A 121,896-nucleotide genomic window follows, 5' to 3' on the forward strand; every position below is an offset into this window, starting at 1 on the left:
GACGTCTGTCTACACTCTAGGCCACAATTGGCTAATATGATCACCTGTCTTAGTGCGTTCTTTCTTATAACAAGATAGCATAGACTGAATAGCTTATAAACAGCAGACCCTTATTTCTCATAGTTCTGGGGACTGGAGGTCTAAGGTCAAGGCACTAGCATGGCTGGGTGAGGCCCCTCTCATGGGCCACAGACTGCTGATTTCTGGCTGTGCCCTCACCTGGTAGAAGGGGCAAGAGAACTCTCTGGGGTCTCTTTAATAAGGGCACTAACCTCAACCATGAGGGCTCGATCCTCATGACCTAAGCACCTCCCAAAGGCCAAATCTTCTAATAATACCATCACCTTTAGGGTGAACTTTTGGGGAGACACAAGCATTCAGACCACAGACCATCATAGACCTATCAAGGGTTGGTTTCAACTAATCACGATTTACTTCTTGGTCTGAAATAGGTGCTTGTGGCCAAGAGGCATTTGCTGTTGCTCTTACATCAGGGGAGGAAAGGAGGTTGGGTAGCACTGACAGCATCTGCCTGGCTGAGACACCAGCCCAGGGTTTATGATGTTCGTCTCACCTACTCAGGTGGTACAGTTGCCAAAACCTAAAAGCAATCAAGAGTCGTTCCCATTCAGATGAGACTCTTGGACCCACCAGAGGTCAGTCCTCCAAGCAGTTGACCTTGAGCCACATCCTTCCAACAGCTGGGAGATATGCAGCAAGAGACATTTCATCAGACTGGTTATGGAGAAGCCCCCTCCAGGTGTCCACAAAGAAATATTGTCTGTGTCCTTCCCTTGAACCTGTGTGGCAGAAGCAAAACTGTGTGACTTCTGAGGCTAGTTCACGAAAGACGGTGTGGCTGGCCCTCTCAGAAGTCTTGGTCTCAGGACCAGCCTCCATGTTGTGAGGAAGCCCAGGCCACACAGAGGGGCCAGTGTGAGAGGAGGGGCCAGCATGGGTGCTCAGGCAGTCCAGCCCAGATCCAGCCAACTACTGGCCACAACTACAGACATCTGAGCAAACGAACCTTCAGATGACCCCATTCCACTGCTTAATGCCAACAGGGGCCTCAGAGATGAGCCTATCCTGTGAGTCCTGCCTTGGTTGTAGACACACGTGCTGAGAGACTGAATGCTGTGGATTTAAGCTGATGTTTGGTGGTGGTTTGAATACCCTGATGGAATAACGATTCAACAGCCCAGGCCTCTGTGATGAAGGGACATCGTGAAGTTAGCATCATGGATCAGTAGGAAACAGGAGAGATTAGCCTTCAATATGGCAAAAGAAAGAATATATTTTAGGATACTTTACGGGCAGAAGAGGCAGCTGAGTGTAGAGTTTGAAAGTTGAAGCCAGATGGCCTGGGTTGAATCCCACCTCCATCTCTAATATCTGTGTGACTTTAGGCAGTTATGAAACCTCTCTGTGCCTCTATTTCCACATCTACAAAATGGGTATTATGGCACCTCCCTTTGTGGGTTGCATGAGAGTTAAGTGAGTGCCTTTTGTACAGTACTTGGACCAGCATCCGGCATGTGGTCAAACACTCTTTACGTGTTTGGTAAATAAATTAAGAGTCAGATACTGATAGTCTCCCAGATGATGTTTTTTTCTGTGTGATACCAGTGAGAAATAGACATTTGAACCTGCTGACAATTACTGTTGGGAAACAGATGATGCTATTCTGCTGGAGCAGTTGTGAAGCTGGGTCAGCTTCGGGACCCAAGAGACAGAGGAGATTCAGCTGTGAGGACACTCACAAATTCTATCACCCTTTTAGAATGCCTTGGGGAGAAAAGATAGCAGAAAAGAGTACCCAACATCTTTCATTCGGATTAACACTTCCTTGTTCCCCACCTCCCAGCAAAATCTTTCTCCACCTCCTTCCCCCTCTTTCTCTCCCTCTCCATCTCTCTCACACATCCCTCTGACCTCCCTCCCTTCCCCTTACATGCACCTTCCTGTCGTCCTGTGCTTCTTTCCTCTCTTGACCCAGTGAAACGTGGCCATTCTGCCCGGAGAAGGCAGGTGGTGGCCTGGCTTGCAGATCTCAAATCTCCCTGCCTCTCTTGCCCACTGGGAGCCTGTATCACCTGCCCGAGGACTGATGTGTCCATCTGTGTAGCTAATGGGCTGTGGGCCTACCAGCTGTCATGGGGAGGGCATCCAAGAGGGGATCTGTGCTAATGAATAGACTGCCAACATCTCTGTTGATTTTTTTTAAAGATTTTTTGATGCAGACCATTAAAAAAATAATTTTATTTATTTATAGCTGTGCTGGGTCTTTGCTGCTGCACAGGTGGCAGTGCACTGGCTTCTCACTGTGGTGGCTTCTCTTTTTGCAAAGCGTGGGCTCTGGGGCACACAGGCTTCAGTAGTTGCGGCACATGGGCTCAGTAGTGGCTCCCAGGCTCTAGAGCATGGGCTCAGCAGTTGTGGCATACGGACTTAGTTGCCCACGGCACATGGGATATTCTTGGATCAGGGATAGAGTCCGTGTCTCTTGCCTTAGCAGGTGGATTCTTTACCACTGAGCCACCTGGGAAGCCCTCTGCTGACTCTTTTAAGCTTCCTAGAGTCAAATCTAGTCAAGTCTCAGTCCGGAAGGCAGGACTGAAGTTGGAATCCCGGGGTATCATTAACTCCCCACTTCATCTCGGCATGAACTGGAGCTGTCGGGGTGTTTCTGCAGCTCAGTGTTTGGAGGTCAATCACTCAGGGAGAACTTGGCCCGCACAACCTCTGCCCTCACCTCAGGCCACTGCCAGCTGAGACTCTCCACTGGGAGGAACCACGATGATTCAGAAGCTCAAATTTCAATTCTCAGAGGATCTTGGCTCAGGAGCAGACGCCTGAGATCCAACCTCATCAATGAATCTGGTCTTAAGCAAAATTCACCACATATTTCTTTCCCACCTTCATCTTCTCTTCTATAAAATGGTTGCTTTAAATTTTAATTTAACAACAATCATGCATTGCTACCTTGGGGAGCTTGGTGATTGGGAGTGTGGCTGGAGGGGAGGTTGGAATAAAATCCGATTTTCTGGAAGGTTGCTGTGTGGATTGTGAGCGCCCTTTACCCAAATATCTCCAGATTGTCCTCTTCCAAGAGCACAGTAGAATTTCACTTCTATCCCAGCTGTTGGTGCTGGGTGGTCCACATGATGCTTTCTGGATGATACATTTTGAGTGGAAATAGCTGGCGTCACTTTTAGACTGGGTGTTTAATGACCTCGTGAGGCCCTCCTGAGCCATCTTCTCCCCTCTGTACAGCTGTGGGCAATGCTCAAGGTGGCTACTCTCTGAAGACTGGGTCCTGAAGTGAGTAGTTAGCAGAACACCCCTGTTGATCCCCATAGATGTAAAGCATGTTTGAGAAATAGCCCTCCATTGTTTGAGCTGTTGAGATTTGGGCATTTGTTTCTACATCACCCAGCCTCTCCTGACTGATAACTTTAAGATAATAAAACACAGCATGCCATATACTCAGGCTGAATCCTGAATAGGACCTGTCCTCTCCATGAGCCGGGAAAGAATCATCAATGAGTCCTGACTTTCAGTTTGTGGTCCACGAAAGGGCAAGACCCAACTCAGAGTGAATTCTGTTCAGACCCTAGTGTTATCTCAAGGTAGACCTCACAAGGGAGGCTGACTTCAAGGACATTAGAGGACCCAGCACACCCCTTCTGGGGGAGCCATTTCATGTTTCCATGTTTCCACCCTCTCGTGGTCTGCACCAGCATGATGTTCATGCTCCTCAAGGTTGCGACCACAAGACTCCCTTAGTCCCATGCATACCTTCCAATGTGGTATCTGAATACCAGTGAGGGTTTTCCCAGGCCAGCAAACCAGCACTCTGGTCTTGCAGCTTCTGAAGGGCTGGCATCTGAGGGAAACCTGGGAGGCCAGAGCTTTGTCAGAGGGAAAACAGTGGTGGTGGAAAGAAGGTGGAGTGCTTCTCCTTCCATGGTCCTGCCTCAGATCCACATTATTGGTAGCACAGCTCATAGTTAAAATATATTCAGTATATTTTACAAAATCAAGTGAATACCAGGTTGCTAGCCTACTAGATGCATTCTCCTTCCTGCATAGCAGCCCCCCCAACTTTCCCAAGTCAGTGTGGTTATATTTCAAATGAAATGTCACCCAATATTAATGCATATTGGATGCATCATATCCTACTAAACCTTAGAATGCAGAAGAACGTATTTACATGGACAAAATTATGTTTCCTCCAGCAAAACCACTTTAACATTGCATTCAATAGACATACAATGAAAAGTGCTTCATTTTTTTTTTCTTGAGTGACAGTGGCTAATAAATTTGACTCTGGAGTCAAAATGTCTGGCCTTGAAGCCCGGATCCATGATTTGCCCTTGATGTGACCTTGAGCAAGGCGTTTGCCCTCTCGATGCCTCAGTTTCCTCACAGTTTAATTAGATCATGCCAGCTTGTACTGTAATGCTATTGGTCTTAATCAGTTAATGGCCATAAAGGACCTAGAACAAGGCCTGGCAAAATCTTACCACTGCATAAATGTTTGTATTATTATTCCAAAAGCCATCCTTGTAAAATGGGGAGACATCCTAGAACTTGGCATTTTATAAACAGGAAAAATGCAATATTTCTTAAGGAGAGACAGGGGAATGGCTATTTATCAAAAACAGACCAGTGTTTATCTAACTTGCTGCATTGTGAGACTCTCCTGGAATGATGATGAAAACAGAATCCAGGTTCCTCGAAAAGGAAGTGATTTATTTGCTGAGCACCTTGTGGACAGCTGGCCTCAAGTCCCAGTGGCTGTGTCCTTCCTGGTGATGGTCCTCTGAATTTCTTGGACTAATGTCCTGAGAAAGAAAGGAGAGTTTTGATGAGGGAGAGGAGCAAGGAATCTTTCAGCTCTCAAGAGAATCTACCCAGGGGCACAAAACCTCCAAGCTGGATAGACTGGTATGGCTGAAGTCTAGAAATGCATGTTTGCAAAAAGAACATTGAACTAAGAGCTGGGAGACCCCCAAAGTCCCCCTATACACTCATACATGGATACACACACACACGGACACATACATAGACACATGACCATGGACATACACACAAATGCATACATGGACACACACATAAATGCACACACAGACAAATACACACATGTACACATGTGGATGCACACAAATGCACTAATGAACACATAAATGCACATACATGGACACACACAGGAGCACACACTCAAGTGCACACACAGAGACACACATGCATACATGTATACACACATGTGCATATGCACACACACACACCAAGAGCTCCCTCAAGCCCAAAGGTCCTTATTCATCTCTTTGTAGTGAGCAACCAACAGAAACCAGCTCTTAATGAATGTTCCTGCATATATTCACTGAACAAATATTTACTGAGCACCAAGCATCAAGCACTGGGGAGAAAGTGTGAAGTAGATAGAGCCTCCTGCCTTCTCGGTGCTCAGGGTCCAAAGCTGGGTCTTTACTCTCTTGAACCCCGGCTGTCTCACCTATAAAACGCGGGTTTGAGGCTGTATTAGAGATTGACGTGGAGGCGGGGTCAGCCAGGTTTGCTGTGCCCTGAGGTCTGAGGACCGCGTCCTGGAGCACCGGATGCCCAAGAGCCTACGCCTCCCCCGTCCCGCAGTGGGTTTTGCGGTTCTGCCTGTGTGTCTCTGGGTACCACGGACTCTCAAGCCCGGGGCACCAGTTCTTGGACTCAGCTCTTCCCAGCCCTCTGCCCTGCAGAGAGGGAAGGGGAGGGAGGCCGGGGGTTGATTCAGTTTGAATGAGGGAAAGGTGAGACAAACCACCAAGGAGGCTTTGACCCTACTGTCTCCCTTCTTTCTCACAAAGAGCCTCCCCTCCCACCTACCCCTGCTCATCCACGCAGACTATACTGCCTTGACCAGACACTCACTCCCCAAGATCCTGCTTCCGCAGGTCAAGTTTGGGGAGGGGGCGTGTGGAGAGATTGTTCGCGCGCTCCGCCCCGCCGCACCCGCCGGGTCGCCCTTGGACTGGGTCTCCTGAACGCGAGGCCCCGCCCCGCCCCACCCGGTTCTGGCGCCTAGGGCGCGAGCCAGACCTTGCGCCCCACCGGGTGGGGTGGGGTGGGGGTGGTCCCTGAGGGGGCGGTCCCGGAGGGACGAGCCTGCGGGGGCGGGCACGGGGCCCGCATGCTGATGAGCTGGGCGGCCGCGTCACTCCGCACCGGCGCCGTGGCTGCGGGGCGGGCAGGAGCTGCACACCAGCCGAGTGCTTGCCGGCCCGCGCCTCCCTCGCTTCCCCGGGTCCCGAGGCCCTCCCCGCCGCCCCTGAGAGGGGGCCGCGCCCCTCTGAGGAGGATGCCGAGTGCCCCCTGCGCCCACGGCCCCGGGCAGCCCCTGCTGGTGGGGAACCCGGGAGGCAGAGGGGCGCGCTGAGAGGGCGCGGGTGGTGCTGAAGGGACAGCTCCCGGGCGCGGGCGGCAGAGCGCGCAGCCCTCCCGCAGCATCCGCCTGCAGCCCCTGCCTGCAGCTCCCGGCCCGCAGCCCCCCTCCTTCAGCACCCCAAGCCCGCAGCCCGCGGTGAGCTGGGCTGGCTCATGGTCCCCGAAGCAGCGGGCCAGGCGGAGGCTCCTGTGTCCACCGGGCCCACGGGGATGCCCCGTGGGTGAGGCAGCCCCCAGCTTCCAACCGCGTTCATGGCGGTGGCCAGGAAGATCAAAACTTTGCTGACGGTCAACATCCTGGTGTTCGTGGGCATCATCCTCTTCTCCGTGTACTGCCGCCTGCAGGACCGCTCAGAGGGGCTGGTGCAGATCGTTCGCAGTGCCGACCGCCGGGTGCGCAGCCGGCATGCCAAGGTGGGCGCGCTGGCTGAGCGCGAAGCCATCCTGCAGCGCCTTGACCACCTGGAGGAGGTAGTCTACAACCAGCTGAATGGTGAGCTGAGCCAGCGCCCCGCTCGGGACAAAGAGGCTGGGAGAGTGGGTGGAGGAAGAATTGTTTCCGGGCTTGGGACGCTGAACTGTGTCCCTGGCGCTACAACCTGCGAGGACCCCAGGGACCTGGTGGCCAACCAGGGCTAGGATCGATTTCCTGTTACTTGTGGAGTGAATCAGGTAGAAGGCAGATGGGAATACAGCCTCTGTGTAGCTGAGGATGCTGGTCTGAATGACTACGCATACACTTATGTGCCCAGAGGACACTTGAGTACCCCAACCCACCAGTACACATGAAGGGACTCCACCTTGTTCCCTGAGGAACTGAGAGAACTTCTAGAGGTTGTAGGACCTGTGTTAAGAGCAGGCAGTGCCCAGATCTAAGAGCAAGGGAGTCTGCCATGCTGCTTCAGGAGCTGTGGGGCATCAGGGCTAAGCCTGGACTCACTCCCCTCTCTTGAGGAAGAAGTGGAGAGAGGCAGGATGGCTATGCTGCCCTTCAGAGGTGTTCTTTAGATGTTGGTGGAGAAAAGTGGGCTTCCCTGGTGGCTCAGACAGTAAAGAATCTGCCTGCAATATAGGAGACCTGGGTTCAATCCCTGGGTCAGGAAGATCCCCTGGAGAAGGGAATGGCAACCTACTCCAGTATTCTTGCCAGGAGAGTTCCATGGACAGAGGAGCCTGGTGGGCTACAATCCATGGGGTTGCAAAGAGTTATGCCCCAACCACTGGAGCTGTTCAGTTCCCTATCCTGGGGATGCTCAGGGCTCAATCAACCAAGTGCTGTGGGTCGAGTATGAGGCTGTGAACCTGTGACTCATGGACAAATAGAGTCTAGGTCCTGGCAGGGGCTTGGCAGATATTAATTACCTAAATGGACCCTGAGCCATGGTGCTTGGGAACCTGGAGTCCTTGGAAGCTTCTACAGGAACTGGCTCCTGGAGGTGGGCTCCTTGTTTCATCCCAAGTGGATGTGAGTCACCCTGAGGGTCAGTGTGGGAGTCAAGGAGGGTCAGGGCCAATGTGGAGCTAGGTGGTGGGGGAGGAGGAGTACTTTTCCACATTGGGTTGCAGCAGAGCAGAATAAAGCAACTGCTGCTCCCTGGGCTTACTCTGTGCCAGTTGCAAGGAGGAAAGAGGAAAGTTTATGTTTACCCCATTAGTAGGTATTCCCCTTCTGTCCTGTGCTATTCTGGTTTCTGCACCAGCAGCCCCTGGCAATGCTCTTTAGGAAGAGTCAGTAACAGGCTCCAGCAGGAGCTGTCTGGGAGCCAGCTTGCATAGACGGGGCCTGTTCCACACGTCACTCAGTCCAATGTGGAGATCCTCTTGGGATTTCCTTCTGGATGCCCAGCTGGCCTTGGAGCAGCAGCTCTGAACCCGAGGCTTGGTTCCTGATGCCCAGGATACGAGAGCTGTCTGCAGCCATGCCCACCCTCTCTGGGAGAGTAGCGCATCCTCTGACTTCCCAAGTGCCTTCTCACCACCCCTGAGCTCCTGGGTTTTTGTCTGGAGGTAGTTCTGGTGGGTTGCTTGGCTTTTCTGATCTTCCCTATTCAGCTGAAACCATGAGGGGAGAAAAGTTTAGTTCAGCTGTCACTTGACCATTCCAGTGGTGATTCATCTCCAGGAAGGCAGTGTGCCCCGGTAATAGCACACAGCTTTATTGAAGTGTGTTTGCCAGGGTGTTATGGTCTGTTTTATGGAGAGAAGTGGAGGATTATATAAAAACATTGGCAGCACGTCAGGTTGTGTAACATCCTGACGGCCAGCTCAGTGCTGAGAGCCGTTCTCTCTCCTCCCCCACGTCAAGGTGAGAAGGAGCTGGGATTCTTGGAGGCAGGAAAAGCCAGGACCTTCAACCAACTGATGGGGGATGATGAAGTGTTTTGGGAAAGTGGAGTGTCACTCCCAGGCCCACCCCAGCCTCTCCCCCTCCCTTCTCCTGGCTTCTTCCTCCTCCCTCCTCTCTTCTCTCTTCCTACTCCTCTTCCCACCCCTTTCTCCTTTTTAAAATCCTTTCTCCCTCACCCCTTCACCAAATCTCTTCCTCCTATCAATTTTCCTCTCTTCTTTCTTTGCCCATCCCTTAGCCCAACTGTTCTGTCTCTCTCCAATCTCTGTTCTGTCTCTCCCACCAATCCCACTCTTTATCTTGCATACCCATCTCAGACCATGTGCCTAGCATAGCGCCTTACCCAGGGGTCATTCAGTATTTGTTTCTGGACATGACAAGAGAGCCCCAATCTAGCACTCAGCCTGGGTGGGTCCCTAAGGAGAGGACAGTGCAGGAATGGTTGACCTTTGTTCACAAGAAGCCCTTTGAGAACAGTGCTCACCCTTCAAACTGGCACAGATTCTTCTGTTAAAGGACTCTGAAAAACATCAAGGAGCGTGCTTCCCAGAGGAGGCAAGCCACAGCCCTTTACACTAGTGTCTATTGTGTTTTAGATCCAAGGAATAGGATATGGATTCCTAGGAGCTTCTACTTGATACGAATTCAGCTGAGTTTAGAAAGGAGAGGGAGAAACCCCAACAAAATTGATTTATTGCTTATATTTGCTTTGCCTTGACTGCTTCCTAGAAACACTTCTCCTGGCTTGAAGGAGCTGGTGGGGAGGAAAGATTGTCCCTGGGGAGCAGGGCCCAGAAGCAGAGCATCCTCCCCAATACCCCCCACAGCTTTTCTTTAGCTGGTCCAGTGCCCTTTACTTGAAATGTCTTGTTGACTCAGCAAAGACTTATTAATGGTGTGTGTAGATTCAAATTCACAGGACCTGGAGAGGGGTGGGGGTGGATTTTCTTTAAGGAAATTCAGTGTAGTCACATGCTGTATGTACATGAGAGTTTGCTTCTAAGTTTAGTGCTCAAGGCAAGAAAAAATGTTTATAGGCAAAAATTATCCTTCCAAATATCTTAAACTGCACATAAAGTACAGCATCCCTGGTTTCATGCCTGCAACTGGCACAGTGAGTCTTATGAAGGTGGAATTGGAGAACCTCTAAGCTCAGTGGGCTTCCCTGGTGGCTCAGGCAGTAAAGAGTCTGCTTGCAATTCAGATGGCCTGGATTCAATCCCTGGGTTGAGAAGATCCCTGGAAAAGGGAATGGCTACCCGCTCCAGTATTCTTGCCTGGAGAATTCTATGGACAGTGGAGCCTGGTGGGCTACAGTCCATAGGGTTGCAAAGAGTCAGACAGGACTGAGCAACCAACTTTCAATTTCACTTTAAGCTCAATGAGAAGGGAGGGGAAATCCCATTCAGTTGGTCATATGTTCAAGCCCTTCTGCCTTCTATGACCCCTTAGGAGCAGAGGCTGAATTCGAGCTGGGGATGGGAGGGGGAGGTTTCCATTTGGGTTGGTTGGCTGCTTTTTAAAATTCAGACAACATGTGTGTTAATTCCCTCTAACTTGACCCTCTAACCAGCCCAAGTCCCTCACAATCAGAGGTCAAAACCATGTATCGTCTGTACAGATGGAAAAGCTGAGGGCCGGCGAGACAGCAGGGTTTGCTCAAGGTTGTTTAGGAAGTTAGCTGTGGCAGCTGCTAGAAGCATACTTGTTTTAGAATGATCTACATTTCTTAATTTATCAAAAGTTCAAGTTAAAATAACAGAAGGTCCAGTTGTGGTCTATCGGGTAATGGCCTTGTACATCTCAGGTGGGGCCCGCCTCCCACCAGCTGTGCCAACACCACTTCCCCTCCATTGGGAAGAGGTACTTGCTGGCCCTGCTCTCTCAAATTAAAGAAATTCACATAAGACTGGTACTGGGTTTTGCCATAATTGTGCATCACACCTGGTCTATTGTTCATCTGAGGGTGGGAATTTTTGTCTGTTTTATTCACAGTTCTAATGCCAAGGGTCTTGGGTGGTACCTTGCACACAGTTCATGCTCCAGAAATATTTGTTGGATGAGACAGTGAGTGGATCTTTCTCTAAACGATTGATTGTTTTTGTTTAGAATAAGTTTATGTAAAAAGACATTTGCAAATCACCACTGTACTCGTAAGCAGGAGGGGACTAGGCGAATGAATGTAATGAAAACAAAATCATGCTCTTTAATTCCAGCGTGACAGGGCTGTCAGCAGAGGCTCTGAGCCAGAAACCTGCCCTCTCTTTGTTAGAAGGGAGATTCTCAAGTGTGGAGGATATACTGACATGAAACCAAGACTTTCTCCTTGAAGAAATCAGGGGATTGAGCCAGACTTTAAGAGGGGATAAGTCTCACGGTGTGAGTCAATGTTATTTAACGCTGTGTTCGTTTTCAGCCAACAACCCTGTCCCACGTGCTGGTCCTCCCGGGATTCTGACTACACACTTTGGGAAGCCCGGGTCTGTAGCAGAGTATTGCTTAAGGGGATGTGATGGGGGGTGAAGTGGGTGGAAAGAGTGGGGAAGTGGCTGTTGGGTTGCCAAGGGGCACTTGTCTCTGAGGCTCCATCCACTGGAGGGGGCCCAGATCAGGAAGCTGAAATCCTAACAATAGTCTGAGCACCATGAGTGATGTTTTTGTTTTTTTAAGTCTTTATTGAATTTGTTACAATATTGCTTCTGTTTTTACCTTCTGCTTTTTTGGCCATGAGGTGTGGAGGGGGTTGTTTGACTTGAATCGCTTTTTCTGTTCTCCTCCATTGGATCTCAGCTCCCCCACCAGGGATTGAGCCCACAGCCCCTGCATTCAAAGTCTTCACTACTGAACTGACAGGGAAGTCCCCACCCTGAGTTTTAGTAATCGAAGAATTTTGGAGTTGAGACCAGGAGGTGCCTGGAGAGAGGCAAGAAGGAGGCAGATGGAGAGAACGCCAGGAGGTCACCCTGTGTTTGCCTTGGCCCCTCGGGCTGCAGGGGGAGCAAACCCCTCCGTGTGGAACTTTCCTGCACTGTGGTGCTTGCTTTGGTGGTAGGCAGGTGTCACAGCTGAGAAGCTGAATTTGGGGAGGTATCCAAACAGTCCCCACCTGGCGTGGGAATTCAAATATCATATGAGAGCACAAGCCATGTGAGGACAGCAAGTGCCTCAAACCTGGCATGGGGTGGATGCCCGATCAGTGCCCTTCCAGTGACCAAAGGATGAATGCCCCAGGTGGGTGGAGCCTGCAGAAGAGCCTGGTGGAGGGGGGCGGGGTGGGTGTCTGAGAGGGGCCTGGAAGGTTCCTGGGGACGGCGAGGGGCTGGCTGCCCCTCTGGACCACTCCTCACCTCTGTGGTATGCCTGTCCCAGTCTGCCCACTCCTGAGAGCCCGTGTGCATAGAAGGTGCTGACTTCTCAAGAAGGGTTTTCAAGCCCTTTGCTATGCATGAGCAGCTCCGTTTTGAAGATGCCAAAGATATTCCACTTGCAGGGCATGTGTGTTTCATCGGAAAGATTTCCCTAGTCATTGTGAATTTTAATTCTAGAAGTAGCTCCCCGCTGGTTCCTGGGCCCTTCCAGCTAGAGTTCATCAATCTCCTCCATCTTCCTTGAATCTGCTTTATGAGTTAAAACGTCCTGCATTGCTGATCCCAGCAGTCAAAGCCACCGTGGCCGGAGAAATAGTTGCCATTCGTTCAGGATTTAATCACAGGTCCTGGCAGGTCTTGCTTCAGAATGGCAGCAATTAATTGGTTGGCCACTTCCTCCCCCAACCCCCGCCCCCACCCCAAGTCATTAATTGGCTGGCCTCTCCCCCTGCATCTGTCTCACATCCCCCACAGTTGTTGATTTACTACAGAAAGTGAAAAAATAGTTGGTGCTCCCAACCAGAGCCCAGGCTTTTGCACAACCACAGCCAGCGAGGGGGCTTTTGACACGAATGGCTTTTTCCATTCTCCTACATGGGAGCCGCCTGCAATTACATTTCACTCACCCTGAGAAGATTAACAGCATGTTGGTTTTGTTTTTTTTCCCCTTCTTTGCCTGTGCTCCTCTGCCTGCTGGTCTGCCTGTGACCCCATCCAACCACCCATATCAGAACAGCCGAAGCCACTTATGGTCACAGAGGTTAGCGCTGTGCAGTCCTGGGCCTTGGCATCTGGGGCGATGAGAGGTAGGGGTGCTTCACCCTGAGATAAACACCCCTCACGCAATTCCCCTGGGAGGAGCAGACCTCACTCTGGAGGGGCTGGCTCTATCCAGAGACTCTGCAGATCCAGCCGGGGCCCCACTTCTAGGAATAACTCAGGCCAACCGTGACCCTCACCTTGGGAGCCTGCCAGGGCTGAGTGATTGCATTTACAATTCAGCTCAGCAATTTGCATATTTCAGAGGTTCGGCACTATTTTCTGAAAGGACAGTTTATCCTTCGTTGGCTGATAACTTGACAAAAATAAGTCTCTATTCACTTCCATATCCCATGTCCTACTGGGGACATTACTGCCTGGGATCCAGCTCTTGGAACAGCTTTCCTGCTCTTTGGTCAGCTTTTCTGTTCTGCTCTCAAAAAGCACAGGTACCCTTGAAGGGAGGATAGCCAAGTGTCAAAAGAGGGATGGGGAGAGGCTGATTCATGGTGAGATGGGTCCTTGGAAACTGCTCTGCAGGCTGAAGCTTCTCATTTTCTGGAATGAAGGCAGTATCTTCTTTATCCTTATCATTCACCCCTCCTATGTTCCTGATGCTGAGTCAGGGTGTAGGAGCGAGGGAGATGCAGGTCCCTGCCTCTCAGGGCTGACGTCCTAGGAGGGAGGCAGGTGAGCAACGAGTGCTGTGAACAGGGCAACTCCAGACAGAAAGGAAGCTACCAAGAGGAAGAGTGATGGAGAGTGGGTGGGTGGGACGGGGTCTCACTTTAGATGGGGTGTGGCTTGAATAGCATTTCCCCAGATTCGTGTCCTCAGAATGTAACCCTGTTTGCAGACGTACGCAGATGAGGTTGTACTGGAGTAGGGTGGGCCCTGATCCAGTGATTTATAAGGATAATATTGTCCTTATGAGACCAAGAGGGACGCAGACATAGAAGATAGAAGGCAGAGACAGAGACTGGGGTGATGCGTCTACAAGCCAAGGACTCCGAGGATGCCAGCAACTCCAGAGGCTGGAATAGGCAGGAAGGACCCTTTCCTGGAGCCTCCAAAGGGAGTGTAACCATGATGCCCTGAGTTCTGACCACCAGAGGACCACAGTGGCTGTGTGTGCTGGGAGACTGACACCAAGGGTGGGTGGGGAGCTCCTCTATGATGATCGAACTCAGATGTGAGTGAGCTGTGAGGGGATCGGGGAAGGGCATCTGGGCAGGGGCCAGCCCCACGTGAGTGGTGCTGTGCTTCATCACTCAGTCCAACTCTTTGCGACCTCATGGATTGTAGCCCGCCAGGCTCCTCTGTCCATGGGGATTCTCCAGGCAAGGACACTGGAGTGGGTTGCCATGCCCTCCTCCAGGGGATCTTCCCAACCTACGTGAGTGCTATGAAGGAGGAGAGTGGTGTGTGGCTATCAGGGAGGACATGGGACTGTGCTCTTAGGAAGGCATGCTCACACACCATAAATGTCCTGTGTGCCAGGAACGCTTGGACTTCATCTGCGACCATGGAAGTCTGTGCCTCTGTCTAGCTGGTTGGATTTATAAAGCACATTTGAGATCTCACTTAGATCTGAGGGACCGAAATGACAGCAGTGACAACACACAGTCTCTCCAGCCACCTGAGGGACAGGACAGTCTTGATTCTGGCCTGCTCAGCCTGTGGCCTGCCTTGGGGTCCCTAGTCAGGGCTTCTCAACATGTTGCTGTTGACATCTGGGCCAGGTAATCTTTGCACATGGTGGTACGGTGCTGGTAAGCTGTTGAGCAGCATCTCTGGCCTCCACCCACCAGGCACCAGCAGTCCTCTCTGCTCCCACCTCCAGCTGCGGCATGAGACATTGTCAAGTGTCCCCCGAGGGCCAGAAAACTCCCGTGGAGATCTCTGCCTTCTGTCTAGAACATAGGGGTTGACTGGCTGGGTTCATACCTGGCTCCACATCTCAGCAAGTCAGTCACCCCCCTCTAGTCTCAGTTTTCTCATCTGTAAAGTGGGGATGATGGAAACACCAACCTCAGCAAAACCTTGTAGAGGCAAAAAGAATTGGCTTGAGTGAAGGGGGTCATCCTTGTGTCCAGTGCGATGGCTAACCCACACTGCTCAAAGTTCGGGATCCTGCTGGGCACAGGAAGAGTGCCATCCTGAAGGCTGTCCCCCATGCATCCTCTTTGACCTTGCTGTCTCAATTCAATGGCAACGTGCCTCTTGCATGCTCTGAACTTGCCTATCTACCTTTAGAGCCACCCCCAGGCTCAGCATCCTTGGCTGGCTGTGTATCCAGCTAGACTTTAATAGCCAAATGCTGTTTCATTTTTTATTGATTAACATTTTGGGCAAAGGATAGAGGTCTCCTATCTTGCGTATCAATACCTCACTTATTTAAGAAGCAAATTCACTTAATTCAAAAGTGCATCAGTTTAAAGCAGGCTATTAAGTAACATGAATCGAGTGGTTTACAGAGACATGGATACTGCAGGAAGGCTGGAGGAAAGACCAGTGTGGGGTTGCTGTCATGGATGGCCCTCGAGGCTCCTTGCTGTAGCACCTGGTCTTAGAAAGTGGTCTCCCCTAGGGTTGTGGATTGATGGCCTCAGAATTGATGAAGGAAGATGCTGGACTCTGGATCTGTGCTCTTTCCAAGGCTTTCTGAAGCTCTGAGTCTGATAAAACATAAATAAAAATAAAATAACCCACTTGTGCAGATGTAGCCCTGACTCCTGGGTCTTGAGAAGGAGGCAGCAGCATTGAACACACCCCAGGCCACTCCCCAGCACCCCTCGCCCTGCTTCGCTTCGCAGGGGTGGTCCACCTTGGCAGGCAATCCTGCCATACACGTCTGGCCTGGCTCAGGCAGCGACCTTCGACCTTCCAGTCCTCCAGAGAGGGGCTTTGCTCAGAAGCCTCAGCTGTTGGGTTTTATTTTTAAGTAAATGAGCCCAAGTACAATGGCTCTTAATATGCTGCCCCAGGCCTAGCAGTGTGCCAGAGAAATAAGATCTACAGGTGCCTGGCCTATGATGGGTCCTGGCTCCAGTAGCTGCTCCAGTAGCCTCCTGGATGGCTCCTCCCTGGGTTTTCCACCCTGGTTAGAAGTGAGGCTTGGCTTCAAGGCTAGAGGGGCAGTGTGTGCCCAGAGCCAGACACAGGGCTGGTACAGGGGGACAGTGGCTGGGACGAGGGGAAGTCCTAATTGTCCCAATTGTGTGTGGACTGACTTGCCAGACAGGACCTCCTGGAGGTTGAGAGGCTCAGGTCACAGCTGGTTCATGAGCCTCTAAGTATATTTCTTTAAAAATGGAAGAAATCTCAACAGGAAGTTACCAAAATAGTCATATATTGTAGACATTTTTATGTAACGAGTTAATGCTTTTGACACTGGAGTGCAATGTAGTTGTGCTGTTCACAGAAAGATCATGGAATTTGTAGAAATACTGGTTCTTGCAGATGTCCTGGTCCGAGAACACAGCGTGTTTAGAGGTGTGTGATGAAAGCCTTCTTCTCAGGCTCCTGCAGGTCAAAGGCTGACATGGGTCTCCTGGGGAGGGTGCCCTGTGGAGGCTTTTCCTGCCTGTTTCCTTGCCTTTCCTGGGGTTCAGCACCCATATCCTGCATCCATATCTGGCCTCCATCTCCGAATCCAACAGTGTTTCGCTTTTTTGTGCCATTCCCCCAAAGTCACATCCCAACCCCCACTCTCCTCTTCGCCTCCCTCTTCTACCTTTAAGCGTCCTTATGATCACAGGGGCCCACCGGATAATCCAGCTCAAATTCAGCTGATGAACACCTTTAATTTTCTCTGCCATGTTAACCTAACATATTCCCAGGTTCTGGGGGCTGGGATGTGAACAGCTTTGGGGTCCATGATTCTGCTGATCGCAGTGAGCAAACTGAACAGACTACTGAACATGAATACATGGTAGGGGGCAAAATAAGGCAGAAGGATGAAGTGTCAGGGGAGAGGCACTGGCATCTCCATCCAGTGTCTGGAGAAGGCCCCAGGAAGGGAGTGACTTTTAAGTGAAGTCTGAAAGTAAGGATGGGGATGTGACCTGCAGAGATCTGAAGGAGGGAGCCCCAGGCCCAGCAAGTGCAAGAGTCCTGAGGCACAGTGCGTGCTGGAGGGTTGGCTAGAATATTGGTCGGGGAATCCGTGCTGGAGACTCACACTGGGAGCTGTATGAGTCTGCTCCAGCTGCTTTAACCAGATACCACACTTGGAGGGCTTAAACCACGGAAATTCATTGTCTCACAATTCTGAAGGCTTGAAAACCAAGATCAAGGTGCTGGCATGGCTGGTTTCTGATGAGGCCTCCCTCCTGGCTTGCGGATGGCTTCTTCTGTGTGCCTGAGCATTCCTGGTGTCTCTCCCTCTGTAAGGCCACAGTCCTATTAGTTTAGGGTCCCCCGGTGACCTCATTTAATCTTAATCACCCCACGAAGGCCCCTCTCCAGATACAGTCACATTGAAGTTAGGTCTTCAACATACAACCTTTTTTTAAAAAAAGTGTTTATTTATTTGACTGCATGGGGTCTTAGTTGTGACACGCAGGATCTTTTGTTGCAGTACACGGACTCTCCAGTTGGGGCACATGCGTTCCAGAGTGTGCAAGCTCAGTAGTTGTGCCATGCAGCCTTAGTTGCTTCTTGGTATGTGGGACCTTAGTTTCCTGATCAGGGATCAAACTTATGTCCCCTGCATTGCAAGGTGGATTCTTAACCACTGGACCACCAGGGGAGTCCCCTCAATGCACAGCTTTTAGAGGACATAGTTGAGCCCATAGCAGGAGTTACCCACATGCAGATGCTATCGAAACCCACATAGCTTTATGGTCTCACCCAGACCAGGGAGTGAGTGCAGGGGAAGAGACAGGTTGGCCGAGCTGGGACAGTCTACCAGGAGATGAGGAGTAGCCAGAAGAGAGGTGAGGCAGGCCAGTGTCTGATCCTGGGAATCAAGGGGACCAGCACCGCTGAGTACTTTGATGGGTCACACTCCATGAGCACTGAGGGCTGACTGCTGCTCCAAGGGTGGGGGTGACCTGGACAAAGTCAGCTTAGATGAGGGTTGGGGGTGAAGTTGGAAGCGGCAGACATGGGGCCTTTCCGCAAAGCACTGTGGATTTTGGGGCTGGATGACTACTGGTGGTTGGACCCCCATGCAACATGGGACATGGAGAAGTACTGTCAAATTTCCCCTGGGGGCATCTCCTCCCCCAATTGAGAACCAGTCCTGTGAAGGAGGATGAGATGAGGGTCTGTCCTGGAGAGGGAGATGGGGCAGACAGAGGGTGTTATTTCCAAGATAAGAATTAGCTGAGAGGGGAGGATTGGGTGCCAGAACCCATCCTGGAGCCCATGAGAGGGTGGCACCCCAGCTCAGGAGCTGGGGCCTGTCCAGCACCTCGGACAGCTCCTCCTGCTCCTGCTTCTGAGGTAGAGGGACAGTAAGTGAGCTAGCCAGGTGGGGTGGAAGCTGGGGTGTTCTCTTTTTTTCCATTTTCTCAGAGAGGCAGCAAATAAAGTTATCAGTTGAGGTTTCGATCCCTGAGCTGGAAAGATCCCTTGGAGAAGGGCATGGCAACCCACTCCAGTATTCTTGCCTGGAGAATCCCATGGACAAAAGAGCCTGGCGGACTCTGGTCCATAGGGTCGCAAAGAGTTGGACACGACTGAAGTGGCTTAGCATACATGTACTATTAAATGGGTTTTTAAAAAGAAAGCATATGTCTGGTTTTGTATTATCTACATCCTATTTCAGAATAGGGGCCACTACAGATGTGTGTTGTGAATAGGAACACTGAGTTGGTGGGGCTGAGAACCCCTGGTCTGTAAGGTGGGACCCCCTCACAGGTCAGGTAGGAACCTGGGAGAGGCCGCTAAAGGCCTAAGGGGCTGCAAGGGCCTGGGCAGAGAGGGGCCTTGTCACCTCCCAGCCACGAGGGGAGCTGATCTCCACCCCCCATTCCCCTCAAGAGTGGTGCATCCCCAGGCCTTTTCTGGAGAGCAGGGGGAAAGTTTAGGAAAGATCCATCTGGCTCCAAAGGCAAGTGGGCACTGGCGGGGGGCTGCCTGGCCAGCTGTACCTCCTCCGGGATTCTCATCTTGGACACCCCTTCCTCTCTGGCACTGCCACCCCCACCATCCTTCACCTCCACCCTGTAGATGTTGCCACCTCTTGGAGAGCATTCTCAGGTGAAGGGCTGCTCTCCTTCCCACACCCTGAGCCCTGCTTCCCAGCCTTCACGTTTCTGGGGGAGACCCCAGGACAAAGGTTGCTCACAGCTCCAGAGTTGAGTCCCAGCCATTGGTTGGCATCATTCTGAGATGCTTCGCACTCACCTGATGGTAACAATAACCAAGGTGGATGCACCATGCTATGCGCTCGAGGTCTGTGACCATGTTTGGTGCTCACAACAGCCTGTGCAGGAGATAATCTATCTTCAATTTGCTGATGAGACCATGGCCAAGCAAGGTCAGCCCCCACTGGCAGCAGTGGGACTGGGACCCAGGCACACTGGTGCCAGGGTCCCTGCCCTGCCCTGCCTCCCCGACGATGAGCTGGGAAGACATCAACTTAGTGAGCTCGGTGGTGAGGACTGATACCTCCTGCTCGAGCAAAAAGAACTGCTTTTACTTTTAACAGAATAGTTAAGTCAAATCGGTTCTATGTGCAGCCCCCATCTGAAACCCAGCAAGCTTCAATTTTATTCCAGAGAAAGACAATAACGGAAAGTGCCTGGGACTATTTTCACACTATTTGAGCATATTGTGGAAAATGTGTTAATATTCTGTGTGCTTGAGCACTTTGCAGTGGACACAGGGAAGCAAACAAGCTTATATCTTCCTTGATGGGGGCAGAGCCTTGCAGCTGCAATGTGACTGCGGAGCCAAAACACCCAGGTGAGCAGCCCTGCTCCCTGCAGCCTTGTGCAGGTTCCTTCACAGCCTTGCTCAGTTTCCTCACCTGTACAATGGGATGAAATAGTAATTATCTCTTGGTTTTATTCTGAGAAGTAAGTGGAGGAAGCATGTAAGCTCGTGGGGATAATGCCTGGCATGTGGTTCTGGCTCAGATGACCTGGTTCAGCACCAGCTCTGGTTTCTGCTTGTCCACAGTTTCTCTGACCTCCCCTCATCCAACTCCACCAGGCCTGTGATTCTGTTTCTTATGCAGCCCCACCCCTGCAGAAAAACATAATGCTCCAAGATGTCCACGGGAAGTTGAAGAAGGGGAATCAGGGAGATAGCTTAATCCAATTAATACTTTACTCACAGAACACTATCTGCTGTGCAGAGCACAGGAGAGTGTGCCCAAAGCTCGGAGGTTGGGTGCTTTCCTCTGAGAATTTACAGTGAGGTGGGAAAGAGGCAGCCAACTGGCATTCTCTGTCCTCTAAGGCACTGAGTATCAGCAACAAAAGGGAGCACTGTGTTGATGGGTTGTGTTGAAGGTTAGGAGGGTTTCATGGATGACGAGGAGTTTGGAGCTGCACACTGGAGTTGGATGGACCTGGGTCCAAACCCCAACTGGATGACCATGTCAGGCCAGTTCTCCTTGCTGAGCTGTGCTTTTCCCATCTGTGAAATGGGAAACATGATCACCCTTCCATGATAGGATTTTGAGGAGATTAGACAAGGTGATGCATGTGAAAGTGCCTGACACATAGTGACTCCTCAGAAATGTAAGCAAAGACAATGGAAGGAAAAGAATTGAAATGGGGCAGAGTTTGAACAGATAGGGTAGCATGATGCCTGATACATAACATTTTCTCAATAAATATTTGTTCCCTGGATGGGTGGGTGAATTGATGGATGGGTGGAGGGAGGGAGGAAGGAAGGATGCTTGAATGGATGAGTGGATGCGTGGGGAGGTGGATGGATGATGGATGACAGACAGGCGGATCTTCACAAACCCACTGGACAGTGGGCCTATGACTCTCGCATCTTGTTGGCTGTTGGGATGGAGTGAGTGTATTTTCCATGAGAGAAGGATGTGAATTTGGGGAGCTGGGGTGAAATGCAATGGACTGAATGTCTGTGTTCCCCGCATTCCTATGTTGGAGCCCTAACCCTGGTGGGGCCTCTGGGATGTGATTAGGGTTAGGTGAGGTCATGAGGGCAGCCCCCGTGATGGGATCACTGGCCTCCTAAGAAGAGGAGGATGGGAATCTCATGGTCTGTGCACGCACACACCAAGGAAGGGCCCTGAGGACGCAGCAGGAAGGCTGCCCTCTGCAAGCTAAGGAGAGGGTTCTCATCAGTAACCAAACTGCTGCTTTGATCTGGACTTCTTGCCTCCAAAGCCATAAGAAATGTCTGCTGTTTGGCCCCCTGTTGGTGGTACTTGTTATGCAGCTTAAGCTGACTGAGCTGGGGGGCCACACTGGGATGGGGGCACCCTGCCTTTTCGAGGTCAACATAAACTCTCATGCTTATCCACCATTCTTTGTCTGGAAGGTCACTGTCTCCAGGACAGAGCTCAGGGGCAGTACTCCTGGTCCCCATTCTGTTTCCTTCCCTTGGGGGCCTGCGGTGGCCCATTCATTCATGCATTCATTCCTTCATTCATTCATGCGTTCATTCCTTCCTTCATTCATAAGCACCTACTATGCACAAAGTCCTGGGGCTCTGGCCTGAGCATGGCAGGCAGCAACTGCCCTGGAGGGCAGCAAGCAGGCCAGGGTGAGGCTGAGCCCTGTCCCCAGTGGGGCTGGGGGCACTGAGTCAGCCTCACTCTCTGTGGCACCCAAGCTGTCGGCTCCCTAAGGACCTGAGTGTAGCCTCCGAGGTCTCCTTCTGCCTGTGACCCCCCAGAGCTGGGCTGGTCCAGGGGACAAGCATTTCCTGGGAGACTCTGCCATCAGGACTGGAGTCTGATGCCATGGGCATGGGGGTGTCAGGCCCTGGCCACCCTGACAGTCTCGGGAGGCTTTAATCAGAACCAGGTGACCTTGAAGTGACAGGACACCCAAACATTCCCCCATTACTGCTCCCCAGTAGCAACCAGACCCAAATCCGGGGACATATTCCTGCACAGAGCTGACAGAGGGACGTTCCACGGCCCCACGTACTTAACAAAGTGAAGGAGCCAGGAAATCCATTTTGCCAGATATTTCCAGTCATTCCTTATCTCCCTTGCTTTGGACCCATAAATATTCATATTAGTTGAACACAAGTACTATGTGTGAAGATTTATCAAATATTATATTAGTCTCAGTGAGAATATATTTTACAGGTACTGCCGTGTCCTGCGAAATCTTCATGACTTCATAGTTGCAGAAGGGCAGTCAGTCTTCCCGCTATTGACAATATGTTATTGGTTTGGGTCCCCAGGGAATCTTAAAAGACCTGTCTGTAATGAAATTACCCGTTGTGTTTGGAGAGAGTGGATAAAACGGAAGCTGGGAGGGACGTTATCTTCAAAGGCAAACCAGGGGCTCTTGCTTTTATCTCTGCTTTGTAATCATTAAAATTAATAGCCAAGCACGTAAAATCAGCCTAAATCCTCACTGGGGAAGAGAGAGGGAAGCCGGGGTGGTGGGATGTTTGGCTTGCCATCATTGCCACCCCTCAACCCCCAAACCCATGCTCCGTGAAGTCTCTGGTCAAGGTCACGGGCACATGGAGGACTGTCAGGAGTCTGGTGGGTGATGAGTGGGTCATGGCGGGTAGGATGTGTTTCTCCACTGCAAACTGTGGAGTCCCACTTTCTGGGTAATGCTAGGAGAGGAGACTGATGGTGTCTTTTTTTTTGTTCTGGCTGCACTGGGTCTTTGCAACGCCTGGGCTTCTCTAGCTGTTGTGTGTGGGTTTAATCACCCCACGGCATGGGGAAATCTTAGTTCCCCAGCTAGGGATTTAATCTGTGTCCCCTGCAGAGGAAGGTTGATTCTTAACCACTGGACCACCAGCGAAATCCCCTGATACCTCTTTGATCCCAGGGGAGTGTAAGGACCCACCACCTGGCACCACCCATCTGGAGTCTGTCTGTTCTTCTCGAGCATCCCAGTGTGTTTGCTGTGTGCTGATCATCTTCAGAAAGCATGGATTCATGGTCTCATTGGAGGCCTGGAAGGGTAAATTTTGCATCTCCTCCTCCAGGTTCATGGGGGTGAGGGGCTGGGAGGAGGAAGGTCTTTAGTAGAGCCCCTCCTTACCACACCTGTTCAAGGCCTGTGGGTCCTTGGCCACCCAGAGGCTATGTGCCCCTCACAGGGGCCCATCTGGCCCTCTGACTTCCTCCCCTCTGCGTCCCTAAGTTCCCCATGTTCAGAGCATCCTCAGGGAAAAAAGCAAGTCCTGGACTCAGTCATCTTTCAGATCCCTTCTGTTCTTCCCTTTTGTCCTAGTAATTTCTTCCCATCTTGTCAGATATTTACTGCTTTTTCGCAATTGATCTTGCTACTTGGTTTTAAATCTAACATTCTTAGGTGGTTTTAGGGCGCAAGTTGGCCTGACTGGCCTGGCCTGGCCCTGTGGGTCCCCTACTGATGGAGCCCCTTATCTGGGCTGCCAGCTGCTGTGTGTCTCCAGAGGTGTCCTGCCCGACTTTCTGGTGAGGACAGCCTCTGACTTCCTGAAGGTGTCTCCATCCGACCTCTTCCTCTCAGATTATCTTGTGACCGGCAGCCTCTTCATTTGGGCGGCTTCCTCTCCTGGAATATTGGCTTAAGTCGCCGTGACAGATGGAAATCAGTGACTCAAAGACAAGCTGGAAGCTTGAAAGCCACGCTTCCTTCCAAGTTGAAAAATCACAGCCGCCCACATAGCCCAGGTTTCTGTGCTGGAAGGAGTGGGTTGGCCAAGTGTGAAATGACTTTGCTGGGGGAGAGGAAGGTTGGAGGAGCTCCTCTGGAGCTGGTGGCTTCGTCTGCGTACCTGTAAGGCTCTTGGCCCGGGATGGGCAGCCAAGTCCTTCTTGGGTGGGAGTCCACTGGGGAAGGTGGCCTGGTCTTTCTTGTTGTGGTGTCCTCTTATTCCTAACATGGACCCCCTTACTTCTCTGGGTGGAGAATTCAGAGTTCTGACAAAACCCTGATTGATATGACGTAACTGCACTATGCTTTGTTTTTCTTATGGAACACGAAATCCAGAGGATGATAGACATCCTCAAGAGCCCAATCCCATTTAAGTTCCAGCCCCCACCTTTCTCTTGTGTGACAGTCTACTTCATGGTCATACAATGGCTGCTTGGACCCCAGGCATTGAGTCCTCATTCCAGGTAGGAGAAAGGGGGGAAAGAATGTAGATAAAAGGCAAAAAACAAAAACAGATCCCACATATACTAGCTGAGTCTGTGCCTTTTAGACACATTTCCCAGAAATTCCACCCAGAAAATTCCATTTAAATCTTAATGACCAGATCTTGGGCATGTGCCACTTCTAGCTGCAAGGTCAGCCCAAGGAGGTGAGTGCTTTAGCATTTTTTTTTTACTATCCAAAACAAATTGTGGTTCTACTAATAAAAAGGATGGAGAGAGTAGATGCTAGCCGAGCAACCATGGGGTCTGCCCCTGGCCTTTTTCTTACAATTCCCCCCCTCCTCCCCCTCCCCCTTCACCATTGTATGAGTTTCCTGGGGCTGCTACATAACAAATGACCACAAACAGGGTAGCTGTAAACATCCAGAATTTATCCTTTCCCTGTCCTAGAGGCCAGAAGTCTGAAATCAAAGTGTTGGCAGGTTGAATCCTCCTGGAGGCGCTGAGGCAGAATCTGTTCCAGGCCTCTCTCCAGCTTCTCTTGGCTCCTGGCAGTCCTGGCTCCCTGGCGATCCTTGGCTTGTAGGCACTTCACTCAGATCTCTGTCTCCCTCCTCATGTGGCTTCTCCTTCTGTGTCTCTCTGAACTGTAAGGATGCTCATCGTTGGATTTAGGACCCACCTCATCCAGATGACTTCACCTAGAGTCCTTAGCTTAGTTAACATCTGCAAAGACCCTGTTTCTGAATAAGGCCATGGTCACAGGTCACATGTGCAGGGCTTTGGGGCCACCATTCAACCCACCACCCTTGTCCATTCACCTAAACCAAGGGCACAAGCTCTTGACTCCTCAAGGCGCTGTGCAGAACCCGCAGTGAGGCGGGGGCTGCAGCCCTGCTATGTAGGGGTGGGGCCCTAGGCTGCAGCCTGTGAAGAAGCAGACCTAGGAAGCCATCCTGCTGGATCCTTCCAGAGGAAGGCTTCTCACAAGACCTGCTTGCACTGATTTCTACGAACACCACGTGGGGACTTGGCGTGCCTCTGGGACTTGATCCCCATGCTGGGCCCTTCTTCCTGTTGGCTGCTCGCTCCCCTGCAGGGTCTGGGCCGTCTGCTGAAGGTCAGTGCCCAAGTTTCCTGAGGTGTACCCAGCCTCTGGGCACCCCAGAACCCAGGCTCCTGCATTCTAGCTGGCTACCCTGGGGTTCTGAGGTACCCAGTGGCTGGAGCATCCCTCTGGACTCCAGGGTCAGGGTACCAGGACAGCTGGCCTCCAGGCCTGGCCCTGCCTCCACCTGGCTCCTGTGGCTTCTCAGCAGATGCCTTTACCCCTCTCTCCCCGAACTTCTACATCTGATGGTCTGTGCCCCCACCATCCCTAGGGCACTGTGGTTCACATGCGCCCACTGTAGACAAAAGTTATTGGACTGTCCAGCCCAGGGCTCCTGGGAAGGACTGGTGAGAGCAGACCATTCCAAGATCCCAGTTCTGGGGGCCTCCCCACCCCCATGAGACTGCACTTCAGCAGGCAGGTCTCCACCCAGCTCTCTGCTGGGTCCCTTGCCCCATCCTGAGGATGTCAGGATGTGAGGCCTGGGGCAGAGGAGCGAGGAAGGGACCACCCAGGATATGAACATCTGAAGCTGTTACAGCGGCTTCTTCTGTCCTGTGCATCTCTCCACTGCTGCTGTGACAACTCATGGGCTGGGAGTTGCTTAAAACCACACAGATATTTTTCTCTCACAGTTACAGAGGTCAGGAGCCTAAGATGGGTTTCCCTGGGCTAAGATCGGGGTGTGGGCAGGGCCACACTCTCTGAAGGCTCCAGGGGGCTCCTTCCCAGACTCTCCCAGAGGCCCAGGTGTCCCTTCCTTTGTGCCTTCACTGCCGGCCCAGGCTCCATGCCACAGGCCTCCTCTCTGTGTCAGATTTCCCTGCCCTCTCCTTTCAAGGACACTTGTGATGGCATTTGGGGCCCTCCTGGGTAACCCATCTATCTCTCATCTCAAGGGTAATACCTTAATCCCACCTGCAGGGTCCCATATAAGGCAATGCGTTCACACATCTGGGGATTAAAACCTGATACGTTTGGGAGACATTACTCAGCCCATCACACCCGTCCCAGCTAACTAACAGACATAAACTCTATTTGTTAATGTGATTTTTTTTTTCCAAAATATGAATGAGATGCTAATATTTAGAGATACGAATATGTACTGCTGCCTTCTCTCGGAAGTCTAGAAGATCTAGTGTTTTTGGACCCATTAGATCTGGAGCAGTGGCCACTGTGCGTGGGGCGTGTGCACCCATTCACCCCATCCCCACCACTCCCTCTGGCCCCCTGACACATGCCAAGTGACAGTCCTATTTATCATTGACAGCCATTGTCACTTTTCTCAGGGCACAAGAGAAAGCATCTGGGAAAAGGGATCCAAACTCCTCCTAGCCGCTCCCCCCTCCCCAACCCCCCACCCCCACTATCCTGCCTCCAGCCCCAAGTCAGTCCCCCCTCCCCCGACATGGCATGAATAGCATCTCACACCCATGCTCTGATAGAGCCGTCTCCTCCTCCCCATGGTGTCTTCCAAATTATCTCTTCTAATTAGAAAACTGCGTTCCCTCAGGTCACAGGAAAGGAACTTCCAATGATTATTCCATAAAAGTAGAATTGCTGTGGGCCTTCAGCAGCCTTTCACATCCGTGTGCGATCTCTGCCAATTACAGCCATGATGATGAATTTGAGAGGGGAGGGCCCTCTGGTCACCCCAATCCTCAAACGGAAGCCACTTTTCCTCTCGAAAGTCCAATCTCTACCTCAGAAACCAAATGCGTTTCACTGAAAGTGTCACCTCGGGCTCTGGACAAGAGCACCGGAGCAGAGAGAGTTCTGGACACACACTCCATCTGCAGGGGTGTGGTGGGACTTTGGATTTGAAAAGGGCCCATGAGTTGTGCCTGCCCTCTTGGAGCCCAACCTTGACCACTTGCTTCCTTTAGCCCGGGACCCAACTCCGTTCCCTGCACCTGAGCTCCCAGTGATCTGGGCTCCTAGGAGAGCCACCCACCCACCAGGCTTCTGTGTTGGGGCCTCAGGCACCTGTTCTGCCTTGGTGAGTCCAGCTCCTGTCTACCTGGACTGAGCTGGAGCATACCTGAGCAGGTTACCCACCTGGGCTAGAGCACAACTGAGTGGGCCACCTCCCTTTGTGTAGACAAAGATGGCCAGCACCCTGCACGGCTCTTGACATTTGAGATACATCATATATTTTTGATGGACAGATGAAGAAATAAATGGTACAATCACAAGATGAGATTTTATGTTTGCAGCCATATAAAGTTACACTTATGTAGAATTTTTAGTGACATAAGAAAATGCTTAAGATGTAGCGATAAGAACAGAACATGGACTTATATATACATCACATGTATTTATTAAACATGTTTGAAACTATTATATGTAAACTTATAAAAATAATATAGGGCACTAAAATATTGATATTGGTTTTCCTGGTGGAGTGACATCCTGGGTGATTCTGTGTGTATATATTTTCAGAATTTTCCACAATAAGTATTTATGACTTTTTCAATCAGAAGAAATGCACTTTCTAATTAGAAACATAAAAACAGATACTGCTGACCACAGTATAAAGCACATCTAACCCTTTTGGAAAGTAATTTGGCACCAAGATCCACAAAAATATTTTACCCTTGACCCAGTGGTTCAATTTCTGAAATAAGAACATGATCCTAAATATGTAAAATAAGTAAATGTATAAGCATAGAGGAACTGTTAAGTAAATGTTTAAATATCATGGTGGTTTAAAAGATGGCTGTTAATTATAATTATTATCGACTCACATAAAACAGTGTGGGAGACACTGACAGTAACTTTATTCTTTTTCATCTTTATTTATTCATGGGGTCTTAGTTGCATTAACACGAGACCTTTCATGGTGGTACACAGACTCTTCAGTTGTAACACAAGTGCTCCAGAGCTCTCAGGCTTCAGTAATTGCAGCATGTGGGCTTTGTTGCTCCAAGGCAACTAAGTTGCCTTGCGGAATCTTAGTTCCTGGGCCAGGGATCGAACCTACATCCCCTGCATCAGCAGACCGATTCTTAACCAGTGGACCAACAGGCAAGTCCTGACAGTAACTTGAAGTGGCAGCAAAAGCAGGATGCAGCTTTGCCGCTTGTGCTCCCCTGACTTTTGTGCTCCCCGGGCCCCTCTGCAAGGGCGGTGCAGAAGCCGGGAGCCAGCGGGTGTCTGGGAAGCCTTGTTCATCCTGGCCTTCCCGCTGAGCTGGAGAAGCTTCCTGAACTCCACCTGGCAGCTCATTTTCTGAGTAAGATGTGATGCCCCACTGGGCATGCAGAGAGCTTCTGCGGATCCCCTGACCAGGCTTGTGTTCAATCTAGATGCTGTGACACGGCCGCACTGGTTATCCACCGTCACTTAGTTGGTCCTCAAGCTGTGCTAACTGTGAGTGTTCCCACCACCATCCTTACCTCTAACCCCAGCTGAGAGGGGAAAGAGCTGGTATCCGCCCCATGGAGGGAGCCCTTTACCTTCCTGGAGGGGAATTATGCAGCCAGGAGCACTATGGAGCAGCAGGTGCCCTTGAAGCCTTCTGTCACTCATCTGCAGTGAGGGCCTGGTGTTCACCTACACACTGGTCACCAGCCTGGGCCAAGGCACAGCCAGAGGCCTTCCACTAGTACACTGTCATGAGGGTGAATCCTTCCTGCCCAAGATGTAGTGTAGCCCCTTCTTTCTTGAGACTGTAGTAATAGTTGTTCAGCCACTCAGTTGGGTCCGACTCTTTGAGACCCCATGGCCTGCAGCACACCAGGCTTCCCTGTCCTTCACCATCTCCCTGAGTGTGCTCAATTTCATGTCTATTGAGTCGGTGATGCTACCCACCCATCTTGTCCTCTGTTGCTCCCTTCTCCTCCTGCTTTCAATCTTCCCCAGGATCAGAGTCTTTTCTAATGAGTCGGCTCTTTGCATCAGATGGCCAAAGTATTGGAGCTTCAGCTTCAACATCAGTCCTTCCGATGAACATTCAGGGTTGATTTCCTTTAGGATTGACCGGTTTGATCTCCTTGCAGTCCAAGGGACTCTCAAGAGTTTTCTCTAACAGTACAGTTCAAAAGCATCAATTCTTTGACACTCAGCCTTCTTTATGGTCCAACTCTCACATCTATACATGACTACTGGAAAAACCATAGCTTTGACTATATGGACCTTTGTCGGCAAAGTAATGTCTCTACTTTTTAATACGCTGTCTAGGTTTGTCATAGCTTTTCGTCCAAGGAGCAAGTGTCTTTTATTCTCATGGCTTCAGTCACCATCCGCAGTGATTTTGGAATAGTAATAATTGTAATTAAAATGTCCCTGGTGTCAAAATGAAAAACGGATGATCTTTATGAGTCCTCTCTAAGATGCTTCTTTGAGATTCTCAGAAGTTTAGAGCATGTGGCTAAGAGGCTGGGTGGCCAGGGAGAGCCTTGGGGCTCTCTGTGAAGTGGGCAGAATGAAAGCACTCGGCACAGAAAGGCCCTTGGGGGTAAAGGAGACAGATGTAGGCTGCACCTGTCATGGCTTGGCCACTGCAGTGACCTCCAGTCCCAAAAATGCAGAGAGGATGCTGGCTTTTGTTTGTCTCCTTTGTCGGATTGTCTGAAAAGTTGTCCAACAGAAGTTTCAAAGGCTGAGCTAATGAATGCAAATTTCCCATTGTTCTCAAAATCACATCTATTCAAGGATGAAATGAGAAGCTTGGGTCACCCTTCCCTGGAGGAGGAAATGGAGGATTTCAAAACAGGAAAAACCACCCTTCCGCTCCTGTTGAGGAAGCCCAGCACCTCTGAATCTGCACCTGCATGGGCACGCGTCAGCCGGACGACAGGCTGAGCGCCTGTGGGATGTGACTGTTGCTCCACCCTGGCACGCCCAGTTCTCAGGATCCGTGTCCCCGCGGGTGGGGTGAGGTTGCATCTGTGTGTAGGTTTTCTGGTGCCACTCTGACAAGATGCCACAGACCTGATGGCCAAAGCAGCAGACGTTGCCCTCTCACGGTCCAGGAGGTCAGATACCTGAAACCAAGGTGTCAGCAGGGCTGAGATCCTTCTGAGCCTCCAGGGACAGATCTGTTGCAGAAAGGGGGATCCCTCCCATGGCCTGAGAGTGGGCTCCTGACTAACACTCGGATATGAATTGTCCAAGGAGACACATGTGCTGGCAAAGCAAGAGACTTTATTGGGAAGGGGTGCCTGGGCAGAGAGCAGGAGGGTCAGGGAACCCAAGAGGACTGTTCTGCCCCGTGGCTCCCAATCTCAGGTTTTGTGGTGATGGGATTAGTTTCCAGGTTGTCTTTGGCCAATTATTCTGACTTAGGGTCTTTCCTGGTGATGCACGCGTCACTCAGCCAAGATAGATGCCAGTGAGAAGGATCCTGGGAGGTGGTAGGACATGCGCTGTCACCTTTTGACCCTTCCTGAACTCTTCTGGTTCAGTACAGTTCAGTTCAGTTCAGTTCATTCGCTCAGTCGTATCCGACTATTTGCAACCCCATGGACTGCAGCATGCCAGGCTTCCCTGTCCTTCACCATCTCCCAGAGCTTGCTCGAACTCATGTCCGTCGAGTTGGTGATGCTATCCAACCATCTCATCCTCTGTCATCCCCTTCTCCTCCTGCCTTCAATCTTTCCCTGCATCAGGGTCTTTTCCAATGAGTCATTCCTGGTTGGTGGTGGCTTATTAGTTCCATGTTCCTTACCAGGACCTCCTGTCGTAAAATAACTCACGCAAATGGTTACTGTGATGCCTGGCCAGCATGGGCGGTTTCGGTCAGTGTTTCCCCTAAAAGATCCTTCCTCCCTCTTTCAACTCCTGGCGGCGCCAGCTGTCCTGGGCTCATGGCCACATCACTGCTGTCACCACTTCTGCTCGCCATTGTCTGTGTGTGTGTCCCAAATTCCATCTTATATAAGGTCCTAGTCACTGGGGCCCCATTCAGGATGACCTCATCGTAACTACATCTGCAAAGACCCTCTATCCAAATAAGTTCGCACCTATGGGTCAGCAGGGTCAGGACCTTGGCATGTCTTTGGCGGGAGGGGGAGGGGGGCATGTTTCAACCCACAACCGTCTGCAGAATCTGGTCTTTTGCTTTTTCAGGGGCCCTCAAACCAAGGACAATTAATTGGAACAGGAGCCCCCCAGAAGCAGGGTGGGAAGGAGGGGACCTGGCTGTCCCCCAACACCCACCCTTACCCCCTGTGCCGGTGTTTTGGTGGACCTGGGAGTTGGCAGATCTGAGGAGGAAAACCCACTGCAGGTGTGACTCCAGAAGGCCTTGGCAGGCCCTCCCTGACCATAGGTTCAGGGAAATGTGGGCCTCAGATCCCACAGTAACGGCTGAGCCATCTTTAATCTTTACAATTTCCCTCTCTCTCCATTTGCCCTCATTTCCTGGGGGATCAATCAATCCTGCCTCTGTAGAAGGAATTCTTTGTGAGAAAAGATGTGAGTCAATGCTAGGATGTGAGAAAAGAGGGGAGATGAGAGCTCCGGGAACCCTGCAGGGAAGCACCGATGTGCGTGACTTTCCTTCAAAGTGAAATCAGATCCATGGGTTTTCAATCAGGGGAGCTGTGACAGATGTCTCCTGCTCCAGAGAACTGTGATGAGGACTATCAGAGATCCAAGGTTGGCAGGGCTTGCCTCCCTGAGCGGGTGCAGGGGTGCTCTGGAGGGCCAGCCTCTCAGAGCCCCTGCTGCCTCCCCTGGGTCAGCCATCAGCAGAGCAAGAGGGGCCAGGACGAGGCCCAGAAGTTACCCATCCAGGACGCTGGCCTGGCTCTCAGCACCTCTAGAGCCCAGAAGCAGTGTCTGTACATTATTCCTGTCTGCAGTGTATCATGTACCCTTGAAAAGGTGAAAGGCCATGAGCCCCTGTTCCACACACGGCAGAGGTCCTCCACGTGGGATCCCCAGCCAGTATCAGCATCCCTTGGGGCCTTCTCAGAGATGCCAGCTCTCTGGCCCACCTGGACCTGCAGAATCAGATACTTTGAGTGGGTCCCTGCAGCCTGTGTCCTCCAGGGGGCGCTGCTCTAGATTGATAACTGCTATTCTAAGGGCTGCTGTTCCTCCCTCCTCCAGGGCTCAGTCTCAGGGGTGTGCACCCATGGAGCTGGCTTGCTGGTTCGCTGCCCACCCTAGCTGCCAGGCTCAGTCACTCCTTCTCCTTTCACTCTACCAGCTCACATTCCCTCCAGGCTCCATGGCTGTTGGGGGATGAGCAAAGAAGAACGCAAGCAAGGCTCCTGGGGCTCTGGTTCCAACCTTGACCATGTCCAGCTGGTCCCATCAGCATGTCCACAGTAAAGGCTAAATTATTGTCAACTAGAAAAAAATGCACAACATGAGAGTTTCGAATTAAGTTTTATTTGGGGACAAAATGGGGACTGCAGCCTGGGAGACAGCGCCTCTGATAGCTGTGAGAAAATTGTTTCAAAGGTAGGGGAGAAGAAAAGGCGGAGGAACCAGAGATCAAATTGTCAACATCCTCTGATCATCAAAAAAGCAAAGCTCCTAAAATGTCTCCCTCCACAGGTGTGCCTTGTTCTTCTCGTGAAATCCTTCAGGATTTAGTGTCTTTAGTATTGTTCCTATTCTCTGTAAAAAAAAAAAAAAAAAAAGCAAAAGAGTTCCAGAAAAACATCTATTTCTGCTTTATTGACTATGCCAAAGCCTTTGACTGTGTGGATCACATAAACTGTGGAAAATTCTGAAAGAGATGGGAATACTAGACCACCTGACCTGCCTCTTGAGAAACCTATATGCAGATCAGGAAGCAACAGTTAGAACTGGACATGGAACAACAGACTGGTTCCAAATAGGAAAAGGAGTATGTCAAGGCTGTATATTGTTATCCTGCTTATTTAACTTATATGCAGAGTACATCATGAGAAACACTGGGCTGGATGAAGCACAAGCTGGAATCAAGATAGCCAGGAGAAATATCAATAACCTCTGATATGCAGATGACACCACCCTTATGGCAGAAAGTGAAGAACTAAAGAGCCTCTTGATGAAAGTGAAAGAGGAGAGTGAAAAAGTTGGCTTAAAGCTCAACATTCAGAAAACTAATATTATGGCATCTGGTCCCATCACTTCATGTCAAATAGATGGGGAAACAGTGGAAACACTGGCTGACTTTATTTTTTTTGGGCTCCAAAACCACTGCAGATGGTGATTGCAGCCATGAAATTAAAAGACGCTTACTCCTTGGAAGGAAAGTTATGACCAACCTAGACAGCATATTAAAAAGCAGAGACATTACTTTGTCAACAAAGGTTTGTCTAGTCAAGGCTATGGTTTTTCCAGTAGTCATGTATAGATGTGTAAGTTGGACTATAAAGAAAGCTGAGTGCCGAAGAACTGATGCTTCTGAACTGTGGTGTTGGAGAAGACTCTTGAGAGTCCCTTGGTCTGCAAGGAGATCCAACCAGTCCATCCTAAGGGAGATCAGTCCTGGGTATTCATTGGAGGGACTGATGTTGAAGCTGAAACTCCAATACTCTGGCCACCTGATGCAAAGAACTGACTCATTTGAAAAGACCCTGATGCTGGGAGGGATTGGGGGCAGGAGGAGAAGGGGATGGCAGAGGATGAGATGGTTGGATGGCATCACTGACTCAATGGACAAAAGTTTGGGTAAACTCTGGGGGTTGGTTATGGACAGGGAAGCCTGCATGTTGTGGTTCATGGGGTCGCAAAGAGTTGGACACAACTGAGCGACTGAACTGAAACTGAAACATATACATGATTTTGGTGAAGGGGGAATACATGCTACCAAACACATATTTTTCCAGAAAGTTTCTACTGGTCTCATGAAGCTTCTTTCTGGTCATGAGAAACAGTCATCACCATGAAGGATCTTAATGCTTTTCTAGATATGAGGAGATACAAGAATTTGGCTCATAAAATCAGCTCCTGAGAATGTCTAAGTATCTGAAGACCTGTCCTCCCAGTTCTCCCCTCACTCAAGCACAGAGTGCCTTATCTCTGCTCTGCACCCTGAACTCCTTTCAGGGGTGTTGAAGGTCAGCAGCTGCAGCAGCACATGACTCAGTCCTTGTAGAGGTAGCTGGCAAGTGCCCATGGCAAGTGCCAACTTGTAGCTGACAATATTGAAGGGCAGCCCTGCCCTGATATTCACAGATCCTGCATTTGTGAACCCACTTGCTCAGTAAACTTTATTTATAACCCTCAAATCAACACTCATGGTGCTTTTGTGGTTATTTGTGGATGTGGGCACCTGGCAGATGGCTGATTCAGGGAGTAAAGACATGGAGAGTTTTCTGAGAGAGGGGACCCTCACAGCAGGGATTTCCTTGAATCCTGCACCCCAAAACCTTGGTCTAGTCCCAGCCCTGCTGTGAGGAGAATCTGTGGGAGGAACCTGGACCCCATTCCGTAGGCAGGGGTTCGGAAGCTCTGGAGAGGCAGCAGCACATAGCAGCGAAGCACCTTCCTATGGTGCCATGTTGCCTGCCTGCAGATGCGGGTTCTGGTGCTTGCAAACTGTGTGACCTTGAGCAGGTCACGACCTCTCTGTGCCTCAGTTAACTCATCTGCAAAATGGGGTGAATTATAGCCCTACCTCACGGGGTGTTGTGGGAAGTGAATGTGCTCATATCTAAAAGACACATGCTACCTGACTGTTACTGTTATCGTCTTTATGTTTGTTGTTGTTTAGTCACTAAACCATGTCTGACTCTTTTGCAGCCCCGTGAACTGTAGCCCACCAGCCTCTTCTGTCTATGGGATTTACCAAACAAGAATATTGGACAAGTGTGTGTTAGTTGCTCAATCGTGTCCGACTCTTTGCAACCCCATGGACTGTAGCTCACTAGGCTCCTCTGTCCATGGGATTCTCCAGGCAAGTTACTGGAGTGGTTGCCATTCCCTCCTCCAGGGGATCCTCCCAACCCAGAGATCAAACTTGGGTGTTTTGCATTGCAGGCAGATACTTTACCAGGAAAGCCCAAGAATATTGGAACAGGTTGCCATTTCCTTCTACTTTCACCCTATAATGCTGTACAGAAAGCCAAGATGCAGGGACTTCCCTGGAGGTCCAGTGGTTAAGAATCCACCTTCCACTGCCGGGGACGTGGGTTCAATCTCTGATGGAGGAACTAACATCCCACGTGCCTTGTGGCAACTAAGCCCCCGCACCATGACTAGAGAGAAGCCCTCTAGATGAAATGAAAGATCCCATGTGCCACAACAAAGACCTGACACAGCCAAATAAACAAATATTTAAAAAAAAAATAAAGTCAAGATGCAAACCAAAAAAAAAAGATGCAAACCAAAATATGCATACTTGGGGGAAATTAACAGAATGTCAGAAAAAGCCATCAATACTGTCTTGACATTTGAAAAATCTTCACTAGGTGCATGGGTGCAGTTACTGATAGAATTCCACTTTGGTCCTCATGGACTCACATTGCCTGGCTCCACAGAGAATAGTATTTACATCATCACCATGTGGCAAATGTGGCCTCCTCTCTCATTTTAGAATCAATGCATGGACCAATCTGCGGAAATCTCGATTGTAATTACAGAGCAAAATGTAGATGTTACAAATGGTCTTTAAAAAAAAAAACGAACGTATTTATTTGGCTGCACTGGGCCTTGGTTGCTGCATGGGGGATCTAGTTCCCTGACCAGGGACCAAACCCAGGCCCCCTGCATTGGAAGTGCAGAGTCTTAGCCACTGGACCACCAGGGAAGCCCTCAAATGATCTTTGACACCATCAAAGTGATGGCAAAGCTAAATGGAAGATGCAGAGAGAAGTATGTTAAGGTCTTTTCTGTTTTTTGCAGTTCAACATTTTATGTTTTTATTTTTATTGGGTCAGAACACTGAACATGAGATCTGCCTTCTTAACACATTAAAAAAAATGTTTCTAACTGGAGTGTGGTTGAATACAAAGCTTTGTTGGTTTCAGGTGTACAGCCAAGTGAATCGTTAACACATTTTTAAGTGCGCAAGGCAGTATTGCTAACTAGGCACAGTGTTCCGCAGTAGACCTCCAAGTTGGTTCAGATATATATGTATCCCTGAAACAAATACATATACACCGAAACTTCATATCATTGAACAGCAACCCTGGGATTATGCTAATTTCTCATCTAACCTGGTAGGGAGTCCATAGACAGCAGCTAAAGTGGATATTTCCTGAAATAGATCCTTAAGTGTTCCTTTTAAGGTCACAAAAGTAACCATGAGAATAACTAAAAATAATAACATAGCTAGGAAAAATCAAGGGAGGGAGGAAGAGGGACAAGGATGTAGGCAGTAGGACTAAATCCTCATCTTTCATGCCAGGAAGGCAAGGGAAATTGTCTCAGGCTGACAGAGCAAGAACTAGCCCCATAAAATTATTATGTGTGCCGGCAGTGGACAAAAGGAGAAAGCCTAAAACCGCAAGAAAATTATTTCCCTTGAAGAGAGGGAGACAGCGCAGGAAACGTTAAGTCCGTGTTTTATAACTTTCTGGATGGTTTGAATTTTCCAGTGCGTGCTTTCTGCTTTTGCAAACGGAAACTGGTGTGAAGGAGTCTGGTTGCCGCTGTCAGGGCCTGACTACAGCGGGTCAGGGTCAGTGGGCCCAGGCCCCCCCCGGCCCCCCTACACACAGTCTCTGGCCCCCATGAGCCGTGAGACTTTCTCTTTAGGTCTGGAAGTACATGTGCCCATGGGAGACATCTATTTACAGACCTTTCAAAGAAAATTGCAAGTACAGTACAGACGTTTAAAAACAGCATGATTATATATATTTTGCAGTATTAAAATAACTGGAAGTGATTTGCGTCATGTGATTTTTCAATTTTACATCCAACAAGTATCCTTCAGTTCAGCATAGATACCAATGCTACATTTGTCATTTAAAATGGAATATTCTGGATCATGGGAGGTCCCTGGAGCCTGTGGCCATGGCTCTGGTGAGCACAGGAGCCCCTTGTGTGTATGGAGGAGGGAGGTCAGCCCCCCACATTCCTGCCCTCACTGGGAAGTGTTAAAAGATAAACTGAGGCAGATTACAAATCTTAAGATTAACCCATGGCAGATGCATGGTGATGTATGGCAAATCCAATACAATATTATAAAGTAAAAATAATAATAATAATATTTAAAAAATGCAAAGCAATAAAAAAAACAAATCTTAAGATTATATTTGGGCTGGGGAATTCCCTGTTGGTCCAGTGGTTAGGGCTCCATGCTTCCACTGCAAAGGGTGCCAGTTTGGTCCCTGGTTGGGGAACTAAGATCCTGAATGCCACTGGACCAAAAAAAGGAAAAAAAGATCATGTTTGGACAAAAATTGACTGGAATGGGACAACCTCCAACAGGAAGTGGTAGAGCACCCCACCCCCAGGAGCTGGAGAAAGTATAGAGAAAAAGTGTAGAAACAAAGGAGGTTGTTGATTGGTAGGGCTTAAAGCCCAGCTTTGTGTAGTTAGCTGTGATTGGCTGTGTGTGATTGGGATCTCCATTTCCTAACCTTGAGGTATTCACAGGCTTAGGTTTGGGTTTACTTGCATAGGTATCATGCATTAGACCCCCCCAGCCGAGTGGACTTCTTGCTTAATTAATTTAAAACCTTAAGGAGGGAGTGCGTATCACAAGGGAAGAGCCTGATATCCAGTGTGGAGCAGCATGTGACATCAGTGTTAGATATTTCTCAGGTTGGCACTTCTAGTGGCCTGAACTAAGACCAGAAACTTCTCTGTGAAAGCTAATAAATGCATTTCCAGGATGGGAGTTCACTTCAACCCTTTCTGTCTTAAGCTTCTGCTCCCTGGACCTCACTCTCAAAGCCAAGATGCCCCACAGTCGTCCATCCCAGAGAGAGCAAGGTGTGTGGTCCTTGCCTGGTGGGCACTGCTCTGGTCCCTGATTCCCCCTGGGATGATGTCTCCTCTCCTGGCACAAGTGACCAAATAGAACATTCCAGAAGACTGCTCCCCTGACTTGTCCTTCTCAGGCACTCACAGGTCCTTGGCTCCTGTAAGCAGAGGAGACCCTTGGGCATGTGGAAGACGGAGGTCAGCCCTCTCCCAATCCCTGCCCTGGTCACCCCGGGAGGGTTCCTTTTCAGCAAGTGCCACCCTCGTCCTGGAGGTCCCCTGGTGTCACCAGAGAGTAGCTTCATCTGTTCTTGAACTTTTGTAATTTCAACTTTTAAAAAATGCACAGCAAGAGAGTTGCAAGTTAGGTTTTTATTTGAGGCAGAATGAGGACTGTGACCCAGATAGAGCACCTCAGATACTTCTGAGAAACTGCTCCAAGGAAGTAGTGGGGAAAGACAGTATATATGTGATTTTGGTGAAGGGGGAGTACAGGCAGTCAAGCACTTATTTTTTTTTTGTAGGAAGTTTCTGCTTATCTCATGAAGTTTCTGCTAGTCCTAAGAAACAGTCGCCACCATGAAGGATTTTAGTGCTTTTCTAGATATGAGGAGATATAAGAGTTGGGCTCATAAGATCAGCTCCTGAGAATATCTATCTGAAGACCTGTCCTGCTGGTTTTCCCAGAGCCCAGAGTGTTGAGGTGGTCTAAACACAGATTGGAAAAGAAATTCCAGACACAGAGCATTTCAGAAGGGAGTGAGTTTATTAAGAATAAAGAGCAGTGGGCACTGTGAGTATAGTGGGCCAACCTCCTGACAGACCTGGGAAAGTCGACAGTTTTCATGAGTTAATAGCCAAATTTTATAGCCTCAAGACAAAGAAAATGCCTGCTGGAAGGTTGGCATCAAGTGATTGGCTAGGGTGCTGTAGGATGGGTAACAGGATGGGCACTTTTGCCTAACTTGGAGTCAGGAAGCCTGCTGGTGGTGATCAGAGGGGCTTTTGGCAAATTACAAAGGGGGTTCAGGCAGTTCCAGAGAGGACCTTGTTTCTGGGCTTTGCTTATATGGTCTTGGGACAGGACTCAACAGAATGCCTTGTTTCTGCTCTCCACCCTGAGCTCCTTCAGAGGGTGTGGAAGGTTGGCAGCCACAGCAGCACATGACTTAATCCTTGTAGAGGTAGATGGCAAGTGCCTGTGGCAAGTGCCAATCTGTTCAGTTCAGTTCAGTCGCTCAGTCGTGTCCAACTCTTTGCGACCCCATGAATTGCAGCACACCAGGCCTCCCTGTCCATCACCAACTCCCAGAGTTCACCCAAACCCACATCCATCAAGTCAGTGATGCCATCCAGCCATCTCATCCTCTGTCGTCCCCTTCTCCTCCTGCCCCCAATCCCTCCCAGCATCAGAGTCTTTTCCAATGAGTCAACTCTTTGCATGAGGTGGCCAAAGTACTGGAGTTTTGGCTTTAGCACCATTCCTTCCAAAGAACACCCAGGACTGATCTCCTTCAGAATGGACTGGTTGGATCTCCTTGCAGTCCAAGGGACTCTCAAGAGTCTTCTCCAACACCACAGTTCAAAAGCATCAATTCTTCGGTGCTCAGCTTTCTTCACAGTCCAACTCTCACATCCACACAAGACTACTGGAAAACCATAGCCAATCTGTAGTTGATGGTAAATAGAATTGTACTTATGTTTTCCTCTGTGCCTTGGGAAGCTTCTTGCTCAACAATACTTTTGAGACTCATCCAGGTTGTTGCATATTTGGTAGTTCCTTCCTTTCCATCCCAAAGTAGCGTTGCATTGTGTGGATGTGCAATTAGTTGGAATTACGACGATCAACAATATTAAGGATTGGGAGCAGCTGCTTTACATTTTTAAAGTTCACTTATTTTTATTTGACATTAAAAAAACCCAGTAGCGTTTGCTTCTTCGAACAGTTTTGGGTTTGCAGAAACACTGAGTAGAAAGTACAGAGAGTTGCCATGTAGCCCCTCCCCTGACTCAGTTTACCCTGTTATTCACACCTTGCATTAATGTGGTACATTTGTTAAGATTAATGAACCTACATTGACTCATCCTAATTACTCAAAGTCCATAATTTACATGAGGGTTCACTCTTGGTGTCCTACTTGCTCTGGGTTTGAACAAATGTATGTTAACATGTATCCATCATCATAGAAAGTTTCACTGCCCTAAAAATTCTCTGGGTTCTGTCTGTTCATTCCTACCCTGAAACCTTGGCACTGGTCCTTATACTGTTCCCATAGCTTTGCCTTCCTGCAATGTCCTATAGTTGGAATTCTGCAACATGTGAGAAATTGGCTGTGCTTGCATCCGAAAGAAAGGGGCTGTCAGGGCGAGGCGGGGAGGAGGGTGGGGGAGGGACACGGTAGGACCTGGAACCTGCCTGACCCCTTCTTTTCTCCCACCAGGTCTTGCCAAGCCCATTGGTCTGGTGGAGGGGCCAGGAGGCCTGGGCCAGGGCGGCATGGCGGCCACGCTGCGGGATGACAGCCAGGAGACGGAAGGCAAGTTCGAGGAATACGGGTACAATGCACAGCTCAGCGACCACATCTCCCTGGACCGTACCATCCCGGACTACAGGCCCAAAAAGTGAGTACGTGGCCTCTCCCACAGGCACCTCCAAGCAGCACCCCTGCAGGCCCGGGCTCCTGGCACCCAGACATTTACAGAGCAGAGCGGAGGAAAGGGCGCCCTGGCTGGTTGGGCCCTCCCCATCTGCCTTCTCCAGGTTCTCTGCCCTTGGCGTCCTGCCCCCTGTGCCCTGGGTGTCCCCTGCGGGTGCCTACCACAGGACTGAGTCTGGACCCGCCCAGGAGGCTGGGCCTCACCAGCTGATGCTCCAGCTGATGCTTTAGATGACACAAGTGACAAGTGACACAAGCTTGAAGCATCAGGCTCTGCCAAGTACATTTGTCCAGGAACTGCGACGGTGGGTGGAGAGTCTGCCTGAAACGAGCCTTGCCTATGTCTAAAAGATATTCCCATGTCTGTCAGTTGCCTCTAAATCCCAGGCCCACTGATCCCCAAAGCCACAGCAGTTGAGTCAGAAAAGTCAGACCCACGGATGGCTGTGGCCTTGCCTTCCGGTCCCTTGACTGATTCCTGGTCTCAGACCACTGCATCCTATACTAAAGCTCACCAGGTCCTTTGGCAGAGGTGAGATTGGAACAAAATGCCATACTGAGTGGACCTCATCGCTTTAATAAATCATCCAAGCAGGGTGCCTGGGCACTGGGCATGAATTAAGAGTTTGGCCAGACTCCTTGCTATGGCTCCAGCCACAGCTGGGAACCTAGAACAAGCAAAACACTTTCAGCCACACCTTTCCAGCAGAGATCGGAGTTTAGGCCTAGGCTGGGCTGAGCAGCCGTGTAGTCAGAGTTGATACCGTGGGTCCTGAGTTGGTGACAGGCCGTGCCTTGGCCTCTGAAGCAGTCTTTCAGGAAAGGCAGATGGGGGTGGGAGTGTGTCTACTCTTAGCTCCTGTCTTGGTTTACCCCTCTTCCTGCCGTGGCCTCTGAGACAGGACTCTGGTTTATAAAGTGGTCCCAGAAGCTCTTCCCAGATGGCTCAGTGGCAAAGAATCTGCCTGCCAATGCAGGAAATGCAGGAGACATGAGTTTTATCTCTGGGTCAGGAAGATCCCCTGGAGAAGGAAATAACAATCCACTCCAGTATTCTTGCCTGGGAAATCCCCTGGACAGAAGAGCCTAGCAGGCAACATTCCATCGGTTTGCAGAGTCTGATGACAGCAACTGAGCACAAACACACACCCAGAAGCCCTGGGAGGGAATGGGAAGGCTGACGGGAAGGGCTGGACCCTGAGAGGGTGCATCATTGTTGTGGGTTCAGGTGGACGGTGGCAGATCAGTTCCACTGGGGATGGGGGCAGCTATGGAGTTGACCGTGGGGTTACCCCAGCCTAGGGAGGACCGGGGAGCGGTTCTCCCAGACTCCTCATTCATCCAAACTTGAGGTCTTGCTGCAGGGGCAGTGAGGTGAGATGCCCAGAGACCAATTTCCAGGTGTGGGGCAGGGCTGGTGTGACCACGGGGCCGCAGCAGAAAGTGCTGGGGCCTGGGACCTGGTAACCAGCCTGTCTGCCCCATTCTGATTCCATGTCCTCACCCCACCCTGTCCCTCAGATGTGCTGGTGTGTTCCCTGGACAGCTTGGAGCCACACGGTGGGAGGTTAGGCTCCCTTGTGACTCCATCCCAAGAAATTACCCTTCTGTCCCCGTTACAGTCAGAGAGCCTAGAGCGGGCGGCTCCCACCTGCTCCACCATGCGCTGCAGGTGACCATGCTACTCTGAAATGTTACCACTGAAATAGCACAAGTAGTGCCTCTTTCCATTTGCAGGGATGACATAAAGGTCCCCTTTTGAATAAAAAGTGCATTTAGGTGTAAAAAGCCCAATTTGGAGAAATATCCTAGGTAAGTAAGAAGGCAGGGGGTGCCGAGATTGACAGCAGACAAGCATGGACCTGAACGAGTCAGGTTTGGGAAACGCCAGTCTGTGCTCTGAGGGTGCGTGAGCACGCGCATGTGCTCGCGTGAGAACTTATGTGAGTGCGCCTGTGCTCCAGTGTGCGTTGATTTCTGAAAGCCACCCCCACCCCCGCCACCCTTCAACTGTGTCCTGACTTTTGGAGAATGACCCCAGTTACCCAGTCAGCAGAGTCAGCACAGCTGCTGGAATTTAGCGCCATTCTTGGCTCTGAGCCCCTGGCAGCCATGGTGTCATTCAGAGGACCCCAAAGGGCAGCTTCAATAACTCACTAAAGGGCTCACAGGGCTCAGCAGAGCTGTTACACGTGGTGCAGCTTGTTGTCACTGAAGGACAACAGGAAGGAGTCCCGGATGCCCCTCGGAGCCGTGGGGCTCACGGGGACAGTGCCAGATTCTCTCTGCAGTGAGGTGTTAGCGCACGGGGACGTATTGCCATCAGGGGCACCCTTGAGCCTTGGTGTCTGGGTTTTTACTGGCTGACCTCAGTCTCCAAGCTCCTGCAGAGGTCCAGCGGAGGCCCCACATGAACTCGCTTGCAGCAAAGATTATCCTGCGAGGCTCCAGGCTTCTCATCAAGCAGGATGTTCCAAGGGCTCAGAGGTCACCTCCCAGGAGGTACAGAGCGTGGACAAGCCAGACTCCCTCCTGTGACCTCTCCCCATGCACATGGTCCTAGTGGGGACACCTCAGCTGACTTGGCTCAGAGGTGGTGCCATGCTCCACCTCCCTGTGTCACATGGCATATCGGGTCACAGGACCCCGTCCCTGTGACTCCCCAGGAGACTTGCAGCCACTGGACGTGGGTCAGAGACAGTAGGAGAGTGTTCCTTCCCCTGCTGCATCTCTTCCCTTTACCTCATAGCATTCGTTGTCATGACTGAAGAAAGCCCTTTCTTACCCTGTTTCCCAGTTACCACATCCTTTCTGTGGTTCTGTGGAACCTTCTAGAACCCTTCCACGCTGCCTCTGTATGGCTGTACCCCTTGCCCAGTAGGCATCGGGCTTGTGTCCAGTCACAAAGAAGTTACGGCGGTGCTGAAGCCTCTGTGATCCTCTGATTCCTCCAGGCCTGCTTTCCAAGTGGTCCCAGCCCTCCGGGCTCAGAGTAACTGGACCTCTGGCATTCCAGACGCTCCAGCCCTGGGCCAAGGGCAGAGGTCTCCCAATGGTCTTGCTACCTCTCCAAACATCAGAGCAGTAGCAGTTACAGAACAGATGAGAATCTGCCTGTAACACACTTGTCCTTTGCCTCCTCCAGATCCACTTCTCTTTCTTTGGGTAGTAGCTCCCGGTTCAATGTGGGGACCAATGGAAACCTCCCATTTCTGCTGGAGTTGGTCACATGACCCAGGGCTAAGCCAATCAGAGCTTATGGTCAACTAGCCACAGTGATTGGATCAGGAAGATCACATGGTCTACAGCAGTTGAGAATGTGTCTTGGAATTACTTGAGGCCATGAGGAAAAGCCAAGCTTTTACCCCCCAAAGTAAAACTGCAAGTTTAGGAGCCTGGGGAGCCACACCATCTTATCAACAGGAAGAGCTTGAGCTCCCAGGGCTCACCTGAGAAACCCAAGAAAAATATCCAGTGCAGGGTAAGGCAGAGCTGGGAGGTGGAGAGGAACTGGGTTCTAGTGTCATGCTATGAGCACCTAGATTTAGCTGTCCCTGAATCCACTTGCAATAAATTACCAATAAATGAAAAAATAAATCCTCTAGACTCTGCAGTAAATTAGAATATGCACACATTCATTGTTGTTTTAGTTACCAAGTCACGTCCAAGTCTTTGCAACCCCAGGCTCCTCTGTCCTTCTCTGGGGACAGGAGCTTCTGTCCCCAGGCTCCTCCTGGGATTTCCCAGGCAAGAATACTGGAGTGGGTTGCCATTTCCCTCTCTAGGGTGGTCTTCCTGGTGCAGAGATGGAATCCATGTCTCCTGCTTGGCAGGTGGATTCTTTACACCTACATGTGTATATTTAAATGTTTTGCTCAAGCAAATTTGCATTGGCCTTTCTGATTTCTAAGTGGAAAGTGCTCCACCTGATGTGTGTGGTGTGTCACTGCACACCCTCCTGTCCTTGGAAGCACCTCCCGGGTCTTGCTGGGCCTGGGATCTGCTCGAGCAGCTAGAGCAATTCTGACTTTCCCTTTGAGGATTCAGACCCGCCCTCCCCTCACAGAGCAGGCGGGCCACCTGTGAGGAACCTCAGTCTGCCAGAATAAAAACTGACAGAGCGATCAATCCCAGTTGTCATTCTCACATTACAAAAGAAGACATCAGGGCGAACTTTGAAAGAGCTGACATTTACAATCCACCTTAATTGATAGAAACCTGATTTACAGAAACTGTGATCTGCAGGGGCAGAGCTCTCTGCCTCCCTGAATTAGAGAATGTGGATTATATTTAGTTACTTGTTTGTATTCTTCCCCCCAAATTCTTCCCCCCAAAAAGAAATGAGAAGTCTTTGGCACCAGGTGCCCCTATCCCCATGGGCAATGTGGCTGGGGAACTAGAAATAAAAGGAGGCCTTCCCATTCTCCTCCCCATGCCTCTCCTTCATGTCCCTCCCCCATACCCTTCCACCTCTCCCCTCCTGCCCCATATGCTCTACCCTGGGCCTCTCTCGAGCTTATTGCCTCCAGTCACTCAGCCCAGAGCTTTCCTCTATGCTCAGCAGACTGCATCCAGGGGATTATTCAAGGCATTTTGAGAGCATTGCATAAAACATGGGCCCCAGTTTGCTGAGTTGGTAAGACTTAAAACCCAATTGAAAATGACTTAAGGAAAAAAAAAGGAATTTATTGGCTCAGGCACCGAATTGTAGGCTTTCAGGTGTGGCTTGATCTAGGGGATGCTGCTGTTAGCCATCAGCTCTGCTTGCCTTCAAGTCGGCCCCAGGATCAGTCGGGATCCTGGAAGGAAACTGATGGCATCCTCAGGTGGAATGTAGGCAGAATCTAGGAAACCCACGAGGGATGTTGAGGCATCAGAGAGTACAGCAATAAGTGCTCAATAAAATGCAGTATTCTTGTGCCTTATGTTCTGCAGTGGGGTGGGGGAGTGTCAGAAAATCTTTTCTGAAAAAGGCCATGTGTTAAAAATAAAACAAACCCCTCACTGTTTACTCTCACAATGATACCACACTCACAAGAATTATGGTATCAGATGTGTAAGTTTTCCCACACTGACCAATTCTCTGACATCAGCTACATGTCCTACAGTTCGATTCTGTTCTGACACCATCTGCTTGCAGTCAGTGTTAGACCCCACAGGTGAAACTCAGATGTGAATCTCAAATCTAGGCTGCCCCTGGCACTTCTGACCCCTCCTTGGCTTCAGACACTTGCTCACGGAACTCAGGCAAACACCTCTGTTTACTGGCCTCTTCTGTAATAAAGATATGATAAAGGTCACAGAGGGACAGCCAGATGGGGAGTGCCCAGGGACATCTGGGAGGGTCCCAAGCACAGGAGATTCCCCTGGAGGAGTACCCACCCTCCCGGCTTCCCAGGCACTCGTCGTAAAGAGCCTGCCTCCAGTACGGGCAGATGTAGGAGACGCAGGTTTGATCCTTGGGTCTGGAAGATTCTCTGGAGGAGGGCATGGCAACCCACTGCAGTATTCTTGCCTGGAGAATCCCATGGACAGAGAAGTCTGGCAGGCTACAGTCCATGGGGTCACAAAGAGTCAGACACGACTGAAGTGACTTAGCATGCAACCTCTTGGCACGGGTTATTTGGGAACCCAGAAACTCTGAATCATCTACTTTAGAGACTTTTATAAATGCTTCATCACATAGGCATGGTCCATTTTTAGCTTCACTTTCAGCCCCTTCCTCCCTGGAGGGTGGAGATGGGGGTGAGTGTCCTAACTTCTAATCATGGTTTGGTCCTTCTGGTGACCGGTCCCCAAGCAGGATCCACCCAGAATCACCTCATTAGAACAAAACTTCTTCCCTAAACCCAGGAGTTTCAAGGCACTCAGGAGCTCAGTGTAGGCACTCTGACTTCGCCCATCACCCTGGAGGTTCCAAGGGTGTCGCCCTGTGTCAGGAGATGGGGGCAGAGACCAGTATGTATTTCTCATAATTTCATGAGGCAGAGAGTAAATGTTTCAGGCTTTTGAGAAGGGTTGAGAGCAGCCACAGTTGATACGTAAGTGAATGGGCTTGGCTATGGCCCCACAAAACTATTTACACCATCAGGAAGCAGCCTGTGTCTGGCGAATTTTCCCGGTCTTACCTTCTCACATCACCCGGTTCACATATCACATTTTTCAAAGGTGGATTCAAAACCCTTCTCTGGAGCCCTGCCCCGCCTTCATCAAGAGGTGGAGACAGTGTCCCTCTGCTTGCAATCGGGTGGGCTTGATGGCTGGTCATCCCACTGAGGAGGACGGAGGGGAGGCAGTAGGGCTTCAGGGGTCCCCAGCCAGCCAGCCACGGCCCCTGGCACACGAGCTGTCATGTTGTGAGGAAACCTCAGCGTGTTCTGTCAGAGTGTCCACCTGGCCAGGCTCTGAGAGCCAGGATCAGAGACACGCCAGCCAGCGCGCCTGCCCCCGGCCCCACCCAACAACCCAGGCTGCAGTACCTGACCTGATATCGCCAGCTGAGGCTTCTAGGGGCCACGACAGGGACTCAGAGGACGATGTGATGGGCTAAGGATGCCTGGCACCCGAGGGAGGAGGTCCCAGCCTGGCCCTGCAGCGAGGCTGATACGGGGCTTGCGAGGCTGACAGTGGCAGGTGACGTGTCATGGCCATGCCTGCTGCTTTTGAGGCCCTCAGCAAACGTCCATGGAGGATTAAATGAGCAAATGCACAAATGCAAGCTCGGTCTATGCCCGTTGGAAACTTTCAGAGTTTGGTTTCCTGAGCAGCCTTTAGCTCCCGGAGCCCATCCATCCAATCGGAAACTTCCCTACTGACTGGTTCTGGCAGGTGTGGTCCTCAGAATCACACGTGAAGGTAGGAGCCTGTGCATGTCTGCACTGGGCCTGCACACATGTGTGGATGTGTGCTAATCCCAGCTGGCAACCCCTTCCAGTCTCAAACCAAAGTCTCTACCTTTCTCCGTTAGGTACACTATCGATTTCCCTTTGTCTGGAGGTAGATAGGTTTTCTAATTAAGCAGCAGCTTTAATTATGCCACAAAGCACATAGCATAGATCTTGATTATTAAGACTGGGTCTCGGATAATGGAAGGAAGACTGGCAAACCCAAATTAAACAGCATCATAAAAATGAATGGCCTCATCTGAGACCCCATCCTGCCCCCTGTTAGGTGTTGGCGAAGACTTAGTGCCTGTTAATCGTCTCCGCTGCGCACGGCTTGGCTGTCAAGTGTAATAAGTGCAGACTTAGTGGATGGCGACTGTGAGGCACTGCAGGCAGGCCCCGCATGCCGATCCGACTCCACGCAGTGGCTCTAACACCGCTGCTGGCGGGCTGAGGGTCTGCGAGTGGAGGCGTGTCCCAGACGGATGGGATGGGATGGACAGTGTGGGGTTGTCATGGAAACATGCCGGTTTCTTTCCTCCTCGGGTGGAACTGCTGTAGCCAGTTGACCCTCTTCCCCTCCCGCCAGCTCCCAGAGCCCCCGGAGCCGCGTCTGTGCTCAGGGAAAGAGGGGTCTACGGAGGGTGGGGACCCAGCAGGTGAGCCTGCTTCTCAGCGTGGGATGGTCACTGCTGGGAACAGACCCCCAACCTCTTGCTCTCCTGCTGACTGGGCTCTTCCTTGGAGCCAGCTGGTCCCCTGGTAGCAGGTCCAAGGCTTTATTAGTTTCAAGAGACAGGAGAAGCAGGGGCCGCCTGCCCCGTGGCTCCATCTCAGCTGCGGATGTGCTGGATGGCGGACAAGGGCCCAGTCAATGTGGGGCTGGATGAACAAACACCTGGGGTCCCATGTTTCCCTTCCCTTCCACCGTCCTCCCCATGGGCTCACCAAGCATCCTCAGAGGCCCTGCTGGGGCTTCTGGAGCAACAGAATGAAGACATCGGTGCTGGGCTGGCCTCCTGCATGTGAAAGGTCGTTGGCCTCTGGCCCAGCGACCTCAGGGGCTGTCTGAGGGAGGGCCTGGAGGGACCGGAGGTCATACGCCCTGAAGATCGCGCACTTGGGCCCTGATGGACCTTGCTGTCCAGGCAGAGGCACTCCAGGAGGCCCAGGGCTCCTCTGTAGCATTGCACCCAGGGATATGCGGCCTGGCCACTGGTGTAGTCCACTCGTTTTCCTGGGTGTGGGCAGGCCTCAGGGCACCTAGATAGCGACCATGCCCTTCAGCCCACAATTCCAAGTGTGACTATCCCACTGGGCTTCTTATGAGGGGGATGTGGGAGGGGTCTTTCTGTGCATGGCCCAACATTCTGTTTCTGACTAGCTTTTGCTCTGAGCTCTGAAGGTGTGCGTGCTCAGATCTCCTCAAATATGTGGTGTCTAGATCGTGCATCGCAGTCCACGCGTCTCTCTGAGGGTTCATGCAAGTCACCCTGCAGCTGCTTACTGCATGCAAGTGGGGGCCTGGGTGTCGGAGAGTGAGTGCTCCATCTGTGCTTGCCTTCAGCTCCACGCGCAGGTGCCTCCAACAAATGTGAGCCATTTGGCTTCCCTCAAATCTGTCTGCTAATGTGGGGGACACGGTTTTGATCCCTAGTCCGGGAAGACCCCACATGCCTCAGGGCAACTAAGTCCTTGTGCCACAGCTGCTGAGCTGGTGCTTTAAAGCCGGAGAGCCAAAACAAGAGAAGCCACCGCCATGAGAAACCTGGCACCGCAACCAGAGATTAACCCCCACTTGCCACAACTAGAGAAAGCCCTCCATCAACAACAAAGACCCAGTAGAGCCGCAAATCATTAAAAATAAATAAATGAATAAAATGTGAGCCGTTAACATCTCCACGGCGTGTGGTCGTGTGCAAGGTGCCCTATGTGTGCACGCATGAGAACGCACACATGGGCATGTGTAATACATGCGTGTACATCTATGTTGTATGTATGTGTATTTGCATAGTGTTTTACTTGTGTGAAAGTGAAAGTTGCTCAGTCGTGTCTGACTCTGTGTGTGGGCTTCCTTGATAGCTCAGCTCGTAAAGAATCCACCTGCCATGCAGGATACCCCGGTTCAATCCTAGGTCAGGAAGATCCGCTGGAGAAGGGATAGGCTACCCACTCGAGTATTCTTGGGCTTCCCTGGTGGCTCAGCTGATAAAGAATCTGCCTGTGATGTTGGAGACCTGGGTTCAGTCCCTGGGTTGGGAAGATTCCCTGGAGAATGGAACAGCTACCCATTCCAGTATTCTGGACTGGAGAATGCCATGGACATGGGGTCACAAAGAGGCGGACACGAATGAGCGACTTTCACTTCACTATTACTTGTGTGCATGTGTGCTTATACATCTGTGCAGTGTATGCACACAAGTGCATGTGTGTGCACATACAGATTGTTTCTGAGAGGTCTTGTAGCCAACTCCCTGGACAGAAGGATGGACTCAGTCTTGGGAAGACAGAACCCCTAAGCAGGAGGCTCTGGTGTTTCTCATCCTGCTGGTCTTCAGTTCCTACCTTCCCTAGCAGCCTCATCTGTGCTGGTTTTCTGTGGGGGCTGCTCTGCCTCTGTGCCCATCAGAATCCTGCCTTGGGCATTGTGGTGGCCCGAGCTAGCTGGGGATTCCAGGCTCACCTTGATGTCCCCGAGAGGGCAGGAGCATGTTGACCCCGCAGGCAGATGCCGCTGCCTTGGTGACAGGCTTCCTACAACCCTCCTGGCAGCTGTTCCCTGAAACATCAGTCTCAGCTTCCCTGGCCTGTGCTCAGCCCAGACCTGTATCCTCCGCCTGGAGATGGATGTGTGCCCTGTTGTCACCAGGCGAAGCTTACTGTCCCCCTGGGAGGCCACCGCCACTTCATCCCCTCTCCATCCCGCGTTTATCTCTCCTGCGGCACAAAGGGCGTCCCCATAAATTTCCATTAGTGTCGCTGCCATGGCCCCGCTTCCCGTGAGGCCAGCCGGGACACCGCCTGCTGCGCATTCCAGCCACGACCTCAGAAGTGGCTTCGAGAGCTCATAACCGCCTGCTGCTCTCCGGGTCTATAAATCCTCTCCAAATGGCTTGGTGGTTGAGGATGTCTGACTTCTCTGGCTCCAGGTGGGGCACACAAAGGCCGAGTCAGAGCCTCTTGGTGTGGGGGGAGCACACAGCCCAGCCCCTCCTGCAACTGTGATCTGGCGGGCGTGGGGGCGAGTGTGAAGCCCGCCAGCCTGCGGAAGCCTCCACTGTGTGCCCAGCACCATGCAGGACACCATGTGTCCATGAGAAGGATGGAGCTGCCAGGCTTTGGGGAACATACCTGTCGCAGTTATAGCTGCTGCTCAGTCAGCTGTGTTAAACCACATTTTAATGGACTCAGAGGCAAGGGGTCAGACCGGGTGCAGAGGAAATTGACTCTGAGCGATGCCTTCTGGGGCTGCTCTGAGAAGGAGTGATGTTGGTGGGGGCGCTCAGCGATGGGGGCTGGAGTCACCTGAGGGTGCCATCATATACGTGCCTGCCAGCAGATGTGCAGTCCACTGAGCACCCACACAGGGCCCCTTTGCATGGCCTGCACCTCCTCTCAGCCTGGCAGCCAGGGCAGAGTCCGGTTCCCTCTGTGGTACCACTTGGCCCCAGAACAGAGACCCAGCACACAGAACCTTGTTGCTCTTCATGGCGCAGCTCAGAAGCCAAGTGACATCCTTCCCTGTGTTCTGTTGGCGAGAGGCTGCTGAGCCCCTGAGGTTTGAGGGGAGGGAGGCAAAGTGCTAGGAGGGTTGGGAGCTGATGTTGCAGCATCTTTGGAAAGCATAATCTGCCAGAACACCCATCTCAGACTGTCGTGGGGTGACATTTGGGGGTACAGGGGCTGATGACTTTCAAGGTAGAAGTGGGATTCCCCCTAAAAAGAATGAATGTTCCATATCAGAAAGAATGCTTTCATATGAATAACCCAGCAACTCAGGAGTGGCTGCAACTACAATGGAATTCCTAATCTCAGATAACAAGAAGTCCACAGGTTTGAGAGGGGACAAAGCTGTGCATTGGTGGCTCAGTGACATCACCGGGGACCTGTACTCTTTCCAACTTTCTGCTCTGCCACACTCAGTGCGTTGGGCTTATGCTCCTCATGGTCACAATATGGCTGCTGCAGCTCTCAGCATCACATCTTCATAAGTCAAATTTCCAAAGGGCTAGAATAAATACGTTCCTACATCTTGTTGCTCTTTAAGAACAGAGGAAGCTTCCCAGGGTCCCCAGGAGGCTTTCCCTCACGTGTCCTGGGTTGTTGTGTGTCTCACCTGTGAACCATGAAAGGCAAGGGTGCTTTCCTGCTCCTTCTCAGAGCCCCTGCAGAGTTTGGTTTGTTCAGTCTCTGCCTCACAGGATGATGGGGACACCCGAGTCTTGGAGACAGGAGTTTGCTGAGAATTTAACTCAGGGGTTTGGCAGTTGGTTCTCCCCTCCTCTAGAGGCAATCAAGGTTCCAAGCTGGGACTGTGTGTGTCCCAGACAAGGACAGGGTTAGGATGAAGCAGCTCGTGTCATCTCCACCAACAATATGATAAAAGCCCCTAGCTCACCCGGACAGGGACATCTTGAGATGGAATGTGCTATGGCCAAGGCAGTGGCCAGGCTAACCCCTGTGAGCGCTGAACCCACCAGCTCCCCTGTCTTCCCCTCTCTGCATGCTCAGGGACTCCAGGATGCTACAGCCAGGCAGACCCCTCCTGAGGGGCATCCTTGATTTCAGACAAGTGCATCCCTGCATCACGCACATTTTAGGACCTGTGCTGGATCAGGACTCCTTCTATCACAAGTGACAGAAAATCCATCTCAAATTGTCTTAGTCTGGAAAAAGAGAGAAAGGGGGAGAGGCAGGGAGGGGATATATGATTCCTGCAACTACAAAGTCTGGAGGAAGCGCTGGCTTCATGTCGAGTTGGATTTGAGGATCAGCTGATGTCATCTGGACCTGGCATCTCACCATCTCTCTGGTCTGCTCTTGCCTCATGGCTTCATCCTGACCACTGGGAGCAAAATGAATGCAGCTGCTGCAGCCTCACATCTTATCTCCCCAAGGCCTCAGACAACATTTCTGTGGCTCTGTGTGTCTATTCCGGAGCTATTGGTGAACTGCCTGGCTCAGACCTAGTCACATCCCTCACTGCATCCAGGGGCTGGGACTTAGAATGTGATGATGGGAAGTGGACTTCATGTGTTACTGGGGAAGGGGAAGGGGAAGGGGCTGAGCTGGACCACAGCAAATGTCCTCAGCCTGAGACAGGATGGACAGGACTCTGGCTGGTGTTACATTTTCAGGGGGAGGAAGGGACCTTGAGAGGGTTGCACTGCAACAGGTGTCAGTCACCAGGTACACTGGGATGGGTGCCGAGAGCCTGATAATGCTAGAATGGTTGCCGAATTCAAGGCCTCCAGGGTCAGACCTCAGATCCTGGACCAGGGCTCCTTACTGGGTAATGTCACCTCAGGGCACATTTAGAGGTGTTTGGAGGCACTCTGGATTGTCTCGACCTAGGTGGGGGCCAGGGATGCTGCTAAATGCTATCGTTTACAAGACAACCCCCACAACAGAGAATTAACTGAATTATCCCGCCCCAAAATCCAGAGGGCTGAGACTGGGAAAACCTGGTCTGGTTGGATTACACGTGGCTCAGCAGGGACTGAAGAGTCCTCTGAATAAGGCAAATGCCCCCAAGGTGGGTACACAACTCCTCTGTCAAGGGCTTATGGGTGTGTGTGGCATGTGTGAGCGTGGACATGCGTGTGCCCATGTGGGGTATACATGCACACGTATCCTCAAATTCAGCTTGAACCTCACTCACGTTTAGACTTCTGGTGTTTCCCCCATACAGAATTATCCAGAGGTTTGTCCACATGTGTCATAGCTTTAAACGTGCATCTCACAGCCCGCCTTTGAGTTCACAAGGAGCTATGATGATATGTGTTGAAGCCTTTGGAGCGTCTGCAGTCCTGGGTGCTGGTGAGGCAGTGACCAGACAAATTGGAAGCCCTGCCTGGGGCTCCCAGCCCGGGAGGCAGAGCAGAGTAGCAGTCAGTGATGTGGCCATATAGGGGAGATGTGTGCCAGGCAGGGCGGGCACGCAAGGCCCTGAGGCAGGAGCAGACTCTCGTGCTCTTGGAAGCACTGGGGCCCTGAGGGGCCATCAGGTGAGCAAGAGGAAAAATACAGAGGTCAGGTCAGAGGGGACCCAGCTCACATCCTAGAGATCGTGCCTTTCTTAGTGGGTGGTGAGCACATGCAGGAAGAGGGTCAAGGGACAGGTAGGGGAGACCAAAGTCAAGGCCAAGGCTTTGCCAGAGCAGCTGGGACTGGAAAGGGATGAATTTGTTGTGAAGGGGAGCAGGGAGGGTAATAGTAGGAGGGAGGGGGTCAGGGAGACAGGGTCTCGTTCTCTCCTGACCTGTGACTGTCTAGGGAAGGGTGGGGACACCCCGCTACGGGTTTGAACATAAAAATGTTATGTTGATGTAACATTCAATGTCAAGTTGAAATAATTATAGTGTATCACCCGGTCTTCTCTCAGTTTTACAGTAAGCCAAGAGCGCGTGGGTGTGCCCTGGGTCTCCCTCCCCCTCTGGAGGCCCCGGGTGGGGATGATGGAGGTCCTTCTCCCTCTTTTCCCATGTCCCCCACTCTGTCCCCTGCATCTGCCCCACTCCCAGACCCATTCTGGATCACTGTGATTACAAGCTCTCAGAGCCGCCCTCTTGCTGAACTCTGATTCTTTCCAAACTCCGTCAACTTGGTTTATTTTCTGTCTGACAGAAATAGGGCTTTTAATTACAAAGAGCCCTCTGGTTCTACTTAGACGGACTTATTCCAGGACTGCTGCGTGATGGTCAGTTTTGTTTCTACCATCACATCCAGCCCCTCCCTGGCTCCAGTGCAGGGCAGGGAGGCCACTGAGCCTTGAAACTGAAAGCTGATTCAGGCACAGAAAGAGATGTGGAAACACAGTGCCACGGCTGGGAGGAGAAGCAGGCACATCGTGGGACGGGCTGGCCCGGCGGCCAGTGGAGCTTGTCCTGGTACAAAGGCAGGACCAGAGCAGCTCGGCCTAAGGTCAAGTTCACGTGCGCTACGGGCTGGGTACCTGGGATCAGAGACTGTAAAGAAAAGCAGAGAGGAGGAGGCTGCTCTTTGGACGGTAACATTCCTGATCTCCAGTGGGGTATTAGCACAGGTTTCTTACTGCCTCACTGACATCTTACCTACTTATGTGTGAAAAACAAACCCTTCTATCGGCTCAATATTTATTTTTTTAATTTTTATTTTTTGTGGCCCCTGCAAAGCTTGTGGAATCTTGGCTCCCCGATCAGGCATTGAATTTGGGCCCTCAGCAGTGAAAGCAAAGAGTCCTAACCACTGAACCACCAGAGAACACCCTCTGCTCAATATTTAACACAAACAATTTTATTTTCCAACTGAAAAGGGGATTATATGCTAAGGAAAACAGATTATTTTTATGCAAATTTGCGCTGGAGAAAAATGAGCCACCTCTGTTGCACGATTTCTAACTTAAATAACAATTTGTAAGCTGCAAATGTTTGCAACGGGTGTGATTTGTTAAGTGTAGACAAACAATAAAGTGAGACAGCTCATCGCCCAGTGGGAAACATGCCCTACACACCCCCAGCCCATGGGACGGCCCGGTCCTTGCCTGGCTGGGTCCTACTTATCTTTTGGATTTTTCTGTGGGCTGACTTGTGTGTCCCCCCAAATCCATATGTTAAAGTCCTAATGCCAGGACCTCAGGATGTAACTGTATGTGGAGGTGGGGCCTATAAACGGGTGACTGAGGTAAAGTGAGGCTGCAAAGTGGGGCTAATCCCACAGGACTGGTGTCCTTATGAGAGGAGATCCGGACACAGACACACAGGTACAACTGTGTGGGGATGCAGGGAGGAGACGGCTGTATGCATGTCAAGGAGCGAGGCCTCAGAGACCAGCCCTGGGACACCCCGGCCTTGGACTTCCAGCCTCTGGACCTGGGACTATAAATATCTGGGTGTATGTTTCCAGGGCCTAAACGGACTGACTGTTCTGGGACCCCCATACCTCCTCCGCTGCCTTGTCCAAAGACACCTCCCTGTGGCCACTCTTCACCCCGTCACCCTGCTCTATTCTCTGCAGTCAAAACCTTTGTTTCCGTGCTCGCCCCCCAACCCCCGTGCCCTCACAAGTGGAAGCCGTGGGGGCGGGCACCTTGTCCCTTCTGGCCAGTATGGCCTCCAGCCCCTGAAAGGAGTCTCATGTGAAATGTGTCCCCGGGAGACGGCTGCAGATGCTGGTGGCTTCTCCACAGGCAGCGCCAGGTGGCTATTGCCAGTTGAAACCTCTTTTAGAACAGAAGTTTGTGGCCCAGTGGCAAAGCCGGAGAGGTCCCTGGCCTCCTAACCTGGTCATGGAGGGAGAGGAAGGGGGACGAGAGCTCCCACGCCCTCCAGACTCCGCCAGCTTCCTCCACACCCTGAACACAGTGGAGGTTCCTGCTGCGCTGAGGTCGCTGTGCACCGAGACGGGGGCGGGGGAGCCCATGAGTGTCAGGACTCGGCCATGCATGACCTATTTACTTGTTCTTTCTTCCCCTTGTCAACAAGTGCTGTAAGCCCTACTGCGTGACCAACTCTGGGGTCTTGGGGTACAGCAGTGAAGGAGCCTGCTCTTGGGTGGCCTGCAGTGGGGGGCGAGAGACCCTAAAGAAGCCACGTGAGGACGCCTGAGGACAGTGGGCTGGGAAGAAGGTGCAGGAATGCCAGCACCCAGGCCTTTGGGATGGGGAGGCAGTGGGGGGCACTGCAGCCCCTCCCCTGCAGGCCCCCAAGAACCCCTCCTCCAAACCCATCCTTCCTGTCTGCAACTGCAGCTGCGGCCACTCTCAAGATAGATTTCCTTCCTCAAGGTGTGTTTTTTTTTTTTCCTGTTTTACACATTTTGCAGGTTCATGAAAATCATACATTCCAACTTTCTTCCTCTACAGAAACATGGAGTGAAGTCTTCTTGTCAGAAAGCATTTTCCTGAGTGATGAACTCTCCCTGCAGCACCGCAGCCCATACCAATGTGACAGTGACGCAGGGCTCTCCTTAGTCATAGAGCCAGGCTGGCACTCTAACCCCAGCTGGGAGCAGGCAGGGAGGGAGGGCCCCCCTCAAGGCTCGCTCCCCGCTGGCTGGGGGCAGCCAGCACCAGCTCTGAGGGCAGCACTCACTACAGGAGGGGGGAGTTAACCGCCAGGATCCTCACATTTCTGTTAGGGCTGCTGAGGGAGCTGGAGGGCTGAGATACAGAGAGCAGGTGCTGTGCGCTGGGGACCCTCAGCTGTTGCTATCATCCTGATTGGTTGTCATCATGATTAATTATCCATTAGTATTAGTTATTATCACAATTCATTATCATCAGTATCAGTTATCCTCGTTATTATTTATCATCATGATCAGTTATTCTCATAATTGATTATTATAGTTATTGCTTATCATCATGGTTGGTTATGCCCAGTATTGGTCATCTTTCTCAAACAGCTCTACCCCGTTCTCACCCTTGCTGCTGCTGCTGCTAAGTCGCTTCAGTTGTGTCCGACTCTGTGCAACCCCATAGACGGCAGCCCACCAGGCTCCCCCGTCCCTGGGATTCTCCAGGCAAGAACACTGGAGTGGGTTGCTATTTCCTTCTCCAATGCATGAAAGTGAAAAGTGAAAGTGAAGTCGCTCAGTTGTGTCCGACTCCTATCGACCCCATGGACTGAAGCCTACCAGGCTCCTCCGTCCACGGGATTTTCCAGGCAAGAGTACTGGAGTGGGGTGCTATTGCCTTCTCCGTTCTTACCCTTAGCCCCCAACAACTACAATGACTTCCCATTTTAATTTTTTTTTAATATTTATTTTTCTTTATTTGTTGACTGCACAGGGTCTTAGTTGCAGCAGGTAGGATCTGGTTCCTTGACCAGCGATCAAACCCAGGAGCCCTGTATTGGGAGTGTAGAGTCCTAGTCACTGGATCACCAGGGAAGTCCCCCCGCCACCACCATCTTTAAATAAAGCTCTTTCTCCCGTTGTGGGATAGGCAGGACTGATCTTGGTCTAAGTGTGTCCCCCCAAAGATGTACAAATCTATCTGCCAGGACCTCAGAATGTTTCTGATTAGGAAATGGGGTTGTTGAAGGTGTAATTAGTTAAGATGAGGCCATACTGGAGCAGTATGACCCCTAACCTAATGACTGGTTAGCTGATGAGAATAGGAAGCACATGGATGGATAGGAAGGAGGCTGTGATGAGAGTGGGTCACTCCCAGTGTGGGCCCTGTGGGACTGCCCAGGTCACAGGCCCACAGACCCAGCCCAGCCTGTGAAATTCCTGCTTCATAAAAATCTAAATTTCTCTGTTTTGCAAATACATGACCACTTTCTGTAAATGTCCTATGAGCCTAAGGAAAAAAAAAAATTCCCTGAAGGAATTAGGGGTTTCCTTATGTAAATTCCTTCATGGTCTCAATTTTTCAGTCTGCCCAGTCTGAAGGTGACGCACAGTTATGGTTTCATCAAACTCTCCTTACTTTTCTAGTCATTTTCCCTTTTATACCCAGCTGCAAGTTCACTTTGGGATAACAGTTTATAATTATTATGTCTCCTTCATAAAGAGCTTTCTCCATCCTGTGTGATATCTGTGCTGAATGTCTGGCTTAGGGAGGCAGTATTTGTCTGGCATCTCTTTCTCACTTGTTTATATTTCCAATCTTTTTTTTAAAAAATCACTCTATTTTAATTGTGTTTATTATAAACCATAAACAGCAGAGCTGTGTGTGTATGAATATGTGAGTGAATGTGTGCATGTGTGTATGTGCATTAGTGTGTAAGTATCTAACTTCATTGAACAGCCTCTGCTATTTTAAAGAGAATTAGTTTACTTACATTTATTGTAGCAGCCAACATACTTGAGTTCCTTCTGTCTTACTTTATTACCTACTTCAATTTTTGTTCCTTTTCCCCCCACTTCTCTATTTTTGATAATTTCCCCATGTTCCCTTGTGAATTTATTCCACTGTATTATTACATTAACAGGCACTCACCAGCCTTATTCCACGCTCAATTATGGAATATTTTGCTTTCCCTGCTCCCTTCATTTCCCTTCCCACATCCCTACTTCCAAGATAAGACCTTTGGAGAAGATACTTCATCATTCTATTTTATCTTGACACTGAGGTTAGGCGGAGGCCACGACTAGGCTGTCCCATACAGACATCTCTCCTAGTTCCACAGCCCTCATCCAACACTTGTGTACTTGTCATCACTGTTTACTCAGATCCCACTTCAGAGGACAGCGTCTGTTGAGCATAGGACCTTCCCAGTAGACGCCCTCTGTCTAGCAGCCACCAACACCATGACCTCCTGGGGCACAGATAGGGCTGGGCATGGGGAGTGGCTGATGTGGGCTCCAGGCTGGAGCTCTCCCGGACCCTCCACTGGACTGCACTAAGAGATGATCATCTCTCCTTCACTTCTCTTTCATGCCTCCCAAGGGTGTCAAAACAAATGTTCCAAGCGATCTCAGTGGGACGTTAATCCCTTACAGGTGCAATTTCCCTGTCTTTCCTCAAGGAGAGAGCAGGGTCCAGGGTCAGAGTATGGAAGTCAGGGTTTCTGAGATGAACACCATCCCTCTGTTTCTCTCCCTGTGCTCATTCCTTTTCTAACCGTGGTATCCCTATTGCTCTTCCATCGGTAGCAGGATTTAGAAGTGGTCCCGATGGGCCTCCTCTGGGGGCTCCAGGCTCCCACCTCCCCGTCCTGTCCCGACACTGACCTCTGCCCCCCATGCCATCTCTCCTGCAGGTGCAGACAGATGACCTACTCGGATGACCTGCCCCAGATCTCTGTGGTGTTCATCTTTGTCAATGAAGCCCTCTCAGTCATCCTGCGCTCCGTCCACAGCGTGGTCAACCACACGCCCTCCCAGCTCCTCAAGGAGGTGATCCTGGTGGACGACAACAGTGATAATGGTGAGTGGGGCCAGCTCAGCACCCCAGCGAGGGAAGCATGTTGCAGCCCTGGAGCCCAGAATTCTGAATTCAGGGTATGGCCAGGGCCACGTTTCCTCCAGAGGCTGCAGGAGAGGATCCCTCCTACCTCTCCCAGCTTCTGCCGGCTGTTGGCATCCTTGGTGTCCTGGGCTTGTGGCCACACCTCTCCCGTCTCTGCCTCCATCTTCACAAGGTGTCTTCTGGTGTGCTTGTGTCTCTCCTTTTCTCATAAAGACCTTCATCCTTGAATTTAAGGCCCATCCTAATCCAGAAGGTTTTCATCTCAAGACCCTTAACCTTTTATATCCACAAAACCCCTATTTCCAATTGAGGTTCTGGGTGGACCTGAGTTTGGGGGTGGTGGCTATTCAACCCCTACAGCCATCATCCAGAAAGGCCCCCCATGTGTTAAGTCTCTCTATGCTAATCACACCTTCACTTCTTGTTTGTGGACAAAACTCCAGTGGGAGGCTTGCTGATGGGGAAGGGGCCAGTGCTCACAGCTGGAGTGTGGGCCCCAGGGATCTCTTGTCATGGCCCCGCGTCAGCCTCCACCCAGCCCAGGCATTTATCCACACCCACCAGGCACATGGGGCTCCAAGCCCCCAACAAGGGTCTGGAGGTTCCTGGCCTGTCCTCATCTGTTCCTCTGCAGAAGCAGACAGGAGCATGGACCCCACTACCGGCAGCTCCCACACCAAGGTCCTGGTGCGCTGAGCTGTGACTGTTGGGTCTCTCCATCATTGCAGTCTCTCCTTCTCACGTCAGGAGTCAGGGGGAGCGTGGAGGAAAGCGGGGAGAGGCGTCCCAGAGCCCTCCTGGCCTGAAGGAGCTCCAGCCTCGCCTGTGCTCTGTGTCTGTGCCAGGAGAGCCCCGCCCAACACTGCCAAGGGAGCGAGAATGAGGCCTGGAGAGCGCAGGACAGAGCACAGGGACACTGCTCCGGGACCCACTGGCTATGCAGCTGGAGCCCTCTGTGGGGCCAGGCTGCCCTCCTGGGAGTATCCACTAGAGCCTGGTGGTGGGCATGTAGGGGAAGGCCTCTGGGTGGTGGAGGTCTTCTGCGAGAAGTCCCTATAGCCAAGGCGTGAGAGTATTGACAAAGGCCCTGGAGCAAGGATCCAGTTCAAACCCTCTCAGCTCCTCCTGCTCAGCCCCGAGCCCACACCCCAGCCCTCTGCTCCTCCCTGCACCTCCTGCCCACCCACTCCCCTACCCCTGAGAGCAGCCAAGGGTGTCTCCACACTGCTCATTTCCCATACCTGTAACGTCCTCCTCTCTTCCCCGCCGGCTCCCTGTCCTGTCACAGCCCACGTGACCTTCACAGGCCACCCCTGTCCCTGCCCCGCCGACCTGGAGAAGCCCCCGCCACACTCAGACGCCCACTCCCTTTCCCCTTTTTCTTTTTTCATTTTGGCTAATGTTTGCTATTATTGTGACCTATTTTGTTGCTTGTAGTTTTAGCCCTTGGGAGCTTCCTCACAAAGACTCCTGGGCCCTCATCCGTTTTTTCAATGACTTATTGAGTTGAAATTCTCATAATGTAAAATTAACCATTTACAAAATAATTATAGGGCTCAGGGGTATCAAGGACATTCATATCATTGTATAGCCATCACCACCATCACCAGCAGAACCTTTTCATCTTCCCCAAATGAAACTCTGTCCCCATTAACTCCCCACCCCCCTCCCATTCTGCTTTCTGTCCCTATGGATATGTCTGCTCCAGGGACCTCATGTAAGTGGAATCACACAGCACTTGTCCTTTGGGGACTGGATTATTTCACTGAGCATCATGTTCTCGAGTTTATCTACCTTGTAACATGTGTCAGAGTTTCCTTTCTAAGGCCGGACCGTATTCCATTGTGTGGATGCGCCACACTTTGTTTATCCATCCATCTGCCCGTGGACTGCATTCCTACAGTTGAGTAATTCAGCCCCGTTTTCTCTTATTCTCATAACACGTTCTCTGCCTGGATCAATCTGGCTTGATAGCTCGTGGTCTCTCCCGCTGGAACACAGCTCCACAAGGTGGGGGTCTTATCTCTCCGAAATGCCCCCAGCACCTTGAGCCATGTCCAGCTGTGGTGTGTCCTCTTACAGTTTATGAAGTATGGATCCGGAGCCCACAGTGACCGTGCATCTCAGTGGCCTCGGGCTCTCCCACAGTGCCATACCTGAAACTTCTCCGTGTCCCCACAGTGGAACTCAAGCTCAACCTGGACCAATACGTCAGCAAGAGATACCCGGGCCTGGTGAAGATCGTCCGCAACAGCAGGCGGGAAGGCCTGATCCGGGCGCGGTTACAGGGTTGGAAGGTCGCCACGGCCCCCGTCGTTGGCTTCTTTGATGCCCATGTGGAGTTCAGCACAGGCTGGTAAGGCTGGGGCCCGGGGCCAAGTGGAGCTGTGCCCTGGGTGGGGTCTGCTAGGGCCTGCAGGAGCCGGGCAAACAGGATGAGTCTGGTGGGCCACGAGGCCACTCCATGTGCAGTTCTTAGAACCCAGAACCCTGTTTGTGATGCCTGTGTATGAGGACTGATCTGTGTTCCCACCTTGTTCCCAAAGGAATTTGAATTGTCCAGTCATTCCAGCAGCGACAGTTCAAATGAGGATGTTCATGTGACCTTAGGTCAGGGAGGTAAACACAAGATTGGGTCTCGTGTATATGAAATGTGGTCTATCGGGTCTCGGTTAATAGAAACCCAAATCTAGTTGGAAGCAATTTCTCATCCTTGTGAGAAAGTCCTAGGACACAGCATCTGCCCATTTTCTCCCACCCATCTATTCAGGGGCGAGATGGGCTTCTAATGAGAAACGTGGAGGGGGATCTGGCCAGGGGAGTGATCAGGACACCAAGGAGTGGCTGGGATACAGGGTAGTGGCCGGGACACCACAGAGACACCCAAGCACGTGTGCAGGACGACCTAGAGGTGCCCCAGGGGGCAGGGACCCTGCAGGGCCTCGGTGCTCAGTGTGAACCCCAGACCAGCAGCATCTGATGCCCCTGAGAGCTACCAGGAAGTACAGGTCTGTGGGATACAGGGTCTCAGGGTGGGGCCCCAGATCTGTGCTCTCTCGCCTGGGGATGTTCATGACGCTCTGCCCAAAGGTGGCCAGTGATGCCTTAAGAACAGAGTCATTTGTCCAGCAAATTATCCACACAGGGCTTCAGAGCTGCGGGTGGCCCTGCTGCCTCTATCCAGACCCTGCTGTCCCTAGGCAGGCGGTGAGCTGATGCTCTCACAGCAGGTGCCTGAGGATGTGTTGCTAGAACAGAAGGATGTGCTTCAAAGTTTTCTGGAAAGCGCCCGCTGGGCTCTTGGTATATTTCCTAATTTCCTCTCTGGTGGCTGCATCTGGGAGTCGCCCCCTGAGCCCTCACTCCCACCAGGCCCTGCAGAGGACCTGAGAGGAATAAACAGCAGCTGGGTGGGGAGGGCAGAGCTTGGCGATCCCGCGGGAAGGATCGGGACAGGACAGTTGGGCCACCAACATGATGCGAGTGTTTGAGCCCTGGGCAAGCCTTGGTTTCTTCATGCACTGACTGGTGATGTTAGAGAGCTGGATTGTTGCCAAGGTTACATGTGGGATGCTTGTGAACAGTGCCGGCTTCGGCACACAGGTGTCAGACAAGTGCCCAGCTGGGACTGAAGACTGAGACCCCAGGGGACCACCTGTGTTGGAGGGGCTGGGACATGAGAAAGTGGAGGGAGGGTCACCCAGTGCATGTCCTGGGGCTGCCATAACAATGACCAAAGGCTAGTGGCTCAAAACGAGAGAAATTCATTCTCTCACAGCTCTGGGGCCAGAAGTCAAAATCAAGGTGCAGGCAGGGCTGGGCTCCCCAGGAAGCCCTTGGGGAGGAGCCTCCCACCTCTTCCAGCTCTGATGGCTCCGGGCGTCCAGGCCTGTGGCAGCATCCGTCCATCTCTGCCTCCGCCATCACATGGCTTCTCCTTTGTGTCCTCCCTCTCCTTTCTCTTAGAAGGACACACCTTGGATTCAAGGTTCACCCCAATCCAGGGTGATCTCATCTTGGGTTTTTTAACTGAATTACCTCTGCAAAGACTCTGTTTCCCAGTAAGGTCACATCCCAGGTTCCAAGTGGACCAGTCTTTGTGGGAGGACACCATTCACCCCTCTTCCAGCTCTGGGGCCCCAGGAGTCCCTGCGCTTGTGACCGCATCCCTCCAATCTTTGTGTCCGTCTTCACATGGCTTCTCCCCTCTGTGTGACTGTGCCTCTCCCCTTCTCTCTTCTAAAGACCCTTGTCTGTGGATTTAGGGCCTGCCTAGGCTTCCCTGGTGGCTCAGATGGTAAAGAATCTGCCTGCAATGCAAGAGACCTGGGTTCGATCCCTGGGTCAGGAAGGTCTCCTGGAGAAGGAAATGGCAACCCACTCCAGTATTCTTGCCCGGAGAATTCCATGGACAGAGGAGCCTGGTGGGCTAAAGTCCGTGGGGTTGCAAAGAGTCGGACACACCTGAGCCATAATGCACGCACACACACAGGTCACTCAGTGTGATCTCACCTGAAGATCATTATGTTAAACCCACAGTGGTAGGGTATGCAAGGGGTCCACAGTGGGCGGGGAGCATGAACCCCTCACCCAGGGGCAGCCTGCAGCCCCTACCAGCCGAGCAGCAGGGAAAAGTCAGCCCTGTGTACCCAGTTTGCCCCATTTCAAGAGAAACTAAAACTCACTCTTCTTTATATCAAATCTCCCAAGTCACATCTTTAAACTCTCTGAAGCCTAAACTAAGAGGTTCACTGAGATATTCCCTCAAGGGAGATGAGAGGGTCATAGGGAGGGGGTGGGCATGCTGATCAAGCCCCACAGTGCCTGGCCAGGTGTCCCCAGCTGGGGCCCCTGAGGGTCTGGCCTTCGGGACCTCTCAAAGTTCCCGGTTTTCCTAACTGCTGCTTTGGTTGGACCAGGGCTTTGGTGCCTGGTAGGCAGGTGAATGGAGCCCTTTCCTTCCACACTCCTGCACTCCCGCTGGTACATCTCAGCCAGCCCAGGACCACCAGTGTGTTCTCAGGGCTGGTTCTGACCCAGCGCATGCCTAACCGAGATGTGAGTTCTGAATTCCCCTGCTGGCCCCCATTTCCCTCTCCTGCCACCCTCATGAAGCGACTTCTTTTCCCATGACATCTGTCACCTTCGGTCATAATGACATGCTATGGTCCGCCCTCCACCAGGGTCATGCATACTGTTGTGTAGGTTGTGCCCTGCTCAGCTGTACTCGAAGGGCTTTCTGTCCCTCTCATGTATGTTAAACTCCCTGGAGCATTTGGAGGATGTTTGGGAGAGTCACAAGTCTATCACATCAAAATGCCATTTGAAACTACTGTAACTTTAATTTTACCACTGAAAACCCAGTTATCCATCTGCAAATAGCCCTCCCCTCCCAGAACTGCCTCTATAAAGATTCTGCCTTATTAGCGCATGTGGCATTTGCAGAGAGCTTTTCATCTCTGAAGCACTTTGCTAACAGTAATTAATTAATCCTCCTCATGAAGCTGAAAGGCAGGTAAATACCAGGCTCTTGCTTGGAAGGATGGGAAGAAAGGCTGGCTATAAGGTGAATCTGGCCAGGCAGGGTCAGAAACCTCTCACCCTGACCCCAGCCCCCGCTGTCCCTCCCTGAGCTCGGCCCCTGTCCCCCTGTTCCTCTCTCTGGTCCCCCAGTCAGCAGGCTGCTCATGACCCTGTTGAACTCCAGCCCCTTGGGCAGCATCTCATCCTTGCAGGAGACAAGGTCATCTCCAGAGTGAAATGCTACCTGTTTGCCCCTGGGGACTCCTGCATTGGAAATTCACAACCCACAGCCTTTGTCCTCTGGTCTCTCTCCTCTCTGCCTTCCTCGCCTGCACGGTCACCATCTCTCCACTCCCGCTGCCTGGCCTGCTTCCCAAGCACACCAGCACATCCCAGGGGCTCAGTGCTGGCTGCTCTTTCTGTGTGCAGCACCCCACTTGCCTCCCCTAACAACCAGCTGCTACATCCTACACCACCTCTGCTCATCACCCAGTGCAACCTACCCTGAACACCCTATTTAAAACAGCAATTCCAAATCACCCTTATTTTGCCCTCTTTTTCTGTCACAATGCATATCACCTCCTAATATATCATTTACTTATACATTTTTGTCTGTCCCCCCATACCCACTCAGTCAGGCCCACCACATACTGTTGTGTAGGTTGTGCACTGCACAATAGCGCTTGTTAGCCTTTCTGTCCCTTCAGTATATCCTAAGCTCCCGGAGGCATAGCTTTTTTTTTTTTTTTTTCTAGTTCACGGGTATGCGCCTATGTGTTACAAGAGGGTGTGGCACATTCAGGCCTCCATTCCTGCTTGTAAATGAATGTACCTTCCAGCCCTGGAGGGAAGGCCTGCCAGGAAGTAGGATTCACTTGCCAGAAAAGCCAGGCTGTGAGGCAGGCCGGCTGTCAGACTAAGCTGACTCACAGAGCTCTCTGGAGCCAGGACAGCTCATCAGATGTCAGAGATTGGGCCTGGATGGTGTTTAGATCCCTAGTGTCAATCGCTGGTTAGCCACGGGCTGCCTCAGGCAGAGCGAGACCTCGGGCAGCCGGGTGTGCGGCCCAGACGACTCCGGGGCTTCCAGAGGTGCAGCGCTTGGATCTACCCTCCGCAGGGTTGGTCTAGCCCAACATTAGATGCGGGTGTGGCCGCCTGGGTCCTGGCTCCCTACCTAGGGGGACGGGACGGGGGTCCCTGGCATCCGTGCCCTTCCTCAGGGACCTGCGTCTCCTTGCAGGGCCGAGCCCGCCCTTACGCGGATCCGGGAGGACCGCCGGCGGATCGTCCTGCCAGCCATCGACAACATCAAGTACGACACGTTCGAGGTGCAGCAATACGCCAGCGCAGCCCACGGCTACAACTGGGGCCTTTGGTGCATGTACATCGTCCCGCCCCAGGACTGGCTGGACCGCGGCGACGAGGCGGCGCCCATCAGGTGAGCTGGCCACCAGGGCCACTGGGGCGGGGCCTGCACTGGAGGAGTCAGGTGGGTGGGGTCACTGGGGCGCGGCCTGGCCTGGAAAGAGCCAGGACAGTGAGGTGGGGCAGGGCTGCAGCAGGGGCCTTGGGAACTGGAGGGACAGGTGGCATTCCTCTGCAGAAAGCCAAGGCCTGGCACCAGGTGGGAGAGTAGAAACAGCAGGATGCGGTCAGTCCAGGGTTTCCCTGGGTGTGAAGAGGGACATGGCGGTGTGATGGGGAAATGGGAAGTGGCTCCAGATTGTGACCTGAGTGATAACCAGGAGATCAAGATGGCAGAGTAGAAGGACATATGCTCATCTTCCCCTGCGAGAACTCCAAAATTACAACTTGCTGCTGAACAACCATCGACAGGAGAATGTTAGATCCCAACAAAAAAAAAGATATCCCACATCCAAGGGCAAAGGAGAAGTCCCAGCAGGATGGTAGGAGGGGTGAAATCACGCTCAGAATGAAACCCCATACCCACCAGAGATGCTCGAAGAGCTCAAACAAAACCTTGTGTGTACCAGGAGACCCCACAGAGACTGAGCAAGACCTGACTCTGAGTGTTTGAGTGTCTTCTGCAGAGGTACGGGTCAGCAGTGGTCTGCTGCAGGGGTAGGGCTCTGGGTGCAGCAGATCTGGGTGTGGCATAAGCCCTCTTGGAGGAGGTCTCCATTAACCCCACCATAGAGCTGTCAGAACTTACACAGGACTAGGGAAACAGATTCCTGGAGGAAGAAAGGAGAAAGGAGTAATGTCCCCCCACAAGAGACTGACCCAGACTTGCTTGTGAGCGTCCAAGAGTCTCCGGCAGAGGCGTGGGTCGGCGGTGGCCTGCTGCAGGGTCAGGGGCACTGAATGCGGCAGGGCATGCATGGGACCTTTAGAAGGAGGTCGCTATTACCTCCACCATAGTTTGGTCTCAGGTCAAACAACAGGAAGGAAACACAACCCCACCCATAAACAGAAAATTGGATTAAAGATTTACTGAGCATGGCCCCACCCATCAGAACAAGACCCAGTTTCCCCCACAGCCAGTCTCTCCCATCAGGAAGCTTCCATAAGTCTCTTATCCTTATCCCTCAGAGGACAGACAGAATGAAAACCATAATCACAGAAAACTAATCAAACTGATCACATGCACCACAGCCTTGTCTAACTCAATGAAACTGAGCCATGCCATGTAGGGCCACCCAAGACCGACAGATCATGGTGGAGAGTTCTGACAAAATGAGGTTCATTGGAGAAGGGAGTGGCAAACCACTTCAGCATCCTTGCCTTGAGAACCCCATGAACAGTATGAAAAGGCAAAAAGATAGGACACTGAAAGATGAACTCCCCAGATTGGTAGGTGCCCAGTATGCTACTGGAGAAGAGTGGAGAAATGACTCCAGAAAGAATGAAGAGACAGAGCCAAAGCAACAACAGTGCCCAGCTGTGGATGTGACTGGTGATGGCAGTAGAGTCTAATGCTGTAAAGAGCAGTGTTGCATAGGAACCCGGAATGTTAGGTCCATGAATTGGAAGTGGTAAATTGGAAGTGATCAAACAGGAGATGGAAAGAGTGAACATCGACATTTTAGGAATCAGTGAACTGGAATGGGTGAATTTAACTCAGATGACCATTATATCTACTACTGTGGGCAAGAATCCCTTAGAAGAAATGGAGTAGCCCTCATAGTCAACAAAAGAGTCCAAAATGCAGTACTTGGGTGCAGTCTCAAAAATGACAGAATGACCTCTGTTCATTTCCAAGGCAAACCATTCAATATCACAGTAATCCAAGTCTATGCCCCAACCAGTAATGCTGAAGAAGCTGAAGTTGAATGGCTCTATGAAGACCTACAGGACCTTCTAGAACTAACATCCAAAAAAGATGTCCTTTTCATTATAGGGGGCAGGAGTGCAAAAGTAGGAAGTCAAGAGACATCTGGAGTAACAGGCAAATTTGACCTTGGAGTACAAAATGAAGTAGGGCAAAGGCTAATAGAGTTTTGTCAAGAGAATGCACTGGTCATAAAAAACACCCTCTTCCAGCAACATAAGAGACGACCCTACACATGGACATCACCAGAGGGTCAATACTGAAATCAGATTGATTATATTCTTTGCAGCCAAAGATGGAGAAGCTCTATACAGTCAGCAAAAAACAAGACCGGGAGCTGACTGTGGCTTAGATCATGAACTCCTTATTGCCAAATTCAGACTTACATTGAAGAAAGTAGGGATAACCACTAGACCATTCAGGTATAACCTAAATCAAATCCCTTATGATTATACAGTGGAAGTGACAAATAGATTCAAGGGATTAGATCTGATAGAGTGCCTGAAGAACTATGGCCAAAGGTTCATGTCATTGTACAGGAGGCAGTGATCAAGACCATCCCCAAGAAAAAGAAATGCAAAAGGGCAAAATGGCTGTCTGATGAGGCCTTACAAATAGCTTAGAAACGAAGGGAAGCAAAAGGCAAAGGAGAAAAGGAAAGATATAGGCATCTGAATGCAGAGTTCCAAAGAATAGCAAGGAGAGATAAGAAAGCCTTCCTCAGTGATCAGTGCAAAGAATTAGAGGAAAACAATAGAATGGGAAAGACTAGAGATCTCTTCAAGAAGATTAGAGGTACCAAGGGAACATTTCATGCAAAGATTGGCCCAATAAAGGACAGAAATGGTATGGACCTAACAGAAGCAGAATATATTAAGAAGAGGTGGCAAGAATACACAGAAGAACTGTACAAAAAAAGATCTTCATGACCCAGATAACCACAATGGTGTGATCACTCAACTAGAGCCAGACATCCTGGAATGCAAAGTCAAGTGGGCCTTAGGAAGCATCACTATGAACAAAGCTAGTGGAGGTGATGGAATTCCAGTTGAGTTATTTCAAATCCTAAAAGATGATGCTGTGAAAGTGCTGCACTCAATATGCCAGCAAATTTGGAAAACTCAGCAGTGGCCACAGGACTGGAAAAGGTCAGTTTTCATTCCAATCCCAAAGAAAGGCAATGCCAAAGAATGTTCAAACTACCACACAATTGCACTCATCTCACATGCTAGCAAAGTAATGCTCAAAATTCTCCAAGCCAGGCTTCAACAGTACATGAATTGTGAACTTCCAGATGTTCCAGCTGAATTTAGAAAGGGCAGAGGAACCAGAGATCAAATTGCCAACATCCATTGGATCATCGAGAAAGCAAGAGAATTCCAGAAAAACTACTTCTGCTTTATTGCCTAGGCCAAACCCTTTGTGTGGATCACAACAAACTGTGGAAAATTCTTCAAGAGATGCGAATACCAGACCACCTGACCTGCCTCCTGAGAAATCTGTATGCAGGTCAAGAAGCAACAGTTAGAACTGGACACGGAACAACAGAACTGGTTCAAAATTGGGAAAGGAGTACATCAAGGCTGTATATTGTCACCCTACTTATTTCATTTATATGCAGAGTAAATCATGCAAAATTCTGGGTTGGAATCAAGATGAAATCAAGACTGCCAGGAGAAATATCAATAACCTCAGATATGAAGATGACACTACCCTTATGGCAGAAAGTGAAGAAGAACTAAAGAGCCTCTTGATGAAAGTGAAAGAGGAGAGTGAAAAAGTTGGCTTAAAGCTCAACATTCAGAAAACTAAGATTATGGCATTTGGTCCCATCACTTCATGGCAAATAGATGGGGAAACAATGGAAACAGTGAGAGACTTTATTTTGGGGGGGCTCCAAAATCACTGCAGATGGTGACTGCAACCATGAAATTAAAACATGCTTTCTTCTTGGAAGAAAAGCCATGACAAACCTAGACAGCATGTTGAATAGCAGAGACATTACTTTGCCAGCAAAGGTCCATCTAGTCAAAGCTATGATTTTTCCAGTAGTCATGTGTGAATGTGACAGTTGGACTATAAAGAAAGCTGAGTGCAGAAGAATTGATGCTTTTGAACTGTGGTGTTGGAGAAGACTCTTGAGAGTCCCTTGGACTGCAAGGAGATCAAAGCAGTCAATCCTAAAGGAAATCAGTTCTGAATATTCATTGGAAGGACTGATGCTGAAGCTGAAGCTCCAATACTTTGGTCACCTGATCCAAAGAACTGACTCATTGGAAAAGACCCTGATGGTGGGAAAGACTGAAGGCAGGAGGAGAAGGGGGTGACAGGATGAGATGGTTGGATGGCATCACTGACTTGATGGACACGAGTTTGAGTAAGCTCCAGGAGTTAGTAATGGACAGGGAAGTCTGGTGTGCTACAGTCCATGGAGTCACAAAGAGTCAGACACGACTGAGCGACTGAACTGACTGATAACCAGGTCAGGTGGAGGAGAGAGAAGGAGGGAGACAGACAGATAGAATGAAGAGAAAGAGAAAGAGCCAGTAAAAGAGACAGAGAAAAAGAACACAGACTTGGAGACAGCAGAAAAAGGGAGACACCAAGGAAAGAGAGAGGGGAACGAGACAGATGAATCTCAGGGAAGCAGCAGTGAGCAGTGGTGTGAAGCAAGATCTTCATTCCCTGCCCAGGAATTGAACCTGGGAAGCCTGGATGAGAACCAAGAATTCTAGCCACCAGAACAGCAAGGGCTAGAGGCTAGAAGCTATTTTTCTCTGGATCTTTGCACCCAGTGAAAAGTGCATTTATCACAGAGGCAGGAACTGTAAATGCAGGTACAAAGTTTATTATTACAGACATAGCACGACAAGTGGGAGAGCACATAGAGAAAATGTTTGCTTAGTTAAGACAGAAGCAAGGCAGAGACAAACACCCGGAGAGAAAGGGTGGGCCCCTCCTAGTGGTGAGCGGCACGGTAAAGAGGTGGTGAAGTCATTTATATAGGTCAGTTCTTCTGGGTCTTTGTCTTCCTTCAGGCTAATTATCTGGTTCCTTTTTCTACACCTGACCTACCCTGGGACCCTCCCTTGGGTGCGCACGCACCTCTCAGCCAAGATGGATCTCAAAGTAAAGGCTTCTGGGAAGAGCAAGACTCATTATGGCCTGATGTTATCCCTTGACTTTCACTCCCATAAAGGAGCCTTTTGGGGGCATAGGTAGTGTCTCCTTTGTCCCGAAAAGGGGGAAGCAGAGATCCCTTAATCCTTTACTCAAACAAGGTTTGCCCCTCTTTGTCCGTGCCATGACTATTACTTTAGGTGTTTACAAGAGACATGCAATGGCTATTTACCCTGTTTCTGCTGTTACTTCCATCTCAGAGGGCAAACAGGAGGCTGATTGTAAATGCCTGATCTGGAGCCCACCTATTTCTTGGTCTCAGGAATCCAGCCTGAAGCCCCTGTTCTTCCTGCTCCCTGAAATGCAAATAGGAAACCCATTGTAAATGTCTAACCTGGGGCCCATTTGTTGCCTACTTCAGGATGAGCAGAGGAAGACAGAGATTCGGGGGAGGGTGCACACTAAGAAACAAAACGAGGAAGGTGCCAGGGAGCAGAAAGGAATAGGGGTGCAGAGAGGGAGTGAGAAGGAGACAGAGACCCAGACAGAACGAGGGAGAGACAGACAGACAGAGGCAACACCACGAGAGTCATAAAGCAGCAGAGGACAAAGAAACCAGCAGACCCAGGATGGTGGGTGTGCTATAGAGAACGTGCTCCAAAGCACTTATTTTATTTTGAATTGGTTCCCATACCTGAAAACGTAGAGTTTTTCCCATGTTAAAAATGCATCTTTATTAAGATGAGAAGGTGCACGTTCTCACAGGGCAGCCAGTCACTGGAGCTGAGAAGTGACCCCCTGTCTAAACAGGGCTGAGGTCTCCAATTTGCTGCAGTCCCCACCACTCCCTAATGTCTCTGTGTTGCTCTGCCTTCAGATTTGCACGGTCACTCTTCTTGCACCTGGCTTGCTTCGTTCGTTTCCATCACTCACTGACCTTCTGCAGTTTTCAGCCCCTCCCTTCTTTTCCCTGGTCTGTTGAACCCCTGGGAAATCTATGCTTCAAAATCAACTGGGGCTGCCACTTTCTCCCGGGGGCCCAACAGGCTGGAGGTATTTTTCTTGGAGTGAATGTTCATCTCCAGGGTCTGTTGATCCCCTGGAGCCTTGGCCAGTTCTCCCCACAGAGGTTTGGGATTTCAAGGCCTCAGGCAGGGACCTCTCCTGCCTCATCTCTCCAATCTGGTGTGTCCCTGCTGAAACAGGCCATTCTGCCCATGAGTGACCAGAACTGTCCATCATGGCACATTTACAAGTTGTTTCTTCCCCTAGGAGGGTCTTAGAGGGGCTTTTGGGCACCTACCCTCCATTAGCAAAGAGCTGTCCAGCAAGAAATTAAGTCTCAGAGCAGCCTGGATGCTCAAGCTGAAGAAAGAATGCTCTGGCCAGACTGCAAGTTGTCTTAAACTTTGCTCCTTATTAATACCACCTGGAAAGAATTAGAAAGCCCTAATCCCAAAACCCGAAATAAAAAAACAGGCAAAGACCTTGAACAAATGCTATACGCAAGGAGGCAGACAAAACACTAACACACGTATGGGAAGCCGCCCACTGCAGTCACAAGGGAAATAAGACAGAATGTCGGTCAGATAAACCAATGGCAACACGGACCAGTCACAACTCTCAGCGTGGCCGGTGGGAGCAGACATTAGCAAGACCGCTTTGGAAACCTGGCAGTTTCTCCTAGAGGTAAAAACACTTCCTACATGACCAGCCGTTCCACCCCAGGTATTTGCCCAAAAGAAATGAAAACATATGTCTACACAAAGATGCGAATGTTCATAGCAGCAGCTTTTTTCACAACAGTCCTGAATTGAACCCAAATGTCTATCAACATGTGAACAGGTAAACGAAGTGTGATGCTTCTCAGAACTACAAAGGGTCGTATGGTGATGCCCATGACAATGAGGACGAAACTCAAAGTGTGGCAAAAACGTCAGACACAGAATAGCACACACTGTCAGCCCCCAGGACAGTCTCCAGAGTCACAAACCCCTGCCCCTATCTTTCCTGGAAGTGGATGGGAGAAGGGCCCTCCAAGGACCCGTTGACCTTCACTGAAGGGAAGTTCTGGAGACTCGCCATCCCACAGGGAGTACATTCAAGGAGAGAGATGGTCTCCCGAGAAGATACTACAGGGTTTATAAGAAGGCCGAGATGGAAGGCTGGGCACAGCAGACAGCCATGTCTATGTCCTGACCACCCAGAACCCATGAATTCAACCTCACTGGGAAAAGGGTCTTTGCAGATGTAATTAGAATGTTGTGACGGGGAGATTACTGTGGATGACCCAGCTGGGTCCTGAATGCTGCTGAAAGTGTCCTTGTAAGAAACACACAGAAGAGGAAAGACCATGCCACTCCGGAGTCAGAGATGGGAGGGATGCAGCCACAAGCCAAGGACATTGGAAGAGGCAGGGAGGGTCCTCCTCAGGAGCTTCAGAGGGAGTATGGCCCTGCCCACACCTTGACTTTAGACTTCTGGCCTTCAGAGCTAGCAGAGGACAAATATCTCTTGTCTGAAGCCCCAGTTCATGTGGTATTTGTTTCACAGCTGCAAGAAATGAACATGCCGGTGTCCAGAAGAGGGCCCTCTGCAGAGCCCTGCTCCAAGGTTGGGAGATCCCAAGCCTCACTGGGCATCTCCCAGCAGGGTGACCCCACGGGGACAGAGCCGACACACAGCCATGTTGAGATGAGACCCTGAGGGCCGTTCACGTCCAATAATGCGTGTGACAATCACAAACATTCCTCAGGTCCACATGGTGCCATTGTCACAGCTAGTCCCCAAGTTGTATCCTCCATGTGCATGAGTGCAGCCCACTGGGGAAGTAGAGCCCTGACAGGGGCCTCTCAAGGTCACCTTCAGGGCTGGTGGCCAGCTGGCCCATGCAGTCGCTTTAACCACACCCAGCCAAGGCTTCCTGAAAATTGGAGAGGAAGCCAACCAGCCTCTCCCCAGACCCTGCTGGCCCTCAGCAGGCTCCATGCTGGGACTCACTGCCCTCCTAGTGATGCTGCAGACAGCTCCCAGACGCCCAGCCATTCTTCTTGGGGGGAGAACAAGGCGTTCTGAATCTCCCACTCTTAGTATGCACAGTGCCCAGGGAGCCTAGAGTGGTGTGACCTTGTCCTTCAAGTTCTAGGGAAGCCACTTGAATCTCAGTATGTCACCTGATTTGTCATATATGTCTCAAACTTGGAACCAATGTTTATACTTAAGAGATTTCACACGAAATTGGTATCTACTCTTTGAAAAGTAGAAGATTCTGGAAAAACCCAGGTCCCCATTCCTAGCTGGTGATGATCCACTGGAGCTGAGTTGTTACTGAGCTCTCGGGGTGGGGGAGGGGGACAGTGTCACAGTCCCCACTGCTCCCAACAGCCTGCTTCACACGCCCTTTGGGCTGGAGAGTCTGGAGTGACAAGACTCCAAGGGCAGGCTTGAGGTCTTTGCTTCCAAGGTCATTATCCAGAGGATGGCCCTCCTCTCCAGCTTCTCAGGGAAGGGGTCTTCCCACAACCTCCCCTCAGCGGCAGACCCATGAGAAGAAGCCCTGGTACCCTAACTCCTGCAGCAAAGGCTCCTGGCAAACCTTGTGATATTGCCCCTTACCGCGTCATGAAACCTGACCCCAGGCTGGGAACCTGCATCCCTGGGGCCAGTCTGTGGGCCTGAAAGGGTCTTTCCTGAGAACTGCTCTGGGGTTTCTGGTCTCCCTCGGACCTGGGGCGGGGAACCGATGCCCTTCTCCTGAAGGACACAGCTCCCACACCTGCTCTGAGGAAGGTGGCCTGGGAGAGGCTGGTGTGTGAAAATTTACCTAAGGAAATTTCTCTGCCAGTCATTATCCTGGAAGCTCAAGGAAGAAAGGGGTCAAAAGAAGGCTTGGATTTCTGCAGAGAAGTATCTCAGCCTTGACAGATGGAGAAAGAGAGGGCAGTGAGGGGCTGGGAGGCCCTCGTGGCCCCAGGGGCCCTGTGTGCTGGAGGTGGCTGCCCGCATGAACTGTATCATTGAAATGGAGCTATTTCCTGAATTCTGAATGAGGTCAAAACGGGACCCATGACCAGTGGCGTGTTTGTCTCCGTGTGGCTCTGAGCTGCTAGCAGAGCACAGATGTGGGGCATTGGCTGCGTTGTGTGGGCCCCTCCCCGCCCGCCTCCAGGAGGGCAGCTGCAGCCCGTAGGCTCATCTGGCTTGCATCTTCCTGGGGCCACAGAGCCCACATATGGGTTTGCACCCCTGTCCCTGGGGCAGTCCAGATTCATGCCAGTGTGTCTTGTGGATGCAGAGAGACCATGGGTGTAAGCCGGCTTCCAGTGGGGCCAGATGAACCCAGAGGAAAAGAGGGGATGTTGTGGGGTCGGCGGAGGGGCCCACACCCAGCACCTGCTCCCCTCCACAAGCAGGGGAACATGGAATGAGGGTCCAAGTCACACCTGTACTCACACACAGATGCACACTCATGCATAGAGATGCACGAAGACACAAATGCAAGCACACAGACACGTGTACATGCTCACACACAAAAAACCACACATAGATTCGCACACACAGATACACACACACAAGACCACACATAGATTCGCACACACAGACACACACCTACACAAGACCACACATAGATCCACACACACAGACACACCCACACAAGACCACATATAGATTTGTGCATGCGTTATAGACGTGCATGCATGCATGCTCAGTTGCTTCAGGCATGTCTGACTCTTTGTGACCCCACGGACTGTAGCCCACCAGGCTCCTCTGTCCATGGGAGTCTCCAGGCAAGAATACTGGAGTGGGTTGCCATTTCCTCCTCCAGGGGATCGCCCCAACCCAGGGATCGAAACTTCATCTCCTGTGTCTCCTTCATGGCAGACGGATTCTTTACCAATGAGCCACAGGGGAAGCCTGTGCATACAGGCACACTCACACATAATTGCTTCTCTGGTCACAGTGGTAGGTTGGTGACATTTTCCTTGCTGACTTGTCGCTTACCTTCTCCCAAGCATCACTTCTTATGGCACTGGGTGGTCTTGATAAGCACCTCACCTGCTGGGTAGGTAACAATCCGTCAAAAGAACGGCTCGAAACTCATTCGACCATCTACACTGATGAACTCTAAGTTGATTTCCCTTTTGCCACTATAACTCACGCTGCAGTGCACAGCTTTGTGCAAATAGCTTTCGGATCAGTCTCCTAGGATAAATGCCAGCCACGGAATTAGGGGGTAAAATAGTAACAGTAAATGGTTCCCAGGCTCCAGACCCTCCTCCATATAGTTTTCATCTGCACAGCTGCCTTTGGAGGAGGCACCATTCTGCCTCTCGTGTTACTGGCAGGGAAGCTGAGCACAGAGAAGCTGACCAGCTTGCCCAAGGGCACACAGCTGGTGTGCAAGGAGCTGGGTCAGCACTGCATCACTGCACAAGCACTGCTGGCTCTCTGTTCATAGCTTCAGACTTTTCCAGGAGGGTTGAGCCAATGCACACCAGTTTCTCCACCACCTTGTCACCAGCGCATGTGGCCCCTACACCCGGTCGGCTGTCCTCCCCTGTGTTATGCTGATCACCTGACAGTGCCCTGCCTGTGAGCCGGTGTTCTTCTTCAAGACATCGAGAGCAGGTGCCTCTCTTGTCCCTTGTCACTCTCCCAAAAGCTGAAGAGCCCATTTGTGATCTTCATTTTATCAGCTCCTATTCATATAGAACTCCAAGGCTTCATGGACCTGGGGATGTGTGCCTGTGTGTGATGCCTAGATGTGTGTCTGTGTGTATCTCTGTGTATGCATGTGCTGCATGTATCTCTGTGTGTTTGCTGCAGGTGTGTATCTGTGTTTATGTGTGTGCACACGTGTGTTTCTCTGTATTGTCTGTGTGCATGTTATGTGTGTCTATATGTATCTGTGTGCATTTGGGTGTGTATGTTTGTGAGTACATTCATGGGACTATGTGTGTGTATTGTGTGTGTCTGTATATCTGTACATCTGTTTATTGTGTGTGTCTGTCCTTATGGGGTATGTGTGTTGCGTATGTGTCTCCATGTGTCCATGTATCCGTGTGTCTGTTGCATGTGTATGCTTGTCCACGCATGTGTGTGTTGCGTGTGTCTCCATGTGTCCATGTATCCATGTGTCTGTTGCGTGTGTCTGCTTGTCCATGCATGTGTGTGGCATGTGTGTCTGTGCACCTGTGTGTGTCTGCATGTCTGTGGCCTCTGCAAGGCAGGAGCCCAGGAGAGCATCCTCATGGAGAGGCTGTATCCAGGCGGGCAGCACATCAGCCCAGATGTAAGGATGCTCCCCAGAGTGACCAAGTTCCTCCTCCACCGAACCCGAGAACCCTCGGCCTTCACCGTTTTCTGTAATCACAGCAAGAATTTCTCATGCAAATAAATTCAGAGCCAGCTGACTCTGCTACCGTCGCCTTGTGAGGTGAAGTTTATTTTGGAACTCGGAGCAATAATAAAAAAATCATTACAGCTGTAATAGACTTGGCAGGGACTTGGCAGTTCAATTCATGAGAGATCACCCTGAGATTTTTGTGTTGTCGTTAAGAAAATGAAAGAAATAGCTGTCGTCGTCGGTGAACTATAACTTAACTAGTTAAACGCTTGCTATGCGTCACAGGTGACATTAAAATTTTGTTACTATTAGATTTGTGGCCCAAATGTCATGACAAAACAAATTGGATCTTTACACAAATAAAAGGATAATTGCCTTTTAATGCCTCTGTTATTCTTGGACAACTCATGGGCACTTGCTTCTGGTGTCCCAGTCACTGGGACCGGAAATGCTTCTTTTAAACTGTGATTAAGAACAACTTTTTGTGTTGTTTTCAGTGAAGAGAGATTTCATACCTGTGAGAGCAGTGGGTGGGCACAAGTGGAAGCAGAGGAGAGGGCAGCCACAACCCTGTCTTTCGGGGTCTTGGGGGGCCTTCGGGGACAATGGGGGAGCCTTTGCCAGTCCTCTAAGAGCTTGGAAGAAACTGAGCCCTTAGGCTACAAGGTGGTTGTCTTTGTTTCGAAGCAAATTCTTCCATCCAAAGCTTGGAAGGGGACTTCCCTGGTGACTCGGTGGTAACTAATCTGCCTGCAAATGCAGGAGACATGGGTTCAATCCCTGATTCGGGAAGATCCCACATTCCTCGGAGCAACTAAGCCTGCACAGCTACTGAGCCTGGGCCGGGAGCCACAACCACTGAAGTGTGCACACCCTACTGCCTGTGCTCTGCAACAAGAGAAGCCATCCCAGTGAGAAGCCCACGCACCGCAACTAGAGAGTGGCCCCTGCTCTCTGCCACTAGAGAAAAAGCCTGTGCAGCAACGAAGACCCAGTACAGGCATTAATAAAAGTAAATAAATTTTTTAAAAAAGCTTGGAAGGTCCTGCTTTCTCACAAAACAGAGATTGTGCCTATTGCTAGAAAGATATTTTTCCTTTATTTTTTTTTCTCCTCCAACTAATAGGTTCTCAGTATACACTGAGTTTATGATGTGAGTGTATCAGAAATGAATGAATGAGTCAGCGAGTGTGCAGGTCCATTCACAGTGATACCGCCCACTTTTCTCTGCCACTCCGTCCGTTCATGACCTGCTTTGATCACCACTGCTCCATGAGTCCAGTGGAGGTCTCAACACTGATAAATTGCTAATACATCTTAGAAGAAAATATAACTAGCACATTGACACGTGATTTTACAGATACAATTGCTTGGGGCAAGGCAAGATTTACTCACATTTTAAAAATGTGTAGATGTAAATAGAATTATTACAGGAATATAGTACAGCTGGTCGGAGAAGGCAATGGCACCCCACTCCAGTACTCTTGCCTGGAAAATCCCATGGACAGAGGAGCCTGGTAGGCTGCAGTCCGTGGGGTCGCTAAGAGTCGGACATGACTGAGCGACTTCACTTTCACTTTTCACTTTCATTCATTGGAGAAGGAAATGGCAACCCACTCCAGTGTTCTTGCCTGGAGAATCCCAGGGACGGGGGAGCCTGGTGGGCTGCCATCTATGGGACTGCACAGAGTTGGACACGACTGAAGTGACTTAGCAGCAGCAGCAGCAGCAGCAGCATAGAGTTGAGCAGTGCACAAGCTGTGTGACTGCCAGTTGTGGCCCTGATTCCTGATACACAGATAAAATAATGAAGGAGGTAGGTAAGTGACTGAAGCTTGGGAGATTATGATCAGGGCAACTAAATAACTCACTGGGTAATCAGATTTTTAAATTTTTAAAATCTACACTAAGTTGTCTGAATGGAATGTTGGTTTTTTGGTCATCTCTGATGGGTGCAAAGACAAGCCTGAGGCAAGCCCTGGGCACAGTGACCAGGTGAAGACAAGGAACTCAGGGATGACGTGTGAGGACTTGGAAAGAGGGTGGCGGTCCCCCCCAGGCTGCTGGGGTCTGCGCCGCACACTGATGGCCTGCTTGGTCCCTGTCTGCTTCTCCCCAGGACCCCGGCCATGATCGGCTGCTCCTTCGTTGTGGACCGGGAGTACTTCGGGGACATTGGTCTGCTGGACCCAGGCATGGAGGTGTACGGTGGGGAGAACATAGAGCTGGGCATGAGGGTAAGTGTCACTCAGCCGCTGGGGCCACTCACGGGGATGGTGTGCCCAGCAGACCTGTCAAAAGTTGTGCCTGGCTGGTCTGTGAGCTGCTTGTTACAGGTCAGGAGGAGGTAAAAGCCCCCAAACTTAGGTCAATGTAAGAAACCTCTGTGGCAAAGGGACTGGGAAGCGTTATGAATGTGGTAATGAGAGACTGTATTTCAGATCTTACTTTATTTCTCAAGCCACTCATTCTGTTGCTTTGCACTGAAGTCAGGGCTGGTGGGGAGCTTGGAAACTAAGAGCTGGTCCTGTGCACTGGGAGTTTGTCCATCAGTGGCGAAGAGACAAGGTCGTGGGCTTGTCTTGGTGGAGGTGAAAGGCAGAGTGCGTATGGGCACTGTGGGCATCGGAAGCCCCCATGGCTTCTGCAGGGGGCCAGTGTGTAGAGAAGACTCCAGGCAGGATGTTTTCTTCTAGTTATTTTCTTTCCGAGTTCACTTTATTTTTGTTTATTAACTGGAGGATAATTGCTTTAGAATGTTGTGTTGGTTTCTGCCATACAACAGTGCGAATCAGCCATATATCTCCACCCTCTTGGACCTCCCTCCCTGCCAATTCACCCCCAAGGTCGTCACAGAGCACTGAGCTGAACTCCCTGTACTACACAGTAACTTCTCACTGGCTCTCTATTTCACACACGGTAGTATGCATTGGAGAAGGAAATGGCAACCCACTCCAGTGTTCTTGCCTGGAGAATCCCAGGGATGGGGGAGCCTGGTGGGCTGCCGTCTCTGGAATCGCACAGAGTCGGACACGACTGAAGCAACTTAGCAGCAGCAGCAGTATGCATCAAGGCTACTCTCTCCATTCGTCCCACTCCCTCATTCCCCTGCTGTGTCCACAAGACGGGCCTCTACATCTGTGTCTTCTAGGAATGTTATGGTTCCAGGTCTTATGCTCAAATCTTTAGTTCATTTTGAGTTAACTTTTGTGCATGATAGTGTAAGATAGTGGTTCAGCTTACTGTTTTGTGTATAGCTGTTCAGTTTTCCCTGGACTGTCCAGCACAATTTATTGAGGCTATCTTTTCCCTGTTATATATTCTTGGCTCCTTGGTCATAAATTCACTGGCAATGTGTGCCTGGGTTTATTTCTGGGCTCTCTATTCTGTCCCATTGATCCCTGCATGTGCCTGTTTTTATGCCAATGCCATATGTTTTGATTATCGTAGCTTTGTAATATAGTTTGAAATCAAGGCATGTGATGCCTCCGGCTTTGTTCTTCTTTCTCAAGATTGCTTTGGAGTCTTTTGTGATTCCACAGAAATTAGAGGAATTATTTGTTCTATTTCTGAGGGAAAATATCATTGGCATTTTGATAGGGATGCACAGAATCTATGGATAGCTGTGGGTAATATGGTCATTTTAGCAACATTTTTCCAATCCATGAGCAAGGATACTTTTCCATTTATTAGTGTCTTCTTCAGTTTCTTTCATTGCTGTTTTGTAGTTTTCAGTGTGTTGGTCTTTCACCTCCTTGGTTCAGTGTACTCCTAGGTAAAATGGGATTGGGTTCTAAGCCAGTGTCCTGTTGAAGGCTGGTGCTCTGGGCTTCATTCTCAGCTCAGTGGGATGGTCACAGCATGATTGACATGATGTGACACAGCCCATCCAGAGAGGGATGGGCAGAGCTTTCAAGGTCTGTGGACCTGGGGTGCCACAGGACCCTGCTTCCAGGAGAGTGTGGGTTTGAACCCTCAGCCCCTGATCATGGGCCACCAAGTCCTTGCCTCACTCCTGCATTAGCAGGATACTAATACTCCTTCCTTTCCTGTTGCAACTGCAGTCCAGTGACCCTGCTCTACCAGGGTGCACAGAGGCCCAGGATGGGGAAGCAGCTTAGCCAGGTGTACCCAGGGCTGGAAAGCAGACTCACACTAGCTCAAGGCTAACTAACCAGTGGTTAGCTGTCTCTACCCAGGGGCAACACTGGAGCTCCCTAATCAAACATTTTTGACACAGGATCTATTAGCCTTGACAGAGCACCATCACTGGGAGACTTAAACCCACAGACCAGTCCGAAGACCCAGCATAGCTGGGGGTTGCTGGGGAGGATCCCTCCTGCCTCTCCCAGATTCTGGTATCTGTTGTCAACCCTAATCTGATGCAGTGACTGGTCAACGTGGACAGAACAGCAGGCAAGATGCCAACAACTTCTTTTTAAATGTATTTTCGGCTGTGCTGGGTCTTTGTTGCTGTGAGCAGGCTATCTCTAGCTGCAGTGAGTGGGGCCACTCTCTAGTTGCGGTACTCAGGCTTCTCATTGTAGTGGCTTCTCTTGGTGCGGAACGCTGGCTCTAGGGCTCATGGGTTTCAGTAGATGTAGCACGTGGGCTCAGTCGTTGGAGGCACACGGGCTCTCTAGTTGTGGTACACAGGCTTAGTTGCTCCAAGGTATGTGGGATCTTAGTTCCCTGATCAGGCATCAAACCCATGCCCCTTCGGTGGAAGCATGGAGTCTTAACCACTGGACCACCAGGGAGGTCCCCTCTGGTCACACTTGCCCAAGAATCCTCCAACTAGTCTTAATTATCAGGGTTGCCCCATCCAAGGGCAGAGTAACTTGGAGAGCTACAGATGACCCCGGTTGGTGATGTCCCCTCTTAGGGGAAGCTGAATGAGCTTGGTCATGGATCCAAACTGTGAAGCAGGGCAGCTCCCATGGTCTGTAAGTGACAGTCGGCCCACGGGCTCTGGCTGTGTGGGAGCAAGGCTGCCAGGGCCAGGATAGCCAGAGCCTGACAGGCATGTGAACTCACACTGCCACCTCTGACCTCACTCCCGTGCCCTCCTGCCCCTCTTCAAAGAGGCCAAGACTCAGGGTTTGGGGACAGCCAGTGAACTGACCGAGTCCTGCAGCAGTGGGTAGGCCGGCCATGAGTCGCTCACCCACCAGCAACCAAGCCTGAGGTTCAGAGCTGTTTCTGATTTAAATAAAAGGAAGCCAGCATGGGCACTGAGTTCCAATTTTTAGGACATTATTTGTGATAAGATTTATCATTAGCTGTGATGCTGCGTCCTGATGATCTGACCAGGGTTCTCTGCCTCCCTAATCAATAAAAATTAATCAGAGGCCAAACAAAAAATTTAGGCAAAACTTTACTGGGGCTTCAGTGGCTACAGAAGGCAGTGAAAACAAGCAACAGTTTCCCTAGCCTGCTCCCCGAGGTGGGGGCGAGCTGAGCTGGTTCCCTATATGCGGTGAGGGTAGGGGTGTGTCCAAGGGTTCAGGCTGGAGGAGTGGCTTAGGTGGTCTGTCCACCCCATAGATGGTGCTGTGTGCAGGGGAGCATGCACAGTACCCTGCTTTTGCTCCTGGCTCTTCGGAAGTGGCTGTTGGGTTTTAGTCTTTTTGTATCTTTTGTCCAGAATTTGCCCCAACTGCGCATGCTCACAGTTATTTTTAGTCCCTTAGAGTTTCTTTGTGTTTTGTTGCCCAAGGAGACCTTTGTCCAGGTACAAGCACTGCAGCAAAGGGTCCCAGGTTCCAGCTGGTCTCACCGAGGCCCCAGGATGCTGTGACAGCCGCTCCACCACTCAGAGTGCAGAGCAGAGCAGGTTCGCAGGCAGACTGGGAGGGACTGGGAGACCCATTACGAGGAAGCGGCAGGTCCCTCAGCCTGGATCTCAGACTCCAGCAGCATCAGAATCACCTAGAGGCGCCATACAAATAGATCACTGCACTCCATCCCAGAGATGTGGATTCAGTATGGCAGGGTGGAGCCCAGGAATCTCCATTTCCAACAAATTCCCAGGGTCCACTCACTCCACTGGAACCCACTTTGAGAACCAGCTGCCCACTCCGCACCCCCGGCTGCCACTCTGGGGGCCGTGAGCCAGCCAGGCTCGCATGCTGCTTGCTCTGAGCCCACTCCATAAACACGGACAGAGGGGAAGGGGCCAGGGGCCAGGCCTCGGGGTCTCCTGCGGCCAGGCTGTGCTGAGGTGGGGATGAGCTTTGATTGATTTGGGGTCCTTGGGTTTTTATGTTTTGTTTCTGGGGTTTCACTTGGGTTTTTATTTGTCTGCGGAGACTTTATTCACAGGAAAGATTATATAAGATTTATTTTTAAAATTTTATATACAGTTTATTGAAGTTACACTTTTCCAAACTTGTTTTAAGGTTTTAAAGTGAAACCTAGAGATCATATTTTTATGGTTATAAATATAATAAAAGAACACTCAACTTCCCCTTTTCTTTGATTAATGCTTGACTAACTCAGATTGAATATATTAAACACTATTAAACAATAATCAGTTCCATTTCTGCCTAGTTAAATTCCCTTGAACCTTTTAAAATGACACTTATAAATGTGGCATATTTTCTTTTCTCTTTAAGAACTTCGAAGACCTGATATCCCTGCAGAAGCTCCCCTAAGTGCTTACAAAATTCTCCTGTGTCTAGTATATCAAACTTATACCACATCTCAAATTCTCTGAAGCATTTCAGGATTGTGTGCAAATGTTTTAAATTCTCTGACAAGGTCCAATTTTAAACCACGAATTTAGAATCAACCCTCAATTATACATGTTAAAATGGAATCAGAGGATTAATCTGGTAGTCTTCAATATGCTGACTTTTCCCAACTGGTTTCATCATTAAAGACCAAACCTTTGCAAATGATTCTTGAACCTGGCAGGAAGTGCCAGTTCTCCGTATTTGGTCTATTCCTCCTTCTCTGCATTGGATTCCAATCCTTCCGGAGTTAGATGATGTCAGCTCAGGGAGCAGAGTCAGAGTCCCGAGGAAGCTGCAGTGGTCCTGCAGGATGGGGGAGCCCAGCCGCTGCCCCCTGACACTCGAACTGGGTGGGGGGAACACGATGCTCAGTGGACAGGCACCTGGGCAGAGGGACCCCACCCTGGGAAGGATGAGCCACCATTGGAGACGAAAGGCATGCATGCAGGGCTGGGCAGAGGAGAAGCACCCCCACGACCTTTCACTTCCTGTCTCCTTCCAAACCAAACTCAGCTGGCAGCTAAGGGCAGCCGGGGTCGACTTGCCAAGCAAGTCAGGTGGGCCCAACCAGGGGTTGTGGGCCATGAGAGGCAGGAGGAGGAATATGAGGGCAGGGACCCCAGGGGCGCTTTGCAGTGTCTCAAGTCAGGGGCAGTGCAGGGTCAGGCAGAACCAGCCTGGGGGAGCTGACAAGGGAGGGAGAAACAGGGGGGACCTGGTCCAGGCGAGCAGGCACCAGGTGTCTGGGAGCCGGATGAGGGCAACAACTGTGTCCTGCAACCCCAGAGGAGAGAGAAGCCAGGCTAGACGCCACCACCTGAATCTAGGAAGCAGGCCATGTAAGGTAGGGTTGGGGTCTATCTGAGGCCCCTGAACTGTCCAAATGAGAACTGGATATGGGGGGTGGGGGAGATACTGCCCTGGGTGTTGCCACGTGGGCACCTGGGAGAGGGCGATGGAGAGATGGGCACGTCTCCATGTTTGGTGGTGCCTGGAGCACCAGGAAGACTGGTGGGAATATCCTCCTAGAGAACGGGAAAGGAGGTGAGCCTCCACAGGGGGGTGGGGGGCATCTCCTGAGGAGAGGCAGGAGCTGGAGGCCAGGGTGCCTAACCATGGGCACCAGACACCCTGCTGGGAAGAGAGGGCACCCTGCACGGGGCTGGGGAGACAGAGGGCACAGGCAGGGAATGACCCGTACATAACACGAGCAGTGCCCAGGCATACCACATACAGTGTGCCTCCCACAGTAAGTAAGGGGGCTCCCAGAAGTGGGGTAGCTGCCCAGGACTCCTGGGGGACAGCTGAGCCTGTATGGGGGACCCGGGGTGCTGACAGGCTCAGGGGGAGGGCAGAGCTGGGGAGTCCCCTGGTCCTGGCTGGTGAGACAGGAGGGGGTCCAGATGTGGACCCTCCCCTGCACCCACCATACTTCTTGAACACACAGTGGCCACCACAGGTTTGGCCATTAGACGGCAGGGGGAGGGCCAGGACGATGCTCACATGGGCGGCTTCGAGCAGGTGGTTACAGTGGCAAGGGATGCGGAGGCCAGGGGTTATGTTTGCAGGAAGGTAGGAACCTTCGGAGATATTGAAGGGGCATCCAGCAAAAGGGGACCAGCACTAGGCTCTGTCTGTCCCTGGTGCTTTGACCACAGGTAGGCCCCCAACGCCCCTGACCTGGGTCTCCACTGTGTAAATGGGGCTCTGGGCTCTGCACTGGGCAGGTCCTCCTCGCTGTGGGGGAGGTGCTGGGGTTGGCGCTGCCGGTGGGACACCAGGAGCCAGTTCACTAGCTGAGGTGAGGCAAGTGTAGGTGTAGGCATGGATTCAGTGTGGAGGTGAGTGTGGACTCGCATGTAAATAAGGATGTAGCTATAGATACGGGTGTAGGTATTCCATCCCATTCAGATATAGATCTGAATATAGATATAGACAGACCGGCACGCAGATACAAACATAGATGACAGAGCTGGACATACATATACAATATTTATTTTTGTTGTTGTTTAGTTGCTAAGTTGTGACCAACTCTTTTGCGACCGCATGGACTGTAGCCCTCCAGGCTTCTCTGTCCATGGGATTTCCCAGGCAAGAATACTGGAGTGGATTGCCATTTCCTTTTTCAGGGGATCTTCCCCACCCAGGGATCGAACCTGCATCTCCTGCCTCAGCAGGCAGATTCTTTTACCACTGGCAGATGGATTCTTTTACCATTTATGTAAAGTAATATGGTATGCTGTGCTTAATCACTCAGTCATGTCCAACTCTTTGTGATCCCATGGACTGTAGCCCACCAAGCTCCTCTATCCATGGGGATTCTCCAGGCAAGAATACTGTAGTGGGTTGCCAAGCCCTCCTCCAGGGGATTTTCCCAACCCAGGGATCAAACCCAGGTCTCCTGCATTGCAGGCGGATTTCTTTACCATCTGAACCACCAGGAAAGCCCACAAGAAATTTAAGACCCTCTGATTAAAATCTGTCTGTACCCTCCATCTGGGCTTCCTTGGTGACTCGTGAGTGCGTGCTAAGTCACTTCAGTTGTCTGACTCTTCGCAACCCCATGGACTGCCAAACTCCTGTGTCCATGGGGTTCTCCAGGCAAGAATATTGGAGTGGGTTGCCATTCCCTTCTCCAGGGGATCTTCCCTGGGATAGAACCCAGGTCTCCCGCATTGCGGGCAGATTGTTTACCATCTGAGCCACTAGGGAAACCCATGAATACTGGAGTGGGTAGCCTATCCCTTCTTCAAGGGATCTTCCTGACCCAGGAATCAAACCAGGGTCTCCTGCATTGCAGGTGGATTCTTTTCCAGCTGAGCTACCATATAATATTACTTTTATAAATCATACATACTTTTGTATATTGAGTGTCCAGATGTGTGCATGTATGCATATATATATATATATTTAACATTTTTAGTTACAGATATATATATTCTTTTTTATATTTTTTCTATTATGCTTTATCCCAGGACGTTGAATATAGTTCTTTGTGCTCTACAGTAGGTCATTGTTATTTATCCAGTCTTTAGTTAATAGTTTGCCTCTGCTAATCCCAAACTCCCAACCCATCCTTCTCCCCTCCCCCCCTCCTGGCAACCCTAAGTCTTTTCTCTATGTCTATGGGTCTGTTTCTTTTTGTCGATATGTTTATTTGTATTGTATTTTAGATTCCACATATGTGTGTTTGTGCTCAGTCGTGTCTGACTCTTGCCACCCCATGGACTGTAGCCCACCATGCTTCTCTGTACACGGGATTCTCCAGGCAAGAATACAGGAGTGGGTTGCCATTTCCTTCTCCAGGGGATCTTCCCCACCCAGGGATCGAACCAGAGTCTCTTGACTCTCCTGCCTCAGCAGGCAAATTCTTTACCACTGAGCCACCTGGGAAGCCAGATTCCACATATAAGTGATATTATATGATATTTATCTTTTTCTGATTTACTTCACTTAGTATAATAATCTCCAGTTCCATCCATGTTGTTGCAAATGGCATTACTTCATTCTTTTTATGACTGAGTAATATTCCACTGTATATATATGCAACATCTTCTTTATCCATTCATCTGTTGATGGATATGTAGGTTCTTCCCATGTCTTGGCTATTATGAATAGTGCTGCTATGAACACAGGTGTGAATGTATCTTTTTAATTATAGTTTTGTTCAGATATATGCCCAGGAGTGGGATTGCTGGATCATATGGTAGTTCTATTTTTATAAAGTTTTATTATTGACCAGATTTAAGGTAGCTTGCCAGGAAACAGAAAAATCCCAGCAAGATAAAGTAAATTATAAATAGCAAGAAGAAGAAAGAAAAAATCAGGCAGAGAAATGAAAGGGAGGCTGGACCTCCAGGGGTGAGCCTGGCGGCCGGGATCAAGGGCCCCAGGACAGTGACTCCTCCCGGTCCAGGAGGAGCAGACTGTCCTCACAGCAGACGGGGCCTGGGGGTGGGGACGGCCAGCAAGCGGCCTGAGGGATGCCCGCCCTGCGGCTTGCAGGCTGCCCTGTGCTGTTAACAGCCAGAGGCGGGATACCCGTGGGCCCGAGGGCAGCAGCTCCACTGTCACCCACCCTGGGGGCTCCTGCCCAGTCCTGAGTTTTAGGGCAGGGTCTCCCTACAAGCCCAGCAGCCCACGGACCACAGCAGACTGCAGAGGAGCAAAGGGCAAGCCCAGGCCTTGGGGGGATCAGAATGAACAGGCGTGCCTCCCTGACCCCCTGTTTAGGGCAGAGATCAGACTCATTTCAAGTGACCTTCCCTAGGTGCCATTCTCAGTGGAGCCACTGTTGAACATCACACAGCAATGTGTCCCCATAGCCATCGCTGACCAGAAGCACTGGAGCAGTTCCACACACCGCCACTAGGGGGCAGGGTGGGCCCCTTGGTCCTCTTAGTCCCCAGTCTAGGGGCGGTGCCCACCAGGTCCCCTGCAGGCTGCTCGCCCAGCTCCTGGAGAGGCTCAGGCAGGGCCGGGCTGCGCATGCCTCCCCCTTCCTTGGGGCTCCAGTTCCTGCCCTCACAGACCCTCGGTGCTTCCAGCGGCTTCTGGGGAGAGGCCTGTGCTCTGTGCGCCCCAGCCTCCACACAGCTCGGTTCTTTTACTGGTGGCTGGCTGCCTCCTGAACATTGTCTTCCTCGCAGCCCAGCCCACTGGTGATCCCTCCGATGTCGCACCCCTGTTTGAAATGACTAGAGCAGTTTCTGTCCTGGTGGGAGCACCCCTCAGCCCTGGGCATCAACCTCCCAGAAAAGCTGTGTCCCTGGAAGACGGGGGCCTGGGTAGAAGACTCCCACCTCACAAGACACAAAGAAGGGCAGGAAGTGAACAGAACACTGCCCAAAGCTCACGAAGGAGGCTGGACTGAGAATCCACCCTGAGGGACGCCAGCATGGGAGTCAGGTCAGGGAAAGCGGCTGGTTCCTGTGTTTCAAGTAAGCCCTGGTGCACCCTCTCCCACATTGATACATAAATTATCTGCCACCCCAAAGTGCCCCCTCTCTCTCTTAACTTGATTATTTCAAGTGGAAAATCTCAGATTGAATTCTAGGCTCCATCTCCCTTTTGAGTAGATCCAGGCCCCCTCCCTGGAGAAGGAAATGGCAACCCACTCCAGTACTCTTGCCTGAAAAATCCCATGGACAGAGGAGCCTGGTAGGCTGCAGTCCATGGGGTCGTGAAGAGTCGGACACGACTGAGTGACTTAGCAGCAGCAGCAGCAGCAGCAGCAGGGCCCCTCCCACTGGACACCAGCTCCTCGCCTCCCCCAGGGCCCACCTTGATGCCTCCACCTTGGTCTTGGCTAATTCATCTGAGATCCCCCTGAGTCAGGAAAGCTGAGGTCAATGCATCAGAGCCCAGGGAGGCCGACCTTGACCTCCAAATGAGGAGACCCAGTTGGCCCTGATATATAATATGAATAGAAAGCCCCATATAATATACATTGAGCTGATATTTAGAGACTGTGGGTCAAAGAGGCATTTGCTTGCAGTCTCCTGGGCTGTGATGTGTCCCATCCAGCACCGTGAGTGCTCAGCTGTGTGGCAAGGCCCTGGGGTGAAGGGTATGGGCGGTGGGATGAGTTAGCCGGGCTCCCCCAGGAGAACACAGAGATGGGCGGGCACACGCTAATGAAGCTCTTTCTATGCCTGTCAACCTGGGAAATGAACACGGGACACACAGACATGGGTCCCCAGCTACAGCTAGCCTGTGGTGGGTCAGGAGTTTGGGAAGGGCTCAGCTTTATGGTTTCCCACCTGGGTGCTGTCAGAAGGTGGCTGGGGTGCACTCATCCAAAAGCCCAGCAGGACATGACATCCGAGGTGGACACCGCCTGTCTTGGAGTTCAGCTGGGGCCGTAAGTGACAGTGCCTCCCCGTGGCCTTGCTGTGGCCGGGCCTCCTCACACGTGGTGGCCCCAGGCCCCAGCATCCACGTACCAGCACACAAGGCAGACACTGTGATTCTCTTTCACATCCCAGTCTCGGGAGTGGTGGAAGCACACACAAGCCAGACCAGATCCAAGGCTCAGGAGAGGGGCTCAGGACAGCGGGAGAGTCCAAGGATTTGCACTCTTCCTTAACTCCCAATGTCACGGTCTCCTATTTGCTTGTTCAACACGGTGTGGCTCTTCACACACCCCACCACCACCACCTCCACTAGCTGTGACCCTGGGCACTTTTCTCCTTCTGCTCCAATTCACTCATCTAAAAGTGTGCTTTTGAGACAGGCTGGGGCCTGGGACGCTGCACCTGGACAAGAATACAAAGGAACTATAAGGAACTAAAAGTAACTGCACCCATGTTCAGTTGGGTCAAATTACGAACAATAAGATACAAAAAGGCCACAGCCCAACTGCCATTTCTGAGGCGGGGGCAGCAAAATCAGGGTCCTGCCCATGATCCCTGCACATAGCATCACCAAGGGGGTGGGCAGACCACCTAAGCCATCCCTCCAGCCCCACCCACCAATCAATCCACCCCCACCGTCACCCTATCTACCGGAACAGCAAGGGCACCTGTCACTGGTTTTCACTCCCTGGTGCCACAGCGCGAGTCCTAACAAAGCCTTGCCTGAATTTCTCATCTGGCCTCTTACAATGTCTGATGATTTAAAGAGTCCGAGGACCCATGTCGGTATCAAGCCCACCTGGAGTTGCTCCTCCGCAGTCTGCACCCTTCTTGTTCACGCTACACAGAAGCCAAGAGAGGGGGCTCTTTCATCATCACCCTGAGAATCCCAAACTTCCCCCACGGTGTGTAACGCTCCCCATCCCGCTCCCTGTATGTCCCAGTGCCCACCCTCTTACCACCCGCACCACCGTCGGGCCTCCACCCTCCCTGGTTCAAGCCCGAGCCTTCTCTTACTCAGCTCAGAGAGCCCCACCCCGCCTTGTTGCCCCGCCCCTCCTCGCCCCTCTTTGCCCCGCCTCGCCCCGCCCCCCCCCGCTTCGCCCCGCCCACCAAAGCTAAGCCTCGTCTTCTCACACTCTGGCTCTATGTGGCTCTATCCATCACTCGTCTAGCTTATTAGCTTACGGTTTACTGCGGGTCTCCTCCCGTCCCTCACTGTAAGTCATGTGCTCTGGGCTGGGTCCCATTCACTGCTGCATGCTACCGGTCTTCAGTGTTTGGTTTACTTATAGAATAAAAGATGAATCATCTAAGTGCTGGGTTCCGGGGCATCAAAAGGAAGCGAGGTGTTCATTGGCTGAACAATCGCCTGTTGAGGAATAGAGTATCGACTGCCGTCCTAGGTGCTGGGGATTCAGCAGGGCACACGCGTCCCATCCCTTCATTCCCAGTGTAGTGATCATGGAGGCTGTCATTTTAAATGGGATGATCAGGGAAGGGGGTACTGAGATGGTGACATCTTAGCAGTTGTGAAGGAGGGGAAGAAGTTATGCAACGCTAGGGAAGTGTTCCGGAGGAGGAGAAAACCGCAAGTGCAAAGGCCCTGCGCAGGAGTGTGGCGCCCCGCCCCCCCGCCCCGCCACGCGTTGGCTGACACCCTGAGTGGCCCCAGGCCGTGTACTCCTCCGGCCTTCTCAGGACCCCTGCTCCCACTCAGACAGCCTGGCAGCCACCACACTTTCTGATCCGCCATTAACACAGGTGGCCACACAGCCCTTCTGATCGATTCACTCCAATTAGAGGAGTAATTCTGTGGTCTCGGGGCCAATTTACATTTCTGTGATTGTAAAACTGCCAACTGCTCAGCCCCTAATGAGGAAAGTCCTAGAGCCAATTAGGTGGAAATGAATCCGTTGCGTCCATTAGGTTTAATAAAGGTCAGGACAGAATCAAACGGGGAGTGCCTGCTCTGGAAAGCTCTGCTGTGCAGAAACTGGAAATCGTTTGTTCCCAGTCACTGCCTCCCCCACAGTGTTACAGGCAAGCCTGGAGGCACTGAGGGTAACTGCAGCGCCTTCAGCTCCAACCCTTTGAGGGGCTGCATTAGCGCTACACCATCTGGGCCCAGGGGGTGGTTTACCTGTTCTCCAGGAGTGGACCCAGAGCAGGGAAGTGGCCTGGTTACTGGTGGAGGGAGACACCGAGACGGGGGAGGTGCGGGGCATGGGCAGCCCTCAGGCTGGTCCCTGATCTTTCTCAGTGAGGGCGGTGAACAGACTGTGAAGGCCCATTGCAGTTCTGCTTCAGGGAGGGCCTGTTCTAGTCATGAGTGGCTCTGTCTGCCTGCTAGGTGAGGATGAATGCAGGCAGGGGAGGGAAAGTCTCCACCCACTGAATGTCCTGGGAGAAAACCCTGGACGACATGGGGTCTTCAAAAGGGCCCTTGAGACTTGCATTTGGAGGCTATCGCTGCCTGTTAGGCACCTGGGCCACCTCTGAACCTCGGTTCCCACTTTCATCCCCCAGGGGCACGCAGGACGTGACTCCTGGGGCCGTCTGGGGATTAAATGAAATGTAACTGGCATGGGATAGTGCTCATTGTTTGCACAAGGATTTCTGCAATACTATTTTCTCCCCTTTATAAGAGCGACTTTCATTAGAAAAATACAAGGTCAGCTAATGGGAACAAAATTGAGTCACCCAGGATCCTATCTCTGCCTTTGCTGGAGTGGACATCTTCCCAGAGGTCCCTTGTGTGTATCTAACCGGTCTCCCCATGTGCAGAGTATACATATGCATGATGGGCACTGCATGCTTGCTTAGGTTCTCTATGTGTACATTTCTTGAAAGCCCAAGGCCATGCGTGTCCTTTGTCCACCTGCTGTAGCAGTTACTTGATAGTGGGGCTCTGTGACCGGCAGCCCCTACACCCCACGCAGCCCTGAGATCGTGTTCTCTTGTCTGTATCTTTCTTCAGGTTTCAGTATCTCCTCAGGATAGAATTTCTAGAAGTAGACTTGCTAGGTCACCTGAAACACATGTTTTTATGGGTTTTGATACAATTTGCCAAATCCTCCTCTATATGTGTATACGTGTCTGTGTGTGGTGTGTGTTTACATGTCTATGTGTGGTGTATGGGGGTCTGTGTCTGTGTATGTGGTGTGTGTGTGATGTGTGGTGTGTGGCATGTATCTGTATATCTACATGTCTGTGATGTGTAGGTCTGAGTGGTGTGTGTCTATGTATGTGGGTTGTGTGTGTGGTATGTATGTGTGTGATTTGTGGCGTGTAGGTGGTGTGAGCATGTGTGTGAGCACTCAGTCCTGTCTGACTCTTTGCCACCCCATGGACTGCAGCAAACCAGGCTCCTCTTTCCATGGAATTTTCCAGGCAAGAACACTGGAGTGGGTTACCATCTCCTCCTCCAGAGGTGGTGTGTGTGTGTGTTCTCAAATGGTACTTGATGAGATAGTTTCCTGGGCATGTAACACACACATGTGTGTGTGCTAAGTCGCTTCAGTTGTGGCCAACTCTTTGTGACTCTAGGGACCATAAAGTCCATAAGGACCATGGACTTATGGACCATAAGTCCATAAGTTCCTGAGGCTCCTCTGTCCACCTGATTCTCCAGCAAGGATACTGGAGCCTTGATTAAATATTTGTTGTTGTTCAGTTACTAAGTCATGTCCGACTCTGTGACCCAATAGACTGCAGCACGCCAGGCTTCCCTGTCCTTCACTATCTCCCAGAGTTTGCTTAAATTCACGTCCACTGAGGTGGTGATACTGTCTAACTGTCTCATTCTCTGCTGTCCTCTTCTCTGATTAAATATAATCATCCTTTTTTCACATATGGAAGACACACAGGGAATGTTTTGTTGGTCAACTTGCATTTCTTCAATTACTAATGAGCTTGAACATTTTTGGACATTTGTTAAGCATATGTTTTTCTTTCTTTGCTAATATTTTCTTGGGGCATCTCATGGTAGATTTTAAGAGCACTTTATACAGTAGGGATATTGATGCTTTATTGTGTGAGACAAATGCTTTCCTTGTTCTTAATTTTATGATGTTGACTTTTTATATAGATAATTTTTTAATGTAAATATGTACTTTTTTAAATGACATGCATTTGCTCTCGTTCTTAGAAAGGCCTATTTGAAAGACTATTTGACCACATCTCCTTCTGACACTTTATAGTTCCTTTTTTACATTAAAAGCTTTAATCCATTTGGAATATGTTTATTATATAAGTAAGGTTGTGATCTGCCTTTATATCGTTTTTAAATGGTAGACTAACTCTTTTCATATTATCCATTAAATAGTCCACCCCTTCCCACTGATGGGAAAGGTGCTCTTTATCATATTCTAAGTGCTTCTAGAAGTGTTTGTATCTATTTTAAACTTTCTACTCTTAGCCTGCTGCTTTATAAAATATGCTGCTGCTGCTGCTGCTAAGTCGCTTCAGTCGTGTCCAACTCTGTGCGACCCCATAGATGGCAGCCCACCAGGTTCCCCTGTCCCTGGGATTCTCCAGGCAAGAACACTAGAGTGGGTTGCCATTTCCTTCTCCAATGCATGAAGGTGAAAAGTGAAAGTGAAGTCGCTCAGTCGTGTCCGACTCTTCGCAACCCCATGGACTGCAGCCCACCAGGCTCCTCTGCCCATGGGATTTTCCAGACAAGAGTACTGGAGTGGGGTGCTATTGTCTACTAATCGAATGTCTTCATTTTTATTTATTTATTATTATTTTTGGTTGTGCTGGGTCTTCATAGCTGCACGTGGGCTTTCTCTAGTTGCAGAGAGCAGGGGCTACTCTCTGTTGCAGAGCACAGGCTTTAGGGCATGTGGGCTTCAGTAGTTGCAGCACGTGGGCTCAACAGTGTGGCTTGCAGGCTGTAGAGCACAGGCACAGTAGTTGTGGCACGTGAGCTAAGTTGTTCTGAGGCATGTGGGATCTTTCCAGAATGTTCCCTGCATTGTCAGGCGAATTCTTATCCACTGTGTGTGCGTTCAGTCGCCGAGTCATATCTGACTCTGAGACCACCATGGACTGCAGCACACCAGGCCTACCTATCCTTCACCATCTCCCAGAGTTTGTCCAAGTTCATGTCCATCGAATCCACTGATACCATCCAACCATCTCATCCTCTGTCACCCTCTTCTCCTTCTGTCTTCTATCTTTCCCAACATCAGGGTCTTTTCCAGTGGATCAGCTTATCCACTGTACCACCAGGGAAGTCCATATATCTTCATTTTTATTTTAGAGTCTTTCTGGCTGCTCTCTTGTTTTTCCTCTTTTGTATGAACTTTAGAAACATTTTATCAAACTCTGGTCCACCTGTACATCAGTTGAGTTTAGTATCACACAGGAATGGATGGGAAGATAGTTCTGGGCCCTGAATCCCTTGTGTTCTGAGACCCTTTGCCTTGTATTCTTCTTGAGTCCTGGTTTAGGTCATCATCCTGAGGCTTAGCTTACAGATCTAGAAAGTGCTCGGGTTCTTGTATGTGGCCTCACCTCATCTGGAAATCCTGTTGGATACCTGGTGGGGCTGCTCATCAACCCTCCAGATCTCCTCAGATCTCAACCACTTTACTATATCTTCCTCATCCTGCCTTGTGTTCTGGGTAATTTCCTCAGCTCCATACTCCAATGAATAAATTCTGCCTTTAGCCATGTCCAGGTGACTATTCAAGCCACCTCTTTAGCTCTGGATTTTGATTTCAATTAATACACTTTATGACGCCTTCCATTAGTGCCTTTCATGTCTGGTTGTTCTTTTTTATAGCTGCCTATTTTGATCCCTAAGCCCTTTATTGATGAATGCTTTCCCCTCACTCCTTCATCTCTGAAAATCTTAATAGTCTACTTAAGACCTTTTTAGTCATTCTTTTCTCTCTCTTTCCTTCAGTTTAAATTTACCCATCTTCGGGTTTGTTGATGACTCTCCTAGTTGGATTTCGTTGTGTGCCTTGCAATTTTTTGACAGCTCGTCTTTCATGGGAGTTGTATTTTCACACCACACTCGCTTGTTATTGGAAGTTTCAGGTTATCTTGTCCGAGCACTCCCTAGATCAGAATTTAGTGGCTTAGGTTTTCTTTTTTCTTTTTATTGAACTCTAGTTTTCACCTTGAGATCTCCTGTTTCATTTCTTATTCAGAGAACCAACCTGATTCCAAGGTGTTGTGTACATCTCTGCTTCCTCTCTCAGTTGATTGTTTATGGCTGAAAACCAGGGAGCAATCAGAGCTGATTTGAGCTTCTACTCATAATCAGGGAGCCTAGTCTCAGCCCTGGTTTCCTGCAAGGATCCTGGCTACTCATTCAGCACCTATCTCCTCATAAAGCTTAGATGACTGTGCCTTAGAGCTTCAGCCTCACTACACTATCATGTTTTTGCTTTTTCTGAGCTAAGGGGAATTCCATCTTGTTTTCTAATATGTACTTTTAACTTTTAAAATCATTTTGTCTATCATTCCTATATGTTTGCGGGGGCAGGTAATAAAGATTTCCATATCCATGATACTAACTTGCTGCTGTTTAGTCGCTAAGTCATGTTTGACTCTTTTGCAACGCCATGGACTAGGACCCCTGCCAGGCTCCTCTGTCCATGGGATTTCCCAGGGAAGAATATGGGAGTGGGTTGCCATATCTTTCTCCACGGGATCTTCCCAATCCAGGTTTCAAACCTGTGTCTCCTGCATTACAGGCAGATTCTTTACTACCGAGCCACCTGGGAAGCCCCATATTAACTAAATATCTCCTTTTTCATTTCTTCCAACTACAGTGGGCTTGGGAATCATGACTTAAAAAGTATAGCCTCACTTATGTTTGAGGAGAGAAAACTCAAGAAGATGTGGTCCCACCTTCAATTAGTGTTCAAGAGACAGAGCTACTAAAATAGACGATTATGCCAAGCGCTTGAAGTACTAATGAGAGGGGGTAGGGGAGGGGTGAGAAGACTCAGCATTTAGCACATCTGTTCTCAAACTCCAGCAAACCTCTGAACTCCCCAAAAGGCTTGTTAAAACACTTGCAGAGTTTCTTCTTTTTTTAAAAATAATTTTATTTATTTATCGACTGTGTTGATCTTCGTTGCTGCACGGGCTTTTCTCTAGTTTCGGCAAGTGGGGACTACTCTCTAGTCATGGTATGCCGGTTTCTCATTGTGGTGGCTTCTCTTGTTGCAGAGCACAGGCTTTAGGGCTTGTGGGTTTTCAGTAGCACATGGGCTCAGTAGTTGCGGCTCCCAGGCTCTAGAGCACAGGCTCAATAGTTGTAGTACATGGGCTTAGTTGCTCCAAGGCTTATGGGATCTTCCCAGATCAGGGATCAAACCCGTGTCCCTGCATTGGTAGGTGGATTCTTTACCACTGTGCCACCAGGGAAGCCCCACTTGCAGAGCTTCTGATTCAACAGGTCTGAAGTCCAACCTGAGAATCTGCATTTCTAAGGAGTGCTGGGTGATGCTGATGCTTGTGGTTCAAAGACCACACTTTTTTTTTTTTTTTTTTGGCTGCCTTCCCCAACCAGGGATTGAACCCGGGCCCTGGCAGTGAGAACGCTAAGTCCTAACCACTGGACCACCAAGGAATTCCTCCAGGATCACACTTTGAAAACCACTTGTTTAGAAGGAAGGAAACTAGTTTTTTCTTTTCTTTTGTTTGAGATGTTCAAATTGTTCAGTGAAACAAGTGGGAGGAATTTGGAATGAAAACTCAGCTCAAAAGTTTCTGTGCATCTGGCATAAGAACACAGAAGCAGCTGTTTTTTATAGCATATTTGTGTGTATATATATATGGCCTGAGATGGTCCAGGAAGAGATGTTTTGTTGTCAAAAATTTATGAATTGAGCCCAACTGAGTCCAGGGAGCTGCGACTTGCTTTTCCAAAGCTAAATCCAGTCAAATTCTGCCCCTGGAGATGAATCAGTCCTGCAGAGTGAGGAGTTTGTGCGACAAGAGAGAGGCATTGCCTTGGCTGCGCTCTAGGAATTATTTCCTGAAATAATTGGGCCCGGGCAGAGAGTGCGTGGGGGGCGGGGCGGCAGGCAGTTGAACAGATTGTAAATAATTTCAAAAAATTAGGTTCACATGTGAAATCTCTAAAGAAATCATGCACATGGTTTTCTCCAGAGTGGATATGAAGCCCAGTTTTTTGGTTAAAGGGAGGAATTCTGTACTGCCAAAAGAAAGATGGTGGCTCGTACCTTTTGGGTGTGTGCCAGGTGAGACAGTGTGAGGCAGGATATCTAGGTTCCTTTCAGCCTCAGCCTATGTTATAGCCAACTTTTTCCCTAGAGGTCTGGGCTAGGAACACCAAGCTTGCTTCGCCTCTCAATTTGTTCTTAATACAGCTTTGCACAGTGCCTAGAGTCATGTTGATTTAAGGACTAATATAGATGAATGGGTGGGTGGGTAGCTGGATGAATGTATGAATGAATATATGAATGGATGGACGAGTGGGTGAGTGGATGGGTAGACGAGTGGGTGAGTGGATGGGTAGACGGATGGATGGATGGATGGTTGGATGGCTAGGTGGATGCATAGATGAGTGGATGGTGGATAGGTGTTCAATAAGTGTGGATGGGTGGATGAATGGGTTTATTAATGAGTAAGTGGGTGGATGGATGGACAGTTTGATTGGTTTCGGATCCATGGATTATTACAAAGGCAAAAAAAAAAAAGAGAGAGAGAGAAAGAAGCCAATGTGAGTAGACATTGGCCATAGCTTGACAGGCAAAGTCCCATCCTCAGTATTTTCAAGGTGAAACTCAACTCTTATCATGCTTAGTGGATTCCAACACCCAGAAGGAAACATACACAGTTCATCACACGTAAACCCAGGAGTCAAGAATAAACTAAATTAGGCCCAAGTTTTTCTCACCATGTAACAGTCAGTTCAGTTCAGTCGCTCAGTAGTATCCGACTCTTTGCGACCCCATGAATCGCAGCACGCCAGGCCTCCCGGTCCATCACCATCTCCCGGAGTTCACTCAGACTCAGGAATATGGTCCTTATAGCTGGCCTGGACAAAGCCGGCTCTAACATCAGAATAATACTCAGTAAAGCATCAGCTTCCGCCCCTCCGGCTCTTTCCGGCCCCGCAGTGAGTTCCCTGCTCTTAGGTCCAAAGAGAAAGCGTTTTCCCCTCACAGACTGTGGAACCGGTTCCGAGTGGTGATGAGGGCTCATGGATCGCAGGAGGAAGATGGCCAGTGAAGGCCCGGGACACATCGGAGGGAAGCCAGGAACCCCTGCTACAGGCCTGGGGACCCACCGACATCTGCCAGGAGCCTCCCTCTGCCAGAGAAAATGCCGTTCTGGGCCGCAGGGTGGGACAGTGATAAGATGCCAGGCCGGGCTCCCACACCCCACCTCTGGCTGCTCCACCCTGCCTGTTACCCTGCTGCGGTGCCTCTTGTGTGGATCCAAGTAATAAACAAGCCCACGGGGACAAGCCCTCCTCGGAGAAGCCTGGGAATGCCAGCCCCTCGCCCCGCTCCGGCACAGCTGCCACCTTCAAAGAGACGTGGGCCGCCAGGGGCTTCTCATTTGCTCCTCCAGCCTTCACTCAGCGGCCGCCCCTTCTTTTCCACCTGGCCGAGCACTTAGGCCGGATGGTCCCGCTCCCTTTTGTTTCTCACCCGTCTCTTCCCTCCTCGCCCCCTAACCTCCCCCTTTTCCTCTATCCCGTCCCTTCTTCTCCTCCCTTCCCCTCCTCTCCCCCTCCCCTCCCGCTCTCCTCTATCCCCTCACCCCTCCTCTATTCCCTCCCCTTCCTCTCCTCCCTCCCCCTCTCCTCCGCCTGCAGGGTCGCTTAGCCCCGCCTCCCTTCCCCGGAGCCTGGCACCGCCCAGCCTTGTTAGGTGTGGTCTCCCCCACCACCATCCATTAACTCCCCGATGGGGCAATGCGGAGAGGCGGCGGCGTGCTCCCCGGCTTTAGTCTGAGCCGTGAGTCCTCCAAGGCCACCCTCCACACCCGCGCTCCTTCTCCATCCACAGCCACTGGGAGGGCGCGGAGCCGCAGGGAGATGCCGGTGGGTCCGAGTGGCTGCTTGGAGCAGCACGCCTTACCCCGGGTCCCCTAAACCCCCAACTTTCTGTGCACACAGACAGCAGCCAGACGTGCACTCTTGCCCGGATCCAGTGAAATCTGGTTGCTCATTAAAGTTATCAGGCAGTCCTGATACCGAAAAAGGGTCGTTCGCGTCATCCTCAGGTCTCGGGCCTCAGAGACTTAAATGGCCGGCTGGGGCCGTCGGGGAGGACTGGGCCGCGCCACCCTCTGCGTGGCCCCTCCGAGAACCCAGAGGACCTGAGCTCCCTGGGAAACGAGGGAGGATGGCTCTGGTGGATGAACTTGTGAAACAACATCACCAGGAGCGGAGGGCCTCACTCAGAAAACCCTTCCCACCTGGGCTCACAGCAGAGTCCTGGGGATGGGCGGGGGCTCAGATGCCAGCCAGGAGTCATCTCCAGGCACATAATTTCATAATTGATGCGGCCTGCAAGAGGGTGATACAGCTGCAGCTCCATCACCAAAAGCCTCCCAGTGTCACTTGCAGATCATTTGAGCAAGACAAGGGTCCTGAGCAGGTCACTGGTGAAACTGATGACTTCTGTCAAAGTGGCTCGGGAGGCGCCACTGTGTCTCGGGTCTGCATCTCCAAGAGCCAGCGTTTCTGTATGGTTTCTTCCCAAGTGGGCTTCAAACAGGCTGGACCAGAGGGAGGTCATGAGGATGCTGGGACCAAAAGAAAGCTCTCCAAGGCCCTCATGTGAAAGTCTGCAGCTTTTGAACTCTCAAATCAGGACACTCCGAGTTTGCCCAGCAGCTAAAATCCTCCTCCCAGGCAGTCATAGGATAATAATAGTAACGGGGCCTGCATGGAGGGAGGTGTACCCTGCTCTGCAAGATGAAATCTGAGAAGGAATTGGGATCTAAGACCCCTTGTCACCTGTGTCCCAGCCCCCAGGTGGCTGCCAGCCCTGGCCAGCTGTTTCATTATTCACTTATGGGGAAGCCAGCTGGTCTGGAGATGATGGCCACTGACAGGAGGGGGTTACTGCCAGTTTCCAGGAGGAGGGGCCACAGGGAGGTCAAGAGGCAGAGAGTGGGGTACACCAGGGTCAGAACCTTTACAAGGTTCCCAGGGAAGGATCGGGGAGGCAGGGGAGCCCAGCGGTGGCTGGTTGAGTAACTCCAAGGCTCTGGGACATGGGACTGGCCCTGCCCTCAGTGTGAGAGCTCTTAGAGGGGCGTTGGGGTGGGCTCAGGCTGGTTGGTTTGCACATAAAGAGGCACTCAAGTGAGTGGTTTACAGCCTCCAGGAATTAGGAACCTGGGAGAGACAGTCCCTCCGGGTCAGCGAGGCCCCAGATGTCAAAGCAGCAGAGTAAAGAGAAAAGACAAAGAATGGATACGTGTATATGTATAAATGGATCACTGTGCTGTACACTGGAAACTAACACAGCACTGTAGATAAACTACACTCCAATAAAAATAAAAATTTAAAGTAAAAAGACAGTTAATACACAGGCCAGCCCTCCTCTCCCCTCTTCAGCCCTGACCTTCTGCAGAGCTCCTCTCTGGCCTCTCTGAGTCCATGCAGCTACGCCAGCCATCTCCTAGTGAGCCAGCTGTTACAGGTCATGAACGTGCATTTGGGCACAGGAGTCAACGCCTTCTTTTCCAATGCCCTTTGGGGTAATCTTTTTGAATAATCCTGAAGGAGGTGATGTCCCCAGGTCCTCTGAAAGTGCAAGAAGGATGGACAGACATTTGGGGAGGCGCTCACGGCTCAGACTGTGCCTGTGTTTCCAGGCTGGTGTTTTACGGCGGGCATCTGTTTGGACAGTCATTAACTGCCTGTGGGGAGATCGGATGCATAAAAAGGAGCTCAGCCATTGCAGTGGCACCTCCCTCCAGGTCTCCCAAAGACACTTCAGTTCTGATCAAGGAGGGCCAGCTGGGCCTGACTGTCTACACTGCTGACCGGCTCCCAGACCACTCCTAGGAGTAAGGAGTTGCAGTACCCTTGGCCTCTCTCCAGCTTCCACCCTGGGACCCCAGAGGGCTTCAGGATCAACCCTGAGTGAGCGGGGAGCAGGCGTCCGGACCTTGCTTCCTCCTCCATCCTGGTAGGCGACCGGGGCTGCGTCTGTGAAAATCAGCCCAGCCTGTTGGCTGGGCCGCCAGCTCTGAAGGACCTGAGACTCACTGGGTCTCTGCTCTAGGCCTGATGTGTCAGCACAGACCTGCCTTCTGTCCCAGTGGCCGGGACGCTGGACCCTCGGACTCCACTGCTGCCGGGAGAGAGCAGAGGCCCTGGTGGGCTCCCAGGCAAGCCTCCTGAGCGTCCCTGCCATGGGGCGGGGGTAGTTCCACAGGGCACTGCATGTCCACAGGGTGAGCTATCCGGTGGTAACTGTGAGTTGGGCGTGTGAACAGGTCTCACTGCAGGGCTGAACCTGTAGGCCTTGTCACTTCATTGCCTCTCTGGAGGGTCCCAGTTGGAAACTCTGGTTGCAACAGCAGGGACCCCTGAGTTCAGCTTTATCCAAACAGAACCGCGGGGCTCACCTCCCTCTGCCTCCCAGGAGGCCCCAGGGACAGCACGGCCTTGTGCCTGAGTGCAGACTCCAGTCCACAGGGAGCCCACCATCTGATCATCAGTTCTGATGTGGTTGATGGGGGTGAGGCCCAGACCACAGGATTTTTAGCCGCACCAGGAGGTCCTACTATGGAGCAGATTGGGGTGCCCCTGTTTTGGCGGTGCTTGCAGGCCCCCCACTCCATCTGTGTTCCCCAGCCCCGCCTCAGTGCCCTGAAGACAGACCGGCTCACAGAGAAGCGGGGCGGGCAAGGGGCCGCGTGCCACTCTCTTGGCTGCGGGGAGGCTGTGCGGTTAAGGAAATGAACTCAGAGTCGAGAAGCGTCTCCATAAAAATGATATATAGACCCATCACCTCCCACCGCCACATGGATGAACGCCAAGGCCAAGCGGCCGGCACCGTTTTCCTTTTCTGCTCAGGCCACAGGAAGCACTGGCTTTTTGATAGCAGGGCTCTCCAGGAATGTTGTTTTGATCATTGTGGTGCAGGAAGAAGATGGAGAAGAAACCACAAGAAATGGCAACTTGATTCACTATGAGCATCCGTAGAGGGAAGGCACCAGACGCTGTCGCCTGCCCTGCTGTCCCCAGGCCACACTCAGCCCAGTCACTAGGTCACCGTCCCAGCCCCTTGGCTTCTACTGGGGCACAGATCAGGCTCACGCTGGGGCTGGAGGATGAATGAGCTTTCATTGGCATCCCTGCTGGCAGACCATTATTTCCAGACTTTTTAAGGAGAAAGGCTTATGTGTGAAAGCTGCAGCTCTGGAATTCCAGCCCTGAGGCTCCAGGAGCTGAGGAGACCTGCTGGCTGAGGGACAGGGGTCCCTGCAGGCAGGGGGTCCCTCAGGTGGGGTGGGCAGGTGCCCTGAGCCTCCTTCCAAGCAGCTGCTTGCAGGCCTGACCCCTGGCCCTCTGCCTCATGTCTGCTATTCTGTTTGGGTGGCAGTTAACCACCTTGGTTGAGATATTAATAATCAGCGGTTGTGACACAGAGTGGGTATGACCAGAACACTTAGATCATGTGGATCAGCCCCGTGACACCTTCCACAGCCCTGGGTGAAGAGCAACTTCAGGGGCTTTGTGCAACAGTTCTGAGTCCCTGCCCACCACAAACTAGCTGTGCGATGCTGGATGTGCTTCTTAACATCTCAGTTCTCATTTTCATCTGCACTGAAGACAGGTTAATCCCCCGCCCATCCCACGTGGCAGTGTTGGGGTTTATCTTCACCTCACTGCTATCTCCTGGTCCAGCTTTATCAGTTGGGAATGCAGCAGTGGAAAACCCCACTGACAAGGCTTACGTTTTAGTGGGACAGACAGACAAAATGAAATCAGCAGTCCAATGGTGTCCCATGTGAGAAGGAGACAGAAGTCACAGAGGTAAATAAGGCTGGTCAGGGGAATGAGGCAGGAGAGGCTGCAGCTTTAAATGGGGTGTTCAGGAGGGAATCACGGAGGAGGTGACATCTGAGGAGTTGAAGCTGGAGAGGCAGCCAGTCAGGAGGGTGTTCCTAATGGAGGCAGCAGCTGTGGCAGATTGTGGGGCAAGATCTGAGACCAGCAGAGAGAGAGCAGGGGTGAGGGGTGGCGAGTCCTGGGAGGATCAGAGGACTGGATGGCTGGACATGGGTTTTGAAGAACCTCTAGCCTGAGGTGGAGACTGGGCAGGGATGATGAACAGCAGGGAGGCCCCTCGGAAACGTCTGGTGACGATGGCCACAGAAGATGGACAGATGCTTGCCCTGCAGGTCTACAGAGCTTCTTTTGTTTGTTTCCATGTTTGGCCTCCTGGAAGGTTCCTGGATCACCAAGTGTCCACCTGCATTCCCAGGCTCACGGGCAGCTAGGCCTTGTGCTGGAATTTGATAGAAATGTGTGAGCCAAAGTCATGGCCAGGCTTCCTGGGTAGCTCAGCTGGTAAAGAATCCAGCTGCAATGCAGGAGACCCCAGTTCAATTCCTAGGTCCCGAAGTTTTCCTGGAGAAGGGATAAGCTACCCATTCCAATATTCTTGAGCTTCCCTGATGGCTCAGACAATAAAGAATCTGCCTCCAATGCAGGAGACCTGGGTTCAATCCCTGGGTTGGGAAGATCCCCTGGAGGAGGGCATGGCAACCCACTCCAGTATTCTTGCCTGGAGAATCCCCATGGACAGAGGAGCCTGGCAGGCTACAGTCCATGGGTTCGCAAGAGTCGGACATGACTGATTGACTAAGCATAGCACAGTGACCCAAAGGGGTGGGAGTTGTACACGGGCCTGGCCTTTCAAAGCTTCCGCAGTGCCCTCCACCCTCCTCCTGTAACTCCTTAGGGTCAGGCCAGGATGGGCAGCAGTCCCTCCTCCAGTGATGTGGAAGCAAGACGATGCAGGCATAAACCTCAGCCAGCATCTCTGACACAGAGCAGGCAGGGTTCTCACCATCCAGCAAGGGAGGCAGATGCTGCTCTCTGCCCTCTGCAGGGTGCAGAGTGGTGGTCCCAAGTGGTGGTGAGCTGGGCCAGGGGAACTGGTGCTGGGTGCATGCTCAGTGAGCCAAGAGGAGCAGGCAGCCTCCCCAACCCAGGATGTCTGACTTGCTCAGACATGATTTGTTATCCTGGCTATGCGTGATGTGAGGAAGGGCCATCGACATTCCACTGAGAGATTTTCCTGCCTTCTTCCTCTGTCTGGAGGCAGAGTGGGGACACAGGAGCAATAGGGCTAGGCTGTCCTCTTTCCTGAAATGAGAGCTTGGTGGCTATGGTGGGTGAATGGCAACCTGAGAGATACATCCTCCTAAAATCTGTAAGGGGTCTCAAGATGGGATTCTCCTGGATTTAGGGTGTAGAGGGCTTCCTGGAGCCTGTTGGGCTACAGTCCATAGGATCGCAGAGTTGGACATGACTGAAGCAACTTAACACAGCACAGCACAACAGGGCTTTCCTGGTGGCTCAGTTGGTAAAGAATCTGTCTGCAATGAAGGTGACCCAGGTTTGATCCCTGGGTTGGGAAGATGCCCTGGAAAAGGAAATGACAACCCACTCCAGTATTCTTGCCTGGGGAATCCCATGGACAGAGCAGCCTGGTGAGCTATAGTCCATGGGGTCGCAAGAGTTGGACACGACTTAGCGACTAAACCAAACTACTGTAAATTTGACAGCTGGTGTCCTTACCAGAGAGAGGAGAAGGGAAGGCAAGACACAGACCCACAGAGAAGGAGGCCGTGTGGTGGGAGGGACGGGGCCACCAGAAGCTGGGAGAGGCAGGTGGGGTCCTCTGCTGTAGCCCCCGAGGGAGCAGGGCCTCTGGAGTTGTGGGAGAATAAGTGTCTGTTGTTTGAACCTGGCCTGTGGTCCTTATTTATGGCAGTCCCAGGAAATGTGGGTGGCCTTAAACTGGTGTCAGGCTCAACGTTCCACGCCTCTCCACAGGGGCCCCTGAGATGGGCTCTGGATGCTCAAGCTGGAGCCCGGAGGCATCACGGCCACTCTTCACAGTCACTGTGGGTGAGAAATGGGCTTTGAGGAAGCTGGTGCCACTTAAACTGGGCATAAGGGAGAACTTCTCGGCTGAAGAAGGCCAAACAAGAGGCCAGAGGGACCCGCAGAATGAAACCCATGCTCAAGGCTGAGAGACTCCCTATTGTACTTGTCATCAAGACTTTAGCTTAAAGCACCCATGCCTGCCAAGTTACGGTGAAGGTTTGTCCCAAGAAAGCATTTTTAATGTAGATTGCAGCATTGTTTTGAACAGTGAAGGAACTATTGAAGGAGGAAGGAGGAAGATTTAAATGTCTAATAACTGGGCAACAGGAAATGAATTAAAGCTCATCTTCACTGCGATCGGAAACTACAGCTCTTAGGTGTTTGGCTGAGTGGACAAATGTTTGTGAACTGATGTTACATTTCAACTATAAAAGATGACAGTTTCCAGGAGACAGTGTCTGTGTGTGGGAGGCGTGCGCAGCACCGCATTAACATTAAGAGGCTGTGGATCAGTCAGGCCTGGTCATATCCCGTGATCTCTTGTAAATGGCTTAACCTCTTTGACCCTCAGTATCTTCTTCTGTACAGTGGGGAGAATGTTGCCTGTGGTACCCGTCCTTCCTGGGTAATGGTGGGGGTGAGTGAGATGAACTGAGTAAGGTGCTGAGCATGTGCCTGGCACCTCCAAAATGTCTAAATTAGCAGAGGCTTAGGGGTAACAATCTGATTGAAGAGAGCTTGGGCCAAGTTGATCAGACTGATTTGTTCATGGTGACATCAACCTGGTGGATGGTACTAGCATTTTTCAGTGGGATGGGGTGGGATGTGATATGGTAGGATATTAGTCTGGGTTCTCCAGAGATGATAAGGACTTGGCCCACACAGTGATGGAGGCTGAGAAGCACAAGACCCACAGCTGGCAAGCTGGAAGCCCAGGAAAGCCGAGGGTATGTTTCCAACCCAAGGCTGAAGGCAGGAGAAGACCAGCATCCCAGCTCGATGACCGCCAGGCAGAGAAAAAGAACTGTGCCTCTCTCAGCCCTTTTGTACACTCAGGCCTTCAGCTGATTGGTTGGGACCCACCCACAGTGAGGAGGGCAATCTGCTTTACTCAGCCCACCTACCTAAGTGTTCATCTCCCCTGGAGACATGCTCCTGGACACACTCAGAGTAAGGTTGAACCAAATATCCGGGCACCACACAGCACATAAAGTTAACCATTACATGGGAGCGGGGTCTGGGGGAGAATGGATCCATTTCTATATCGGAAATGGATCCCTGGGCTGGGGTCGAACCCACGTCCCTTACCTCTCCTACATTGGCAGGCGGGTTCTTTACCACTGGGGCCACCTGGGAAGCCCCAATACGGTATACGTATGGCTGCGTCCCTTTGCTGTTCACCTGAAACCATCACATTGTTAATCAGCTGTACCCCAATATAAAATAAAAAATCCCCCCCCAAAATTTAACCATCACAGGCAGGATGGGATAGAATAGAATAGAAGACTAACACAGCCCATGCCTAGTAAGGCTGAGTTTTGTTGAGGTGAAGCAGTGCAGGAAGTAAGCAGGCATAAAAGGAGATCATGATGCAGGTTGCATCAGTGAGGGATTTTGGGGAGCCCTGTTTGCAGAGGAGCAGTTGTTTCTTTAGACTTTTCTCTAGACTGAGATTGTGTCAGGGGTGCTTGAAGCCATTGTTTGCGTAGCAAGTGCACCCTTGGATTGAAGTTATCTGGAGTGTTTTGGGTGGCGTTTGCACAGGAAGCTGCTCTTTTAAAATTAGACTGTAGGTTGGTTTTTCCAGCTCAGAGGTGGTAGAGGCAGCTGCTGGTGGTAAGTAAGCTCTCTCGGGCCAGACTCCGGGCCCGGAGCAAATGCTGAGTTGGGGCGAGGGCCACAGGAGAGGGATAATAATGAAGTGTTAAGGTGTCAGGAAAAATCCCTCCATTGTTTAGATCGTGGAATGTGCAAAAGAAATGAGATTTGGTAGGAAATTCAGAAGGGGAGGGAGAAGGCAATGGCACCCCACTCCAGTACTCTTGCCTGGAAAATCCCATGGATGGAGGAGCCTGGTGAGCTGCAGTCCATGGGGTCTCTAAGAGTCGGACTTGACTGAGCGACTTCACTTTCACTTTTTCACTTTCATGCATTGGAGAGGGAAATGGCAACCCACTCCAATTTTCTTGCCTGGAGAATCCCAGGGGCAGGAGAGCCTGGTGGGCTAACATCCGTGGGATCATGCAGAGTTGGACACGACTGAAGTGACTTAGCAGCAGCAGCAGCAGCAGCCAGAAGGAGAGGCAAGCCTGCGCCCAGGCTTTGGTGAACCTAGCCCAAGGCCTTAGCTTCTCATTGGCCTCTTGCCCTGGAACAGCCCAGGCGGCCAGGCCTCCTCGTGCTGTGCCCTCGGGAGGGAAGACCTGTCCTGGGGACCGTGGGCAGGGGATGCAGGGAGGGAGGGATGGTGCCCTCGGCCCCTGGCCCTGCTCCCTCCCTCCCGGCAGTTGGGAAGGAGCGGGGCCACTACCCAGGGCCCTCGGGTGCCCCGCAGGTGTGGCAGTGTGGTGGCAGCATGGAGGTGCTCCCCTGCTCCCGCGTGGCCCACATCGAGCGCACCAAGAAGCCCTACAACAATGACATCGACTACTACGCCAAGCGCAATGCCCTGCGAGCGGCCGAGGTGTGGATGGACGGCTTCAAGTCCCACGTGTACATGGCCTGGAACATCCCCATGACCGTAAGCTGGCCAAGCTGGGTGGGGAGGGGCCGGGGACGGGGGTAACACCTGGGGACGGCCTCAGGGTCATCCAAGGCCACAGCCCATCCACGCAGTGCGGGGCCTCCTGGACAGCTCCATCTCAGAAACATCATTTCCTTCACCAAGGAGAGCCTGTTTCCAACAGCTGTGACACTCGTTGGCAGCCCCCTCCACCACCACAAGAGCTCCTTCACTAGGTATTACGAGCCCCTGAGAGGCTGCAGCGGTGGCACTGAGGAGAGAGCTCCCCCAGGGCAACCACAGCCCCTCCTGGGACGCACAAGCATCCCTCTTGCCCTGCGGAAGCCTCTCATGTCAGTTCTGCAGGAGTCCACAGTGATATGATGACCCCATGCCTTGCACACACGAGTGTGCACAGCTGATGAGTGGCAGAGTAGGCATGTAACTCGGTCCTCCACAGGACCCTGTCACGAGGGTCTCAGGCCTGGGGATGGCGGCTTCTCTCATGTGTGGTGTCTGCAGCCGATCCACCCATCCTGCGGGGAGTGGAGGCAGGAGGCCCAAGCCAGGGGTCTGCCTGCTGCTGCTGGCCAGAAGCAGGAGCTGGGTGTGAGCCAGAGGGTCCTAACCAGTGCCTGGGGGGCAGGGCAGCCTGAGAAGGGGGCTTGGGCATACGTGTGTGTGTGCACCTGTGCATGCATGTACATACATGGGCATGTATGTGCTGAGGACAGGCTCTCCTTGTCCCCCAACCCCAACCAGCTGCAGAACCAGGCTTCACACACAGGCTGCTTCCTTGGACACAGGAGGATTTGAGTCTCTGGGGATAGACTTGTCCTGGGAACAGTTTTTTTTTTTAACATCCACCCACAGAAAAAGCTTGATCTTCTATTAGGATCCACACACACATATAAGCTCACATTCGTGTGTGGATTTTTAGCTGTCAAAAGATAGAGCTTCATGTGTATAACAAAAAAGTTAAGAAGCAACAATTATCTTCATTATATGCAAAATGTCCTAGTATTTTAAACTTCACTGGAACCTTCTGAATTGAGTCAGATCACAGCCCAGCATCTGGTGACATCTCTCAGGGTCACTCGCACCTGCATCCAGCAAGAGTCTGCCCTTCTCTCCAGGCCCTCAGGCAGTCCTTAGCTGGCATCAACGCCTCAGGAAACTGGGCTTAGGGAGCGGGCTTCTTCCAACCCACCCATATCCCCCACCTGTCACTGAGTGCCAGGGGCTCTGGGACCACCCTGAGCTTCAGTGTTTGGCTACAAGGACTCAGAACTCAGGAGAGCTGTCACATGGGGGTTGGGGTCTGTTATGAAGAAAGAACAGACAGTGCTGAATTCTCCCAGCAGCAGCGCATGTAGGGTGTCACCAACCAGGGAAGGTCAGCGTCTGGAGTTTATGAGGCTCACGTGCACGTGGCTGATGTCTGTGTGCCTGGACTTGGTCTCAGGTCCCTGCAGAGGTCAAGCTAATGCCCACAGCAACCCCCATAAATCATCCTGTAGCACAGATGCCCTGGCCCAGCCCAGGTAAACAGCAGTACTCAGGATGTTCTAAGTTACCTCCCCAGGTGAGTGTGCAGGGCATGACAAGCAAACCAGGCCTACACACGCCACCAGTGGCCGACGGAAGACCAGGCCGGTCTCCAGCAGGACCTGCTGCAAACAGGCCAGAGACGCCAGGCCTTTGCCATCAGCCCCACTGCCCTGGACCTTGCAGGATCCTGGGAGGGCAGGAGGCTCCCAGACAAGGAAGCCTGAGGGCGGGGACACTCCTGGAGGGGTGCCTGTAGGTCCCACAGCTCCCCCACCCTGGGTCGTGGCCTGGGTTGTCGGGGCTCCGCACACCCCAGCGCCTGCCCTGCCTCACTTCCGGCCTCACAGAACCCAGGCGTGGACTTCGGGGACGTGTCCGAGCGGCTGGCCCTGCGCCAGAGGCTGAAGTGCCGCAGCTTCAAGTGGTACCTGGACAACGTGTACCCGGAGATGAGGACGTACAACGACACCCTCACGTACGGAGAGGTACCGCCTCCGCAGATGGCTGGCACCCCACACCCCGCCTCCCAGCTCCCTGGCCTGTCCCTGTGCGAACGTCCATGGACAGCAGCCGGCAGAGCACACAGGCACAGTCACACGCCAGTGTAAGAGCTGCATGGACACACACGCGTGCCTGCCACCGCAGATCACAAACTAGATTCGGAGACACGTGTGTATGTGTGTACATGTGCCGCATACATGTGTTTACACACGCCCACATGCACATGCGTGGATCCATGCAAATGCATATACATGTGTAAGTCTGCGGGCTTCCCTGGTAGCTCAGCTGGTAAAGAATTCACCTGCAATGCAGGAGACCTCAGTTTGATTCCTGGGTTGGGAAGATTCCCTGGAAAAGAAATAGGCCACCCATACCAATATTCTTGGGCTTCCCTGGTGACTCAGACGGTAAAGAATCTGCCCGCAGTGTGGAAGATCTGGGTTCGATCCCTGGGTTGGGAAGATTCCCTGGAGGAGGGCGTGGCAACCCACTCCAGTATTCTTGCCTGGAGAATCCCCATGGACAGAGGAGCCTGGCGGGCTACAGTCCATGTGGTCGCAAAGAGTCGGACATGACTGAGCGACTAAGCAAGCATGCACGTGTAAGTGTACACAGACACAAAAGTACACATTTGCACACAGTTTTGCTCACATACATACATACAAAGAGCTACCCCACACATCTTCCCCTCTGTACACAGACCCCATCCATCGAGCATGCTCTGCATGTTACAAATACTTGTTGCCAAGACAAAATGACATGTGAACATAAGCAGACACGTGCAAAGGCCTGCACATGGAGGTGGTCACACGCACCACCTTGTTCGTGTGCCGCCAATACCTGCATGTTGAGAGCACAACGGAAGGACCCAGAGACGCACCAGGAGGGGCACCAGCTGTGGGAAGACCCTCCTGTCTGCCCCAGCCCCCACATGCATGGCCATACCCGCCTCTCCTTAAAGCCAGGAAGAGCGATGTGTTCCTGCCCTGGTCTGTGCTGGGGGACAGACCTCTCCCATGTCTGTCACCCCCAGCAGGGCAGCCCGGCTTGCTCTCAGGGTGGAGTCAGGGTTGGGCAGAGTGGAAGCTGCAGGAGTCCTGAGGCTCAGAGCTGCACACAGGCATCTCTTGCATCTCTCAGCCACGCAAGCCTCTAAGCAGGCCCAGACGGGAACTGTGGGAATAGCAATACCCCCCTACCAACCCTACCACTGTTAATGGGAGGAGCTGCAGTCATATAGCCAAAGACCTGAACTCGGGGAGGCCATTCACAGGAGCCAGCCAGTCCTCAGCCAGCCCACTGGCCAGAGTGCCATCCTCCCCTCCCCCTCCCCTTCTTCCCTTCCCCTCTCATCCTGGGAGGACTACCCCTTCCTGAGACTGCTGGCCCTGGGCAGGGGATGGGTGAGTAAAGCCCTTCTAGCCTGCTTTGGCCTTTGGGTCCTTGTGATGGGGCTTCTCCTTTGGCTTCTGGTCGTAGGTGAGAAACAGCAAAGCCAGCGGCTACTGCTTAGACCAAGGAGCGGAGGACGATGACCGTGCCATCCTGTACCCCTGCCACGGGATGTCCTCCCAGGTAGGGAGGATGGTGATGTCTCTCAGGGATCACAGCCCAGACCATAGCCAGAAGTAGTGCCCAGGGAACGGGGTCAGGCTGGCTGGGGTGTCCTGATGCCACAGTGGCTGAGTTCAGGCCCTGGATAAATTAAGAGCAAGAGCTTTGGTGCCAAACAGGCCTTGAGCAAATCACCCAACATCCGTGCCTCAGTTTCCCCATCCATTGGATGGGATGATCACGGTACCTACTTCTCAGGCTGCTGTGTGGACTGAAGTGGAAGATGAAGGTGAACAGTGGCCACAGGGTAGACAAGCCCAGGCAGTATCACATTAACCACCAGTTCTTAGAGCTGAACACCTGCTAAACCATGCTGCAGCTCAGAGTCACCTGGAGGGCTTTAAAAACATCCATGCCAGTGTCCAGAACCCAAGGCCAGTGGAGTGTGCAGGCTCCAGGCTGCAGGTGGAATCAGTGGGTTCAGGGGTATGGGACAGCTTGTAGGAGAAATGCTTTTTCTCAATGAGTGTTGAGTGTTCTTTAAAATTAACCCCCAAAATGACAATTGGCCCCCTTGAAGCTCTCTGAATCTGTACTCTAGGACATCCATGGATGCTGACGTGTCCACGCAGCTGCCCAGGGGTGCTTTGCGGATGGGAGGGACCCCTGAGCCTATAATGACAACAGAGCACACCTCTCTCCCTCCCACCCTGCCACCTCCTCACAGGAGCCCTGATGACATTGGCCCATCGAGATGCTAATGTAGCCTCCAGGAAGAAATCCACTTTGCTGGGCCCATCAGACACAGGAGGGGAGTCCTCTGGCTGGCACAGACCCTAAGTGGGGGGCCATGTCTTGTGGGGTATCTTTGGACAGCTCTGTTTGTCTGCTCCCTCGAGGGGAAGCAACACAAGGTAACAGGTGGACGTGGTCATTTCCCACTGAGCCCTGCTGTGGAGAGAAGCAGTGCAGGGCCGGCCTTGAGGTTTTTGGTGCAGGGACTCGCGTGGCTGGGTGAGGGGTGGGTGTTCCAGCGACCCTGCTCAGTTCCCCAGGGAAGCCCTCTCCACACGAGGACCCTGGGGCAGCCAGCAGAAGGGGCCTCACTGCTGCTCGAAACGGAGTGGAGGTGGAGGCAGGTGGATGGGGGAGGCCATCCCACGTGGCCGAGCCCCACGGAGAGATCTGATGGACCTGTGTCCACAGCCAGGCCAGACACACTCGCAGTGATTTCTTCTTTGCAAACATCTTCAGTCTGTTTGGTCTCCATGGAGGCTGTTAAAATATTAAGGGGGACAAGCTATGCCCCCAAACCCCAATCCCCAGCTTTGTTAGTGTCCTGGGGCCACCATGATGAAGTACAGCCAACTGGGCACTGGCTTAAATGACAAACGTTCATTATTCTCTCAGCTCTGAAGACCAGAAATCTGAAATTCAGGTATGAGCAGTGTTGTGCTCCCTCCTGAGGTTCTAGGGACATTCCCTTCTGCTTCTAGTGGCCCTTGGAGTTCTTTTCTTGTGGCCACTTCCCTCCAGTCTCTGCCTTCATTGGCACACGGGTTGTATGGCCTGTATCTTCATCTTCCCCCTCCTTTCTCCCGTGTCTCTGTCTTCTCTCCTTATCAGGACATCAGTCATGTTGGATTAGGGCCACCCTAACCCAGTATGGGGCTTCCCAGGTGGCTCAGTGGTAAAGAATCCACCTGCCAATGCAGCAGACCCAGGTTCGATCCCTGGGTCAGGAAGATCCCCTGGAGAAGGAAATGGCAACCCAGTCCAGTATTCTTGCCTGGGAAATCCCATGGACAGAGGAGCCTGACGGGCTATAGTGCATGGGGATGAAAAGAGTAGGATACCACGTAGCAACTAACCCACAACAAGAAGCCCAGTGTGACCTCATTTTCCCTAGAGCACTTTGGCAATGACCATGTTTCCAAATGAGGTCATATCCACAGGTACTGGGAGGTTAGGACTTCACCATGACTTTGGGGGGGCTACAGTTCAGCCTATGACAATTGTTCAGTCACCCAGTCGTGTCCAACTCTTTTCGACCCCATGGATTGCAGCATGCCAGCCATCCCTGTCCTTCACCATCTCCCACAGCTTGCTCAACCTCATGTCCAGCGAGTTGGTGATACTATCCAACCATCTTGCCCTTTGTTGTCCCCTTCTCCTCCTGCCTTCAATCTTTCCCAGCATCAGGGTCTTTTCTAATGAGCCAGCTCTTTGCATCAGGTGGCCAAAGTATTGGAGCTTCAGCTTCAGCATCAGTCCTTCTAATGAATATTCAGGATTGATTTCCTTTAGGGTTGACTGGTTTGATCTCTTTGCAGTCCAAGGGACTCTCAAGAGTCTTCTCCAACACCACACTTCAAAAGCATCAATCCTTCAGCACTCAGCCTTCCTTATGGTCCAACTCTCACATCCATACATGTCTACTGGAAAAACCATAGCTTTGAATAGATGGACCTTTGTTGGCAAAGTAGTGTCTCTGCTTTTCTTCTTTTTAAAAAATATTTATTTATTTGGCTGCATCAGGTCTTAGATGAGACATGTGGGATCTAGTTCCCTGACCAGGGATCAAACCCAGGCCCCCTGCATTGGGAGCTCGGAGTCTTAGCCACTGGACCATCAGGGAAGTCCCTGTCTCTGCTTTTCAATGTGCTATCTGGGTTTGTCATAGCTTTTCTTTCACGGAGCAAGTGTCTTTCATGGCTGCAGTCACCATCTGCAGTGATTTTGGAACCCAAGAAAACAGTCTGTCACTGTTTCCATTCTTTCCTCATCTATTTGCTGTGAAGTGATGGGACTGAAGCCATGATCTTCGTTTTTTGAATGTTGAATTTAAGCCAGCTTTTTCATTCTCCTCTTTCACTTTCATCAAGAGGCTCTTTAGTTCCTCTTTGCTTTCTGCCATAAAGGTGATGTCATCTGCATATCTGAGGTTATTGGCATTTCTCCTGGAAACCTTGATTCCAGCTTGTGCTTCATCCAGCCTGGCATTTTGCATGATGTACTCTGCATATAAGTTAAATAAGCAGGATGACAATATACAGCCTGTAACAGTGACCATAAAGAAATCCAGTTTTGGACCAAAATCTTCACACCCGCAGATGGTTAGTCAACAGTCTTCAGCTAGTGGACACAGATGAATGCATGGACCCTTCATGGTAGGGCTCAGCCCTCTGTCCTCTGTCCACCGTACTGGTTTGACCAGTGTGCCTGAGAAGGACACAGGGCAGGTGTGTCCACCTCCACATAGGCACGGGACCCCTCCTGGGCTGGACTGGATAGCCTGGGGGTCATTTAGAGGCCCTTCCTTTAACTCGTAAGGTTTTATTCTGATAATTTTCAAACATCCAGAAAAGTCTTAAGATGACCAACCACACACTCATGGGATCAGCAAACAGCAGCCTGCCAGTCAAAGAATGGTTTTTAGCTTTTTAAAGGTTTATGGATGGAAAAGAAGAAAAAGAACATGCGACAGTGTCCACAGAGCACGCTTGCTTGCTCCCTGACCTTCACAGACACGGTTTTCCACCCCTGATCCAGATGCGATGGTGTTCAGACTGGGCTGTGTTTGCATCATCTACTTTGTTCTGAGTCACTTTAAAGCACACTGCAGACGTTGAATCCTTTCACCTCTGCATATGTCAGGTGCATGCTCAGTCACTCAGGTGTGTTCATTCTTTGCAGTCCTATGGACTGTCACCCACCAGGCTCCTCTGTCCGTAGGATTTTCCAGGCAAGAATACTGGAGTGGGTTGCTATTTCCTCCTCCAGGGGAATCTTCCTGACCCAGGGATCGAACCCACGTCTCCTGTGTCTCATGCACTGAGCCACCTGGGAAGCCCCTCTTCTCTTCTGAATCTCCTCGTTTAGCAGCTAATCATCCTGCCCATTTTCATACAGTTTATTTACTACTCTCCTTCCTGGAATAACATCTCTCCACTCCCTATTTTCCCTTTGACTTTATTTCTTCAGTACTTTGTTTTATTATATTGCAGGGTTTGTTTTTTGTTGTTGTTTGTTTTTGTAAGTTGCCTTCAGCCCTCTGTGGACCCAGACAAGTGCCTGTGAACCTTTTGTTGTCCTGGGCTGGACTTTGAGCTTTTGGACTCCTATCTGGCAACTTTGGTCACATTAGACCCAGCACCATATTGAGCACACAGTAGGTGTCTAATTCTTGCCTGACTGGCAGTTTGATAAACATCACTTAACCCACTCCCAGCCAGTGCTCAATGACTGCCCCATTCACTCACAAGTCTGGATTATTGAAATCCTCCCCTCAATCCCTTCTCCTGGGGCATGTGACCCACCAGCTCTCAGGAGAGCCCAAGTAATCTGAAGTTGAGATCCCAGAGTCGATGCTTCCTGAGGATGCATTTCTGAAAAGTATGTGGCTTCCCCACAAGCCAGCAGCAATGCTCTACAGTCACCCATGCCCCTCTCAGCCCAGTTCGCTCCCCCAGCTGGGTGTCTGGGGCAGGGCCAGGGGAGCCGCTGGCCAGAGGCACAGGAGTGGAGACTCCTCCTTAGTGCAGAGCAGCCTCCTGACCAGACCCTCCGGCTGTCCAGTCCTCCATGGGCACAGGGATGGGCCATCAGCTTCACCCACCCTGCTGGCCCTCCTGAGCACTGACCATGCTCGGCTCCACTGAGTCCTTACCTGCAAGGCTGAAGCTACAGGTAGCCCACTTGGAGCTCGTGCTGGACATTTCATGGGCTGCAGGTCCTAGATTCAAACCTCCTCAACATCAGAAAGTTATCAGAGAAGGGGCATGAGCATATCTGTGATCACCTGTCCCCAGACAAAATGACCTGAAAGGGCCACTTTGGTCATAAATCTGCAGCAGGGCCTGTCATCTGCACAGCATCACCCAGGCCACCTGGCAGGCTGGCGGAGCCTCCTCTGAGCTGCTGTCAGCTGGCTGTTCTGGGGTCTTGGGCCCTCCCCACTTAGCCTCCACCCCCACCCCATCGGGCTGCCCCAGCCTCCTTACTGCAGAGCAGCTATCCCATTAGCAGGGTACAAGGAGATGCCGGAGGTGTCCTGAGTGTTGACACCTTGCCTCAGAGTCGATGGCACCATTTCTGCGATGTTCACCACCCCCCTCCCACACACACACACCCTCCGCAGGAGGACTTGGGAGAAAATGTGCGCTCCACGCTTGACGGGGGTGTCAGAGTCGCAGGGCCATGTGAAGGTGCAGGGGAGGTGGTGTTCTATCAGATTGTACTGGAAAATACAGCGGTGTGTTTGTGTTTGTGTGTGTGTGTGCGTGCGCGCGCGCCCGCGCTCTTATGTGAAAGCAAACAAGAGAAAGGCAAGGAGAGAAGCACAGTGACTTCTGTGCGCTCAGCGCGCTCTGCGTGCGGTGCCCTAGGGTCCTCACGGTAGCCCTGCCAGGCAGGCACTGTCATTATCTGCTCACAAATGAGGAAATCGAGGCACAGAGAGGTGACGTGACTTGCTCAAAGCCACACAGCCCAGGCGCGGAGGAATCTGGAGCACTGGTTTCCTCATTAGCGCACAGATGTTGCTTACCTGGTGTTTGGCAAATAACGTGACCTGGGATCGTAAACTTGGGGCTGCTTGTGGTTCAAGGGGAGACGGGTGGCCTGCGCAACCGTGGAACCCTCTTCCTCCGAGGTTGAAGGGCCGGCCCCACGGAGGGTGGGGTCCACGTGGAGATCAGGGGAAGGGGTCCGAGGCGGTCCTCCTTGGGGGATTTGCAGAAAGAACGGGGCTGGGGGCGTGAGGCCACCAGACACGATCTCCCCTGCATCCCGGGGCACAGCGCTCTTCTTGGAGGGCCAGCCCTTCCCCCGGAAGGTTGGCTCTGGTGACTGGGCTGGCCCCGCCCACCAAGCCCCACCCTTCCCCGCCCACGATGCCCCGCCTACCCCCTTCAGGGCCTACGGCCCAGCCCTGCGCAGGGCCACCTTGTACCCATGCACTCCGCTCTCATGGCCTCTCCCCAGCTGGTGCGGTACAGCGCCGAGGGCCTGCTGCAGCTGGGCCCCCTGGGCTCCACCGCCTTCCTGCCTGACTCCAAGTGCCTGGTGGATGACGGCAGGGGCCGCACGCCCGCCCTGAAGAAGTGCGAGGATGTGGCCCGGCCCGCGCAGCGGCTGTGGGACTTCACCCAGGTCAGCAGGCTGCTGGGACCCCTGGGTCTCTGGCCAGCTCGTGGAGGGAGCTGAGGGCAGCGGGGGCCGAACTTCAAGGCCCAGGGGGGCTGGATCAGCTGGTCCCACATGAACCCCCTCCATAGACGTTAGGGGATATGCTGGCAGTCAGGGTCAGGGAAGGGCTGGCTGGTCCCAGCGCCCTGGCTGCCTCTTCAGGGCCTCGCTGCCCCACACTGCTGACTCCTCCAGCCTCCTGGAGGTTGGGGGAGGGTTTTGGCAGAAAGGGTGGGTTCTGAGTGCCCCAGCTGCTGATTGAGTGGGACCGAACTGGACTTGCCTGGAGATTTGTTGAGGGCAAGTGTGCTAAGTTGCTTCAGTCCTATCGACTCTTTGCGACCCCATGGATTGTAGCCTGGCAGGCTCCCCTATCCATGGGACTCTCCAGGCAAGAATACTGGAGTGAGTTGCCTTGCCCTCCTCCAGGAGATCTTCCCAACCCAGAGATCGAACCTGTTCCTGCTTCTCTTAAATCTCCTGCATTGGCAGGCGGGTTCGTTACCACTACTGCTACCTGGGAAGCCCCAGAGATTTGTTGAGATTGACCCAACTCCTCCCAAGCAGGAGACCCTGGGACAGACATGTGCACAGTGCTCTCTGGGGGCTCCCGGTTACAGCAGGAATGAGCTGTCACTGTGTCACGTAGAGTCAGTGAAATCAGGGTCCCCAGGAGGCTGGCTTTGGGGCCAGGACAGTGAGGTTCAGAGTGCATGGAAAGGACCTGTCTGGAGGACAGCGAACAGAATATGAGCCTGGGATCTTCAGGTTTAGGCTAGAGCCCTTGATGTTGGGAGGACCAGAGGGCCTGCAGAGGTGGCCAGTGGGTAAATCAGACCTGCCAGGGGTCAGGGGAGGATATTGGGGGCAACGCCCATCTCAAGGGCCCTAGAGTCCATTGTTTTGATCATTCCTGGGGCCCCAGGAGAAGAGAGGTGGCTGTTGGGAGGCAGTGTTGGAGGGCAGATGGTCAGTGGGGCCAGAGGGATGGAGACAAGAGGGCTGGGAAGAGGCAGGACCCTGACACTCAGGTGGCCTTGGCATCACCCCCACTTCCGGGAAGCTCTTGGGATGGGACCCATGGGCTCACTGGGTCTCCCTCCCTCGCAGGGTGGCCCCATTGTGAGCAGAGACACAGGCCGGTGCCTGGAGGTGGAGATGTCCAAGGATGCCAACTTTGGGCTCCGCCTGGTGGTGCAGAGGTGCTCAGGACAGAAATGGACCATCAGAAACTGGATCAAGCCAGGGCGGCACTGACCCCCAGCCTCACCCTGCGCCCCCACCCCAATGAAGAGTCCGAGGACCTGGGGCAGGTGTGGAGCCCTCCCACTCAATCCACCACTTGAACCCAGAAGGCCTTGGTCATCCCTGCACCACCTTGGGTACTGACTTCTCCATGGCTGCTGGCGGGCCCTGTCACCTGGGACCCAGGGACCTCCCTGTGCTCTGGAGACCGATGCCGGGACCAGCCTCCCTCCAGGAGCGCGGACCCCCCTCAGCTGGCGGCTCTGCCTGAGCGCGTCAGCTGACAGCCAACTCCAGCTCCAAATCACGTGCCTTTTCTACGGTATTCCTGTCCAGCCGCCCGCGGCCACTTCTTCTGCATGTGCTGAGCCCCTGTCCATCCCTCAGGCAGAAATAGCCCCCTGTGAACTCTGAGTTCCCAATGTCTCCAGCCCTGGGTGGGGCTGCCCCTCTGACTATCTCTACCTAAACCCTGGCTGGTGAGGGGAGCGGGGCAGCAGCAGCTGTGGTGACATCAAAGACAACCCCAAGGGCAGTGCTGGGTGAGGAGGCGGCTGTGACTGCTTTGGTCCAGGAAAGAGCAATTAAACAAACATACAGACCTGATGTCTCGTCCACAGGAACTAGTCAGCAGTCCAGGGAGGGACCCCTGTTCTAGCGGCTAACCCAGGGTCAGGCGCCTTTTCGTGTTACTCTAAGGCAAGGGTCAGCAAATGATAACCCATGGCCCTTTGCCTATTTTTATAAATAAAGTTTTATTGGCACACGGCCACACCCCTCTGTTCATGTATTGTCCACGGCGGCTTTCATGCTCCAGGACCAGAGCTGAGAAGCAGCACACCCCCTACCAGGGCTGTCCTAAGGCCTCCAAGATGCCCTCTTGGGCTTCATGATTGCACTTAGAATTGCAGGACACTGGGAGGGAAACTGGACAAAAAGTCCTGGCTGTCTCTTTCCCCCATCAGGCCCAGTGCCAAGTAACAGTCCAATTCTAGCTGCTAACCTCCTTCCCGATGATGGGAGTCTTCAGCTGTGCATCAGTGAGGGGCCGCAGGGCAGGCTTGGCTCACCTAGCCGTGGAAATGAACAGCAGATGAGATGCCAAGCTGCTGAAAGCCAACCAACTGTCTCCTCCCACACAGAGGGTCTTCTGGGGATGGAAGTTGGGGGCACCATCAGTGTCTTCCTAGTTTCTCCCCATTCTTTTCTTTTGTTTTTATTCATTCATTTATTTTTGGCCATGCTGGGTCTTCACTGCTACATGGGCTTTTCTCTAATTGCAGCGAGCAGGGGTTATCTCTAGTTGTGGTGTGCCGGCTTCTTATTGCAGTGGCTTCTCTTGTTGCAGAGCATGGGCTCTAGAGGGCTTAGTTGCTCTGTGATGCACGGGGCTCAGTTGGTCCACGGCGTGTGGGATCTTCCTGGACCAGGGATCGAACCCGTGTC

The 121,896-nt window shown here is 51.5% G+C and overlaps 1 protein-coding gene across 1 annotated transcript; it reads left to right on the forward strand.

Moving 5' to 3' along the window:
* Nucleotides 1-6,249: 6,249 nt before the first annotated feature.
* Nucleotides 6,250-121,222, forward strand: GALNT9 (polypeptide N-acetylgalactosaminyltransferase 9). The gene is made up of 11 exons (XM_086345966.1): nt 6,250-6,934; nt 40,505-40,685; nt 59,511-59,677; nt 61,901-62,075; nt 66,486-66,683; nt 80,123-80,240; nt 109,243-109,428; nt 111,309-111,446; nt 112,942-113,037; nt 119,002-119,169; nt 120,316-121,222. Exons 1-11 carry the CDS (start codon nt 6,694-6,696, stop codon nt 120,460-120,462), a joined length of 1,815 nt encoding a protein of 604 aa, XP_086202092.1. The 5' UTR covers nt 6,250-6,693; the 3' UTR covers nt 120,463-121,222.
* Nucleotides 121,223-121,896: the final 674 nt, after the last annotated feature.

Source organism: Bos grunniens, chromosome 17, assembly GCF_055505025.1.
Source record: "Bos grunniens cultivar Pamir isolate PY7600 chromosome 17, Bosgru_T2T1.0, whole genome shotgun sequence".
NCBI lineage: Eukaryota > Metazoa > Chordata > Mammalia > Artiodactyla > Bovidae > Bos > Bos grunniens.

Bases quoted from the DNA above. Each gene is read 5' to 3' on its own strand.
- GALNT9 (XM_086345966.1), top strand. From the start codon at position 6,694: ATGGCGGTGGCCAGGAAGATCAAAACTTTGCTGACGGTCAACATCCTG. The intron at 62,076-66,485 runs GTAAGGCTGGGG...GTCTCCTTGCAG, and splicing joins GTGGAGTTCAGCACAGGCTG to GGCCGAGCCCGCCCTTACGC. The intron at 66,684-80,122 runs GTGAGCTGGCCA...GCTTCTCCCCAG, and splicing joins GACGAGGCGGCGCCCATCAG to GACCCCGGCCATGATCGGCT.